At 40.0% G+C, this 144,179-nt stretch overlaps 3 protein-coding genes and 1 non-coding gene across 9 annotated transcripts; 2 read left to right on the forward strand and 2 right to left on the reverse strand.

The window, feature by feature from the left end:
* The first annotated feature begins 20,919 nt into the window (after positions 1-20,919).
* BNIP2 (BCL2 interacting protein 2) lies at positions 20,920-71,489 on the forward strand. 4 transcript variants are annotated; one of them, XM_061431131.1, is made up of 12 exons: positions 20,920-21,165; positions 28,632-28,738; positions 29,625-29,692; positions 30,164-30,340; positions 32,098-32,274; positions 35,327-35,429; positions 36,011-36,142; positions 37,533-37,619; positions 37,743-37,841; positions 38,578-38,613; positions 41,148-41,195; positions 71,413-71,489. In XM_061431131.1, exons 2-12 carry the CDS (start codon positions 28,689-28,691, stop codon positions 71,429-71,431), a joined length of 996 nt encoding a protein of 331 aa, XP_061287115.1. In that variant the 5' UTR covers positions 20,920-21,165; positions 28,632-28,688; the 3' UTR covers positions 71,432-71,489. The 4 variants fall into 4 exon arrangements, with proteins under 4 accessions (XP_061287115.1, XP_061287116.1, XP_061287117.1 ...); XM_061431132.1 differs by lacking the exon at positions 38,578-38,613; XM_061431134.1 differs by lacking the exon at positions 29,625-29,692 and having other exon boundaries at positions 20,927-21,165.
* Positions 48,572-48,698, reverse strand: LOC133256302 (small nucleolar RNA SNORA19). The gene has a single exon (XR_009739175.1). It is a non-coding gene; the product is annotated as a small nucleolar RNA SNORA19 (small nucleolar RNA).
* On the forward strand, positions 71,443-78,719 carry GTF2A2 (general transcription factor IIA subunit 2). Its single transcript, XM_061431135.1, has 4 exons — positions 71,443-71,533; positions 72,130-72,234; positions 75,878-76,004; positions 78,418-78,719. The coding sequence occupies exons 1-4, from the start codon at positions 71,462-71,464 to the stop codon at positions 78,441-78,443; spliced, it is 330 nt and encodes a 109-aa protein (XP_061287119.1). The 5' UTR covers positions 71,443-71,461; the 3' UTR covers positions 78,444-78,719.
* GCNT3 (glucosaminyl (N-acetyl) transferase 3, mucin type) lies at positions 75,336-103,220 on the reverse strand. Of its 3 annotated transcripts, none has more exons than XR_009739139.1 (5): positions 103,043-103,220; positions 101,438-101,623; positions 77,769-78,177; positions 76,609-76,652; positions 75,336-75,379 (listed from the first exon to the last, which is right to left on the reverse strand). XR_009739139.1 is itself a non-coding variant. In XM_061431130.1 (3 exons), exon 3 carries the CDS (start codon positions 99,784-99,786, stop codon positions 98,464-98,466), a length of 1,323 nt encoding a protein of 440 aa, XP_061287114.1. In that variant the 5' UTR covers positions 99,787-99,837; positions 101,438-101,623; positions 103,043-103,211; the 3' UTR covers positions 98,036-98,463. The 3 variants fall into 3 exon arrangements, 1 of the variants encoding a protein (XP_061287114.1); XR_009739138.1 differs by having other exon boundaries at positions 77,769-77,884; positions 103,043-103,210; XM_061431130.1 differs by lacking the exons at positions 75,336-75,379; positions 76,609-76,652; positions 77,769-78,177 and adding an exon at positions 98,036-99,837 and having other exon boundaries at positions 103,043-103,211.
* Positions 103,221-144,179: the final 40,959 nt, after the last annotated feature.

The raw sequence follows: 144,179 nt of genomic DNA on the forward strand, positions 1-144,179 counted from the left end.
AGCTAGTTAATGACAAGCCTAGAAATTTTTCATGAAATATCCATATAAGGGAGGAAGAAATGTCTTTGCCTGAATAATTCTCATAATTGCCTGAACATTTGATTTCACTTTCTATGCACAGAGACATGCCCTAAATGATACTTCAGTTATGAATCTAAATTATCTTTTGATTTCTCATGAGTAGTATTGTTACCAGTGCTAACTTCCAAGATAACAGAATTAAACCAGAGGTATCACACAGAAAGGAGAAATAGCCTCACCCCCCAAAATCATACTGGACACAGGCTGATTCACACAATTAGGTGGCAGTGAATATATAGAAACAGAAGCTAAACTAAGTTTAGAGTAAATCAGCCACTGACTATCACTACCAAGAGGCTCCTTTAACCTACCCCAAGTTTAGAGGGACCCATCCTTTTAGGATCTCTGATCCCTTGGTCCAATACATCTCTGACCTTAATGCTGGAGACCAAATTTCCTCTAACTTTTTGTTTCACATCTGGAATCGAGGGGCCTGCAACAAACCCTAATCATCTGGGTTTGGAAAAACACCTCACTTATTTGGGAAAAGATCTAGTCTTTCCCTATTTCAGTGAAGAGTGCCGCATCCACCCAGCTGCCCAGAGCAAAACTCGCAGTCATCCTTGATTCTCTGCTTCCCTTTGTGCCAGTCTGAGCTACCATCATCTCTAATGTTAGTCTCCTTGCCTTGACTTTTGCTCCATCAACCACGCCATTGATCCCCAAAGCCCATTCTCACTTCAGCAGCTGATATACTTCTTTAAAATGTTTCCCAGGTTATGTCAGTCCTCTGCTCACAGTTTTGAGCAGATCGATGGGGCTGAAGCTGTGGATCATGCTTTGGGTCTGGAAGCATGTAGAGGAGGTAGCAGAACAGCTTCTGAGGGATAACAGGGAGTAACATTCTCATGACATATTTGGGAATTAATCTCCTCTACTGCTTGAAGCCATGACTAGGGCTGGAGCTCTTCTGTCAACTTTAAGGATGCTTTGGCCCAGGAATATAATTTACGAGACAGTCAGCATCTGGAGAGGTGAAAGGACGTAGACACATCCTCTTTACCTGGATCTGACCCAATACTGCCTTGTATATTAATAATATCACCTAGGATGGGACCTGGGAACAGCTGCCAGTACACTGAGCTCTTGCCTGAGGCCGCTAGGGGTGATTCTCTGAGGCAACTATGAAACCACTAGATAGCAGGAGATGAGCACACACAAAAAAAGAAACAAAAATAAAAACCTCCTACCCCAGAATCTGAAAACTGAAATTCTAAAATATAACCAGGAAACCAATTCTAGGACAGAGGAGCCAAATAAAAGTGTGGTTAAAAAAAAAAAAAAGCAAGTTTACTTGAGACAAAAGAAAATAGTTTTTTAAAAATCTAACAAATATAGTTCGTTTCTGCAAAGAAATACAAATTTTCCTCTGAAACTTAAAAAAATTATAGTATAGGTAAAAAATTACACAAAATGCATAGCTAATAAAGCAAACTAAAGTGTTCAGATGGAATATTACACTGATAAGACATTTTTTAAAAATCAGTAGAAGGGATAAACTCTGGATAAGAGTTGAAGAAAGAATTACTGAACTAGAAGACAAAATGGGGGATTCTTTCAGTATGCAGTACTTAGATACAAAAAAATAAAAATATGAAAGAGCAGTTAACATACATGGAGAATAAATTATTTTGGATATTATTCTATTAAGAGTTCCTGGGGAAAAAAATAATGAAAAGAATACAACAGAATGTTCAAACTACAGCACAATTGCACTCATCTCACACACTAGCAAAGTAATGCTCAAAGTTCTCCAAGCCAGGCTTCAAGTACATGAACCGTGAACTTCCAGGTGTTCAAGCTGGTTTTAGTAAAGGAAGGAACCAGAGATCAAATTGCCAACATCCCCTGGATCATCAAAAAAGCAAGAGAGTTCCAGAAAAGCATCTACTTTTGCTTTATTGACTACACCAAAACCTTTGTGTGGATCACAACAAACTGTGGAAAATTCTTAAAGAGATGGGAATACAGACCATCTGACCTGCCTCCTGAGAAATCTGTATGCAGGTCAAGAAGCAACAGTTAGAACTGGACATGGAACAACAGACTGGTTGTTCTATGAAAAGAAGGAGTATATCAAGGCTGTATATTGTCACCCTGCTTATTTAACTTATATGCAGAGTATCATGCAAAATGCCAGGCTGGATGAAGCACAAGCTGGAATCAAGACTGCCAGGAGAAATATCAATAACCACAGATACGCAGATGACATCACCCTTATGGCAGAAAGCAAAGAAGAACTAAAGAGCCTCTTGATGAAAGTGAAAGAGGAGAGTGAAAAAATTGGCTTAAAACTCAACATTCAGAAAACTAAGATCATGGTGTTCTGTCCCATCACTTCATGGCAAATAGACGGGGAAACAATGGAAACCGTGGCAGACTTTATTTTTGAGGCTCCAAAATCACTGCAGATGGTGACTGCAGCCATGAAATTAAAAGACACTTGCTCCTTGGAAGAAAAGCAATAACCAACCTAGACAGCATATTAAAAAGCAGAGACATTACTTTACCAACAAAGATGCTTCTAGTCAAAGCTATGGTTTTTCCAGTAGTCATGTATGGATGTGAGAGTTGGACTGTAAAGAAAGCTGAGCGCCGAAGAATTGATGCTTTTGAAGTGTGGTGTTGGAGAAGACTCTTGAGGGCCCCTTGGACTGCAAGGAGATCCAACAGTCAGTCTTAAAGAAATCAGTCCTGAATCTTCATTGGAAGGACTAATGCTGAAGCTGAAACTGCAGTACTTTGGCCCCCTGATGCGAAGAACTGACTCATTAGAAAAGACACTGATGCTGGGAAAGATTGAAGGTTGGATGAGAAGGGGATGACAGAGGATGAGATGGTTGGATGGCATCACCAACACGATGGACATGAGTTTGAGTAGGCTCCAGGAGTTGGTGATGGACAGGGAAGCCTAGCATGCTACAGTCCATGGGGTCTCAAAGAGTCAGACACAACTGAGGGACTGAACCGAACTGACTGAAGCAACATTTGAAAACATACAGAATTTTACAAAATTTAAGAAAGATGGGAATCTTTAAATTGAAAAGATATTCTAGAAACCAAAAGGAAAATAAATAAGTACACAATTAGATTTGTGGAACTAGAAAATATCACTGTTAAATCCCATCAAAGGAGGGAAAACAGTTACAAAGGAAGTACAATTGAACTAATATCCAGCTTCAGTCTTCAGATGCCAGAAGGCAATAGAGAAGTAGCTGTAAATGTCAATTAGAGTCCCACACAAGTCTGAACTATAATTTAAAAGTGAGACTAAAATAAAGACATTTTCTGGCAACTAAAAGTGCTTACCTGTTACTGACCCTCAATAAAATAATCACTAAAGGATCTTGTCAAATAATAATATAACCAATGTCAAATCACAAATAATGTTGTCAAAGATAAAAGTGAACCTAGAGGAAAGAAGTAAGATGCAATAAACAGCATTGAAATTAGGTTTGTTTTTAATGTCGCTAAATTTAAATAGCTACTTACTGTTTAGGTAGATGGAATTGTAAGATGGCCCCAAGATCCCCCAGTTCTAGTAATCTCTAGTATATACTTTGTCTAATTCCTATCCTTGAGTCTGAGTGGGACATCACAACCATGATTAGGTTATGTTACATTAAATTGTTATCATTGTTGTTTAGTTGCTAAGTCATGTCTGACTCTCTTCAGCCCCATGGACTGCAGCATGCCAGGCTTCCCTGTCCTTCATCATCTCCTGGAGCTTGCTCAAACTCATGTCCATTGAGTCAGTGATGCCATCCAATCTTCTCATCCTCTGTTGCCCCCTTTTCCTCTTGCCCTCAGTCTTTCTCAGCATCAGGGTCTTTTCCAATGAGTCAGCTCTTCACATCAGGTGGCCAAAGAATTGGAGCTTCAGCTCCAGCATCAGTCTTTCCAATGAATATTCAGGGTTGGTTTCCTTTAGGATTGACTGGTTTGATTTCCTTGCAGTCCAAGGGACTCTCAAGAGTCTTCTCCAGAACCACCAGTCAAAAGCATCAATTCTTTGGCACTCAGCCTTCTTTATGGTCCAAATCATATCCACATGTGACTACTGGAAAAACCGTAGCTTTGACTACACAGACCTTTGTCAGCAAAGTGAAGTTTCTGCTTTTTAGTATGCTGTCTAGATTTGTCATAGTTTTTCTTCCAAAGAGCAAGCAGCTTTTGATTTCATGACTGTTGACTCTAAGGGAAGTAGATTATCTTGGATGGACTTGGTCTAATCCAGTGAGCCCTTAAGTGGGATCAATCACTCCTTAGAAATATTTGAAGTATAATGGAAGATTGCTCTTTGAAGACAAAGAGGGTTACCTATCAGAGAATGAGAATAGCCTTAAGGAACTAAAAGCATCTTCCAGCTGTTAGTCAGTAAGAAATGGGAATCTGAGTCTTATGATCACAAGGAATTGAACTCTCCACATAAGCTGGAAGAGGGCCCCATTTCCAAATGGGAATGCAATCCAGCCAACATATTAATTTTACTAATAGCTTTGTGAAACCCTAAGCAGAGAACCCAGTCACACTGTGTCCAGATTTCTGACCCACAGAACTGTGAACATTAAAAAGAGTGTTTTCAGCTACTAAATTTGTGGTACTTTGTTAGGCAGCAATAGAACTGTTTTAGGTTGATTAGTTCAATGGCTATAGTTAGCACTGATTATAGTAGAAAGCATCTAGAGGACAAAAAATGAGTTAGAAATTGCTGTAGTAATCTAAGGATGAGATGATACCAGTAAGAAAAATCTAGTAACAGATTGTGAAGGAAGAGTCCTTTAGACTTGGTGTTCACAAAAGCATTCAGGGGTAGTTAACTTCAATAGCAATGATTAACTGCACAATTCATTGGAATCAATCATGAACTTTTGATAGCTTTCCTGCTGTAAGAAGATAGAGTAGAAGGTCCTCAGGGAAAGAGAACCAGGCATGGATTTCTTGACAGAAGAGAAGTCAATTTTGGCTTAAGCCATTTTTTATCTAGCCTTGACCCCTACTTTTCACATCTTAGAGAGGTCTCTCCCTGTAGGCTTTTACAGGTATCCATGACAGGTTACGTCTTAGGAAGGTCTGTGCAGCATTTCAGGATTCATACTTCTACTGACGTAAAAGGCAGACACAACTGGTAATTTTCTATTTTAATTTGACCTGACTTGAATGTAATTTCTATATAAACAGGGGGTGTGGACTATTATATGACCCACCTCTAATCTTAGGGAAGAGGAAGAGAATTTACTCTATTCTCTTCTTGCAATTTCACACACAATCACACAAAACAGGGGCCCAAATGACACAGTTTAGGAAAGTGTGTCAAATGAGGAATTGGTGTCATGAAGGGGCAGGAAGGAGCAGTAAAAGTAGTACGAGGATTAGTGAAAGCATTAATACTGAGAGGACGTTAGAAAAGAAAGGCAAGTGTTCTGTGTTACATGATAGCATCGTATATGTTCAGAGAGATGTAGGCATTTCTGTTTTACAACATTGGTTATCTTTCTTGAGTTTTATGTTTAAATTTAAGATGGGGTATAAATTTTTTACAGCAGTTAAACACCACACTTTTTGAGAATAGAGGAATTTGAATTTTAAATTAACGATATTTCCAATATGTTAGAAGTTAACTACATCCCATGTTCAATATTTTCTTAAATAACGATTGTATATAACAGGCCATTCTGAAGTATAATAAATGATGTCTTCTAAATTCTAATAATGGCTGACATTACTTATGACCCTTTCTGTAGCAATAGCCAATAAAAAAGATCATATTTTCAGTATATACCTATCATTTTGAAGACCCTAATGTTCAGAAGTGAGTCAGTTTATTTAATTTATAGGAATATGAAAACCATTCTAGGAATAACATTTTATGATTCTACTCTCATCAATATCTGATACTCTAAATTTTCTTTTTAAGCATCTCCATTTTCCATTGTCATGTCTGAATTACTTTTATTATTGTATTTTACCTATTTCAATGTCTGCTTCTTTTCTTTTATAAATGAATTCACCAACTGGAGCCAAAATAGCCTGGAAGCCCTTAAGATTTAAAGCACATTTTAATTATCATATATCATGCCATTAAGAAAAATCAGATATAGCTCTCTAATAAGAATTATGTTTACATTTATCTAATCATTACATCTCAGATTAAAAAGAATCTTTTAACAGGAATAAAAATAGAAATAAAATACTAAAAATTTGTATTTTATTTTTAAATTTTAAAACTATTTGAATGCTGTTGCAACTGTATTCATCATTATCTCTGCTTATTTTACTTAAGAAAGAAATGTTACCCATTGAAAATGTACATGTAATAGAGGCTATACCTAAATAAATATACATAAAATGACTATATACACACATACATATCAGCAGACAAAACAGTAAAATGACTCTTTAAAACTTCTACCATTAAAAATGCTTCAAATACAGTGATCAGAAAATTATCAGAGATTTCCTTAGCTTAGAAAATAGCATAATTAATTTCAGATAAGTCCTAAGTGGTCAATTGAACCTATGAAAATTTTCTTGTTTTTCATTCATCATTTATGTTCCCCACTAGTCATTTGATAAATTAGAAGAATAACTCCAGTTTGAGATCCAAGTATGTGTTACAGTCTTATTTAACCCCCAGACTGTAGAAGACCCACCAATTTGCCTTCTATTTCAATGGATATTGAGAAAAATGAAAGAGAAATAAGGCTTTATTTCATAAATACTAAATACCATCTAAAAAATTAGTTTATTGGCCCTGGGTAAATATTTGACACTCATGAAAAAATTGCAGACTATGCGTTTAAATCACTGTATATTATTAGTTGCATTAAACCTTTAAGTTTTCACTTCGATATTTATTTCTAATTCTCGCTCATTCCTTCAATTACTTTTTCCCTTTGAGTAGTTCACTTTTCTCAAACTGAAGTTTGTACTTTTCTATTTTGTATTTTCCTAGACTAAATAAAATTATTCTTGCCCTAATAACCTACGTAATGTAACAAAATTAGATATTAATAAATATGTTGCAGGATTTTTAGGATTAGATATCAGAGACAAAAATTGATACCAAAGCTCAGGATTTTTAATAGAAAGGTTTTGGCACTATATTCTGGTCGCAGTTCATGGCTTGGAAACTTAGAGCAAAACAACCTGATACATATACAAATCAATCAATCAATAAACAACTGTGACATAAAAGCCTTATTCTTATGAACATGTCTCATTTCCCTTATTAGATGGTTAACTTTTTAAGGACAGAGCCAAAATAATGCCCCAGTATCTAGCATAAGGCTGGAAAGTGTTAGGAAATACATATTTGAGTTGGTTTTGTAAGACCAATGAATCTTTGCCATGTATATTTATTTATCCCAAAATGAAATGTTAGGTCATTTAAGCTGCACAGCTACTAAGTTATTTTCAACACTTCCTGTGAGTTCTGAAGTCTAACAAATCAATTAACTTCACTTTCTATCCTGAGTTTATATTTCTTCTATTTATCAGTCATGAAGGATGGCATGCTTTTGTTGCCCTTTTCTTAAATTGTTGTGTCAATCTTCATAATATTGGACAAAGCAAAACATTTCCTTTAGGCAGTGTTTGTTTCCAACCGACTCTTTTTTGCTTTTGAGACTGTTTAACATTTCATGCTGGTGGAAAGAAAGCAAAATTATCTTAAATGTGCAAATGAAATAATAGCCAACCAAAAAACTGTTCTCTGCATTAGATAATAGAGTTTTAATGTATTTCTGCTGTCGGGTTGGTGTATTTGTGTGATAATTTTATGTGACAGTGTAATTAAATTGTAAAACAATTCCCATTTCCTATGTATTTTATCTATTTATCATCATTTATTTCTTTACCTTCTTTTTCTGCAGTAAATATTATTGTAAGGAGAGTTAAATAAGTTAAACCAATGCAATTACTTTTGCAGATTGAAATTAACTTCATATATCAATTCGTGCACATTTATACAAAGTACCTACAACTTGCTCAGTATAAATAAATGTGTTTATTGCAGTATATTTATGATGTCACTGTGGTTTCCATGTTTGCCTTCCTTTTGAGTAATGATGTATATGTTTAAACTTGACATTTTAACAGTATTTTCAAACAATTTCATTCATTATCAAATAACCATTTATTACACTATGGCAATTTCATACCATTTACTGAACCCTTTAGACACTCCTAAACAATGATTTATCAACCAATATACCAATTTTAATGCTTATCACAGCAAATATAGAAAGTAACATTAAATAGTGACTTGACAAGAGATAACTAAATTATCTTTTAAAAGAAACCTTGATGAGTCATGTTTAGCAATTGCCACTCTGCATTTATAGCTGTATAAGTAATTAAAGGAAGAGTATTAGATTGTTATGTTCTTCATCTATTAAGATGGTTAATTATAAAACCTATATTGACAACAACCATATAATCCCAAATGCTAATTTTAAAGGAAAGAAAGAAGAAAGAGTTGTAAATGTTTTCGACGCCGACCTACTTGGTAGCTTTTTGTGTCTGGGCTTCTCGATAAATAGGAGGGACAAGAGTCCTGCTCAGGAAATCATCCTTGGATGACAAGGCTGGGATGCACCTGATGGATCATGTTGTGTGAAACAATGGCTCCTTACCATAATCCTAGCTGCTTGCTGCACACAAGACACAGCTGGATCGTCCTCACGATGTCTGACCATACCATCCTTGCTGAAGCATCCCACAGAAGTTATGTAGCTGTGAATTTTATTAGGGGAAAAAATTTCATTTCTCTACCCAAAGGAACCAAATCAGTGGCAGAATGTTATTCTTATAGGATCACACAGTTGATCCATCAAAGACTACAGTCCTCCAAGAAACTTTAGTTTAAAAACAAACAATTAACGAGGACAGAAAGGGAGGAGGGAGAGACAAGACAAGCTTCCTTTCTAGTAGGATCATTTACATAAAACATTAAACCTGATAAAGGTTTCTGTCAGTGTGTGGGAGGGTCTGTATTTCTTTAGTTATCCACATCCAGAATGAATTAATTTGACACTAATTGCAGAAGGATTAAATTTATTCAATCTCTGTAGACTACTCCTTGACTATTAAAATTAAATGAAGATAAAAATGAATTATTCTTTCCTAGATCAAAAATTAAACACCAAACCAATTTATGAGGATGTGGGGGAAGAAGGGCAATAAAGACTTCAACCTATGAGTTGTTTTTTTTCTTCCTAAAATAGATTGAAGTGAAAAGCTTATTTTTTGATAGATTTATTAATTTAACAAAAAGATCCTTTATTTAGGAGGCCCTGGGACACCTTTAGAAAATGTATTCTAGCTATAAGAACCTGAAAATACATACATTTTCATTAACACTTTTAAAATAGATAGCTATGCCAAGAAATTGTTTATATAGAGACTGACTTTTTTAATAGTCAAAACACCAAGAATTATTAAGATCCAAAAGAGGAATGAATTTCAAGTGATTTCATTCCAGCATGTGTTTTCTGTACCTCTAGGTCAAATAAAGAACTGAAGCCAAAACTATTATCAGAAGAAGCATGCTTATAAACTAAACTTTGAAGAAACTCCTCATTTTCAGAATGGTCCTTAAACAAAAATGATCAAGACAGTTCCTAAGACTCCCTGAGATTGCCATCTGTTTCTTCATTTACTGGTACCTATGTCCTAGTCTTAGAGAATGCATGTTGCATTTATTTACGTGACTGGGCCCAGTGTTAGTTGCAGCACACAGGGTCTTTTAGTTACAGCATACGAACTGCTAGTTGTGGCCTCTGGGATCTAGTTCCCTGACCAGGGATCAAATCAGGAACCCTTGCATTAGGAGTGTGGAGTCTTAGCCACTGGACCACCAGGCATTAATATCTTCATATAGGGCTTGAGTATGGACTTTAAGCTTTGTTCACAGTATTAGTTTTGATAATAGTCTAAGGTGTGCTGTGCTTTAGTCACTCAGTCATATCCAACTCTTTGAGACCCCATGGACGGTAGCCTGCCAGGCTCCTCTGTCCATGGGATTCTCCAGGCAAGAATACTGGAGTGGGTTGTCATGCCCTCCTGCAGGGGATCTTCCCAACCCAGGGATCGAACCCAGGTCTCCCACATTGCAGGCGGATTCTTTACTATGTGAGCCACCAGGGAAGCCTAAGAAAACTGGAGTGGATTGCTTATCCCTTCTCCAGGGGATCTTCCTGACCCAGGAATTGATCCGGGGTCTCCTGCATTGCATGAGGATTCTTTACCAGCTGAGCTACCAGGGAAGTCTAGTACTAGTCTTTCCTAAGTTCTATTGAATGAAATGCATATCCCTACTGTCCCCAGTAGTCATGTATGGATGTGAGAGTTGGACTATAAAGAGAGCTGAGCGCTGAAGAATTGATGCTTTTGAATGTGGTGTTGAAGAAGACTCTTGAGAGTTCCTTGGACTGCAAGGAGATCCAACCAGTCCATCCTAAAGGAAATCAGTCCTGAATGTCCATTGGAAGGACTGATATTGAAGCTGAAACTCCAATACTTTGGCCACCTGATGCAAAAAGCTGACTCATTTGAAAAGACCCTGATGCTGGGAAAGATTGAAGACAGGAGGAGAAGGGGATTACAGAGGATGAGATGTTGGATGGCATCACCAACTCAATGGACATGAGTTTGGGTAAACTCTGGGACTTGGTGATGGACAGGGAGGCCTGGCATGCTGCAGTCCATGGGGTTGCAAAGAGTCAGACACCACTGAGCACCTGAACTGAACTGTCCCCAACAAACATAACCATGTCCAGATCTGAACTCTTATTCTCATATGACTTTAACCCATAACCCAGCTATTTCCCTGAATGAGTTGAATCCTTAAAATCCTGCAGACTGAAATACTCCAGTAAATCAGCCTAGTTTTCCTCTTAAATGGCCATATTCCAACTCTATGCATAGAAATATTTCATAGGAATGTATGCTGATGCTTCCCTGTGTCTATCCTGTAGAATGTGGCAGCATCACCCAACAGTGAGGTGTAATGTATGTAGGCAGTCCAATTTGAATTTTCTGAAATTGGGAAGCAGAAATTCTCTCTCGAACAATATCTTTTACTGGTTCACTGTAGAACAGAAACTTGTCACCATACCAAAGACAAAGCTGCTGGGTTTAGTTTTGAATTTTATAAAGTGAGTAAGAGAAAAATATATACACATTCATTTCAGACTCAAGTTATGAATAATTAAATGAATATATAATTGTATCCAGTTTTACCCTCAAGCTCAACTAGCAAAGACATCTTCAGCCCATGTAAAAAGGATACTTTATTTTTTTCCAAAATTATTAGTGAGCTGCCAAACATCACTGAATTTATATGCTCATCAGCAACAATAACAATCTGTCTATAAAATTATACAGTGGAGAGTGCAGCAGCCTTGAAGAGTTTTGTTTAATGTACATATGTCTTCTGAAATTTACACACACATTTTCTTAGCATTGTCTCAAATGTCTTCTTCATCACCCCTCATCTCACCTCAGATGCAAGATTGAGGTGGGGTTGGGGAGTAGGTTCATCACTTAAGTCCATTTTGACTGAGCGCTTTTGTTTTGATGTATGAAGTTTGACAAAGAACATGGATAATCAAAGCATACATTCCAATGAGTACTATCCCTCTCAAAGTTGTTCTCTTAGGGCTTATCCTAATGAAGCTGCCATTGTGCAGGTCATTTTCAAGCTCTTCTTTTGGAGTGTAAAATAAAGTGGTAATTGATTGCATTTCCAGTTTGCTCATCATATTTATTGGGCTTGAATAAATCCTTAGTATTAAAGAAACGTTCTTTTTTACTCTAAAAAAATTTATTTGAAATATAGTTGATTTATGTTGTGTGTGAATATAGTTGATTTATAATGTGTTTCAGGTGTATAGCAAAGTGATTAAGTTATATATATATAACTGAACATATATATATAATACATATACTTTTTATGTTCTGTTCCATTATAGGTTATTACAAGACATTGAGTATAATTTCCAGTGCCATACAGTAGGTCCTTGTTGGTTATCTATTTCATGTATAGTAGTGTGTATATTTTAATACCAAACTCCTAATTTATCCTTCCCCTGCCCCTTTGGGAGCCATAAATTTGTTTCCTATATCTGTGAATCTGTTTCTGTTTCATAAATAAGCTCATTTGTATCATTTTTTTAGATTCCATATATAAGTGATAATCATATGATGTTTATTTGTTTTTGTCTCACTTACTTTATTTAGTATGACAATCTCTAGGTCCATCCATATTGCTGCAAATGGGGTTATTTCATTCTTTTTAATGACTGAGTAATATTCCATTGGATATAGGTACTGCATATTCTTTACCCAGTTCTCTGTCAATGGACATTCTGGTTGCTTCCATGTCTTTACTGTTGTAAATAGTGCTGCTATGAACATTGAGGTGGATGTATCTTTTCCAATTATGTTTTTCTCCAGAGATATGCCCAGGAGTAAGATTGCAAGATCATATGATAGCTCAATTTTCAGGGTGAAAAAAATCCTTTTTTTATCTGGCCTGTTGTTGTTACTACAGCCATTCATACCTGCTCATACTCCCACTGCTTGTGCTTTAGTCACAATGAACAACAGGCATTTTATATGCTAGTCTCTCTGCTTAGAAGATCCTCCTCTTAATCTTTTTTTTTTTTAATGTTTATTTATTTCACTGCACCAGATCTTAGTTGCAACATACGGATTTTTGATCTTCATTATGACATGCAGGGTCCTTAGTTGTGGCACATGGGATCTCTAGTTGTGGCATGAGAACTCTTAAGTTGCAGCATGTGAGGTCTAGTTCCCTGACCAGGGATAGAACCAGTGCACCCTCCATTTGGAGCACGGAGTCCTGGCCACTGGGCCACCAGGGAAGGAAGTCCCTACTCCTCTTATTCTTAAGCTTGATATACCTCTTGCAGAAAGTCTTCCTTTCTTGACCCCATCTGCCACCCCCCAATCTAGTTAGCTCCCTTCTGTTTAGCTGCACCCTAGAAGTACTAAGATCACTCAATCTACTGAACTGTTTATTGTCTTCACTTGCCCTTTTCTCTGACTAGTCTACGAGCTCCTTGAAGGCAGACATTATGTCTTTTTCATCTTGGCCTCAGGGCCCAACCCTCAGGACTCACAATATTGTCCAGTAAAGATTTGTCTAATGATCTGTGAATGAATACAAAGGTTTGTCAAAATGTATGTGAATGGGTATTTGAACAAAGTGGGTGACCTTAGATGATAACTTTGAAGGTAAACATTCACTTGATTGAGTCGCAGTCAGTTTCAAAAATTTACTGGATTATTCAATAAATGATGTTGGGTAGAATTATTGTGTCAGAGAAGGCGATGGCACCCCTCTCCAGTACTCTTGCCTGGCAAATCCCATGGACAGAGGAGCCTGGTGGGCTGCAGTCCATGGGGTCGTGAAGAGTTGGACACAACTGAGCGACTTCCCTTTCACTTTTCACTTTCATGCGTTGGAGAAGGAAATGGCATCCCACTCCAGTGTTCTTGCCTGGAGAATCCCAGGGATGGGGGAGCCTGGTGGGCTGCTGTCTGTGGGGTCACACAGAATTGGACACAACTGAAGTGACTTAGCAGCAGAATATTGTGTCAGTTTAGTAAAAATCAGATTCCTTAGTTCAGTTCAGTTCAGTCACTCAGTCATGTCCGACTCTTTGCAACCCCATGAATCGCAGCACGCCAGGCCTCCCTGTCCATCACCAACTCCTGGAGTTCACCCAGACTCATGTCCATCGAGTCAGTGATGCCATCCAGCCATCTCATCCTCTGTCATCCCCTTCTCCTCCTGCCCCCAATCCCTCCCAGCATCAGAGTCTTTTCCAATGAGTCAACTCTTCGCATCAGGTGGCCAAAGTATTGGAGTTTCAGTTTCAGCATCATTCCTTGCAAAGAAATCCCAGGGCTGATCTCCTTCAGAATGGACTGGTTGGATCTCCTTACAGTCCAAGGGACTCTCAAGAGTCTTCTCCAACACCACACTTCAAAAGCATCAATTCTTTGGCGCTCAGCTTTCTTCACAGTCCAACTCTCACATCCATACATGACCACAGGAAAAACCATAGCCTTGACTAGATGAACCTTTGTTGGCAAAGTAATGTCTCTGCTTTTGAATATGCTATCTAGGTTGGTCATAACTTTCCTTCTTACCTCATATCATAAGCACATATATAAAATTCCAATTGGATTTAACGTTCGTATTTTTTAAAAAAGATGAACTCTAAACAACTATGACTACTTGTTTAATTTTAGAGTGAGGAGGGTCTATTTAAACATAACACCAAAACCAAAATCCACAGAGAAAAAGACCGATGGTGGCTCTGAGCTAATGTATTGCTTTGTGCTTAAGGTCTGGAAGCCACACATTTTTCCTTTGTGGACTTAAAAAAACTCACAAGGTAAAAATTGCAAGTAGATTTTATTCAGTGTCTTTCTAAGAACTATAGCGGGAAGACAGCATTTCAGATAGCTCTGATATACTGTTCCAAAGAGGTAAAGAGGGAGGGGCGATCAGTATATCTGTGACTTCGGCAAAGGGGGAATGTGCACCCAAGCATACATCTCCGAAGTTTGCTGCTAGTCACAAGGAACACATCTTAGTTAATGGTTTTAGTGCTCTTCTAAATATGGAAAGATGCAAGAATCCAGGTTCATAAAAAATTTCTCCTGAAAACATCTAACTATCTAAAGGCTAATTCTGCCAGTTTTCCCAGATCGTAAAGGGCCTCAATTCTGATCTCCACCCTAAACTCCTTTCGGCATCTATTAAAAGTCAGCAGCTGCAATTCTAATGATTCAATCCCTGTAGCACCACACGGCTAGCGCATTCTTTAGTGGGCACCTCTGAATTATTTTCCAATTTTTAGGAGTCTAAACATCTACCTATTCACGGAACCACATAGAAAAAAGCAAGTGATTTTCACAGTACACTAAAGATTATGTGAAAAGTTTGCAAACACAGGGAAAATAGTATATTCTTTTTTCAGATTAATAACTGGACCCATTGCTTCAAGTTATTTAACCTAAAAGTTGAGGGAAAACATATTGAATGTATAATTTGAAAATGTAGCCAATATATTGTTTGGAAAATAAGTCAGTCCTATGTTTCTGACCTATGGATACTCTGTGCAGTGTTGTCTTTAACACTAGATGGAGTATCCAAAACTGAGCAGCCTAAATGTTCAATAAGAAATTGTCAGTAAATTATCCATAATAAAAATGATGGTATTAAATATACTTATTGACCAGAAAAGAAATTCAGGATATATTTTTAAATGAGAAGAAAAAATTAGATTATAAACTATTAGATAAATTATTTTATTTTTATACATTATGAGCTATTTTTGTAGTTTTATATATATATACACACACACAAATCTGAAAGGCTATACATAAATGTGTTAATAGTGCAACTATCCTTCTTGTCTTATCCATAATTTGTAACATTTCAACAATAAGAATGGATAATTCATGAGATGGGGATAAAAAGTCAAATAGTAGAATGGCTTACTCAAAATCCAAAGCAAATACTGACCAAGCATATTTAAACAATAAAGTTAGTGAAATGAAAAAGAAACTAAAGATTGTAAAACCACGTAACTGTTTATGATTTCAAATGATTTTCTGCCACCCTGTGGAGAATATTACACATTGCAGAACATGGAACTGAAAAATCTGTTAATTGAAGATGAAATTGTTTTTTAAGGAGCATCGTCCAAGAAGTTGTTTAAAGCTCTATCAGTTGATCGGTTTTATTTTTATTGTTCACTCTGCCAGATACTTAACAAAATTGATAGGAAAATAATACCTAACACATATACAATTACAACATACCATAGGCTAGGCTAAGTCACTTCAGTCATATCTGACTCTGTGTGACCCCATAGACGGCAGCCTATCAGGCTCCCCCGTCCCTGGGATTCTCCAGGCAAGAACACTGGAGTGGGTTGCCATTTCCTTCTCCAATGCATGAAAGTGAAAAGTGAAAGTGAAGTCGCTCAGTCGTGTCCGACCCTCAGCGACCCCATGGACTGCAGCCTTCCAGGCTCCTCCATCCATGGGATTTTCCAGGCAAAAGTACTGGGGTGGGGTGCCATTGTCTTCTCCGACAACATACCATACACTATTCTAACATACATATGGCTTTATTTCACAAAAGTCCTATGAAGTATTCCTTATTCCCCATTTTATAGATGAGACACACAGTTTAACCCCCTGCCAGCTGTGAGTAAATGTTTCCAAAGCAATGTAAACCCAGGAAACTGCATTTTGGGTCAATGACTTAAAATTTTGAGCTTTGCAGTTCCCCTCAAGCCCCACCATTCCATAGTCAACCCAAATTGTTGACTACTGGGCCTTTGCAGGGGTTTAGGGTTTGGGATTTGAGAAGGGTCATTACATTCTCCAAACTAATCTTAGTTCTTTGAAGCTATAGAGCAGCTGCTGATGCTGCTAAGTCTCGTCAGTCGTGTCCGACTCTGTGTGACCCCATAGACGGCAGCCCACCAGGCTCCCCCGTCCCTGGGATTCTCCAGGCAAGAACACTGGAGTGGGTTGCCATTTCCTTCTCCAACGCATGAAAGTGAAAATGAAAGTGAAGTCGCTCAGTCATGTCCGACTCTTAGCCACCCCATGGACTGGAGCCTTCCAGGCTCCTCCACCCATGAGATTTTCCAGGCAAGAGTACTGGAGTAGGGTGCCATTGCCTTCTCCACATACAGCAGCGTTGCTACTCAAAACATGGCTCATAGACCTGGGCCCTTCAGAGAACTGTTTGTTACTGGGCCACAGTGAGACAAATAGTACAGAGACTGAGAATAAATGTTGAGAAAACTTTACAGCAACTTGGCAGGTAATTTTATGGCTGTTGACTCTAATGATGAAATTTTCCTGATACTTTTATCTTACTAAAGCATGGTCTACAACTAAATAAGTTGATCATTCTCTGCATATAGTTTTTTAAGCAGATAGGGTAGTGGGTCCTCGGAGGAAAGGAACTAGTACAGTGTTTTAACATAAGAGAAGCCATTATATGCCAATGCCATTTTGTGATCCAACCCTGGCCACAGTGCTTGCCTTTTAACGGTTGTCAGTATAAGGATCTTTTTTCTTTTTATTGTTTTTAAATTGTTTTTTGTTTGTTTTTTTAAATCACTTTTTAAAATTTATTTTTTAATTGGAGTCTAATTGCTTTACAATGTTTTCATTTCTGCTATATAGGAACATGCATTACCTATAAGTGAACATACATTCCTTCCCTCTTGAGACTCCCCTCTACCCATCTCACCCCTAACGCACCCAACGAGGTCTTCACAAAGCACAGAGCTGAGCTCCCTGTGCTACATGGCAGCTTCCCACCAGCTACCTGTTTCACACATGGTGGTGTATATATGTCAATGAGAAAGTAGCACTGACATATATACACTACTATGAGTAATAAGGATCTTAAAGAAACAGAAGAACAAATGACTATTATCTGGCAAAAGAAGAAACAATAGCAAAGATGATTATAAAGACTCCCAGTTCTGTTGCAATGGTAAAAATTAACCTGAACACTCAACCAACAGATCAATGGGAACCTAAGAAATGATGATATTGACCTTTTCTCACCATCAAACGACTTCAGTCAACTAAAGCTTCAGTTCAGTTTAGTCGCTCAGTCGTGTCCGACTCTTTGCGACCCCATGAATCGCAGCACGCCAGGCCTCCCTGTCCATCACCAACTCCCGGAGTTCACCCATACTCATGTCCATCGAGTCGGTGATGCCATCCAGCCATCTCATCCTCTGTCATCCCCTTCTCCTGCCCCCAATCCCTCCCAGCATCAGAGTCTTTTCCAATGAGTCAACTCTTCACATGAGGTGGCCAAAGTATTGGAGTTTCAGCTTCAGCATCAGTCCTTCCAAGGAACACCCAGGACTGATCTCCTTTAGAATGGACTGGTTGGATCTCCTTGCAGTCCAAGGGACTCTCAAGAGTCTTCTCCAACACCACACTTCAAAAGCATCAATTCTTCAGCGCTCAGCTTTCTTCACAGTCCAACTCTCACATCCATACATGACCACTGGAAAAACCATAGCCTTGACTAGAGGGACCTTTATTGGCAAAGTAGTGTCTCTGCTTTTGAATATGCTATCTAGGTTGGTCATAACTTCCTTCCAAGGAGTAAGCGTCTTTTAATTTCATGGCTGCAGTCACCATCTGCAGTGATTTTGGAGCCCCCCAAAAATAAAGTCTGACACTAAAGCTTGGACTCTGTCAAACTTTGCCCCAATTCTATGTTGCAATATATTCTGATCAAGCCCCTTCATGCACATGCATGAATCCTTGGCTTAAAACTTCCAAAATTTCTCTGTTTGGAAGACACTACTTTGGGAAAGATTCCCTAGCATACTGCTTGCTTGGTGCAAGAAATCCTCCCTGTGATCTTTAGCTTGGTTATCTTTTGGCTCAATCCTGACTAAGAGGTGAACCCAGTTTTCTGGGAACAATTTGAGAAGTACTGTTATAAAGCTGTTCGCCCAGGACAATTTTACCAAACTCTAAGGATTTTTCTGAGGTTTGTTGTTGTTTAGTTGCTAAGTCATGTCTGACTTTTGCGACCCCATCGACTACAGCACACCAGGCTTCCCTGCCCATCACCAACTCCCAGAGCTTGCTCAAATTCATGTCCATTGAGTCGATGATGCCATCCAACCATCTCATTCTCTGTTGTTCCATTCTCCTCTTGCCCTCAATCTTTCCCTGAATCAGGATCTTTCCCAATGAGTCAGCTCTTTGCATCAGGTAGCCATAGTATTGGAGCTTCAGCTTCACCATCAGTCCCTGTAATGAATATTCAGAGTTGATTTCCTTTAGGATTGACTGGTCTGATCTTCTTGCTGTTCAAGGGACTCTCAAAAGTCTTCTTCAGCACTACAGTTCTTCAGCACTCAGTCTTCTTTATGGTCCAACTCTCACATCCATACATGACTACTGGAAAAACAATAGCTTTGAATATGGACCTTTGTCAGAAAAGTGATGTCTCTGCTTTTTAATATGCTGTCTAGGTTGGTCATAGCTTTTCTTCCAAGGAGTAAGCATCTTTTAATTTCATGGCTGCACTCACCATCTGCAGTGATTTTGGAGCCCAGGAAAATACTCTATCACTGTCTCCATTTTTACCCCATCTATGGATCAGATACCATGATCTTAGCTTTTTGAATGCTGAGTTTTAAGCCAGATTTTTCACCTCTTCTTTCACCCTCATCAAGAGGCTCTTTAGTTCCTCTTCATTTTCTGCCATTAGGGTGGTATCATCTGAGTATCTGAGGTTGTTGATATTTCTCCCCGCAATCTTGATTCCAGCTTATGAGTCATCCAGCCCAATATTTTGCATGATGTACTCTGCATATAAGTTAAATAAGCAGGGTGACAATATACAGCCTTGACATACTCCTTTCCCAATTTTGAACCAGTCTGTTGTTCCATGTCCAGTTCTAATCGTTGCTTCCTGACCTGCATATAGATTTCTCAAGAGGTAGGTCACGATGGTTTGGTATTCCCATCTCTTTAAGAATTTTCCAGTTGATTATGATCTATACAATCAAATGCAGAGTACATCATGAGAAATGCTGGGCTGGAAGAAGCAAAAGCTGGAATCAAGATTGCCAGGAGAAATATCAATAACCTCAGATATGCAGATGACACCACCCTTATGGCAGAAAGTGAAGAGGAACTCAAAAGCCTCTTGATGAAAGTGAAAGAGGAGAGTGAAGAAGTTGGCTTAAAGCTCAACATTCAGAAAACGAAGATCATGGCATCTGGTCCCATCACTTCATGGGAAATAGATGGGGAAACAGTGGAAACAGTGTCAGATTTTATTTTGGGGGGCTCCAAAATCACTGCAGATGGTGATTGCAGCCATGAAATTAAAAGATGCTTACTCCTTGGAAGGAAAGTTATGACCAACCTAGGTAGCATATTCAAAAGCAGAGACACTACTTTGCCAACAAAGGTCCATCTAGTCAAGGCTATGGTTTTTCCAGTGGTCATGTATGAATGTGAGAGTTGGACTGTGAAGAAAGCTGAGAGCCGAAGAATTGATGCTTTTGAAGTGTGTTGTTGGAGAAGACTCTTGAGAGTCCCTTGGACTGCAAGGAGATCCAACCAGTCCATTCTAAAGGAGATCAGTCCTGGGTGTTCTTTGGAAGGAATGATGCTAAAGCTGAAACTCCAATACTTTGGCCACCTCATGTGAAGGGTTGACTCATTGGAAAAGACTCTGATGCTGGGAGGGATTGGGGGCAGGAGGAGAAGGGGACGACTGAGGATGAGATGGCTGGATGGCATCACTGACTTGATGCACATGAGTTTGGGTTAACTCTGGGAGTTGGTGATGGACAGGGAGGCCTGGCGTGCTGCAAGTCATGGGGTCGCAAAGAGTCGGACACGACTGAGCGACTGAATTGAACTGAACTGAAGGGTTTTTCTGAGTTTTACTTCCCCAATGAGACATCAACTATTTTTCCTCCCCTTTTTGCATCCATTTTATTATATAGTGTAAATCATAATGATCAGTAAAGCCAACATAAAGAATATAAAAATGGCTCTTTGAGGCTCAAGGGCAGTGGCCCAGCGCAGGAAGAGGAAGCTCCTGCAGATGTGTAAATGATTGCCAACCTAACATAAACGCTTGACAGCTCCACTGTCCAAGTTGCTGGAGAAAGCAGAAAGCTGGCGGGAGCGTTAGTTCCTCCTTCCCGGCCCCGCCCGCCGCCACTGAGGGTGTGGGCGTGGGGAGGGACTCACAAGACGCCACGCCTCTGCCTGGGCTTCCTCCAGCTGCGGGGTCTGGAGAAGGTCGGGGTGTTGTCACTTCCTTCGGAGCGGCTCTCTGTATCCGGGTCGGCCGCTGTACTTGCCGCTGTGGCTCAGGGGCTGGGCCCGGGTCTCGCTGCCGTCAGAGAGGAGCAGGCTGCGCTCGGCGCTACCTTCTGCGACCTGGCCGTCAGCCCCACGTCGCCGGCCTGGAGGGGCGAAGAAGACGAGGAGGCCAAGGCTTCCTCCGGGGTAAGTGCCCCTCGGGAAGGCTGGGGGCCGGCGGGTCTGAGCTGAGAACAGGCCTCGGGGGCAGACATCCGAAGGGCGCACACCCGGGGCGGTCCGAGAAAGGAAGCCCCGAGCTTTATCCGTTATGGGAGGCGCCCTAGAAACTGCCCGGAGGCGCTTCCCGGATCCCCGCCCCGCTTTGGCCCCCGCCCTTGGCCAGGCTTCTGTTTGCTTTTTGCCACCCTTGCTTCCCCACTTCTCCCAACCCTTTTCCATTCGTGGTGGTTGTGCTCGGCTGAGAACCTGCCCTCTTCTCGCCCCCTGCACACTTCCCCGTCTGGGTGCAGTCACTGGGCCCTGTTAGTCCCTTATTTCTCACCAGCGTCGGTCCTGGTACAGAACAAAGGAACTTGGATGTCTAACATGCCCCACACCCTTGGGGAATAGACAAGGAAGCGGCATTTGTAATGGACCTTGATTCGTGAAAAGCTGAGTTCCTGCATGGACACTATCTTTTACTTAAATAGCTAGCACAGGTAGCTTGGGTTTCCTTGGTGCCCCTGATGCCATGGATAATCTGCTAGACCAACGCATATTAAATCAGAAATTTATTTGCGTCTATTACGTCGATTTGAAACTTCCCCTTGGTCTGCTGTGCTCTGGCAAGCTCTTTGAGAGCACGGCTTTAGTCATCCAGGTAGTCTTAGCGCCTTCCATATAGTTTAATGAAATGTGTGATTGATTTTTGATGTTGCTTTTTTACCCCGTCTTCACCTTTAAAAAAAAAGAGAATCAGGCTGCTTCTCCTAATGCTTAACTACTTAACTTTAAAATTTTAACGTATTCTTTATCTAAAATTGTATAGGAATTTCTACAATTTGTAAATGGAAGTTTCCTCAGAATTTTAACTAAAGTTACTGTATCTAGTTATCCTATAGACCATTTTCTTGATGATCTTGCATATCTTCTCCTTAGTTCTTATCATTTTACATTTTCTCCACACACTTTTTAATTTTCATAATCTCTGTTGCAGCATAATATTTTTAGTTTTAGACAGGAAGTATGACAGGTCTCCTTCTGCAAACATAGGACTTGAACTCAATCATCGTAAGTTAGTGTTACTGGTGTCTTTAGGCATTACAGAACCTTTGAAGCTGCTGCTGCTGCTGATCACTTCAGTCGTGTCCGACTCTGTACGACCCCAGAGACGGCAGCCCATCAGGCTCCCCCGTCCCTGGGATTCTCCAGGCAAGAACACTGGAGTGGGTTGCCATTTCCTTCTCCAATGCATAAAAGTGAAAAGGGCAAGTGAAGTCGCTCAGTCGTGTCCGACTCTTAGCGACCCCATGGACTGCAGCCTACCAGGCTCCTCCGTCCATGGATTTTCCAGGCAAGAGTGCTGGAGTGGGGTGCCATTGCCTTCTCCAAACCTTTGAAGCTAAGTTTAGCCAAATCTGGCTTGACAGGCTTATTCTGTAGAAAGTTGCCAGTAAACTGGAGACAGTGCTGTATTAGAAACAATCTAGGTCTAACCTGGAAACCAGGATGTGGTTATTTGCCTCAAATATAGGCTAAAATGGGGATAATAACCCCATATTTTATATGTGATACAGAATTTTTGGTTGGAACGTATGAGATGAATATACGAACAGTTAGTAAATGGGAACGGAGAAGGCAATGGCACCCCACTCCAGTACTCTTGCCTGGAAAATCCCATGGACGGAGGAGCCTGGTAGGCTGCAGTCCTTGAGGTCGCTGAGGGTCGGACACGACTGAGCGACTTCACTTTCACTTTTCACTTTCATGCATTGGAGAAGGAAATGGCAACCCACTCCAGTGTTCTTGCCTGGAGAATCCCAGGGACGGTGGAGCCTGGTGGGCTGCCGTCTCTGGGGTCACACAGAGTCGGACACGACTGAAGCGACTTAGCAGCAGCAGCAACAGCATTAAATGGGAAAAGCACTGTTTGGAAAATGGTTCTGTTCACTCTTCTGGTGTAATGCTCACAGAAGGAGCAGCAATGGAAAAAGACACCTAAGAAAGGAAGTATATGTATAGCCAGATGAGATAATTCAACCTTGGCTGACTGTGTATCGAAAGATGTCATTTTAAGCTTACACTCTATAAAGCAGAGTGCTAGTATAATGTGATGATAATAATATTCCAAAGTTATACTTTTATATTACATCTAATATTTGTAACTCTAGAAAGTATTATAAGTCAGTTATTAGACTTTAATATTCTTAAAGGTCTCAGAGCTCTCCAGTATGTTCTGCATACTGATAATACAATCAATGTACCTTTTACGGTTGGCATAATTGTACTGTGCTTTCTCTTCACAATTGTGAGAAACAGCGCTATTGTAATTTTTCTTGAATTTTGTATTAACATTTCTGATAGGGTATCACATTTAATTGAGGTATGTAATTGACAGATAACTTTTTTTTAGTTTTATGTATACAACATCATGATTTTGATATTTGTATACATTGCCAAATACCTATGATAAGTCTACTTAACATTCATCACCATATTTAGTTATAAAAATTTTTTTCTTATCATGAGAACTTTAAAGATTTACTGTCTTAGCAACTTTCATATATCTAATACAGTGATACTAACCATGCTGTACCTTTCCAGAACTGCTGCTGCTGCTGCTGCTGCTAAGTCGCTTCAGTCGTGTCCGACTCTGTGCGACCCCATAGACGGCAGCCCACCAGGCTCCCCCGTCCCTGGGATTCTCCAGGCAAGAACACTGGAGTGGGTTGCCATTTCCTTCTCCATTCCAGAACTAATTTACAGCTAAAAGTTTATACCTTTCTACGCCTTTCATCCATTTCACCCACTTTCCACCCTCCACCTCTGGCAACTGCCAGTATGTTCGCTGTGTCTATAAGCTTTTTCTGTTTTGTTTTCTTAAGATTACACACACATAAGTGAGATCATAACGTGTTTGTCTTTCTCTTTCTGACTTACTTTACTTATGTTACATAATGCCTTCAAGGTCCACCCATGTTGTGGCAGATAGCAGATTTTTTAAATGATTGAATAATATTCCTGTGTGTGTGTTTATCCATTCATTCACCAGTGAATACTTAGGTTACTTGAATATCTTGGCTATTGTAAACAATGCTGCTGTGAACATGGGGGTACACACATCTTTTCTAATTAGTGTTCTAATTGCCTTCTGATGAATACTCAAAGTGGAATTGCTGGATTGTACCGGAATTCTGGTTTCAATTTTTTGAGGAACTTCCTTCCTGTGTTCCATAGTGGCTGCACCAGTTTGCATTCCCACCAAGGATTTCCTTTTCTCCACACCCTCACTGCTGCTTGTTATTTCTGGTCTTTTTGAGAATAGCCCTTCTAAGCTGTTAGTATCTTTGTGTCATTTCATTCTTAAAAACCTACATGCCTCTGCTCTCAAGGAAACAATGAGAAGCAGGCATGTAGGATCTTTACAGAGGTGGATCGGTGACCTTCCTGAACATACAGGCTGGCCGAAAGTATTTTCTGTGTGCTACCAGTACTACCAGCTTCATAGGAAAATGTGAACATGAACATTTGGAACAAGGTCCTTTCGTTTAAATGGGGATGTGAAAGGCTTGCCTAAGCATGTCCTTTTGCCGAACAAAATTGATTTGAGTGTACATGTTGACTACTAGCACTTATTCCACCATCTGTGTTAAACTACATAATAGTGAAGTTGTCATGTAAAATTTTAAGTTATAATTTGGGCATTTCTAAATATGATCTTAATATTTAATTTTTACTTATATTGTTAGGATGCATGAGGAAATCCCCAGTTTCATCTGGGTTGAATTTACCACCACACCTCACTGAAGTCAGCTATACCGTTTTGAATTTATCTCTATCACCACCACTGATAACTGGCATAAGTAATAATGTGCTGCTGCTACCACAAGTTTGTTGAGAAATCAAGTGATTCCTGTTGCATTTGGTTGTTTTGACAGTTAGCATCTTAAACTATTACTTCCCCATTCTGATTTATTTATATTGTGAGTCAGCGATATCCTGATTTCCTTCAGAGTTGTAGTGCTTGTATTGCTCCTTTCTTGCTTCCTCTTCTTCCAACTGCTGATAATGTGGTTCTAAGAACAGTCATCTTTCAAGGACTTTGTAACTTTGCCTAGTTTAAACTTTACCTGGTGTATCAATGTTTTTCCCTCTAAAATTTGTGATGAAATGATTAAGAGGGAACCTATTTTTCTCTACCTCTAGGTCCTGTTTAACAAACTTCAGTAATTATTCCCAAACTAAATATCCATGTCCACATGCTGGGGTGTATTAACATCATGTGACTCAATGATATTAAAGTAAAAATTGAATGAATCAGCTTAGTTAGCTGACAGATTCTGGTTCTCTGTGTTTAAAGTAGTATTTTCACGTGATAGACTTACTGAGGTGGTAAAATAGCTAAAAGACATGGTTTATCTTTTAGAATTGCACAAGGTGTGTGTTTTCTCTTACAAACATGGGATATTTTTACCAGCAGAAATGGACAGTATGTTAGTTGCCCCAAATATTTTCACTAGTCTTTATTGAGCTGTAAGACTTAGCAGGAAGCCTATTTATGTAGTTTAATTCGAAAAATAAGCTTGAGGTTGAGCAAAGCAAATGCTTATTATTCAGTGTTACACCTTACAATTAAATATTTATTTTTCAATTTAACTAGTATTTACAGGCTTGTTATGTGCCAGACACTGTGCTAGATGTTGTAAACATAGAGGTAGCAATCTCCAGTCACTGCTTATATTTTTGAAATATTAAATATTTTTGAGTATGTGAAGTATTTGAAAAAATACTGAGAGCGTCCTGTTATTTTTCCAACACCCAGTACAAATGTGAGACTAAATAATGAAACTTCTCTGGTTATTAAATCTAGGATAAAACATTAGTTCACTTTATAGTGAATATCAAAGGTTTAAATAAGTCAAGATTATTGTATTTTAAGTGTGTTTTCCATTCATTTCTCAAAATTGCTTAAGTTTTTCCCAGAGAATTAAAAATGCCTTATTCCTACATATAAATTAACTGACTTTTCCTAGCAAATATGTTGATGAAGAAAAGACAGCATTTGCTTTTTTTTCTGTTTGCAAGTGGCTCCTAAAAAATGTAAACCTTTTAAAGATTTTTGAAACTCTTAAGCCTAAGTAAGAATTCAAACTGGGAAAAAAGCCTCCCAGTCTTGGCAGAAATAAGAATTTAGTTTATTGTGTGAAATCTAACACTTTAGAAAACTTCTATGTAATTTTGTTATTGTTGTTCTGGAACACAATGGTTTTTTGCTACAGCTTTGTGTATCTTTTGAATGTTATAATGACACAGCAGATAGGCAACCATTAAACATGACCACTGGTTACTCATACATGGTTTTAAAACTTAAATAATTTAGAAGGATTTACTGTGAAAAGCCTCATTCTCCCCATCTCACCTTCTTCTTCCACTGGTGTCAATCACTTTTACCTCTGTTTTAAAACTTCTAGTGATAACTAGTAATACTTTCTGTCTCTTGAGATGTATGTGTTCAGTTCAGTTCAGTCACTCAGTTGTGTCCAACTCTTTGCGACCCCATGGACTGCAGCACACCAGGCTTCCCTGTCCCTCACCAACTCCTGGAGCTTGCTCAAACTCATGTCCATCAAGTCGGTGATGCCATCCAACCGTCTTATCCTCTGTCATCCCCTTCTTCTCCTGCCTTCAGTCTTTCCCAGCATCAGGGTCTTTTCCGATGAGTCAGTTATTCACATCAGGTGGCCAAAGTATTGGAGTTTCAGCTCAAGAATCAATCCTTCCAATGAATAATCAGGACTGATTTCCTTTACAATTGACTGGTTTGATCTCCTTGCAGTCCAAGGGACTTCGCAGGTCTTCTCCAACACCACAGTTCAAAAGCATCAGTTCTTCGGCACTCAGCTTTGTGTATGGTCCATCTCTCACATCCATGCACGACTACCAGAAAAACCATTGCTTTGACTGTATGGACCTTTGTTGGCAAAGTAATGTCTCTGCTTTTTAATATGCTATCTAGGTTGGTCATAGCTTTTCTTCTAGGGAGCAAGAGTCTTTTAATTTCATGGCTGCAGTCACCATCTGCAGTGATTTTGGAGCCCAAGAAAATCAAGTCTGTCACTGTTTCCACTGTTTCCCCGTCTATTTGCCATGAAGTGATGGGACTGGATGCCATGATCTTAGTTTCTTGAATGTTGAGTTTTAAGCTATCATTTTCACTCTCTTCTTTCACTTTCATCAAAAGGCTCTTAGTTCCTCTTCACTTTCTGCCATAAGGGTGGTGTCATCTGCGTATCTGAGGTTATTGATATTTCTCCCTGCAATCTTGATTCTGGCTTGTGCTTCAGCCAGCCAGGGATTTCATATGATGTCCTCTGCATATACGTTAAATAAGCAAGGTGACAATATACAATCTTGACTTACTCCTCTCCCAATTTGGAACCAGTCTGTTGTTCCATATCCGGTTCTAACTGTTGCTTCTTGACCTGCATACAGATTTCTCAGGAGTTACTTCATTTTTTAAAGTTAAGTTTACTCATCTATTGACTTACTCTACTGTAAGTAAATCAGATATTCCGTTTATACCTCCTGCCCCTTCAGGTTGCCACAGTTTTTGTTGTACTGCTAACCAGTTGACCTTAATGATTTCTTAAATATATTTAAACCTCTCTTTCATATTCCATCAACCTTGGCAAACTCTAGATCCGTCATTTCATAAACTGAGGATAGTAACACCCATATCCTTCCTTAGAAAAACTGAAACTAAGTTAAAGCATGTAGTTGCGTGAATAGAAATATTCACTAAGATCAGTGTCTGAAAACTCACGCTAAACTACATGAGAAAAGCTTGGTATAGATATGAAACAAAAATATGGCATAATTCATTTACTGAACAGGTACTGAATAGCCCTCTTTAAGTGGCTCAGAAATCGTGGCATTGGAACTATGGAGAAGTAAATATAAGAGACAGCTCACCACTTGGGCTCTGCTGAATTAAGAGTATAAATGCTAGTTACTAGTGTTCAATTTCCAGAATTAACCTCTCTCCAAAGAACAGAGAATTTGATGATGGGTCTAGAATAGAGAATATATTTAGTTTTATTATTTGTGTCCCTCAGCCCCAAAATTGCTTTTCCATAATTCACAGTACCTAATAAATGGTAAATCATTTCCTGGACACACACATGTATGTATGTATACATGTGGAATAAGTACTTCACTCCACAGCACCCTTATCACAAACGGTAATTTCTAAAATATATATACTCTGACTCTTTTCTAATTCTTGGGGTGGGGGAGGGGAATGGAAAGTAGTAGTTGCAACCCACTAAAGTTATTTCATAACCAGGGTGAAAGTATGAACTCAAATATAAGATTATTGCATCTTTTCAACAGATAATGTGGAAAATAAGCCTATGAATTTTTTTCTTTCTCTCTCTTTTCTTTTTTAACAGGATTTTGGCACTGTCGATTATCAGGAGTTTGTAGTTGACATTGAATCCAGACTGAGGATGGAGGGGGTAGAACTTAAGGAAGAATGGCAAGATGAAGATTTTCCAATGTGAGCAATGTTTTTAAATGAAAACAAATTCAAAACAGAACTTCACTACTTCTTTACTGAGGTGTCACTTACTAAATGAATATTGATCGGACTCCTTAAAGAAACCCAGTGTTGCAAAATGTTCATTAAGGACTAGTAATAGAGTCTTCAGGATTTCTAGAGGAAGATGGTCTTTAGAAGCCTGCAGGAAGCATTAAATTTTATGCTTTTATTTTAAGACAAAAACTTGTTAAGTTAGACAAGGAAAGCTTTCTATATTATCTGGTGAGCGACCGTGACACATTTGTGTGTTTACAGTTCTGTCGGCACTGGTTAGGGTAAGAGAAGGAGAGCAAAGGCAGACCATATGTTTAAGGGATCCATGCCATTTTGGTTAGAAGACCATCTCAGTGCATAAGAAGATTACTTAGCAGTTGGAATAGGAACAGCTGGTGGAGAGTACTGAGTCATTGCATAGCACAGCATGATAATCATAATATAGAAATGCTGAGCTCAAAAACATACAATCGTCATTTTCATATTCCCTCTGTAAGTGACAGTTTAGCTTCATCGTACATTGTATTGTACATCCCATTAAATTCATGCATTTGAAGTATATTGTAAAGTAATGATTTTTTAAATTTGTTTTGTAGGTGTATTTAAGAGCTGTTACATAGGGATTATATACCTACTTTTATGTGTTACTTATATAGATATGTAAATCAATTGAGACAGTTTGAAATTTTTCTTTAACAGTAGTTTGTAAATTACTCAAGCTTAAAGAAACATTGCTTTATTCAGTTTTCCACATAATTGTTTCTATAAGCTATTTTAATAGATCTTTGAATGTCAAAAGATTTTTTATTTTTTTAATTTCTGGGTTAAAAATTATGTCTGTGTGTTTTAGACCTTTACCAGAAGATGATAGTATTGAAGCAGATATATTAGCTGTAACTGGACCAGAGAGTCAGCCTGGTAAGAACTTGACACTTAGAAAATAGACTTTTATCTGTGGTATTTCTTTCTAACACACTTTGTCAAGATATAAATTATACTCAGTTCTTGTTCCATCATAGGGTGCCAAAGGGTAAGTTGACTGTTTAGGAAAGCATTTTTGGAATGCTTTGGAATACTTTGCAAAAACATACCCTTGGGTTTAGAAATTTTGATCATGAAGGAGAGAGGGAAGATGATTTTTAGTAGTAAATAGTGACTGTAAGTTCTGCTTCTGTTTTTTAAAAAGGCATATCCTTACTGGGATGTGTCAGCTTGCTGTGATACAGAAGCAGTAGTGATCAAAGTCCAAAGTTTGTAAGTAAGGGCTTTGGAATTGTTTAATGAATGTTATTTTCTCAAGAATAAAGTGATTAAAGTTCCCTTATTCGATTTATGGATGTAAGCATTTTTTCTAAATATATCTTTGATTTTTCTTTTTAACCATTCCAGGCTCACTAGAAGTTAATGGCAATAAAGTGAGAAAGAAACTAATGGCTCCCGACATTAGCCTAACTCTGGACCCTAGTGATGGCTCTGTGTTGTCAGATGATTTGGATGAAAGTGGGGAGATTGACTTAGATGACTTAGATACACCATCGGAGGACAGTAATGAATTTGAGTGGGAAGGTAGGTGTTTCATTGATTTTACCTGACCTTTATTAATGATTGTGTTCATGTATATACATAGTGGCATTTTCACTTGACCATGAAACCAACTAAAATCAATGATTAAGGGATTTTATTGAAATAAGATACTATCAGTTCTAAAGTTCATGTATAGGTTGTAAAGATACAAAATTTGGCTAACGTTGAATATTATGGCTTTCCAAACTGTTTATAGTAGATTACATGTGGCTTTATTTTAATTGCCTAGTGCTATAAAGTTATGTCTTTCCATTTTGCTTCCATATATTGCTTGATAATTACAGCGTGTTCTTTTATTCAGTCAATCAACTGAGAGGGAAAGCACTGAAAAACATATTTTAGGGAATTCTTAAAAGTAATTAAGAATTTGCAGAGAGGGAGTTCTATAGGGAAGGTTTAGAGGTGTGTTTTTTGAGTTTTTTTTTTAAGTGGGTTCATCTGATAGTGCTGCACTTTGTAAATGACCAGCTTGAACTAATGTGGTCTCCTTGACTCCACTCTTAGATTTGTTATCATTAGCTATTTGGAATTGAAAGGAATTGGCATGTGTTTTGCTTTGCATGCTTCCTTTAGTTAGATAATTGCTGTCTAGTATCTTTGTAGTTGGGAATAATTTATATATATATATATTTCATCTTTTAAGTGACCTTTGCTTCCAAGCAAAAGTTTAGCACTAGGTATGTTATCCGCAATAAAGAGTAAGATTCTTAATGTACTTTATCTTTTGTTCTTTTTTCTTCCCCATTTTACTGGTTCAATAAGCAATCCAGTAGTAAACAATATTTTATAAAGATACTGAAATAGTTTTCTGCCTATGTGTTTTGTCTCTTCTTTCTTTAATGCTGCTGTAGTCATTTCCTGGAAGGATATTTTCCGTTAACAACTTTGTCTTGGAAACAGACAACTAACATACAGTAGGTTTCCCCTTCCCCCATTTCTTGGTAAGGACTGTGATACTAAAATTTTGAAATTCATTACATCATGAAAAATCAGCTAAAATGCAACCTTAAGGTGTAAATCATACCTGATCACTGGTGCTTGTGCTTTGGCTAATGTCAATTTAAAATAGACTTTTGCATGTACACTTTGGAATATTATCAAATAATTTTCTGCTTTATGAAACTGATCAAATGAGAAGTAACTATTGACTTGTTAACCACTTTCTATCTGGTATTATAATGTTTGGGGAATAATTTATGTGTTCAACAACAAAAAACACTCGCCCCCAGTGAGTTGCTTTAGTTAATATAGTGGTAACTATCTGTCAAGAACAGTGTTGTCAACAGAATCTGCAAATTGTAGATATACATTGTACTGCAGTTAGGTCCTCTGTGAATTAAGCAATACAAAAAAAGTTAAAGAACTATGATTTCCAAAAATAAAATGGCCTTATATCAAGAGTAAGCCTTTTCCTCTATTATGGAAGAAATATTTAAAATTCCACAAACAGGGAACTCTACTCAATATTATGTAACAACCTAAATGGGAAGAGAATTTGGAAAAAAAATAGATACATGTGTATGTATAACTGAATCACTTTGCTGTACATATGAAATTTTCACAACATTGTTACTCAGTTATATCCCAATATAAAATAAAAAGTTAAAAAATATTCCACAGAAGTTATAATAAAAAATATTCTCTGAACAGTCTAATTAGATAGTAAAGTGGTTAACATGTAATTTGATTTTTATTGTGTAAGTAACAATCTGTGAATCAAAAATCTTTTATTTTGACAGATGATCTTCCAAAACCCAAGACTACTGAAGTTATTAGGAAAGGCTCAATTACTGAATATACAGCAGCAGAGGAAAAGGAAGATGGACGACGCTGGCGCATGTTCAGAATTGGAGAACAGGACCACAGGGTTGATATGAAAGCAATTGAACCCTATAAGAAAGTTATCAGCCATGGAGGTAAGAGTTACCAAAGATTTTTCAGATTTTTTAATACGCTATCAGAATCTGAATGCTTAGAGAATCTTTCCTTTGAGATATTAACATAATTTTGAAAGTATAATAAACATTGTGTCCTTTTAGAAATGTAACAGGCTTGAAGTAAAAGAATAAAACATTTAAAAATTGTTAATATACAATTACAATAAGTTCCAAAAGTATAAGAATATACAATGAAAACTATCTCCGTCCACCCTTATCCCTAAACACCCTTAAACTGGGACTTAACACTCTCCTCTTTTTATCCATTTATACCCCAATACTTTGGCCACCTGATGCGAAGAGCTGACTCATTTGAAAAGACCCTGATGCTGGGAAAGATTGAGGGCAGGAGGAGAAGGGGACGACAGAGGATGAGATGGTTGGATGGCATCACTGACTTGATGGACATGGGTTTGGGTGGACTCCGGGAGTTGTTGATGGACAGGGAGGCCTGGCATGCTGCGATTCATGGGGTCGCAAAGAGTCAGACACGACTGAGCGACTGAACTGAATTGAATTTATATGGAGTAAAATACTCTAATCCTTTGTTTTCTTTTTGCAGTCTTTGCAAATTCCTTTTTTAATTTTCCATATTCACTGAGAGAAAACTGACATGTAACATTGTATATAAGTTTTAGGTATAAAATATGTTGATTTGATGCATTCTGTATTGGGAATGATTGCCACCATAGCACTTGTTAACACTTGCATCACATCACATAATTACCAATTCTTATTTGTGGTTGGAACATTTAGGTCTAGACTACCCTTTTAGCAACTTTTAAGTACATAATAGATATTGTTAACTGTGTTAACTGTTGTCACCATGTGGTACATTACTCCCCAGAAATTACTCATCTTCTGACTGGAAGTTTGTACTTTGACTGTTATTTCCCCTTTTATCCCATCTCTGGTAATCACCGTTCTAATCTCTGTTCTTGAGAGTTTAGATATTTTAGATACAAATGATACAGAGTATTTATCTTTCTTGTTTCATTAGAAATGCTCTAATCTTAAGTGCATAATTCACTGAGTTTTGACAAATGCCTATATAACCATATATACTCATATAATCTACACCCTCTAGACAGACAGAACATTTTCATTGCCCCAGAAAATTCTGTAGTACTCCCTCTCAATGAATACCCTCTCTGCAGTAACCACTATTGTAATGCCTACCCCATGGTTAGTTTTGCCTGTTACGAAATTTCCTGTATCTGGAATCACAGTTTACACTCGTCTGCTTTCACTCAGCGTAATGATTTTGACATTTATCCTTGCTGTTGCATGTATCTGCAGTTCATTCCTTGTTACTGCTGATTTGTTTATCCATCTCTATTTTGATGGGCCATGTGAGATTTTTCCAGTCTGAGCTATTATGATTAAAACTGCCGTGAGCGTTGTTGTACAAGTCTTTGTGTTTATAAATACAACCTGGCCCTTTAAAATATGATTCTTAATTTACCTTAAAACTGTGAACAAATCACTTAGCCTTACCACAAAGTAGAGAATTCATTCTGCATTTTTATGGAACACCTACTTTGTGTATTTCTGGAATATACAAATATAAGGCTTGGTTCCTTAAGAAATTTACAAGTCAAATAGGAAAAGCTGTGAAGTACAGCTATAATTTCTATCATTCTGACTGTCCTGTATGTAGAAGTTTGCATAGTCACTCTTTAAATAGCACCAGAATGTTACTCTGTAGATCCTGTCATATAACCTGAATTCCTCCTAATGCAGGACAAGGTGCCACACAGGTCAAGCAGATTGGTTTTTTCACATAGTCATTTCTGCTTAATTTACTCTCTGCCAAATGCTTTCTCCTGCTTATTTCTATGGTCTTCATTCATTTGAAAACAAATCACTTGAATGTTTGCAGTTGCATTATTCTGCCTAATTTAGTCTTACGCAGTGAAGAAAACAGGATAATATGGATCAGGAAGTCCACAGATAATGTATTAATTCAGCTCCATTCATTGGAAGCAAGTTGTGAGACCTGCCTCATGGTTTAAACCTAATATTTTTGAGACATAGCACTTTATTTAAGAGAAAATAGTAATTAGGGCCATTTTGTCCTACTGAGTTACTGCAATGTGTTTCGTGACTAAGGGGTTAAGAAAGGTTGTGAAGATTCTAATGAAGTGTTCAACCTGTTCAGTGCATGTTTGTAAACAACAGGAATGAAAGTTAAAGCAGAAATACTTGTTGCTGGTTACAGCTTAATATCTATTATAATTAAAACATTTACATTTTAGAGATTATAATTAAAACATGTTTTAGTGCTGTTTTTCTTCATTTAGTCTTATATCAGAGATATAATCTTTTCTTACTTTGTAAGACCCTAAAAGCTACAAAATGCTAGCCATCACTGAATGTGAAACTATTTTTACATGTACTATTTACATGTAAAAAAAAGTTGCATAAGAATGTTTTATTGCAGATGTTGTATATTCTTGGATTATATCATTCTGTCTACTTGATAAAATAGGGCTAGCTTTTTGAGTATGCTAATTTAAGTGGGTTTCTGGTTTATATGGCCACCATTTCCTCATCAAATTTTATTGTTTTTGAGAAGAGAGGATTTATTTATTTATTTTTTTAATTTTATTTTATTTTTAAACTTTACAATATTGTATTGGTTTTGCCAAATATCGAAATGAATCCGCCACAGGTATACATGTGTTCCCCATCCTGAACCCTCCTCCCTCCTCCCTCCCCATACCCTCCCTCTGGGTCGTCCCAGTGCACTAGCCCCAAGCATCCAGTATTGTGCATCAAACCTGGACTGGTGACTCGTTTCATACATGATATTATATATGTTTCAATGCCATTCTCCCAAATCTTCCCACCCTCTCCCAAGAGAGGATTTAAAGATCTTTGTAAGACTATACAAGGTCAGACCAATGACAGCAAAAAATATACTTTTTGATTCAGAAGTGTGTGAAACATAAACCACTATAATTTATCAACTATAAATGATATCCCCTGAAAAGTCTTCATAGTGTAATCATACTGGTTTCTTTTTCAGGGTATTATGGAGATGGATTAAATGCCATTGTTGTGTTTGCTGTCTGTTTTATGCCTGAAAGTGGTCAACCTAACTATAGATACCTGATGGACAATCTCTTTAAGTAAGTAGATCATCACAATATTTGGAAAGAACTGAGTAAGTCAGATCTCTAAGAAAGTGCACTTTATTTAGCTAGGTAAAAATTGTAAATATCCTGGTTCTGGTTCCTTAAGTCTGTTATTTGGCATTCTGAAACTATTCCAACTCAACAGAAGAACTGTCATTCTAAAACTGGAAGGGATATTACAGATTATTTGTTCCAACTTCTTTATTTTACATTTGAGGACACATTAAGTGCTTTATTGTGGGAAATTTCAAACATATACAAAGGTAGAGAGAAGTATATATTAAATCTTTGTCTAACTCTCACCCACTTCCACAATTATCAGTTTATACATTATTCCCATAAATACTTCCCTCATGATATAATTTTGAAGCAAATCCCTGCAGAGTATTTATCATCTATAAACATTTCAATGTGTATTTCTAAAAGAAAGAAGTTTTTTTTTTTTTTCTTTAAAAGGCAATAATACTAATAGTTTTGAATTTTTGCTTTCAGTGAAGGAGAGGGAAGGGAATTGTGTTATTTGGATAAACCTGGTTTGGTTCTGCATAGCAGTGTTTAAGACTTTATTTTTATAGGTATGTTATTGGCACTTTGGAGCTGTTAGTAGCAGAAAACTACATGATAGTTTATTTAAATGGTGCAACAACTCGAAGAAAAATGCCCAGTCTGGGATGGCTCAGGAAATGCTATCAACAAATTGATAGAAGGTATTGTAAATACAAGTTAAAAGCTAGTCTGAATAAATTTTATAATGTCCTTATTAGTTTAAAATTTATTTTCTGTTACCACTTACAGGTACCATGTATCTACTTCATAAATTACATTTACTAATTTCATAGCAAGTTTCTGTTTTCAGACTTATAAAATTGCTCTTTATTTCTCTTTTGTACCACATCAGACATTTTCCTATAGTTTATATTTTGAGAAAGGATGGGGAATTCAGTACATTTCCTATTTTATTACATTCTGGGTTTTGCTTCATTTATAGTGCTTAGTTGAAGAAGGAAATGGCAAACCACTCCAGTTTCTTGCCTGGAAAAGTCCATGGACAGAGGAGCCTGGTGGGCTACAGTCCATGGGGTCGCAAAGAATCGACCACGACTGAGCACATAGTGCTTACTGTATTTCGTTATTTATGATGCTTATTTATCTGTAATCTTTCTTTGGAGTGAGCTCTAGAATTGTATTCTTCTGAGAGTCGTGCATGCTGATAGAAGGAATTTTGATTCTCTCTTTGGTTTGATTTGACCACAGCTAATTCAGAGTAGTTTAATCAACTCAGGTCTATGAATAGGTTTCTCTTCATACATGAACATGACATTGGCTGGTTCATGTAATTTTTTAGTGTTTAATGATTATGATAAGTGTAAACTATAACAATAAAACAGCAGTTTTTATTTCATCATTTTAAGTTTTCTGGGATAATGCATTTAACTTTCAATCAGAATTTTAGACTTGGTGTTGGCAGTGGTGGTTTAGTCACTAAGTCGTGTCAGACTCTTGCGACCCCATGGGCTGTAGCCCACCAGGCTCCTCTGTCCATGAGATTCTCCAGGCAAGAATACTGGAGTGGGTTGCCATTTCCTTCTCCATTTAGACTCCATAAGAATACATTAGATCTGATTCATGTTGCCTGTTCCCTAGGTGATTTCCCCTCTCATCTTTCTGCCTGCCCAGTGCCTTTCATGTTGTTGAAGAAATCAGTAACAGTTTCCCCTCCATTCCTGAGAAATGAAAAGAGCTTACTTTTATATTCATCATTGACCTCTACCCCTGACTGACAGAGTCCTGAAGACAAGTTGTATACTAGGAGACATTTAATAACAGGCTACACTGTGAAAATAAATATGAATGAAGTAGAATTAATTTCATGGCAGTGGGAAGGGCCATTTCAATTTAGGAGTGCTTTTTGTTTTATCTTTTGTTGTCTTTAGTAATATATCTAAATGACAGCTCTTGAATGAGGGTTTTTTTGGTGTTTTTTTTTTTTTCAGTTTTTTGTATAGACTTGCACAAACTTATTGATGACTTAGCTTTTCTTCTAGCATTAGAATTTGTAGAGTTTTTTCCAAACTTTTTTTTTTTTTTTAACTCCAGGTTACGGAAAAACCTAAAATCTCTAATCATTGTACATCCCTCTTGGTTTATAAGAACACTTCTGGCTGTTACAAGACCATTTATTAGGTAATTTTCTGAGAGCCATTAACTCAAAAAAAAAAAAAAAATCTACAAACTCTTTGTATGAATGTTTTGTCAGTTCTGTTGGTCAAAAATATTAAGGTATTTATCTTTATTTTTTTTCTATAGCTCAAAATTCAGCCAAAAAATTAGATACGTCTTTAATTTGGCAGAACTAGCAGAGCTTGTCCCCATGGAATATGTTGGAATACCAGAATGCATAAAACAGTATGTTGTGTTTTATTTATTTCATTGTATTTGGATCTTTATATTTTGATATACAAGAGGTAAATATTTCGGCACCTATTCTTTCTCCCTTCATATATTATAAATATTTTGTAACTGCTCTTTTTTTTATAATGAAGAAAAGGGGGAAGAAGACATTTTTTAACACCTTCCTTTTAAGTCACCATTTTCTTTGGGGTATCAGTTGAAGTAGGAGAAATTGTTTCTGGTTTGGTTCATTTATAATTTTAAAGACTAGTGACAGTCTAAGAGATGATTCTTGATTGGTCAGTACTAAAGCACATTCTCCACACCTGAACATGCTGCTCTTTAAATTTAAGTAAGCTCATTATGGCATCAAATAATCATATTACTAGGGAAATAAAATATATTTATATCAGCCTAACCTTGATACTTTTCAGTGGCTGTAATTTGTTCTGTTTACCAAATTTACTTATGTAACTTATAGAAGGACTTAGCAGAAGGCTGTTAACATAAATACTTGAGTATCACAGTGCTATAATGTAGAAAAATGTTTCTTTGTTCTAATAATCTGAGGTTTTAGTTTGTTGAATATATCAACACCACGTTTCTTACGTCAGTTCTGACTTTCTATATAGTGTATTAAGTATTTTTGCATTTGCCTACAAACTTGAGTTTGTTGTTAGAGTCTTTTTTTCTTAATTTTTGTTCATCTTCATAACATGTATATTTACTAAAATAACTCTTCCCCACCAAGGTATGAAGAAGAAAAGTTAAAAAAGAAAAAGAAAAGGTATATGCACACCTTGACTGGGTTGCATCTAGACTAGTCCATTTGCATTGCACAGACTAACTCTTCCTTATCGGTTGGTTAGCTTGTAGACAAAGATAACAGCATGTGTAAATATAAATATACCCCAGGACCCATATATGCAGTGAATCCAAAGTTCGTGCTGCTGAGTGTGGCTTGGATTCTCTCTACATAGAAAATAAAGGCCAGTTAGAAAATAAAGGCCACTTAATAATGCCAGTTAGTAAATAAAGACCACGTCTCCTTCCTCCTTTTGGTATAAATAACAGATGGTAAATTCCTAAGAATGCTTTTTGAAATATCAATTACTTATAATACCTTACCAATTTGTGCTTTTGAAATATTTATGTTCTTTTTTAATATATCAGATTTCCCCCCTGGGGTTGATAATTATATTTACAATGCAGATATTCTTTGGCTAACCAACATTGATTTCCTTGTATGCTTAAACAATGGCCTGCTAACTAGTCAAATTCTCCATGTGATAAAATACCTAAAAGTTCAATGTACCATTTGATAGTTAAACACTCTGCTTTCCATCTTTAATTTAATTTTGAATACTTCCGCTTTGAGCATAACAGACTGTCATCTGTTAATATGTTAGCATAGAAGATGAAAGGCAAGGGTATAAATTAGTACTATTTTATATAGTAATTTAGAAAAGTACAGGATTTAGATCTGACTTGTTAATGGATTTTTAAAATATTGACAATTAAATCAGCAAAACAGATTCATACAATCTTTCAAAAGAGTTAAGGCGTGAGATTTATTTATTATTTGGACCACTGTGAGGAATTAAAGCTGAAATATTCTTAACTTCACATTTAACTTCAAACACATTTTGGTTCTGTTGATGAGCAAGAATTCAGTTGACCACATGATCAAATCATAGCTTTACATTTCTATATGACAGTTTACAGCTAAACATTTTTAGATAGAGATAAGAACAATGATTTTAGATCTTGCTCATTTCTCACTCCTCTCAGGGCATTGGTGTGTACTTGCCAGACAACTGGCTGAAATATAGTCTGTAATTATAGAATATTTTGAAGGCAGCTGCTTCATAGATTTCAAGATGATTGCCTTTGTGGATGAAATCTGCTGTGTTGTATCTTTTTACAAAATTCTTAGTTAAGTAACTTAGGCACCAGAAAAAAAATGGAATTGTACTTTTTATTTAAATGTATTGTTTGAAACTTACAAATACTCTTTTTATCTTGACTTTTTTTTTAACTTTTGTTTTATTTAACCTTAAATAGAATCATTACATATATCTTTCAGGCACTTCTTAGTTTTTGTACAAAGTTTCTTTAGCCTTGAAAAATAATCCTTGTCAGCTTGAAAATGGCAACATTCAAGTTTAAAAATAGAAGGGCATGTTTTTAATATCAAATTAACAGAAGCTACCTGTGGGGAACTTACTCAAGGTAAAATCTCTATAATGAGTACTGGTGATAGGAAGATTCAGAGCTAAGTGTGCTTAAATATAGCAGTTTTAGATGTTGGTTTCAAACAACTCAGTGTAAGTGTAGCCAGATAGATGTTGACTGTTAAAATGTTTGAACAGAGTTTTAAAATAAAGCAATTATGAAATTAGTTCATAGTGATATTTCAGATGTTGAAAAGATTGATGTATATATTGCATGCCTTATCAAGAATATGTACCTTTCAAATTTTTGATACCAGTATAACTAATATTTTTAAATGTTGTTAATCTGGCTTTACCACAGGACAAGGCTTTGGTCATAGTAATAGAAACAAGTGTGAAAAGTATCTTCATATATCATACCAAGATGTTTTAAACTCCATCAGTGATTCAAAGTACTACAAATAAAAATATACAAATATAATAGTTATAAATTGTTGTACATTATCTGTGAAGGGTTGTCTGTAAGTTTCTTGTGGTTAATTACATAATTCTCCTAATTTTTAATCTACATCTAGATATTTCTGATTATTAAATTCTGTGACTTCTTACTATCAAGATAAATGAAAAGCATTCAAATTCTTAGTGTACCAGTAAAATTCTGGAGAATAATTATGGCATCCATAAATATGTACTTTCATCACTGAACTTAAAAATACAAATTGATCAGTTGGTGGCAGTTGTGGCATTTAAATATATCAGTTAACAAAATAGTTTTTGACAAGTTATTTTTCCTGCCACTCAGATCACTTAGCTCCCTGCCCCAGCCATGTTACAGTTCAACATCTTAATATGCCTGTTGTAATTTGAACTTCTAATAAAATTTATGTGCATTTGTATATGAAGTATCTTATACTTCTTAGGAAAAAAACAGCAGCAGCAGTCACATTCTTGCCAGTGTCCTCTTGGCTTTAAAAGTTATCTTTTCCTGGTTGGGAGAATGTTTGGTAACCTTTTTACTATGTCTGCTTCTTTGCAAAGCTTTGTTTTTAACAGAATAATAATCTATGGTAAAATTTGTCATTATTTTTAAAAAGAAAATTGATCATTTGCTGATAACTTATTATCTGTATTATTTTTCATTAAACAGAGTTGATCAAGAGCTTAATGGAAAACAAGATGAACCGAAAAATGAACAGTAAGTTTGGCATCTAGTCCAAACACAACTGAAGAATGTGCTGATGAAGCAGTGCTTTTTTGCATTTATAATGCATTTATTGGTCCTGATTTTTATGTAACCTGTTACAGAATTGACTTGACTTTTTCTTAATGGACTTTTGTATAAGGGACTGTTCACTGCTGTATTGGTTTGCAGATCTCTTGAATTTAGTTCTTTACTAGCTAATTATATTGTAATCATTTTATACTTTATATTGCTAAATAGCAGAGAACCACACTTTATATAAAGCAATTTTTGCATTTGTTTGTTAAATGATGCATTTTCTTCAGTAAAATATTTATATGCCTAAATGGAAAAAGGAAAGAGATAATATATATTTTTATGTTTTTGAGCAATATTTTTTAATGTATACCTTTCTTGTGGACAAATATGCAGGTAAATAAGACCATGATTTTTTTTAAAGTGCATGTTAGAAGTTTTGTTTTTGTAAATGGTTAAATATACTTCCTGGGTCACTTCGAAAATATGCTTATAAGGTGAGGGACAGTTAAACTGGTTTTCATGAATATTCAAAGGTCGTGTACATAATCTAAGTAGTACCATTCTGAACATTTTTCTCACTTAACATTTATTGTTTCTTAATTCAGACACAAATACAAGTATATTGCACACTTTTTTTTTTAAAGACAAATCAAAAAGCCATTTCTAGAATTAGAGAATTTAAAGAGGTTAAGAATTGGAGTTTGTGTGTATATATGTATATTTTGGACATTTTATCTTGTGGCCAAAAGTCAAAACTTCATAAAAATGTTAGGTTTGTTCACTAATGTGAAATAAGCTGTGTGTCCAGGATATCACTCTTATGAATTTGTGTGAGTGCAGTGTAATAGTTAGAGAATGTGATGAGTTACTCGCTGTCACGTCTTCTCTTTAGAAAACAGGGCTGCTTTTTTAACTGCGTTCAATGTGGGCACTTTACCAAAACACTTTCCTATCAGGTGTTCGACCTAGTTAGGTGTGGTGTGTTTTCACATTTTCTGTTAAATTGTGTTGACAGTACTGTAAACTAAGTTATTTTGTAAGTCTTAGAGCATCATCATACTGTGGTGTTGCGGATGACTCATTTGGTATAAGCATATAAAGTCCTTGTTTAATTTGGTAAGTACCTTGACTCTACATTGAAATTGTACTTATGCCCCCAGGTAGAACTTAATTACACACAAAATCATCCAGAAGCAACAGATTGGTCTAATATATTTGTGGGACTCATATATTTGGTGAACTCAGTACTTGTCTAATTTAAGGGTCATACCATACTCCAGACCTTCACATAAGGTAATTTATATGAAAAGAGTAGTGAAATTGAGAAGAATGAGAGGTAAACTTTCAAACTTTATTCTATCCTAGATTGGCTTTTATCATTACTGTTCTCAGTATAAACTTTTCTATTACAGAAGAGAATTTCCTTTACTCTTTGTCCTCTCCACTCATAAACTTGACACGCTAACCCAAGTCCTATTTTGAGAGAGGCTGGAGGATTCCCAGGATGAGACTCTTCCCTCAGCAGCCCTCTGACTTGACTTGGATCCAGCAGTTGTAGGCAGATCCTGAACTATCGTCATTACAGTGACTAAAACCAAAACCATATTGCTTGCTCAGATCTTAGAAATAACTTTGTGTTGCAAATGCAAACTAACAATTTAGGCACAATAAATTCCTTCTGAATTTATTACGTGAGAATTATGAATAAAGGATCATACTGAATTTATTTGTGATTAAAGTGTATATTTGTAGAGTGCTTTAAGTGATTTTTTTTCATCTGAAAAGTAGTTTCAAACTGGGCTGAGCTTTTTAATAAGTGACTTTTCTCCCCACTTGGTACCCAGTTCTTCAGTTTCAACCTGTTACTGTTTATTGACTTTTGCTTTCACAAGCATTGTTCCTGACTATAGATACAACTTGTTGCAAAAGTGGTGCATATTCCTACTCTTTTTTTTTGAAGGAGAGGTAGCCTATATTCTATTAGAACATTAAAATTCTGAGGGAATGTGATATAAGCAAAGGGGTGTGCTATCAATCACTACATTTAAAAGAATACCTGTTCTAACCTATACCTTAATGGAATCTGGTCCAGGGACATGCCCCATAATGTTTCATAACTATGAGACTGAAGATCATAAAACGTAGGCTAGAGGAAAAGTATTTATTAAATTGTTATTTATAAATAGTAATGTGACTATGTGACATTTTCCCTGTATCATTTAATTTTAATTTTCCATTACTGATTAAGATAAATAGAATTGTGTTTTATCTTTCTGCTGGGATCATGGATTTAACTTAATTTGATGCTTCTGTCACTATTTTTTGTTGTGTTTGAGTTTGGAGTGTCTCTTTTTTTAGTCAGAAGTTTCTCATAAAGTAATTTGTGTTTCTTCTTGGACATATTCCTTATTAGCACCAAGGGTAATCAATATATTGATCCCACAATTTAAGCTTAATAGTCTTTTTAACTGGGGGTGGGGGGATATGTAAAGAAATATAATTCTAAGTAGGGCCTAGGGATAAAGTTAGTTGTTATCTAAGATGCCACTGAATGTGTCCTTGTTAAGGGAAGTACTATATATGGCAGCTGTTGGTAGCATTTTTTGTATCAAGCAGGAATTTACAGAATATTGCAGGCTACATACAGAATACATGAATAAGGAGACTGGAGTGAAGTGTGCAAAGGCTGGTAATACCTCCAATGAGAATGTATATTTCCTTCTGCTTTCTTTCTTTGTCTCTTCATACAGAAGCAAGTTTAAATAGGGAATGTTGGCAATTACAATGCTCAGGTTAAAATGTAGGGTTATGGGATAGGTTACTTTTGACATTTCATGGCTGGTAAACATTTAATGTATTGTTCCAAAATGGACATCGTTATTTAGTAACTATACTGAATATTGAAATTTGCTGATTGACAGGTTTATATAGGTAGCTAGACTGTCTTTCAGCTGCAATTCCAGAACTTAAAAAGGTAAGGAATCTGCTTTTTTGATAGAGCCTTCTTGTAAATGACTCTGTTACTCTGGCTGTTGTCATGGGAGTGCTCAGGGAATTTGAAAGTGTTTGAATTAATACAGAAGTGGCTTTTTAGATTTCTTCAGTTGACAGGTAAATTAGCATTAGGATTATCAAGTAGAACAGTCCAGTTTCCTAATGAGATTGGAAAGGTTGTATATAAGGTGACAGTAGTTTCATCCTTTGCCCCATGTTATATGTGGAGAATTGCTAACATTGCTTAATCAGGAGGAGGAGGAGATGGACTGAAAATAGATAGATATGGCTACCCCATTCTGTTTTTACATGCCTTATGTTTTTTCTTATCCTGTATAGACATTTGAGAAATGGATCACAGATCGCAGAAGGGTGGGATATCTAGAAGAACTAACGCACTTAAAAGTTAGACCAAGTACTCTGTTGGGAATAGGGATTGTGGAATTTGAGTTGCTGGCAGAAAGTTAAGGACTTAGACTTGCATGCTTGCATGAGAAGGTCAGCTGGGTAAGAGAAGTGGGAGATTATTAGTGTTGTAATAGTAAAGAAGAATTACATGGGGAAGCCTTTCACCCTTCTCTTCCTACCCCAAGATTCTGAATAAATTAGACCCAGATCAGTGATGAGTCCTAGTAATGTAACTTTCCTTTGAAGTTGTAAATGGTAATTGAAACTAATGTGTTGACCGGCAAGGAGTGACACTAAAATTTGAAGAGAACTGTTACTTTGCTGCAGCTATATATGGTAAATCTACCTAATTTCTTATGTTTTGAGAACTACTTTAAAAATGCTATGGAAAGTCTACATAAAGCACTTAATACATCATACAACAGAAGAAAATCAAAGGTTTAGTGCTTTCATGTTACTAAAGAATTATTATCTCTTTCAGATAGCTAGTTCTGTTTTATAAGACATTCTGCAAGAGGTTAAAACATTTGCATTTTGAAATTTTGATACATTTTCACATTCAATTTAGCTAGGGAGGAACTTGGAAAGTAATGTTAATTAGCTACTCCACTGCACTTTTTGTATTTGAATTTTCTAAAGTTATGCCCCTTAAACAGTTTTATTTACGTAAACTAGCTAGTAAATATTTGTGATGTTCAGGGCACTGACTTGCACAGACTTTGGGGCACATGGAACACAATTCAGAATTTGTTAGACACTAACGCACTTTGATAAGTGTATTCCAAGAATTCAAACATTTTTCTTACTCTAAGTTCACATGCTGTCATTTAGACACAGTTAACGTACTGTGATCATGTTACCACTATTCACGTAACATTGTGTAGCCCAGTGCTCTCCTTTTACAGTGAGAGAGATTCACTTCCAAAAACTGTGTGTGCAAGCTGTTGATGTGGTTGGTCCCTGTTAAAAATACTAGGGTTGGTCTTGATTTATTGATACTAAGATGTAATATTTTCTTTGACTTGTTAGGAATACAATAACTTGTGTCCTGATTTGTTGCACACCATATTTTTGCAACATTAATGAATTTAAATAAATTAATTGTAAAGTTTGTTTTTGACTCATCACATTTTTCTGTGTCCCATTTCACTACAGAATTTTTACAAAGTTTATCTTGCAAGCTTTTCAAATAGTTTTAGACCTTTACTCTCGTTTCTGTACTTTGGGTGCTGCTTCCTATTCAGAGGGGTAAAGAATTCATCCTGCTTTAATTTTAAACATTATCTTAAGGATAATCACACTTTGTATTTCATAGTTTGGAATTAGTTCAGTCATGGGGAATCCACAGTGACATCAGTTCACTAAGTGGCTGAAAACAGCACAAATAATAACCTGTTGACTCTGTGGACCTGCTCAGAGGTTCCAAATGGTAGCACTTGTTTTGCATTTACTCCTCTAATCACTGTTCAGCTGCTTAACGGCAAACAGCTGTGCATGTTCCAGCTTCCTTTGTTCCACAGTTAGGATACCACTTGAGATTACACAATGCGAATCTATATTTAAGTATTTGTCTTGTATTAGGCACTGGCACCCCACCCCAGTACTCTTGCCTGGAAAATCCCATGGATGGAGGAGCCTGTTAGGCTGCAGTCCATGGGGTCGCTAAGAGTCGAGCACGACTGAGCGACTTCACTTTCACGCATTGGAGAAAGAAATGGCAACCCACTCCAGTGTTCTTGCCTGGAAAATCCCAGAGACGGGGGAGCCTGATGGGCTGCCATCTATGGGGTCGCACAGAGTCGGACACGTCTGAAGCGACTTAGCAGCAGCAGCAGGCACAAGTTTTAAATACAGATTCTCCCAAATCAAAATACTATATGGTTCACAAACCAAGCGCTTGCTGTGTTAATTGCGCACTGTTTTGAATTATTGCTGTAAACTTAAGAGTTTGTCTTCAGTTTACAGGGTCTTTAACAGTATTACGCTAAACACGCTGCAGGCATAAAATGGGACTGCCTTAGATTTTCTAATAGTGTGTCTAATAGTGAAGGACAACCTGTAAAGTTATAATTCTTATTCATTATGTAGTGGACCTGGTGAGTTACTCGGGATCTAAGTGGGGTGAGCGATGTAGGCTTGAAAACTGCGGCTCCACGCTCCTCTCTCCGCACCCCCGCCTTCTCAGGCGTGAGTGGATGGCGGGAGCGGGAAGGGGCGGGGCTTCTCGGCCCACCCCTGTGTTGTCACTTCCAGGTTCTGCGAGCGCTTCCGGGTCGTCGGCCCACCTCTGCGATCTCTGCTGCGGCGGGAGAGGTGGTCGGGGAAGTAGGTACCTTGGGCTGACCTTCTGACTGCGCCACTTCTGTCCGCTCCGAGGCGGGAAGCGCCTATTCCCCAGGTACTGGGTGAACCGGCCCGCACTCCCTGCCACTCTCCAGAGCAGGCGTTACGTCGACTGGGTCTTGTGGGAGGGCATTTTCGGCCTCGCCCGTTACCAGTTTCGATGCCTGAATGGTCCCGCGGCGCTCCCGGGATGGGAAGGAAAGGGAGGCGGCCAGGAGGCTTCTTGTCCACCGGGTGCCAAGTAAACAGTCCAGGGAACACAGGGGTTTGGGAGGAAGGTCCTCAGCCTAGCACCGTATTTTTAGCCAGGTGAATGTCTTAAAGCCTACAGGGGTGATTTCCCCACCCCAATATCGAGGGGTCGCCTTCTTGAAATGTCTCATTCTTGTGTCTTCGGTCACTTGAAGCCTGCTTTCAAACCCCTTGTGAATTCGTACTAGAATGAATTTAAACTGGATTGCTCAAGAAAGACTAGGACTGTCGGTTTACTTCCGAACGTGGAGCCTTCTACTTTTCTAAACTGCAAAATGGAGTAGTACTAAAATTATGTGGCTCAAACTACATCTAGAGGAATTGAACATATCACAAGCAATTTTTCGGAATCTAAGACTATTAAAGCAAGTAATTTTAACAAATATTTAAATAACTATTTGTAAAAGTATTTTTTGAGGTATAGTAGGCATATAACTACATGAGTTTCAGGTGTGCAACATGATTCGATGCTTGTACATACTGCAAAAGGATCACCCCAGTAAGTCTAGTTAGCATCCGTCACCAGGGTTGCAAAAAAGTTTTTTTATGAAGAATTAAGATCTGTCTTGGGAACTTTTAAATATGCAATACAATATTAACAACTCTAGTCATCATGCTGTACCTTATATCCCTGTGATGTATTTTATAATTTATAATTAAATTTTATTAATTTATAATTTTATGATTTATATTTTATAATTGGGAGTTTGTAGTTTCATCATGCTTTTCCCTTACCCCTAATCTTCTGTGAGCTTAATTTTCTTTTGTTTCTTGGTTTCCACATGTAAGTGAGACCATGTGGTATTTGTCTTGCTCTAATTTATTTGACTCGATGTAATTTATTTGACTTGGTGTAATGCTGTCAAAGCCCATTCACATTGTCTCAGATGGCAAGATTTCACTTTTCTAAGTGTCTGAATAATCATCCCATTATATATACCAAACCTTTTTTTATTGATTTATCCATGAATGGACATTTTGGTTGTTTCTGTGTCTTGACTGTTGTAAATAATGCTGCAGTGGAAGACTGTATATATTTTTTTGTGTTTGGTTTTTTTTAATTGGAATATAGTTGATATAGTTGTGTTAGTTTCAGGTGTACAGTAAATAGGTTATACATATATCTACTTTTTTTTAAGATTTCTTTTCTCATGTAGGTCATTACTGAATAGAGTTCCCTGTACTTTACAGCAGGTCGTTATTGTCAGTTTTTTTTACTTTTTTATTTTTTAGATTAAAAAGTTATATTTTCTATACAACAAATACTAAAACACCTGCAATGCTTTTTCATTTTTATTAACATGCAAAACCATCACAATGCAAAGAAATACAAAATGTAAGATGAGGCTATTGACTGTTGTCTGAAGATGACAGACAGTAATGGGTAAATTAGTTATGCTGCTCATTCATCTCCAGAGGTTTATTTAGCTCATCAGAAATATCTTTTCTCTTAATATAAAAAAAAGACAGTGAAATGTGCGCTGTTGTCAGTTTTACATAAATGGTGTGTACATGTCAGTCCTCGTCTCCCAGTATATCACTCCCTCATCCCCCTGGTAACCGCAGTTTGTTTTCTGCATCTGTGACTCTATTTCTGTTTCGAAGATAAGTTCATTTGTACCATTTTTGTAGATTCCACATAGAAGTGATATCACATGTTATGTGTCCGTGTCTCATTTACTTCACATAGTATGACAGTCTCTAGGTCCATCCATGTTGCTGCAGATGGCATTATTCTGCTCTTTTATGGCTGTGTAATATTCCATTGTATATACGTACCACATCTATATTTATGTTGCTTCCATATCTTGGCTCTGGTCCCTTGGTCCAAAAGGAACCAAAGAAAGGAGTGGCTACCCAGTCTGGTATTCTTGCCTGGAGAATTCCGTGGACAGAGAAGCCTGGCAGGCTACAGTCTATGGGGTGACAAAGAGTCAGACATGACTAAGAGTCTTGGCTATTGTAAGTAAATAATGCTGCAATGAACATTGTGTGCGTGCCTGCTCAGTTGTGTGACCCCATGGACTGTAGCCAGCCACACTCCTTTGGCCATGAGGTTGTCCAGGCAAGAATATTGGAGTGCATTGCCATTTCCTACTCCAGGGGATCTTCCCAACCCAGGGATCAAATGCACTTCTCTTGCGTCTCCTGCGTAAGGCAGGCAGATTCTTACCATTGCACCACCTGGGAAGCTCCAGTGAACACTAGGGTGCATAGGAGTGGGAGTGCTGGATCATATGGTCGTTCTGTATTTAGTTGTTTTTTTTTTAAGAAGCTCCACACTACTGTCCATAATGGGTACACTAATTACCTTCCCATCATCAGTGCAGGAGCATCTCCTTTTCTCCACACCTTGTCTAGCATTTATTGTTTCCAGATTCTTTTGCTGATAGCCATTCTGACTGGTGTGAAGTGATACCCCATTTCAGCTTTGATCTGCATTTTTCCAGTTTTAAGCATCTTTTCATGTGCTTCTTGGCCATCTGTCTGTCTGATTTGGCGCTGATGGTTTAGTTACTAAATCATGTCAGGCTCTTGCAACCCCGTGGATTGCAGCCTGCTTGGCTCCTTTGTCTATGGAATTTCCCGGGCAAGAATACTAGAGTGGGTTGCCGTTTTCTTCTCCAGGGGATCTTCCCAACCCAGGGATTGAACCCACGTCTCTTACTTATTGCAGGCAGTCTCCTGCATTGCACGTGGACTCTACCAGCTGAGCCACCAGGGAAGTCCTATTTGGAGAAACATCCATTTAGATCTGCCCATTTTTTTATTGGGTTGGTTGGGTTTTTTGATGTTGAGCTACATGAGCTGTTTGTGTATTTTGGAGATTAATCTCTCGTTGGTTGTTTCGTTTGCAAATATTTTCTTCCATTCTATGGGTTGTCTTTTAGTTTTGTTTATGGTTTTCTTGTATAAAAGCTTTTGAGTTTAATTAGGTCTCATTTGTTTGTTTTTGTTTTCATTGCTGTAGGGGGTGAACCCCAAAAGATATTGCTTCGATTTATGTCAAAGAGTGTTGTGCCTATGTTTTCCTTTAAGAGTTTTATAGTATGCAGTCTTAAGTTTAGGTCTTTAGGCTGAGGGTTTTTTTGTGTGTGTGTATGGTGTTTGAGAATATTCTGATGCCATTCTTTTACATGTAGCTGTCCAGTTTTCCCTGCACCACTTCCCCCCACCCCCCTTTTTTAGATTACTGTCATTTACATACTTACTGATTTTTGGTTGCATCGTCTCGATTGCGCTGGGCCTTCGTCGCTGCACAGACTCTATCTAGTTGTGGAGATTGGGGGCTGCGCTCTAGCTGCGGTGCACGGCCTCCTCGTTGCAGTGGCTTCTCTGGTTGGGAGCACAGGCTGTGGTGCACAGGCTTCAGCAGTTGCAGCACTTGGGCTCAGTACTTGTGCCCGAGCTTAGTTGCTCCCAATTATGTGGAATCTCCCCTGACCAGGGATCAAATGCATGTCTCCTGCATTGGAAGGTGGATTCCTATCCATTGCACTGCCAAGGAAGTCCCCCTCCCCCGCCCCGTTTTTTTTTTTAAGGATATTTGAGTGTTTGAAATCTTTTTTCTTTGTGGCCGCACTGGGCCTTTGTTGTGGCACACAGGCTACAGAGCATGCATGCTCAGTATTGGTGCAGGGGCTCTCTAGCTGCGGCTGCGTGGGCTTAGTTACTCCACAGCACGTGGGATCTTAGTTCCCCCATTAGGAGTCAAACCTCAGTCCGCTGCATTGGAAGGTAGATTCTTAACCACTGGACCACCAGGGAGGTACCCCCAGCACCACTTGCTGAAGAGACCATCTTTCCTCCATGGTCTGTTTTTGCCTCCTTTGTCATAGACTACTTGAATATGGGTGCATGGTTTTATCTCTGGACTTTATCCTGTTCCATTGATCTATATTTCTGTTTTTGTGCCAGTACAGTCCAAATTCAAGGAGCCTGATTGCCCCAGCTCTTTCTGTCTTTCTCAAGATTGCTTTGGTTATTCAGGGTCTTTTGTGTTTCTATAGAACTTGTAAACTTTTTTGTTGTGATTCTGTGAAAGATGCCATTGGCGATTTGGTAGGGAGTGCATTGAATCTGTTGATTGCCCTGTTGATTGGCATTCTGTTGATTGCCCGGGGTAGTATAACAATTTTGATAATATTGAATCTTCCATTCCAAGAACATGGTATATCTCTCCATCTGTATCATCTTTGCTTACTTTCATCAGCATCTTATAAAGTTTTCAGAGTACAAGTCTTTTGCCTTCTTAGGTAGCTTTACTCCTGGGAATTTTATTCCTTTTGATGTGATGGTAAATGGGATTTTTATTATTATTATTATTATTTATTTTTGGCTGCGCTGGATCTTCATTGCTGCTCATGGGCTTTCTCTGGCTGTGGAGAGCAGGGACTACTCTTTGTTGTGGGGCGGGGGCTTCTCATTGCGATGGCTTTTCTTGTTGCGCAGCACAGGCTCTAGGGCACACCTCCTTCCGTAGTTGTGGCACATAGGCTTAGTTGCCCTGTGGCATCTGGGGTCTTAGTTCCCATACCAGGGATTGAACCCATGTCCCCTGCATTGGCAGGAGGATTCTTAACCACCGGACCGCCAGCGAAGTCCTGGGGTTTTTTCCCCTTAATTTCTCTTTATTGTCTTTTGTTGTTAGTGTATAGGAATGTAAGAGATGTCTTTCTGTATCGTCTAACTTTACCAAATTCACCGATGAGCCCTAGTAGTTTTCTGATAGCATTTTAGGATTTTCTGTGTGTAGTATCGTGTCATCTGAAGCGGTGGCTACACTTCTTTTCCAGTTTGAATTCGTCTTCTTTCTTCTCTGATTGCCATCCCTAGAGCTTCCAAAACTATCGCATAAAAGTAGCAAGAGTGGACATTCTTGTTTTGTTCCTGATCTTAGAGGAAATACTTTCAGTGTTTCACTGTTGAGAATGATGTTAGCTGTGGTTTCGTCATGTATTGCCTTTATTATGTTGAGGTAGGTTTCTCCTCTGCCCACTTTCTGGGGCATTTTTATCATAAATGTGTGTTGAGTTTTGTCAAAAGTTTTCTGCATCCAGTGAGATGATCATATGGTTTTTATTCTTCAGTTTGCTAATGTGGTGTATCACCTTGATTTGCAAATACTAAAAAAACCCTTGCATCCCTGGGAAAAATCCCATTTGATCATGGTGTATGACCCTTTTAACGTGTTGTTGGATTCAGTTTGCTAGTGTTGTCTTGAGGACTCTTGTGTCTATGTTCATCGGTGATATTGGCCTGTAATTTCCTTTTGTTGTGGTATCTTTGGTTTGGTATCAGGGTGATGGTGGCCTTGTAAAATGAGCTTGGGAGTGTTCCTTTGCGATTTTTTTTTCTTTTAAGATTCGTGTGTTTGTTTTTGGCTGCTCTGGGTCTTCGTTGCTATGTGCAGGCTGTCTCTAGTTGTAGCGAATGGGCTACTCTCTAGTCGCGGTGCATGGCCTCCTCGCGTGGCTTCTCTTGTCACGGAGCGCGGGCTGAAGGCACAGTTGTGGCACACTGGCTTAGTTGCCCTGTGGTGTGTAGGATCTTCCGGGTGCACTGGCAGGTGGATTCTGAACCACCAAGGAAGCCCCCTCTGCAGTTTTTTGAAAGAGTTTTAAAAGGGTGGTAGAAGGATTGGAGGACGAAATGGCACCCAACTCCAGCATTCTTGCCGGGAAAATTCATGGACAGAGGAGCCTGGCAGGCGACAGTCCATGGGTCGCAAAGAGTCTGGCATGACTGAGTGACTGACTTTCTTCTTTCTCTCAGTAGAAGGATACGTGTTTACTCTTCTCTAAATGTTTGATAGAGATAAATTCGCCTGTGAAGCCATCTGGTCCTGCACTTTTGTTTCTTGGGAGTCTTTTTTTATCAGTTTCAATTTCAGTACTTGTAATTGGTCTGCTCATGTTTTCTGTTTCTTTCTGATTCAGTCTTGGAAGGTTGTACCTTCCTAAGAATTTATCTGTTTCTCCTAGGTTGTCTATTTTATTTGTGTATAGTTGCTTATAGTAGTCTCTTATGATCTGTTGTATTTCCATGATATTGGTTGTAACTTTTGCTTTCTCATTTCTAATTTATTTGAACCTTCTCCTTTTCTTTCCTGATGACTCTAGCTAATGATTTGTCAATTTTGTTTTTTCAAAGAACCAGTTTTTTGTTTCATTGTTCTTCTCTGTTGTTGTGTCTTGATTTCATTTATTTCTGGTTTGATCTTTAGGATTTCTTTCCTGCTAGTAACTTTGGGTTTTGTTTGTTCTTCTTTCTTTAGTAGCTTTAGGTGTAAGATTAGGTTGTTGTTTGAGATTTTTCTTGTTTTCTCTGGTAAAATTATATTGGTATAAAGTTCTTTCTTAGAACTATTCTTGCTGCATCCCATGGAGGTTGGATCATCATGTTTTCTTTGTCATTTGTTTCTTGGTTTTTAAAAATTTGCTCTTTGATTTCTTTAGTGATCCATTGGTTGTTTAGTAACATCCACTAGCTTCCACATATTTGTGGGTTTTTTACAGGTTTTTTTCCCCCCTGTAATTATTTCTAATTGCTTACCATTATGAGCAGAAAAGATGCTTGACATGATTTCATTTTTCTTAAATTTACCAAGGCTCAATTTGTGGCTCAAAATGTGATCTGTCCTGGAGAGTGTTCCATGTGCACTTGAAGAAAGTGTATTCTCCTTTCGGATGGAATGTCCTGTATAGGTTAAGTCCATTTGGTTTAATGTATCACTTAAGGCCTGTGTTTCTTTACTGATTTTCTGTCTGGATGATCTGTCCATTGGTGAAAGTGTGGTGTTAAAGTTCCACACTATTATTGTGTAGCTGTCAATTTCCCCTTTTATGGCTGTTAGCATTTGCCTTATGTATTTAGGCACTCCTGTGTTGGGTGCATATATATTTACAGTTCTCATACCTTCTTGGATTGATCCTTTGATCATTATGTAGTGTCCTTCCTCTGTTGTGTCTGATAGGAGTGTTGCTGCTCCAGCTTTCTTTTGATTTCCATTTGCATGGAGTATCTTTTACCATCCCCTCACTTTCTATATGTGTCCCTAGTCTGAAGTAGATCGCTTGTAGACAGAATATATACTGGTCTTATTTTTGTATCCATTCAGCCAGTCTGTGTCTTTCGGTGGGAGCATTAATCCATTTACATTTAAGGTATTTCGATGTGTATGTTCTTCTTGCCATTTTCTTAATTGTTTTGGATTTGTTTCTGACCATCTTCTTTTTTTCCTTCCTTTTTGGTTTGATGACTGTCTTTAGTGTTGTGTTTGTGTTATTTGTGTGTGTGTGTGCATCTGTTGTGGTTTGCATATATCATTTTGAATTAGTGTTTCCTTTTCCTTCAGATAACTACCCAAAAGTGGAATTGTTGAGTTATATGATAATTGTCTTTAATATTTTGAGGAACCTGTATACTGTTTTCCATATTTGTTGTACCAGTTTACATTCCCACCAGCATTACACAGTGATTATTCCTATTTCTCTGCATCCTCACCAAATACTTGTTATTTCTTGTCTTTCTGATTATGGCCATGCTGATAAGTGTGAGGCAATATGTTATTGTGGGTTTGATTTGCAGTTCCCTGGTAATTAATCATGAGCAGTTTTTGGTCATCTATATGTGATCTTTGGGAAAATGTCTGTTCTGATCCTCTGTCCATTTTTTAATCAGGTTACTCTGCTTTTTTGCTGTTGAGGTGTGTGAACGCCTAATATATTGGGGATAGTAACTCCTTATCAGATACATGATGTGCAGATATTTTTTCCCAGTCTGTGTGTTGGGCGTTCCCTGGTGGTCCAGTGATTAAGACTCCACACTTCACTGCCTGGGTTTGATCCCTGGTCAGGAAAACAAGATCCCTCATGTATCGCTCAGTGTAGCCAAAAAAAAGAAAACATCTATACATTGCCTTTCTATTTAGTTTTTTGGCGTGACTATATATGTTACATCACTTTGAAAACTCTTAACTGTATTTTGATAAATTCATTGTTTTCAGAATACTAATTCACATGTCCTCTGATCAGCTCAATTTGATTTAACGTTTAACTCATTAGGTATTTTTCAGTTCCGTTCAGTCACTCAGTCGTGTCTGACTCTTTGCAACCCCATGGACTGCAGCATACCAGGCCTCCCTGTCCATCACCAACTCCTGGAGCCTCCTCAAACTCATGTCTATTGAGTCGGTGATGCCCTCCAACATCTCATCCTCTGTCTTCCCCTTCTCCTCCTACTTTCAAACTTTCCCAGCATCAGGGTCTTTTCCAGTGAGTCATTTCTTCCCATCAGGTGGCCAAAGTATTGGAGTTTCAGCTTCAGCATCAGTCCTTCTAATGAATATTCAGGACTGATTTCCTTTAGGATGGACGGGTTGGATCTCCTTGCAGTCCAAGGGACTCTCAAGAGTCTTCTCCAACACCACAGTTCAAAAGCATCAATTCTTTGGTGCACAACTTTCTTTTTATAGTCCAACTCTCAGCATCCGTACATGACTACTGGAAAAGCCATAGCTTTGGCCAGACGGACATTTGTTGGCAGAGTAATGTCTCTGCTTTTTAATATGCTGTCTAGGTTGGTCATAACTTTTCTTCCAAGGAGTAATTTCATGGCTGCAGTTACCATCTGCAGTATTTTAGAGCTCCCCAAAATAAAATCTGTCACGTGGTTTCCACTGTTTCCCCATCTATTTGCCATGAACTGATGGGACCAGATGCCATGATCTCAGTTTTCTGAATGTTGAATTTTAAGCCAGCTTTTTCACTCTACTCTTTCACTTTCATCAAGAGGCTCTTTAGTTCTTCTTTGCTTTCTGCCATAAGGGTGTTGTCATTTGCATATCTGAGGTGATTGATAACCCAGCAATCTTGATTCCAGCTTATGCTTCATCCAGCCCAGCGTTCCTCATGATGTACTCTGCATATAAGTTAAATAAGCACGGTGACAATATACAGCCTTGACATACTCCTTTCCCTATTTGGAACCAGTCTGTTATTCCATGTCAGGTTCTAACTGTTGTTTCCTGACCTGCATACAGATGTCTCAAGAGGCAGGTCAGGTGGTCTGGTATTCCCATCTCTTTAAGAATTTTCCACAGTTCGTGGTGATCCACACAGTCAAAGGTGTTGGCATAGTCAATAAAGCAGAAGTAGATGTTTTTCTGAAACTCTCTTGCTTTTTCCATGATCCAGTGGATGTTGGCAGTTTGATCTCCGGTTCCTCTGGCTTTTATAAATCCAGCTTGAACGTCTGGAAGTTCATGGTTTATGTACTTTTGAAGCCTGGCTTGAAGAATTTTGAGCATTACTTTACTAGCATGTGAGATGAGTGCAATTGCACAGTACTTTCAGGGTTCTTTGGCATTGCCTTTCTTTGGGATTAGAATGAAAACTGACCTCTTCCAGTCCTGTGGCCATTGCTGAGTTTTCCAAAGTTGCTGGCATACTGAGTGCAACACTTTCACGGCATCATCTTTTAGGATTTGAAATAGCTCAACTGGAATTCCATCATCTCCACTAGCTTTGTTCATAGTGATGCTTTCTAAGGCCCACTTGACTTCACATTCCAGGATGTCTGGCTCTAGGTGAGTGATCACACCATCTTGATTATCTGGGTCATGAAGATCTTTTTTGTATAGTTCTTCTGTGTATTCTTGCCACCTCTTCTTAATATCTTCTGCTTCTGTTAGGTCCATACCATTTCTGTCCTTTATGGAGCCCATCTTTGCATGAAATGTTCCCTTGGTATCTCTAATTTTCTTGAAGGGAACTCTAGTGTTTCCCATTCTATTGTTTACCTCTATGTCTTTGCATTGGTGACTGAGGAAGGCTTTCTTATCTCTCCTTGCTATTCTTTTGACTGCATTCAAATGGATATATCCTTCCATTTCTCCTTTGCTTTTCACTTCTCTTCTTTTCTCAGCTATTTGTAAGGCCTCCTCTGACAGCCATTTTGCTTTTTTTGCATTTCTCTTTCTTGGGGATGGTCTTGATCCCTGTCCCCTGTACAATGTCACGAACCTCCATCCATAGTTCTTCAGGCACTCTATCACATCTAATCGCTTGAATCTATTTTTCACTTCCACTGTATAATCGTAAGGGATTTGATTTAGGTCATACCTGAATGGTGTAGTGGTTTTCCCTACTTTCTTCAATTTATAAGTCTGAATTTGGCAGTAAGAAATTCATGATCTGAGCCACAGTCTGCTCCCAGTCTTGTTTTTGCTGACTGTATAGAGCTTCTCCATCTTTGGCTGCAAAGAAAATAATCAATCTGATTTCAGTGTTGACCATCTGGTGATGTCCATGTGTAGAGTCATCTCTTGTGTTGTTGGAAGAGGGTGTTTGCTATGACCAGTGTGTTCTCTTGGCAAAACTCTGTTAGCCTTTGCCCTGCTTCATTCTATACTCCAAAGCCAAATTTGCCTGTTACTCCAGGCAACTGTTACGTGACTTCCAACTTTTGCATTCCAGTCCCCTATAAGGAAAAGAGCGTCTGTTTGGGGTGTTAGTTTTAGAAGGTCTCGTAGGTCTTCATATGTATTTTTAGCGTATATATAAACATGTATGGGCTTCCCAGGTGGCACTAATGATAAAGAAGCTGCCTGCCAGAGCTAGAGACGTAGAAGATGCTGGTTTGATCTCTGAGTCAGCAAGATCCCCTGGAGGAAGGCATGGCAGCCCACTCCAGTATTCTGGCCTGGCACATCCCATGGACAGAGGAGCCTGGTGGGTTACAGTCCATAGTCCAAAGAGTCAGACGCAACTGAGGCAACTTGGTGTGCACACATGCTTAACATATACATGTGTGTATTATAAGGTTTGCCTTTTGAATATGATTCAGAATTTCTATATTTTTTTTGCAATTGCATTTTTTTGACTCCCTTCACCTCTGGCAACTGGCAATCTGTCTGTATCTGTGCACTTGGAGTTTTTTGTTTGTTTTATAGATTGTACATACAAGACAGAGCATTTGGTGTTTTTTTTTCCTCTCTGACTTTTCATTCACTTAATATCATGCCAAGTTCCATCCCTGCCATAATAAGTGACAAGATTTCATTCTCTTTTTTCTGACGGAATGATCATTGTGTATAGATACCATAATTTCTTTATTTCTTTAAATGTATATTTTATATTATAGTTGAGCTACAATGTGTTAGTTTCAGGTATATAGGAAAGTGATTCAGTTATAAACTCTTAATTTATCCCTTCCTTCCACCATTCTTTTGATAATCATAAGTGTGTCTTTTAAGTCTGTGAGCTTTTTTCTGTTTTGTAAACAAGTTCATTTGTATTATGTCACATGTAAGTGATATCATATGATATTTGTCTTTCTCTGAGTTAGCTTAGTATGATAATCTCAGGGTTCATTTATGTTGCTGCAAATGGATTATTTCACTTTTTTAATGGCTAAGTGATATTCCATTTATATATATATCTATATATCTATATCTATATATATCTATCTCCCATATCTTATTTCATCCATTTATATATATATGTATATCTCATATCTTCATTCATCTGTCCATGGACATTTAGGTTGGTGCCATGTCTTGACTCTTACAGACAGCACTGTGATGAACATTGGGTTGCATGCATCCTTTTGAACGATGGCTTTCTCTGAATATATGCCCAGGAGTGGGCTTGGTGGATCATATGATAGTTCTGTTTTCAGTTTTTGTGTTAACACCCACTTTTATTTATTTTTTTAAACTTATTGGCTATGCAGCATGTGAGATCTTAGTTCGCCACCAGAGATCGGACCTGTGCCCCCTGTATTGAAAGTGTGGAGTCCCAACCATTGAACTGCCAGGGAAGTCCCTATTTTTAGTTTTTTAAGGAGCCTCCATGCTATTCTCCATAGTGCCTACCAGTTTACATTCCCACCAAGAGTGTAGGCGCATTCCCTTTTCTCCACGTACTCTCCAGCGTTTGTTGTTTGTAGACAACTTGATGATAGTCATTCTGACCAGCCTGAGGTGATATCTCATTATAGTTTTGATTTGCATTTCTCTAACAGTCAGTGGTGGTGAGCATCTTTGTATGTGTCTCTTGGCCATTTGTGTGTCTTCTTTGGAGAAATGTCTATTTAGGTGTTCTAGCCATTTTTTGATTGGGTTATTTAGTTGTTTGATATTGCCTCCTTGAGCTGTTTATAAATTTTGCAGACTAATCCCCTGTTGGTTGCATCCTTAGCAAATATTTTCTCCCATTCTGTGGATTGTCTTTTTGCTTTGTTTATGGTTTCTTTTACTGTGCAAAAACTTTTGAGTTTAATTAGTTCCCATTTGAGGGCTTCCTGTGGCTCAAACAGTAGAGAATCCACCTGCAGCGCAGGAGACCCAGGTTCAGTCCCTCAGTTGGGAAGATCCTCTGGAGAAGGAAATGGCAACCCACGCGGGTACTCTTGCCTGGAGAATTCCATGGATAGAGGAGCCTGGTGGGCTACAGTCCATGGGATCACAAAGAGTCAGACACGACTGAGCCACTAACTTTCACTATTTTTGTTTTTATTTTCATTACTCTAAGAGATTTATCCCAAAAGATATTGCTGTGATTTATGTCAAAGAGTACGCTGCCTATGTTTTCTTCACTTTTAGTCTATATGTGTGCTTACATATGAAGTGGGTCTCTTGTAGACGGCACACATACAGGTCTTGTTTTTGTATCCATTTAGCCAGTCTGTGTCTTTTGGTTGGAGCATTTATCCATTTAATTTAAAGTGTATCAATATGCCTGTTCTTATTGCCATCTTAACTGTTTTGGATTTGTTTTTGACACTCTTATTTTTTCTTCTTCTGTTCTCTTGATTTGATAATTATAGTTGTATTTGGATTCCTTTTTCTTTTGTGTGTATGTATCTATTGTAGATTTTCAGTTTGCAGTTACCATGAGTTGCTGGTCTTTTAATTTCAAATGTGTTTCCATTTTCCTGCATTTGTACTCTACTCATGGTTGCTGGTCTTTTAATTTCAAATGTGTTTCCATTTTCCTGCATTTGTACTCTACTCATGGTTGCTGGATTTGGTATCATATTTGTGTGTCAATGATTTCCTACTTTTACTGTATGTTTACCTTTACCTGTGAACTTGCCAGTCATAATTTTCTTGTTTCTAGTTGCAGTCTTTTCTTTTCCACGAAGAGAAGTTCCTTTATCAACTGGTCTGGTGGCCCTGAATTCTCTTAGCTGTTGCTTATCTGTGAGGCTTTTGATTTTGCTGTCAAATCTGAACGAGAGCTTTGCTGGGTAAAGTATTCCTGGTTGTCGGCTCTTCCCTTTCATCGCTTTAAATGTACTGTGCCACTCCCTGCTGCAGAGTTTCTGCTGAAAAATTAGCTGATAGCCCTACAGGATTTCTCTTGCATTTCATTTGTTGTTTTCCCCTTGTTTTTAATATTTATTCTTCATCTTAAATTTTGTCAGTTTGATTACTGTGGGTCTTGGTGTATTCCTCTTTGGGTTTATACTAAATGGGACTCTGCTTCCTGGACTTAGGGATGTCTTTTTTTTTCTTTCCCATATTAGGGATATTTTCAGCTACTACCTCTTCAAATGCTTACTCAGGTCCTGTCTCTCTTTTCTCCTAGAACCCCTATAATGTGAATGCTAGTGCATCTGTTTTTGTCCCAGAGGTCTCTTAAACTGTCCTCATTTTTTGTTTTCATTCTTCTGTTTATTCTGCTCCATGGCATAAATTTCCACCATTCTGTCTTCCAGCTCACTTCTCTGTTCTTCTGCATCATTTATTCTGCTGTCGATTCCTTCTGGAGTATTTTTCATTTCATTTTATTGTATTGTTCATTTTAGTTCATTTCTTCTTTAGATCTTCTAGGTCTTTGTTAAACATTTCTTACATCTTCTTGGCCTGTGCCTCCATTCTTTTTTCAGGATCTTGAATCATCTTTACTATCATTACTCTGAATTATTTTTTGAGTAGATTGCCTATCTCCCCCTCTGGGGCTTTACCTTGTTCCTGCATCTGGGACATATTTCTCTCCTGTCTCATTTTATCTGACTTTTTGTGATTGCAGTTTCTCTTCCACAGGCTGCAGAGCTGTAGTTCTTATTTCTGCTGTCTGCTCCCTTTTGGATGAGGCTGATCTAAGAGACTTTTACAAGCCTTCTGATGGGAAGGACTGGTTCCTGACCATTGGTGGGTAGAGCTGCATCTTGTCCCTCTGCTGGACAGGGCCATATCAAGGGGTGTGTTTAGTAGGCAACTGTAGGCTCAGAAAGACTTAGACAACCTGTCTGTCAGTGGGTGGGGCTGTGTTCCTGTCCTGTTGATAATTTGACCTGAGGTGTCCCCATACTGGGGCCTACAGGCTGTTTAATAAGAGTGTCAGCCTCCAGAAGGGCTCACACCAGTGAGTACTCTCCAGAACTCCTGCCACCCTTGTCTTTGTCCTCAAAATGAGCTACCGACACTACTCACCTCTCTGAGCTGAGTACCAGCATGCAGGTCTGACCTAGTATCCTATGAGTATCCCAGTATCCTGGCTTCTTTGTGTGTGGATATAGAAAACTTGTTTTGGTATGTTGCAGTCGTTTAGCTGTGATTTTGGTGTTTTTGAGCGAGGAAGTGAGCTCATGTCCTTCTGCTCTGCCATCTGGTCTCCCACCCCACAGTTTCTTTGTCCGTTGCGTTTTTGCTGGACACTTAGGTTGCTTTCATATCTTGGCTGTTGGGAATATGTGAAGATGGGGGTGCGTGTGTCTTTCCCAGTTAGGGTTTTCTTTTTCTTTTGATGAGTACCCTAAAGTGGAATTGGTGGGTCATATGGGAGTTCTGTTTTACTTTTTTGAGAAACATCCGTACTGTTTTCCATAGTGGTTGTACCAGTTTACATTCCTGTCAGCAAGTCACAAGGGTTCCCTCTAACCACATCCTCGCCAATACTTGCTATTGTCTTTTTTATAATAACTAATAGTATACATTGGAATATATTAAATAGACTACTACGTATTACATATGTAATTTATAATTTTTTTTACTGGGATTGTTTGGGGTTTTGCTATTGAGTTTTGTGTTTTTATGTAGTTTGGATATCAGCCTCATATGAGATGTATGATTTGAAAATGTTCTCCCTCATTCAGTACATAGCCTATTCATTTTTTTATGGTTTCCTTTGTCGTGGATAAACTTTTTAGTATGATCCAATCCCACTTATTTATTTTTGCTTTTATTGCTTTTGCTTCTGATGTCAGATTCAAAAAACCATCACCAAGCTCTGTATCAAGGAGCTTACCATCTCTGTTTTTTTCTAGGAGTTTTAGGGTTTTATGGTATTAGGTCTTATATTTCAAGCTTTTAATCCATTTTGAGTTTAGTTTTGTGTATGGTGTAATATAGTGGTCCGGTGTCATTCTTTTGTCATGAGGATGCGCAGTTTTCCAGCACCCTTTATTGAACAGACTGTCATTTCCCCATGTACAACAACATTCTTATCTCCTTTATCATAAGTTAATCAACCATACACACACAGGTTTACTTCTGGGCCCTTTACTCGCTTGCATTCATCTGTACATCTGTTTTTATTGGCAGTGGCATCCTGTTTCCATTACGGTAGCTTCATTATAGAGTTAGATGTCAGCAGACATGATGCCTCCAACTTTGTCCTTCTTTCTCAAGATGGCTTTGGCATTTTGGGGTCTTTGTGGTTTCATATAAATTTTAGGATTGTTTGTTCTCTGTCTTTGAAAAATGCCATTGGAATTTTGATAGGAATTGTGTTGAATCTGTAAATTGCTTTAGGTAGTATGGACATTTTAATAATATTGATTCTTCCAGTGCACATGCATGGAATTTCTGTTTATTTGTATCATATTCAGTTTCTTTCATCATTGTCTTGCAGTTTTCAATATCCATATCTTTTACCTCTTTGGCTAAATTTATTTCTATATAGTTTGTTCTTTTTGAGGCAGTTGCAAACAGGATTGTTTATTTCTCCTTCTGATAATTCATTAGTTCAGTTCAGTTCACTCACTCAGTCATGTCTGACTCTTTGCGACCCCATGAATCACAGCACGCCAGGCCTCCCTGTCCATCACCAACTCCCGGAGTTCACTCAAACTCACGTCCATCGAGTCAGTGATGCCATCCAGCCATCCCATCCTTTGTCGTCCCCTTCTCCTCCTGCCCCTAGTCCCTCCCAGTATCAGAGTCTTTTCCAATGAGTCAGCTCTACACATGAGGTGGCCAGAGTATTGGAGTTTCAGCTTTAGCATCAGTCCTTCCAGTGAACACCCAGGACTGATTTCCTTTAGAATGGACTGGTTGGATCTCCTTGCAGTCCAAGGGACTCTCAAGAGTCTTCTCCAACACCACAGTTCAAAAGTATCAATTCTTCGGTGCTCAGCTTTCTTCATTTCTAGGTAACTCTTGGACTTATCTTAAATCTTAAATGGGAAATGGGGAGGACACAAGATTCTATACTCTACTTTTGTCAAGTTCATATCTTCCTAGTGGTACTCCTTGCCCTCTCTGTCCCCCTAACTTACCCCACACATTATGCTTACTGGTTTTTTGCCTTCATTTATTTTTTGAACAGATGTTTAATTTCCTTCCATCATGTACCAGGTAGTGTTTGTTCTCAATGCCTAGTTTACTTCAGTAAACAAAAGCAGATAAAAGCCCTTGCTCTGGTAGGTTTTACGTTCTGCTGGAGGATGCAGAAAAGTAAACATAAAATAAGAAAACTGTATAATGTTTTAGAAGGTCATGGTGCCATCAAAGAAATAGAGCAGAGTGAGGGACATTGAGAGCTGCAGAGTGGAGTGGGGGTGGGATTTTAAATATGTGGTCTGTTTAGGCCCCATTAAGTTCTTAAGGGGATTAAGAAAACCAAGTGGATATCCAGGGGAAGCTAATTCCAGGTAGAAAAGACAGCTGTCACAAAGGCTTACATAGGCAGGAACGTGTATGTCATGTTCTAAGAAAAATAAGGAAGCCATTGTGTCTGGAGAAGGGCAAGAACAAGGGGGAGATGGTGGATGAGGTCATTGAGATAATAGGTGGTGGTGTTCAGTCACCAAGTCGTGTCTCACTTTTTCGTGACCCCATGGACCGCAGCACACCAGGCTTCCCTGTCCCTCACCATCTCCTGGAGTTTGCCCAAGTTCATGTCCATTGAATCTGTGGTACCATCCAGCCATCTCATCTTCTATCACTTTGTTCTTCTATTTTCAATCTTTCCCAGTGACGAAGTCTTTTCCAGTGAGTCAGCTGTTCATATCAGGTGGACAAAGTATTGGAGTTTCAGCTTCAGCATCAATCCTTCCAATAAATATTCAGGGTTGATTTCCTTTAGGATTGATTGGTTTGATCTCCTTGCAGTCAAGGGACCTTCAGGGGTCTTCTCCAGCACCACAGTTCAAAAGCATCAATTCTTTAGCACTCTGCCTTCATTATTGTCCAGCTCTCATATCCATACATGACTACTGGAAAGACCATAGCATAGCCTTGACAATATGGACCTCAGTCGGCAAAGTAGTGTCTTCGCTTTTTAACACACTCTCTAGGTTTGTCATAGCTTTCCTGCCAAGAAGCAGTCATCTTCTGATTTCATGGAGGCAGTCACCATCCACAGTGATTTTAGAGCTCAAGAAGAGGAAATCTGTCAGTGCTTCCACCTTTTTTTCCCCTTCTAATTGCCATGAAGTGATGGGACCTGATGCTATGATCTTAATTTTTCCATGATCTTAATTTTTTTAACATTGAGTTTTAAGCCGGCATTTTCTCTCTCCTCCACCCTCATCAAGAGGGTCTTAAGTTCCTTTTCACTTTCTGCCAAGCGTGTGTGTAGAGTGGTGTCATCTGCATATCTAAAGTTGTTGATATTTCTCCTGGCTGTCTTGATTCCAGCTTGTAACTCATCCAGCCCGGCATTTTGCGTGATGTGCTTTGCATATAAGTTAAATAAACAGGGTGACAGTAAACAGCCTTGTCGTACTCCTTTCTTAATTCTGAACCAGTCCGTTGTTCCATACAAGGTTCTAACTTGTTTCTTGACCCACATACAGGTTTCTCAGGAAATAGGTAAAATGGTCTGGTGTTCCCATCTCTTTAAGAATTTTGCAGTTTGTTATGATCCACACAAAGGCTTTAGTATAGTCATTGAAACAGAGGTAGATGTTTTTCTGAAATTCCCTTGCTTTTCTCTAAGATCCAGCAAATGTTGGCAATTTGGTCTTTGGTTCCTCTGCCTTTTCTGAACCCAGCTTGCAAGATCTGCACATTCTCAGTTCACAGACTGCTGAACCCTGGCTTGGAGGATTTTGAGCATAACCTTACTAGCATGGGAGATGAGTGCAATTGCCTTGTGGATTGAACATTCGTTAGTGCTGCCCTTCTTGGGAATGGGATGAGGATTGACCTTTTCCAGTCCTGTGGCCACTGTGGGGTTTTCCAAATTTGCTGACACAATGAGTGCAGCACTATAATAGCATCATCTTTTAAGATTTTAAATAGCTCAGCTGCAATTCCATCAGCTCCACTAGCTTTATTGGCAGCAGTGCTTCCTAAGGCCCACTTGACTTCACATCCAGGATGTCTGGCTCTGAGTGAAAGACTACACCATCAGGGTTATCCAGATCATTAACATCTTTTTTGTACAGTTCTTCTGTGTATTTTCATCTCCCCTTGATTACTTCTGCTTCTATTAGAGCTTTACTATTTCCGTCCTTTATTGTGCCCATCTTTGGATGAAATGTGCCTTCAGTATTTCCAATTTTCTTGAAGAGATCTCGTCTAACCCTTTCTGTTGTTACCTTCTGTTTTTATGAAGGTAGTTTTTATGAACAGTTTTTTACGCACAGTTCATTGAAGGCCTTGTTGTCTCTCCATGCTATTCTCTGGAACTCGGCGTTTAGTTGGGGGTACCTTTCCCTTTCTCCCTTGATTTTCACTTCTCTTCTTTCTTCAGCTGTTTGTAAAGCCTCCTCAGACAACCACTTTGCCTTCTTGCATTTCTTTTTCTTTGGGATGGTTTTGATCAGTATTACAGCTATGTTCAGTATTATGGTTTATCCTATTTATTATGTTTTCTTCAGTATTATGGTTTATTATCCTGTAGAGTGTTACGGACCTCTGTCCAAAGTTCTTCAGGCACTCTGTTTACTAGATCTAATCCCTTGAATCCATTCGTTACCTCCACTGTATATTCATAGGAGATTTAAGTCATACCTTACTGGACTAGTGGTTTTCCCCGCTTTCTTTAGCTTAAGCCTGAATTTTGCTGTGAGGAGCTAGCTGATGGTCTGATCCACAGTCAGCTCCAAGTCTTGTTTTTTCTGACTATATACAACTTTTCCATCTTCAGCTATGAGGAATGTTATCAGTCTGATTTCGGTATTGACCATTTGGTGATATCCATGTGGAGAGTCATCTCTTGTGTTGCTGAAAAAGGGTGTTTGCTATGACAATTGAATTCTCTTGGCTGAATTCGGTTATCCTTTGTCTTGCTTCATTTTGTATTCAAGGCCAAACTCGTCTGTTATTCCCAAGTATCTCTTGACTTCCTACTTTTGCATTCCAGTCCCCTATGATGAACAGGACATCTTTTTTTGGTGTTAATTCTAGGAGGTCTTCATAGAACTAATCAGCTTCAGCTTCTTCAACATCAGTGGTTGGGGCAGAGATTTGGATTACTGTGATATTGAATGGTTTGGCTTGAAACAAACCAAGATGATTCTGTCATTTTTACGGTTACACGAAAGTACTGCATTTCAGACTCTTTTGTTGACTATGAGGGCTACTCCATTTCTTCTATGGGATTCTTGCCCACAGTAGTATATATAATGGTTGTCTGAATTAAATTCACACATTCCCATCCATTTTAGTTCACTGATTCCTAAAATGTCGATGTTTCCTCTTGCCATCTCCTGCTTGACCATGTCCAGTTTACCTTGATTCGTGGACCTAACATTCCAGGTTCCTCTGCAGTACTTGTTCTTTACAGCATTGGATGGTACTTTCATCACCAGACACATCCACAACTGAGTGCCATTTCCACTCGGGCCTAGCCGCGTCGTTCTCTCTGGAGCTGTTAGTAGGTGTCCTCTGCTCTTCCCCAGTAGTATATTGGACATCTTCTGACCTCGGGGGCTCATCTTCCATGTCATATCTTTTTGCCTTTTTATACAGTCCGTGAGGGTCTCACAGCAAGTATACTGGAGTGGTTTGCCATTCCCTCCAGTGGATAACATTTTGTTGGAACTCTCCACTATCACCTGTCCAACTTGGGTGGCGCTACATGAGAGTTCTGCACAAAGAAGAGAAATACTGTGTTCCAAAAGAGCACCTGACCGCTGAATTGGGATTAGAATGTAGAAGGCAAGCATGGAAACCAGGAAACCAGTTAGGAAGCTATTTCAGTAATCCCGTGACAGTTACAGTGGCAGACATCAGGGTGATGAGAGTACAAATGGTGAAAAACGGCTGGATTCCGAATGCATATTGAAAGTAGAGTTACCAGGTTATGCTAGAGATTGGATGTGGAGGTAAGATGGCCAGACCAAGGGTAGGAAAAGGTGGTCAGGAATATCTTCACAGGTTTTTGCCTAAGCCCATAGAGGTATGGAGTTTGATCAACTCAGACAGGAAAGACAACAAATAGAGATGCTGAGTAGGCAGTTGGATCCAGGAATGAGTCCAGGGCAAGGTCTTTGCTAGTATACGAATTTGGGGATCATCACCAATGGTGTGTAAAGCCATGAGACAGAGTGATAGCAGCAAGGAATGAGTGTACACAGAAAGTCAGAGAACCAAGGGGGTGTCTTGTGAAATTATGAGTTGGGGGAGAAGAGCATCAACTAGCAAACGATATTGAGGAGGGACCAGTAAATTTAAGAGAACGACCCTGAAAGTGTACTGTCCCACTAGCTAAGACAAGATCCTTTATCAAAGAGGAGCGAACATTCAGCTTTGCCAAATGCTTAAGTCTGATGAGAACTAAGAGTTGAGGATTATTAGTTGTAGCATTGCCAGTGATAACCTTCACAATCTGTTTCATTTAATGCTTGAGGCAAAACCTTAAGGAGTAAATTTAAGAGAAAATGTGAGAAAAGGAATGAGAGACCATGAATACAAACAACTATTTGGCATTTTTGCTACATAGAGGAATAGAGAAAAAAAGTGAGGCTGGTGGGAAAAGCAAGTTGAGACTTTTTAAGATGAGAGAAATAGCTCCTGTTTGTTCCTGGGAAAGATCCATAGACAGGAATTTGATAGAGAAGGAATAATTGAATTCTTGAAACAATATCCTGTCCTAGAGAGGTTAGGACCTGGTACACAGGTTGTATCTAGGGAACAACATTGATAGTTTGACTTAATGACAAGCAGAGTATGCAGATACTGATAGGTGCTTAGATGTAGTTTTGAGAATTAAAGTTCTTACTGCTTCACTTCCTTCAGTAAAGTAGAAAACCTATTATAAATGCACCTAATCGCAATACAATTTGCTATTGGCATTTTGACATATCACCAAGTTATTTATTCATGAACAGATACAGTATGAACAGAATTCATACTGTGTACTAGGCATTGCTCCAGATGATAAATATATAAGTGAATGAAAGTCCTATCTTTAGGGAACATCTGTTTTAGTGGGGATGGAAACCGGATAAGCATATTTATGTCAGCTTCAGCTACTGGTATGAATGAAAATGAAGCAGTGCAAAGGGAAAGGGGGGAAGTTCTTTTTTCTAGGTTGGTCACAAAAGTTATTTCTGATGAAGTAATACCTGAGCAGAGATCTGAATCAAATGAGAGTAAACCATGCAGGTATCTGCGCAGAACATTTGAACCAAAAAGAACAGCCAACGCCGAGGCCCTAAGCAAGAACATCTTGCCATGTTGAAGCAGAGCACTGGTACAGCTGAAGCAATCAGTGAGAGAGAGGGTAGAAGAAGTCAAGTTCCAGAGACATAGTGGAGGGCCCAGATCACTCAGGCCTTGAAAACCATTAGGAGGACTTTGGTTTTTACTTTGAAATAGGATGCTGCCATGAGAGGTTTTGATAGATGAGTGATATGATTTTATTTCTGTTTTAAAAGGTTCACTGTAACAACTCAAGGGGCAGGCAGGGGTGGGATAGGCAAGGGCAGAAAGAGGATGACCCCTTACTTGTCTATCACTGTAAATCTTAGTGACAGATGATGGTGATCTAGTACTAGCAGTGGAGATGGTCACGGTTGTCCGATTCTAGTTATATTCAGAAGGAATAGCTGAAAGGATTTGCTGATAGCTTGCATGCAGGATGTGAGAGGACTTGGCTGTAAGGTTTTGGAGCCATCTTTCTGGAAGACTAGATTTACTGTTAATTGAGGTAGGCAAACCAGGGGCAGAGGAGTTTTGAAGAAAGAATATCAAGGAATTTGGTTTTTGACAAATTTAATTTGATCTACTATTTGATATTTCCATCCAGTGTCAAGGACATCATTTTGTGTGCAGCAGCATGGACATATGAAAGGTCAGGACTGGCAAAAAGTTTGTGTGTCATCAGCAGATAAATACAATGTATTTAAAGTTGTAGCCTAGATAGGGTAATTAAGGGAGTAAACAAATACAGAGAAGACATAAGAAGCCTCGGGGTACTCAAGGCTTAGAAGTCAGGTTGCTGAGGAGCAGCCCACCAAAGGAAACAAGAAACTGTAGTGCCCAGTGTGGCGGGAGGAGAAGGCTGACTGTGGGGTCACAAAAGCCAGAGAAAAGACTCAGAGAAGGCAGGAGTGATCAGGTGTATCAGATGCTCACCAAGTATGTAATGAGAAGGCAGCTGTTATTTTTTGCTAAGTTTTACTTGAGGCTACTCTGTGTACAACTGTCTCCTTCTGTCCAAACTGAAAGTGTGACAAGGTCAGGGATCTTGCACGCAACATATGGTAGAAGCTCAGTATTTGCTGAATCTGTACTCCTCATCCCTCATCTCTTTCTAAACTTGTATTCAAGTACGTCCTTTAGATTGCTGCCCATTTGTCTGACCTTTCCTACCTAGAAAGCTTCAGGGGCTCCCCTTACCTTCACTGGTAAAATTCTGGCACCTTTCCTGACAAATCCATCCATGTCATCTTGTTCAGCCTCGTGTCCTTTCCACTTCCTATTCATATACCTATACCCTAATATGGATCAACTTGTAGTTCTGTCTGTAGACTGGATGATTTCATCCTTCCGTGGCTTTACTCCTTCTGTTTTTTCAGCCTAAGGTGACTTTCCTCCTTTGCTTGGCTAAAGTCTAGCTTGAAGAATCAGGAAGTTTTTGTGAGCCAACTCATTCAATCAGCTTCTGTATAGTCTCTGTCACAGTTCTTAATCTCTATTAAATTTCTTTCGTATGTCTTTTTTATGTTTACCTTCCCAAAAGTATAAATTATTTAAAATCAGAGTGTATCTTCATCTTCCTCTCCCATGATACCTATCACCGTGTTAACTTCTTGGTAGGCACTCTATAAATATTGCATTTTAAGAGAATAGGAAAATGAAGGGGAAGGCACACAAATGTGCGCTGGAGATGGAATCACTGCCTTGGCAGTAAGTGGGAAAAAATGGTACATGGTAAAGTCCAGAGTAGATCAAAAGGTAGATGTTTGAAAGAAATGATAAAGGTGTGCATTTATATATACATATACACACACACACTCTGTGTAAAGGAGTGTAAATGCCTATGTTGAAATAGTAGAAAAATAGAAAAAGCGTTTTTAACCATTCCTTGTAATTCCTAAGTTAATATATAGTATATATAGTATGTGCTGAGTCACTCTGCTGCTAAGTCACTTCAGTCGTATCCAACTCTGTGCGACCCCATGGACTGCAGCCTACCAGGCTCCTCCGTCCATGGGATTTTCCAGGCAAGAGTACTGGAGTGGGGTGCCCTTGCCTTCTCCAGCTGAGTCACTCAGTCACTTCCAATTCTTTGTAATCCTTTGGACTGTAATCCACCAGGTTCCTCTTATCAGTGGGATTTTTCAGGCAAGAATGCTAGAATAGGTTGCGATTTTCCTCCTCCAGGGGATCTTCCCGACCCAGGGATCGGACCCATGTCGCCTGTGTCTCCTCCATTGCAGGTGGATTCTTTACTCACTGAGCCATCAGGGAAGCCCAGTAATAGTGTATATTTGAATATATGAAGTAGACTGTATTACATATGTGATTTATAATGTTTTTTTTAATACTTTCATATTAAATTTTTAGGACATCAATGCAAGCCTGAATAAGAAAAGGAATTTCTCCCTCCTAAGCCATGGCATATCAGTTGTACAGAAATACCACATTGGGAAACAGTCTTCAGGAGAGCCTCGATGAGCTTATACAGGTGAGAGACTAAAAATCAACATTTTTATTTAGATGGATGTATAGTAATTCTTGTTCTCATAATTATGAAAATAGCATTATTGTGTGTAGCTTTAACTTTAGACAAGTTAATGCAAGTCTTGAGATGTAAATTAGAATTTTGAATTCATAATTTTAGGAAAATTAACATTTATACATAAACTTCTCATCCAAGAACATATTGTGTATTTTCGTATATCTTGAACTTTGATGTATTTTATTAGATTTTTTTTTTTTAACATATTACTGATCCCAAGTTTTTTCTCAGGACTTGATTCCTTCAGTTTATCAGTGAAAACTTCTTTCCAGGTACTGTGAAGGAATGACAGACAAAGTTTTGTCCTGATGTTATAACATCACTGTATGTTTTCTTTTCAAAATTATGTTTGTTTCAAGATAGTATAAGAAAATACTGTCAGGTTTTGCTTATTAATTGCCTGTCATTGCAAAAAAAGAACAAGGGATTCGAGTTTAGAGGCTCTGATTAACCTTAGTTAAATTTTAGATGATAACTCATGTATTTTTATTTTTGTCTTTAATGTTCTTCCCAAAGAGGATTCATGACCTTTATTTTTTCAGTCTCAACAGATTACCCCCCAACTTGCCCTTCAAGTTCTACTTCAGTTTGATAAGGCGATAAATGCAGCACTGGCACAGAGGGTCAGGAACCGCGTCAACTTCAGGGTAAGGATATATTCTGAAATCTAGAGGCTGCACCATGGTTGTCACAAAAGTGATTTTTACAATACCTCCGTAGTTATTAATCATAAAAAGACATGACTTAATGAAACTTTAAAACTTGTTTTAGACCAACTGAATCCTGTTTCATATTTAAATGATACATCTACCAGTTCATCCACTTAATGTGAGACACAGTTTTTAGATTTTTATTCCATTATTTCACAAATCAGCCTATATATGTTTGGCTACCTTCCTTGAAGAGTTACTGAGATGTCAGACGTCTGAAACAATATCTTCAGGATTGAAGGTAAGGGAGAGTAATCTCTAAGGATCAGTTATGATTTTTAAACTCTGGCCAGGGAAGTATAATGTAATTTCTAGAAACTTCATGTTGCATCCCACCTACTCTTAGATAGCATGGCTTACTGGCAGACCTGTTGGCAAATAATGGGCTCTTCTGATAGCTAGGTCTCATAGGAATCATTTGTACTTTGAACAGTAAGACCAAACCAAACAATCTTAATTTGATAGTAAATTCGGATTAAAAGATATGAAAATCATCATATAAAAAGAACATAGATGTTAATTTGCATTTAAGAGAACATCAGTGGGGATTTTGGTTTTAGCTGGTGATGAAAAACACAAAAGACAAAATGCCATTTATTCAGCAAACATTTCAATGCCCATTAGTACAAGGCATTGTTCTGGATATTGGGTATAAAAGGCAAAAGACGACAAACAGGGCCACATTTGACTTATTTACATGAAGGGATAAAATCTGCATGTATTTTATATTTGTAAACAAGTCACACCAGTTTCACATGCCTAATAATTATCTAGAGTAAAATATGTCTTTATAAAATTTTATCAGTAGATTCTTGAACAGTAGTAATTCTGGCAAAGTTAGTTTTTTTGTACAGTCATATATATACATCTGTCTAGTTTGTTATTCAAAACTTGATCCTTTAAATTGAGCCATGATGGTACATAAACTTTAGCCCATGTAGAGAATTTGTTTATAGAGTCATAGGGTTCACAAGGTCTGAGTGATCATCTAGTTATTGTAGATTTCTAGTCTGGATCTGTTTAAAGGATTTAAAAAGTGTTCCTCAGTTATGCTGCTAAGTCGCTTCAGTCGTGTCTGACTCTTTGCGACCCCATAGACGGCAGCCCATCAGGCTCCACTGTCCCTGGGATTCTCCAGGCAAGAACACTGGAGCGGGTTGCCATTTCCTTCTCCAGTGCATGAAAGTGAAAAGTCAAAGTGAAGTCGCTTAGTCGTTGCCAACTCTTAGCAACCCCATGGACTGGAGCCTACCAGGCTCCTCCGTCCATGGGATTTTTTCCAGGCAAGAGTACTGGAGTGGGGTGCCATTGCCTCCTCCGTACTCAGTTATAGATATATGTAAAACAAAAAGTGGGAAAAATGTATAGTAAAGATACAGTGTAACCACATATCATCTATAAGGAATATTTTGAATATAAAGTATTGAATTTCAGCATATTTGAATGTTCACATGCTAATCGTAAATCACAGTGACCTACCTAGTTCACATTATTGACACAGCTACCACCGACTGGAAATGACAGTAACCTACACATTCATAGGATCGTGGATTATACACACACTCAGGGATGCCAGAAATGAACACTGAAGTTGGCATTTGGTTTTTCAGCCTTCCAAAAGCCTCAAACTATAGTCGAAAGAACAGATCTAATTAAAAAAACTTTTTTTTACACTTACAACTTTGTGTCTTTTTACTTGACAGTATGTTCTGAGTGATTTTCAATGCATTAATCTCACTCCTACTGAAACTTCTCTTGCCAGGTTACTTATTGATGAATCCAGTGTACAATCAGTAATACTGTTGATTAATCTCTTAAAATTCATACTTCCCTTGAAACCATACTGTTCTAGCTTTCCTTCTATTCTCTGACCCCTCTCTCAGGCTCCTTTGTAGTTTTCCTACTGTCTCTGTCACTTAATTGTTGGTTTTCCTAAGGGGTTATCTAGGGCTTCACATAGGCTCCTTTCATGATCTCATCCAGTCTTTGACTTTAAAGCTGGTATTCTCCCATATTTGCTTTTACAGTCCGGCTGTGCACTGGATACAGTAAGTTGTAACTCAAACTCAAATTTAACTTTCCTCTCAAACCAGCTTTTTCTATGAACCAGCTTTTTCTGGCTTGTTACAGGAGCCAGAAACTTGGGACTAACAGAGACTTCCGTCTTCACTATCCAACCATATCCAGTTGGTTGTCAAGTTTTGACAGATCCATCTTTTAAAACCTCTCCACTTCTCAGGACCCTTTGCTCCTGCTATTTCCCAGCCTCTCTCACCTGTTTGACACAGCCAGCTATAGCTTCTTAGGGGCTCCTTCCTCCAGTCACACTCCCCTGTTGTCTGGTCTTCATGCCATCACCAAAAATGCAATTTTAGTACATTACTCCTCTGCTTGAGATCCTTCACTGACCTCCTGATACCCTCAGGATATGAAAGCTTTCCCAAGGTTCATGATCTCTTTTACCTTAGGACCTCCTGTCATATTCTGGTTTCTGGAACTTCTTATCCCATACCAGGTATTTGTCTTCATTGCTGCTGTCCCACCTTTGTTTCCTTGACTCCTTAGTCTTTGGAACGCAAGCGTCCTCTGTCCTGTCTTCTGCTATACTCCAAGTAACTCATGCTTACATAGCTTACATAGCACTTCACGCTACGTATTTACTTGTTTTAACGATCCTCCCTGCTCAGCTAAACCTCCTGAGTGGCAGGGATCATATGTCTATTGTTTACCATTGTATCCTTAGCACCTAGGATGGTAATTATTCCTATTATTTAATGAATTTAGTAAACTGAGTCATAACCATTATAGTTACCCTAGTCATCCTAACTTTGTAAGACATTAGTGAGAACTCACATTTTTGGTATTACAGGTAACGCTGCAGGGAACAGTTTTGTGCTGAATTTTTTTTCTGGTTTGAAGGTTTTAGGCATGTAAGTGTCTTATCACATACTAAATTTCAGTGTTTTGTGAATCCATGTGCATGTGTATGTCTCTCAGGTTTTGATTATACTCTGCTAGCATTCATCCTTGCACCATCACACTCTTCAAAAAGACCTTTTTAATGTTCAGACACATATTTTTCCTAAAAGAAATAAATTAGAAGAATGTCAGTTGCACAGGACAATAATGTTATCTTAGTGGCTAATATAGTAATGTTTCTAGGAATTCCATGCATTTGTACAAATTTGGAGAATTAACATACACAATAAAATAGGTTGCTTTCTTAAAATAGTTTCATAAAAATTCAAATACATTTTCATAATTTCACCACATGAGGGCAGTAGAAATACAAATTCAAATTTCCCTTCAGATTTCAGGTGAGTAATTTGCAGGCTCTTCCAGTGCTGGAAGTAGTCTGCTAACTAAAATAAACTCTTACCTTGGCATATTTCTCTAGGATTTTTTTTAAGTAATAGTATGGTATTTTAACACTTAGCTTGCTTGCTGTATGTTCCTTAATTTTCATCCTATTTTGAGAATTATGTACTTGTAGCTAGGACTTCATAAGTTGTCTGGAGAAGAGAAAAATGTGAGGGGGCAAAAATGACTTCATGGTTTGCCTCAATGTTTTGTTTTAAAGGGCTCTCTAAATACGTACAGATTCTGCGATAACGTGTGGACTTTTGTATTGAATGATGTTGAATTCAGAGAGGTGACAGAACTTATTAAAGTGGATAAAGTGAAAATTGTAGCCTGTGATGGTAAAAGTAAGTGTCTACCCTAATTACTGTGAAAGCAAAACTACTTGAAATCTTGTTTTCATGCGTCTTTAGACAATCATCTGAAAGAAAGGGGGAAAGTTGGCTAATGATCTACTCCCAGCTAGAGACCTGGCTCCTTTCTCAGATTCTAAATTCTAGATCTCAAATAGTCCTCTTACTAACTTTAGGTATAAACATTTCATATGACACATAGACTACTTGCACAGGTTGAATTTGTGTTGGGGGAAAGGGGAACAAATTAGTAAGCTTTTCTTCCCTATTTCTGTTACAGGTTTGAAGTATTTCTCAAGCTTTTTCTTTTTCCTTAAGTGTTTAATTTCAACAATTTATCCTATGGTTTCTGTGTTACTGAATAGCTATACATTTTTAAGTGATTATTTAAAATCTTTTAAATAATTATAAGAGCCCCATCACTCATAAGGGTAAACATCTAGTCTTTTCATCTGCTACTCACAGATATTTTCACAGCAGACCTAGGAACTTGTTCACGCCTTTAATGTTTCAGAAACTGTATGTCCCTGCTTTCTGTCCCATGATTAAATTCAATTAGCAAAAATAAATATATAAATTGTATTTTAAATATACTTACTTTTACTTTGTATTCTGAACAGTTTGCATTTAAAGCAATTATTCCTGAAATTCAATAGAAAAGACTGTTACATTCCAAGAAGGGGACTTGTGAAAAGCAAGAGAAAGACCAATGTGGAGAGCAAAACCCTACATTTCTTGGGTTATAGGTTAGGTTTTTATTGTTATAATTTGGGTTTCAAAGAAACGCTCTAATCACTGAAAAGATATAAAGACAGAAAACCACACAGAAGAAAAGACATCATTTGTAACATCATCTGGAGATAACGTATCACTTGAGTATATAATCGTCTAGCCTTCATTTATATATATCTTTATAGTAATACTCATTTGTGAATACATCATTTTTCACACAATTCATTAACTGTTGTTCTCTTAAGCCTGATTTTTGATAGCTGCCTGAAATTATACCTTTCTCCCTTTTTTAAAGAAATTGTGTTTTCCAGATGTCAGAGTCTAAAATGAGCAATGTTACAGTGGCTTGTATGTTTCAGAAGGTTAACTAGAAATAATCATTCTAAGAACTTTAGGATAACTTTACATAGTTATCATATACATTGGTCCTTGTTATAACAACAACAAAAGTCTGTTTAAAAATAGCTCCTGGATCACAAGTGATAACATTTCTCTATATGTCAGATAATGTATTTTTTTCCCCAAGTCTTTCTTATAATTTAGGCTAATAGCATCCTTATAACCCTTAAGTTTTCAAACTTTTACTATAGGATTTTAGCATTACTGTGTAATTTCTAGACCTCTACCAAAATGAGTTAATTATATGGATCAGCATCCTGATGGAAATTTTCTATCTGTACTCTCCTGTAGCCACATCTGATATTAAGCACTTGGAATGGGTTAGGGTAGCTGAGATAGTTAATGGTCTCATATATATTAGTTAACTTGAAGCACATGTGCCTGGCTACCATATTGGACAGCACAGTTATAGACTAGCAGAGTGTCGGTTTCAATTATTTGAAACATATTTAATAACCAAAAAGTCAGTGAAGGCCCCTGAGCAAACTTAATATCAAAGACTCCATGTAAACATATGTATTTTACTTATAAATGGTCCTTAAAGTATATTTCTCTTGCTTCTTAAAAATAAAAGATGTATCTTATTTTCTCAAACTTCAGTGGATGTAAAGTACAAAGCAGCCTTACCTCCTTCGGTGGCTTCTGAGGAGCCTGCTGCACTTACAGCACAGTATAAGTGATTGCTCTTCAAAGAAGAAATTGTTGAGTATTCAAGAAAAGTTTAGATTGTGTTCCGTGTTCCTCTATGTCAGCAGAAAAAAACAGTCATTAAAATATAAATGGCTGTGGCAGTTAGAGGTAGGAGATTAAGTAGTACCATTCCTAACCAGATAAATGCAGTGCTACTGTGAAATAAAACCATTTTTTCTACAGGTCAGCTATCTGAAATACAGTTCAATTCCTAATAGAGAAGCAGAGAAAAAGTGATAGTGACTATAATTTGGGGTTTTTTTTCCTCACCAGGAATTAAATACAAATTTCTTCTGATTATACATTATTGTCCTTTGTGGTTTTAAATTTTGGGAAAGTAGAGGACCTGAAAAAAAGTATATAAACCAAATGTAGTATGCCTTGATTTTTCTTAACATAAATATGGAGGCTAAAGGTTGACTCTCCCATTAAGGTAAAATGACATTTAAGTACAGAAGATACTACTGTGGTCAGCTTTTTGTCTCCGCTTCTTCACCACCGTTAGTTCCTGTTTTACTTTTGAAAGATTTTCTTGAAATATTTAAGTTGCTTCTTGAATTTACTCTTTCTCTCCTCTGTTTCCTAGATACTGGCTCGAATACTACAGAATGAATAGAAAAAAGAAATGGCTTTTTAATGCCATCCTGTTACTGTTCATCGCTTTTTGAAGAGAAGCATAGAAGAGACTTTTTTTTTTTTTATTTATTCTAGCATTGCAGAAATGACTACTCTGTGCTATACTATCAGAGAATTCCAATAGAAAGAAGCTCATAACTCTGTACCCTCTTTATTATACAGCATGAAGAAACAGAACTTTTTTTTTAATGACAAATCAAACATTGTTGCCTTCCTAGGACCATTCTTTAATAAATTCATTTTAAAACTCAATGTGAGTAATAACTGCTAGAGCCACTAAGCTCACAATATGTGGATACTAGATAAGCATTTTGAAAGAGTACCATGTTCCTTGCAAAGGAAATTAGAACATGCGTTCATTTCAACAGAGTCAAGTTAGTTATCAGTTGCGAGTTCAGCTGATGAAAGCATTAGCAGGGGCAAAACCAGAATTCCAGACTGGAACTTTCCTTATAAAAATCTTTTTCAGAGTGCAAAAACAAGGGTAATCATTGGTGTGAAAAACTCAACTAAGAAAAAATTAGACCATCTTTAGACAGCTTATATAGCTAAAATAAGGGCTTCCCTTGTAGCTCAGCTGGTAAAGAATCCACCTGCAATGCAGGAGACCTGGATTCGACCCCTGGGTTGGAAAGATCCCCTGGAGAAGGGAAAGGCTACCCACTCCAGTATTCTGGCCTGGACAATTCCTGGTTGCAAAGAGTTGGACGTGACTGAGTGACTTTCATAGCTAGAATAAAACCAAAAAACCTATTTGCAACATCATAAAATAGTCTTCACATGACATGTAATTAAATTGGCCATAACAGTCAAGTTGCATTTCTAGAGTGCTCTACATCTTACCAGTTACTAGACTTTAAGTAAAAAGTCCTGTTAACCATCTGCCATATCTTTGTGTACTTGAAGGAAAAGTTTTGTCAGTCTAGGAATACATGATGAAGAATGTGGCATTTCTAAAAATGCCTCGCAGAATGTTTATATTTAGTAGGAGCAGGCTTTTAGAGCCCCAGCCTGTGGTCCCCCCCAATTCAACCCTTTTCAGTATGACGCTGTCTTTTCACTCTCACTCCATCATAAACCTATTAAAATATTAAAAAGATCTTTATGTTGCACACAATCCCTCAGCTTTTCTTTTGTTGTTGAGAAAGCATGTTACGCTGTAGGTGTCACGTTTTTAAGTCAGTCTGATCTGTGTAAGAGAAGGACCGACATCATTAACTTGATTATGGTAAACACCAGGTGCTGTGTGTTTTTCTTCTAGATAATCCTCACAAAGACCCTGGAAGAACTTTGTTCCGCTTTTATAGATTTAGAAACTTAATTACCAAAGGCTTTATGTAATTAGGATTTGTCTTAACTGCAGTTAGTCAAGATCAATACCTTTTTATTTTGAAGGTTCAGGATAATGGTTACAAGACGAGTAATGTTGATAGTAAACTCAGAATGGTTGAAAAACTTCTGTTTCCTAAGGAATAATGGTTTAGACTTTCATGTTATGAACAGTCATACAGACCTTGAAGTCTATGACTGGAGGTGTATACTTTTGGGAATTTTAAATCCTATAAATGATGTCACTAGATTGTGTTTGCAAAAGATACAGAAGCACTTTGGCCTAGGTCTTGAGTTTCTTATAGGAAATGGTTGACTACTGTAACCTAGTAATGGTAGGAAGGACTGGGTGCCCCTAGTGTTACATCAGTATGTCAGTGCAGTCCTTGATTCTTAACATTAAAACTTAACTTTCATTCTTGCAGCCCATTCTGCATAATCTATTCCAGTGTTCTCTTCCTACTCTTTCGTACCAACGATCGCATAGTCTGCTCAGTTAATTTGAGAAAGATACAAAAAAAGATTTCTGTCTTTGGTTATGTAGTTTCCTTCATTTCTCATGACTTACCTTTCAGAATCAAAATCCTACCCATCCTTCAGAACTTAAACCCACTTGTATTGAGTGTAACCCATATTGATCTCTTTCCTTATGAGTTCTTGACAAAGAAGTCATGAGAAAACCCAGCAAAGGACAGGAAGGACTTGCATGGGTCTCAGTACTCACTCACATTCACCCAGGTAACAGGTACGGAGTGCCAAGTGTTTAAGGTGTACCTCTAATGCCCCACGTGTAGTCCCTAGGGATTATACCACATTCCACAGGTTGAAACCAGTTCTTGCATTCAGCTCAGCCATCATTGGCACACCTGTTTTTCCCTGGGCATGAGTGCAGCAGTCACAGCCTGACATTCCCTCTCCGTTGTAATTATTTGCATACACATCACATGGCTAACATTTGCATAGTGATATAGATGTTTCAATCTTCCCACCATGGTAGTACTCAGACTTTAGTAGAGATTACAGGAGACACGGCCAGAGTGTATACCAGTTTGTGCTCTCCCACAGACTCTAGTGATAATAAGCTTACTTGCCTCTTAATATGCAAGAAAAAAAAGTCTATTCCTCTATTAGCAGAACTAAAATAAGAATTTGCAACTTTAGTTTTGTTGATCTGTTCTAAAAATGCCCTGTAAATTGGTGAAAATTCAACCATTTTATATGCTGTAGTAATGATAGAATCTTATTTTTCTAGTACATAGGTAGATAAAATGTACACAAGGTTTGAGGCAAGGCATTTACCTTGACCTTGTCTTAAGGTAAATGCTACGAACAAAGCTAGTGGAGGTGATGGAATTCCAGTGGAGCTAGTTCAAATCCTGAAAGATGATGCTGTGAAAGTGCGGCACTCAATATGCCAGCAAATTTGGAAAACTCAGCAGTGGCCACAGGACTGGAAAAGGTCAGTTTTCATTCCAATCCCAAAGAAAGGCAATGCCAAAGAATGCTCAAACTACCACACAATTGCACTCATCTCACACGCTACTAAAGTAATGCTTAAAATTCTCCAAGTCAGGCTTCAGCAATACGTGAACCACGAACTTCCAGATGTTCAAGCTGGTTTTAGAAAAGGCAGAGGAACCAGAGATCAAATTGCCAACATCCGCTGGATCATGAAAAAGCAAGAGAGTTCCAGAAAAACATCTATTTCTGCTTTATGGACTATGCCAAAGCCTTTGAATGTGAATCACAATAAACTCTGGAATTCTGAGAGATGGGAATACCAAACCACCTGACCTGCCTCTTGAGAAACCTATATGCAGGTCAGGAAGCAACAGTTAGACCTGGACATGGAAGAACAGACTGGTTCCAAATAGGAAAAGGAGTACGTCAAGGCTGTATATTGTCACCCTGCTTATTTAACTTATATGAAGAGTACATCATGAGAAACGCTGGGCTGGAAGAAGCACAGCTGGAATTAAGATTGCCGGGAGAAATATCAATAACCTCAGATATGCAGATGACACCACCCGTATGGCAGAAGTGAAGAGGAACTAAAGAGCCTCTTGATGAAAGTGGAGAGTGAAAAAGTTGGCCTAAAGCTCACCATTCAGAAAATGAAAATCATGGCATCTGGTCCCACCACTTCATGGGAAATAGATGGGGAAACAGTGTCAGACTTTATTTTGGGGGCTCCAAAATCACTGCAGATGGTGACTGCAGCCATGAAATTAAAAGACGCTTACTTCTTGGAAGGAAAGTTATGACCAACCTAGATAGTATATTCAAAAGCAGAGACATTACTTTACCAACAAAGATCTGTCTAGTCAAGGCTATGGTTTTTCCAGTGGTCATGTATGGATGTGAGAGTTGGACTGTGAAGAAAGCTGGGCACCGAAGAATTGATACTTTGGAACTGTGGTGTTGGAGAAGGCTCTTGAGAGTCCCTTGGACTGCAAGGAGATCCAACCAGTCCATTCTGAAGGAGATCAGCCCTGGGATTTCTTTGGAAGGAATGATGCTAAAGCTGAAACTCCAGTACTTTGGCCACCTCATGCGAAGAGTTGACTCATTGGAAAAGACTCTGATGCTGGGAGGGATTGGGGGCCGGAGGAGAAGGGGACGACAGAGGATGAGATGGCTGGATGGCATCACTGACTCGATGGACGTGAGTCTGGGTGAACTCCGGGAGTTGGTGATGGACAGGGAGGCCTGGCGTGCTGCGATTCATGGGGTCGCAAAGAGTCGCACACGACTGAGCAACTGAACTGAACTGAAGGTAAATGCCTCAAGGTGTTACGAAGCATGCAGCAAAGGATTTAGCAGGATTAGTTCAAGAGAGCATTGTGCAAGAAAACTGTCAACAGTATTCTCTCTTGAATATTCCAACTGTCTTATTCTCTAATCCTTTCTTCCTCTGCTTTTACTCATTCTGTTCCCCAAAGTGAACCACAAAACACCTTCAATAGCTAAAGCAAGAACAACCCTGAAATCATCACACTTTCTGCTTTCTGACTATATAATGAATCTATAGTAATCAAAACACTGTCCCGCCACCCCCCCCCCCCCCGCCAAAAAAGCAGCACTGTAGTACATTGGCATTAAAAACACACACACACACACATAGATCAATGGAACAGAATAGAGAGCCCAGAAATAAACCCACACATAAATGATCAATTTATGACAAAGGAGGCAAGAATATGCAGTGGGACAAGGACAGTCTTGTTCATAAATGGCATTGGGAAAACTGGGCATCCACATACAAAAGAACAAAACTGGACCACTATATTACACTACACCAAAAAATTAATTCAGAATGCACTAAAGAACCTAAGACCAAAAGTCATTAGACTAAAAGAAAATGTGTAAATCTCTCTGACATCAGTCTCGGCAGTTTTTTTTGTTTGTTTGTTTTTTTGATACCAAAAGCGAAGGCAGCAAAAGCAAAACTAAGTGGGACTACATCAAACTAAAAAGCTGCTCTGCACAGCAAGGGAAATCATCAATAAAATGAAGAGGCAACCTAAAGAATGGAAGACAACATTTGCAAATTACATATCTGATGGATTTATATCCGAAAAATAAACAATTCAGACAACTCAATAGCTAAAAGTAGAAGATCTGAATAGACATTTTCTCGAGGAAGACATAAGTAACACCAACAGGTACACAAAAAGATGCCCATCATTAACCAGGGAATTGCAACAGAACCACAGTAAGATAATCACCGCACACCTGTTAGAATACTACTATCAAAAAGACAAACAAGCATTAGCAAAGATGAGAGAAAAGGGCAACCATCATGCCTTGTTGGCAGGAACGTAAATTGGTGCAACCACTTACAGAAGACTTTGGAGATTCCTCAGAAATTTAAAACCTTAGAATATGATGCAGCAATTCCACTTCTGAGTATTTATGTGAAGTAAATGAAATCTTTTATCTTAAAAAGATAACCCTCACCCATGTTTAAAGCAGCACTATTTACAGTAGTCAAGATGTGAAAATAAGTGACCATGGATGGATGGGTGAATGCATACAGTGTTATGTGTGGCCCACAAGGACCAGAATATTATTCAGCCATTTTTAAAAAAAGGAAATTTGTTATTTGCCACAACATAGATCCTGAGGGCATTATCCTAAGTGAAAGAAGTTAGAGAAAGATAGACTATCTAAACTCGCTTACATGTAGAATCTAAAATAAACTGAACTCATAGGTACAGAGAACAGATACTGCCAGAGGTAGGTGGTGACCTGGGTGAGCAAAATGAGTGAAGGTGTCATAAGATACAAACCTGCAGCTATATAAATAAGTCCAGGGAATATAATGTGCAGCACAATGACTAGGTAACAAGTGAAGGAGAGAGTGGGACTGAAGTGTATACACATCGTGTGCTAAGATAGCTAATGGGAGGTTACTATATAACAGAGAGCCTCAGCCTAGTGCATTGTGATGAGCTAGAGCGGGGAGATGCAGAGACGGCAATGGCACCCCACTCCAGTACTCTTCCCTGGAAAATCCCATGGACGGAGGAGCCTGGTGGGCTGCAGTCCTTGGGGTCACTAAGAGTCGGACGTGACTGAGCGACTTCACTTTCACTTTTCACTTTCATGCATTGGAAAAGGAAATGGCAACCCACTCCAGTGTTCTTGCCTGGAGAATCCCAGGGATGGGGGAGCCTGGTGGGCTGCCGTCTGTGGGGTCGCACAGAGTTGGCCATGACTGAAGCGACTTAGCAGCAGCAGCAGAGGGGTGAGATGAGGAGAGTGACGGGGAGCTCAAGAGGGAAGAGAGATGTGTAGACTTACAGCTGACTCACACTTGTACAGCATAAACCAATGCAACATTGTAAAGCAATTCTCCAATTAAAAAAATGTTAAGTACTATCATTCACACTAGTTTGAACTGTGCAAGTCCACTTATACAGGGATTTTTTTTTTTTTTTTAATAGTAAGTACCACAAGCTGGAGAAGGAAATGTCAGCCCACTCCATTATTCTTGCCTGGCAAATTCCATGAACAGAAGAGCGTGGTGGGCTATAGGCCATGAGTTTGCAAAGAGTCAGACACGACTGAGCACACATACACACACATGACAGTGCTACATGACCCACAGGAGGTTGAATCCGCAGATGCGGAACCACAGATTCAGGAAAACCACATATAGAAGGCCAACTGCAAGTCATAGTTGGCCGGTGCAGAAGGCCAGCTGTAAGTTATACAGGCCAACTGCAAAGGGTCAGCAACCCTAGGCCTCATTGTTCAAGGGTCAACTGGGTGTTTAAAAGTTGCTGAAAGTAGATCTCCAAGCCAGGCTTCAACAGTACGTGAACTGTGAACTTCAGATGTTCAAGCTGGATTTAGAAAAGCCAGAGGAACCAGAGATCAAATTGCCAACATCTGCTGGATCATCAAAAAATCAAGGGTTCCAGAAAAACATCTATTTCTGCTTTATTGACTATGCCAAAGCCTTTGAGTGTGTGGTTCACACTGAAAGAGATGGGAATACCAGACCACCTGACCTACCTCTTGAGAAATCTGTATGCAGGTCAGGAAGCAACAGTTAGAACTGGACATGGAACAACAGACTGGTTCCAAATAGGAAAAGGAGTACGTCAAGGCTGTATATTGTCACCCTGCTTATTTAACTTCTATGCAGAGTAAACCATGAGAAACGCTGGGCTGGAAGAAGCACAAGCTGGAATCAAGATTGCTGGGAGAAATATCAATGACCTCAGATACTCAGATGACACCACTCTTATGGCAGAAAGCAAAGAACTAAAGAGCCTCTTGATGAAAGTGAAAGAGGAGAGTGGAAAAAGTTGACTTAAAACTCACCATTCAGAAAACGATGATCATGGCATCTGGTCCCATCACTTCATGGCAAATAGATGCGGAAACAGTGGCAGACTATTTTTGGGGGCTCCAAAATCACTGCAGATAGTGATTGCAGCCGTGAAATTAAAAGACGCTTATTCCTTGGAAGGAAAGTTATGATGAACCTAGGTAGCATATTGAAAAGCAGGGACATTACTTTGCCAACAAAGGTCCGTCTAGTCAAGGCTATGGTTTTTCCAGTGGTCATGTATGGATGTAAGAGTTGGACTCTGAAGAAAGCTGAGCACCAAAGAATTGATGCTTTTGAACTGTGGTGTTGGAGAAGACTCTTGAGAGTCCCTTGGACTGCAAGGAGATCCAACCAGTCCATTCTGAAGGAGATCAGCCCTGGGATTTCTTTGGAAGGACTGATGCTAAAGCTGAAACTCCAGTACTTTGGCCACCTCATGTGAAGAGTTGACTCATTGGAAAAGACTCTGATGCTGGGAGGGATTGGGGGCCGGAGGAGAAGGGGACGACAGAGGATGAGATGGCTGGATGTCATTACCGACTCAAAGGATGTGAGTTTGAGTGAACTCTGGGAGTTGGTGATGGACAGGGAGGCCTGGCGTGCTGCGATTCATGGAGTCGCAGAGAGTCAGACACAACTGAGCCACTGAACTGAACTGAACTGCACTGCACTCCAGTGAGTTACAGTGTTTCAGTTCAGTTCAGTTGCTCAGTCAGGTCTGACTCTTTGCAACCTCATGGACTGCAGCACGCCAGGCTTCCCTGTCCATCACCAACCCCCAGAGCCTACTCAAACTCCTGTCCATTGTGTAGGTGATGCCATCCAACCATCTCATCCTGTGTCGTCCCCTTCTCCGCCTGCCTTCAGTCTTTCCCAGCATCAGGGTCTTTTCCAATGAATTGGTTCTTCGCATCACGTGGCTAAAGTATTGGAGTTTCAGCTTCAGCACCAGTCCCTCCAGTATTCAGGACTGATTTCCTTTAGGATGGACTGGTTGGATCTCCTTGCAGTCCAAGGGACTCAAGAGTCTTCTCCAACACCACAGAGTTCAGCAGCAGCTATATGTCCCTTGATAATTGGGATCAACCACCCCAGACAATGGGCTTCCCTGGTGGCTCAGACAGTAAAGAGTCCACCTGCAGTGCAGGAGATCCAGATTTGATCCTTGGAGATGGGAAGATAGCCTGGAGAAGGAATGGCTACCCACTCCAGTATTCTTGCCTGGAGAATTCCATGGACAGAGGAGCCTGGCAGGCTACCATCCACAGAGTTGCAAAGAATCAGACACAGGCGAGTACTCACTTTCCACCCCAGTCAATATTATAACCCCCTTGTTTTCCCATTGGTCCAGGAGCACAAAACCCCTAAATACTCAAAGGGGAATCTCAATTTCCAGTTCAGTGGGAACATTGTTGTTTTCCTGGTGGAAGAATTCCTCCCTTGGGGCCCAAAAAGCAGAGCCCAAAGTTGCAGGTACAGGAAGCAAAAATTATTTTCAATGGGTTATTGAATGTAACTTTACTGAGAGCCACACTCACCCTCTTGATTCCTGGATCCTTTGTTTCAGTGACAACCCATTTACAAAGAGCATCTCTAATGCCAAAATTGTGGTTTAAAAATACCATTCACATTTAAAAACCAGAAAAATTTTATGAGAATAGCTAACTAAAGGTAAAGGATAGAAATACAATCTTAGAAAGGCTTTTTATAACAGAAAATCCGGAAGTTATCCAAAATTACTGGAATCATATCCAAAGGAAACAGCCAACTTTAAAAAGTTCTCACTCTGCTGAAAAATGACTCCCAGATATACCAAGTTCTGATCCCTGGAATGTGTAAATGTTTCCTTATGTGGCAAAAGTTTTGCAAATGTTATTAAGGATCTCGGAATGGGGGAAAGTGTAAGATAATCAGCATGGCTCCTAAGTGCAATCACATGTATCTATAAGAGGGATGCAGGAGGAGCCTTGGCATACAGGAGAAAAGAAAGCAATATGACCGTGGAGGGAGAGACGAGCAATGCAGCTACAAGCCAAGGAATGCCGGCAGCCACAGAGGCTGGAAGACACCAGGAGCAGGTTCTCCCCAAAAGCCTCCAGAGGGAGCGTGGCCACGCCAAAACCCGTCCTGACCCAGTGAAACTGGTTCTAGACTTCTCCATCCAGACCTGTGAAACAGTGAGTTTCTGTTGTTTTAAGCCACTAGGCTTGTGATACTTTGGTCCTTTAGCCATAGGAAAATACACTAGCCAAAGATGGAACATCATTAAAATAAGTGCAGTGAGTCACAGCATGTAAGTTGTTTTTTTAACATTTCTGGAGTTCTAAAATACACGTAGATTCATTTTCATTAGGTAACCAATTCATTATTCTGCATTAAACTGGTAAAGGGAAATATTGTTCTTCAGACTAGCAATACAGTTGATAAGGAAGTTTTGCTTCACACTAAATTTTAAATGAAGGATTTATAGAATTAGGATACCATTTTGTAATTTGTTATAAAATAATAGGACTAAACAATGATCTTCAATGGCTGCTTAAATGATTAGGTGAAAAGGTTATAGGAAATGTATAATCCACCTGACAACTTCCAAACCCCATAGTTCAATCCCAACATTTAAAAAAAAGGCCAAACAGACATATCTACCCCCTGCTGTGATGGAATAGGAAATACAAGATACCAAAATGAAATTTTCTTGACAAAACTTCAAACCTGAATCATTTTAAGCTTCTAAATCTAAGTACCAGTTTATAAGAAATATTGGGGACAGGAACATATTAAATATGTTAAATAGTATTGCTGGCATCCTATCAGCAGAATCCAAAGCATGGTGACTATTCACGGAAAAAACAAAAAACTTGTTTAACAAACAGCCAAAACAAAAAAGATGGAGAAAGGAATCTAAAATTAACAGAGATTTATGAGATTTATCAACTCAATGTGTCTTAATTCAAGTAAGCCACTGTACAACATAATTAAGACACTGGGCAAAATTTTAAAACATTTGGTATCAAAGAATTACTTTTACTATGTTCAGTCCAGTTCAGTCACTCAGCCGTGTCCGACTCTTTGTGACCCCATGAATCGCAGCACGCCAGGCCTCCCTGTCCATCACCAACTCCCAGAGTTCATTCAGACTCACGTCCATCAAGTCGGTGATGCCATCCAGCCATCTTATCCTCTGTCGTCTCCTACTCCTCCTGCCCCCAATCCCTCCCAGCATCAGAGTCTTTTCCAATGAGTCAACTCTTCACATGAGGTGGCCAAAGTACTGGAGTTTCAGCTTCAGCATCAGTCCTTCCAATGAATATTCAGGACTGATTCCTTTAGGATGGACTGATTGGATCTTCTTTCAGTCCAAGGGACTCTGAAGAGTCTTCTCCAACACCACAGTTCAAAAGCATCAACTCTTTGGCGCTCAGCTTTCTTCACAGTCCAACTCTTACACCCATACATGACTACTGGAAAAACCATAGCTTTATCTAGATGGATCTTTGTTGGCAAAGTAATGTCTCTGCTTTTGAATATGCTACCTAGGTTGGTCATAACTTTCCTTCCAAGGAGTAAGCGTCTTTTAATTTCATGGCTGCAATCACCATCTGCAGTGATTTTGGAGCCCCCAAAAATAAAGTCTGCCACTGTTTCCACTGTTTCCGCATCTATTTGCCATGAAGTGATGGGACCAGATGGCATGATCTTCGTTTTCTGAATGTTGAGCTTTAAGCCAACTTTTTCACTCTCCTCTTTCACTTTCATGAAGAGGCTTTTGAGTTCCTCTTCACTTTCTGCCATAAGGGTGGTGTCATCTGCATATCTGAGGTGATTCATGTTTCTCCCAGCAGTCTTGATTCCAGCTTGTGCTTCTTCCAGCCCAGCATTTCTCATGATGTACTCTACATATAAGTTAAATAAGCAAGGTTACAATATACAGCCTTGACGTACTCCTTTGCCTACTTGGAACTAGTCTGTTGTTTCATGTCCAGTTCTGACTGTTGTTTCCTGACCTGCATATAGGTTTCTCAAGAGGCAGGTCAGGTATTCCCATCTGTTTCAGAATTTTCCACAGTTTATTGTGATCCACACAGTCAAAGGCTTTGGCATAGTCAATAAAGCAGAAATAGATGTTTTTCTGGAATTCTCTCGCTTTTTTGATGATCCAGCAGATGTTGGCAATTTGATCTCTGGTTCCTCTGCCTTTTCTAAAACAGCTTGAACATCTGGAAGTTTGTGGTTCACGTATTGCTGAAGCCTGGCTTGGAGAGTTTTAAGCATTACTTTACTAGCGTGTGAGATGAGTGCAATTGTGTGGTAGTTTGAGCATCCTTTGGCATTGCCTTTCTTTGGGATTAGAATGAAAACTGACCTTTTCCAGTCCTGTGGCCACTGCTGAGTTTTCCAAATTTGCTGGCATATTGAGTGCAGCACTTTCACAACATCATCTTTCAGGATTTGAAATAACTGGAATTCCATCACCTCCACTAGCTTTGTTCGTAGTGATGCTTTCTAAGGCCCACTTGACTTCACATTCCAGGATGTCTGGCTCTAGGTGAGTGATCACACCATCGTGATTATCTTGGTCATGAAGATCTTTTTTGTATAGTTCTTCTGTGTATCCCTGCCATCTCTTCTTAATATCTTCTGCTTCTGTTAGGTCCATACCATCTCTGTCCTTTACGGAGCCCATCTTTGCATGAAATGTTCCCTTGGTATCTCTTATTTTCTTGAAGAGCTCTCTAGTCTTTCCCATTCTGTTGTTTTCCTCTATTTCTTTGCATTGATTGCTGAGGAAGGCTTTCTTATCTCTCCTGTTTATTCTTTGGAACTCTGCATTCAGATGCTTATATCTTTCCTTTTCTCCTTTGCTTTTCACGTCTCTTTTCACAGCTATTTGTAAGGCCTCCCCAGACAGCCATTTTGCTTTTTCGCATTTCTTTTCCATGGGGATGGTCTTGATCCCTGTCTCCTGTACATCCATCCATAGTTCATCATGCACTCTATCTGTCAGATATAGTCCCTTAAATCTATTTCTCACTTCCACTGTATAATCATAAGCAATTTGATTTAGGTCATACCTGAATGGTCATAGTGGTTACTATGTTAGGTATGATATAAAATGTTGAGTTTTTTAAATGTTTATTACTTATCTCAGTTGAGATTTACATACTGCAGAATAAGTTAATTTAAAAATATATTTAGGGGCTTCCCTAGTGGCTCAGTGGTAAAGAATCTACCTGCCAGTGCAGGAGATATGAGTTCAGTCCCTGGTCCGGGAAGATCCCATGTGCCTTAGAGCTACTAAGCCCATTTGCCACAACCACTAATGCCTGCAAGCCCTAGAGCATGTGCTGTACTACAAGAAGCCACTGCAGTGAGCAGCCCACACACCGCACGTAGAGAGTAGCCCCTGCTTGTCCCAACTAGAGAAAAGCCCTCACAGCAGTGAAGACACAGCATGAAGTGAAGTCACTCAGTCATGTCCGACTCTTTGCGACCCCGTGGACTGTAGCCCACCAGGCTCTTCCATCCATGGGATTCTCCAGGCAAGAATACTGGAGTGGGTTGCCATTTCCTTCTCCAGGGGAATCTTCCCATCCCAGGTCTCCCGCATTGCAGGCAGACGCTTTAACCTCTGAGCCACCAGGGAAGACACAGCATGGTCATAAGTAAATACATAAAATTATTTTAAAAATAAATTAAAAATAAAAACATATTTGGGCTTTACTTCAAAATAGCCCAGTTGGGGTTAGAAATTTAGTCTGCATGTAGATAAAGCAAGGTTGGTCAGGAGTTGATAATTTTTCTCATATTTGCTAGGATAAATCACAAACCTGAGTAAAGCCTACTCTTCCTACTATAGGCCTGTACTCTTGCAGCTGAATGTGAATGAGTGGCTGATTTCTTTTTATATTCACTTTCCCTAACGTCAATGGGTTCTTAATGCTGCCAGGCATCATTTTTTTTCCTGGTTTCTTTTCCAGTTCCCAATCTGAAACATTTAATACATTTTCCTCTTTTTAAACCTCCACTGTCTCTTCCCATTTCCTCATAAAATCATCTTGCTGTTTCAGCCCACCAGGCTCCTCTGTCCATGGGATTCTCCAGGCAAGAATATTGGAGTGGGTTGTTATTTCCTTCTCCAGGAGATCTTCCCAACCCAGGAATTGAACCCGGGTCTTCTGCATTCCCTGGTGGTTCAGATGGTAAAGCGTCTGCCCACAATGTGGGAGATCTGGGTTCAATCCCTGGGTTGGGGTGATCTCCTGGAGAAGGAAATGGCAACCTACTCCAGTATTCTTGCCTGGAAAATTCCATGGACGGAGGAACCTGGTAGGCTACAGTCTGTGGGTCTCAAAGAGTCAGACAGGACTGAGCAACTTTACTCACTCACTCCCACATAGAAAGCAGACTCTTTACCAACTGAGCTACAAGGGAAGCCTGAACAAAATAAAAGTAATTGAAAGAGAACTTCAGAATATCCAAGTGGCAAGCATTTGAAAAGCTACTGAACAGTAGGGAAATGCAAATTAAAACCACCATCTGATATCACCAGCACCCACCAGAATGATTAAAATGAAAAAGATTAGTAATATTAGCAAAGAAATGAAGCAAATGCAACTTTCACACCTTGCTGGTGGGAGTTATTTTGGTAGATCATGTTGTAAAAACGATGACGGTACTTATTAAAGGTAAACATGTGTATAACTTATGGCCCAGCAATTTCACTCCTACATACCTACTAAACTGAAATGTAGACATATATTCCCTATATAACATTTCAAGAAGTTCATAGAGCACAATTCATAAAAGTTAACCCAAATATTCAGCAGCAGTTGAATGGATAAAACTATGGTATATTCACATAGGAAATATCACACAGCAGTGAAAATCATTGAGCTTCGACTACATGCAACATAGATGAAACTCAAAATGTTGAGTTTAAAGAGTCATAAACAAAAGAGAACATAATACTTAGAAAAATTCAAAAACAGGTCACAGAACAGTGGTGTTAGAGAACTTGGATCCACTTACCTGAATGTTGCAGAGCCAATCCACTAACACAGGATGGTGATAAAGGAAAGTACTATTATTTGTGGGCTTCCCTGGTGGCTCAGATGGTAAAGAATCTGCCTGCAATGCATGAGACCCAGGTTTAATCCCTGGACCAGAAAGATCCCTTGGAGAAGGAAATGGCAACCCACTCCAGTATTCTTGCCTGGGAAATCCCATGGACACATGAACCATGAACATGTAGGCCAAAGGGTCACAAAAGAGTCAGTCATGACTGAGCAACCAAACAACAAAAGCAAGCAGACTGGGCAGCTAAATACTCAGAAGACCTGAAATTCCCAATGGTTTTTGGTTTTTAAAGGCAACTTGAGAGGTGTGGGTTGCAGTATGTGTGATCAGGTTGGATGAGGTTTCAGGAATGTTAATCGTCAATCTTCTGGTTCTACCAGTCTGGGGTCTATGATCTTGTGATCCTCCACCAGATGTGAGTCTTAGTTTCTGCAGGACAATTCAAAGATATGTATCAGACTGTTACCTACCTCCCTTCAAGAGGAACTAGAAGTCCTCTGACTCCAATGTTCAAGCTCTTTCTTTCCACATTTATTTTCTCTAGTCATTAATTCGAGTCTGCTCTTTGAAATTTTAGGAATACCTAGGGAGGGAAAGCTTTTCCTACAAACAAGAACTGGAGACACAGAAGGGCTTGTGCCCAGAAGGGCCTTGCAGGGTCCTGCTGGGTTTCAATGTCTGGTTATCTTTGCTGCAGCCTAGGTAGTAACTGGAAAGGGACACAGGAGCCCTCTGGGTTGCTGATAATGTTCTGATTTTTGATCAGGGTTCTAGTTACACAGATTTGTTCACTTTGTAAAAATTATAATCTATGTATTTGGGATTTTTGTACTTTTCCGTGTGTGTGTGTGTGTGTGCACATACTCAGTCTCCCAGTCGTGTCTGACTCAGTCCCAGGGACTATAGCCCACCAGGCTCCTCTCTCCATGGGATTTTCTAGGCAAAAATCCTGGAGTGGGTCGCCATTTCCTACTCCAGGGAATCTTCCCAACCCAGATAGAACCCACATCTCCCGCCTGGGCAGACAGATTCTTGTGCCACGGGAATCCCCCTTGCTGTATGTATATTATACCTAAAATAAAATGTTAATTAAAGAGAAGGATAGAACTCCACAAACTCTACAGACCACCACATTGACCCATCTGTGTACCTCTGAGTCCATCTATCCTGCCTTCAGTCCTGCTGCTGTGGGTGAACTGTCATCTGTGCTTCCATCAGAGACAGGCCCTCTCCTGTGCGCTACATAACAACTCCATCTTCTTCACTAGGATGTCACTCTGGCAGGTAACCCATCTCATCCCTGCATCTTTTCCTCTAGACTAGATCTTTCTCATCAACCGACAAACATGCTATCACTTTACTAATTTTTAGGACAAACACTCTTAACCTTCCATTGTTTTACTTTTATTCTCCTTCTCTTGCCTTAAAGCAAAACTCAAAACATTTATCTATACTGGCCAAAGCCAGATTTGCTCTAACATTCTCTCTGAACCACCTCTAATCATATGCTCACCTCCAAACACCACAAAAAAATTGATCTTATCAATGCCAGCTCTACGTTGTTAAATCCAATAGTCATGTTTTTGTTCTCATTTTAAGCGACTCTCAGTGGTTTGGGGCACAGTCGTCCACTTCCTCATTCCCGAGTCGCTGTTCCAGAACACTGCGCAGCCAGTTGCTTTCCTTCTACTACACCAGCTGCTCCCCTCCAACTCTTCTTTTGTTGGCTCCTCCTTACCTCCATAACCTCTGCATTTCGGAAGGCCCTCAGAACTCATCTGGGAGGCTCTTTTCTATTTCTGTTTACTCCTTGGGGGCTTTCATCCCATTTCATGGCTTTGTATGATATATAAACTGAGGAGCACCAGGTTAAGTGTCTCCAGTCCAGACCTCTCTCCTGAACCCAGACTCCTGTCACAGTCATCCCCTCAGCATCTGTTCTCAGATGTCTAATAGGCATCTTCAATTTTATATCTTCAAAGTCAAACCCATGGTCTTCCCCTAAACAACCACTCTTTCACAGTGTGCCTGTCTTGGTCAATGGTAGCCCTGTCCTCCTAAACTTAACACCCGAACAAAACCACTGGAGTCATCCCTGACTCCTCCACTGCTCTCATAAGCAAACTCCATCTGTCAGCAAACTCTCATATTGATCCTTCAAAACATTCTCAGGATCTGACCACTTTGACCATTTCTCCTGCTGCTACCCGGGTCTTCGCCACTGCTGCAGTGCTGGGATCAGCACGCTGGCCTCTACACTAGCCTCCCTGCCCCCACCCCTGCCTCCCAGCCAGCCAATCTGTCCTCAGTGCAGGATTCAAGCGTTAGATCATGTCAGCCCTCTGCTCGAAACCTTCCAATGGCCTATAATCTCTCAGAGAAGACAAAGTCCACCTTATGGGTCACAAAAGCCATCAGGATACATCCTCTTCCCCTGTATTCTTAACTCTTTCACCCCTCCCTTTCCTCTGCTCCATTTACACCAGTTTCCTTGTTCCTTAAACATGACAGGTGTGTTCCTGCTTCAGGGCTATGCAAGTCTTTCCTCTTGGCCTAGAATGTTCTTCCCCCATTTATCCTCACGGGTCATTCCTTCATCTCCTTCGGATGATTACTCAAATGTTACATTTTTCATTAAAATGTAACCTCCCTGACCTGACCACACTATTTAAAATTTTCCTCCCCACTGGAAGGTCTCATTCACTTCCTTCAATTTCTCTCTAGCATTTGCCTGCTAATATACATATATGTTAACTGTTTATAGTTGTTTTCCCACTGGTATGTGAACAACATTAGCATGGGAATCTCTGTCTGTTTTATTGACTACACTACCCCTGGTGTCAAGAACAATGCCTAGCAAATAGTAAGAGCTTAATTAACATTTGTGGAATGAATGAATGAGCTATTCCATTGCTTGTCATACACTCAAAGCTTCATAGAGATGGGAACTCTATCTCTCTAATGACTGGCTAACTAAGGGAAAGAAGTCACAGTAGATAAATTCAGTTCAGCTGAAGTACTTAAGGCAGGCCATGGATTTAATTATTCTGTTCATTTTTAATTCAAATACTTGTTCTCCCCAAATAAATTATATCATCTGTTTCCAAACAAGATTAACTGCCTTTTCTTCTTTTCTTAAATTTTCACAAAATCAAGAGGGCATATTACAATGGGCAGAGTGTGCAGCAAAAATATAGTGATTAAAACAACACTTATCAACAGTCCACAAATCAAAAGAGGAAATTCAAGCTTTCTAAAGGAATACAAACACAATTGCTCAATTCATCAATAGGATGTTTCCTTTCCAGAGATAAGGTATAGAAACAGATATGAGAGAAGGAAAAATCAACAGATGGGTTGGTTTAATTGTACAATTTCTAAAATACACTAATCTAAGGAGGGCGAAATTTGACCCTTATGATATGAAGACCTTGTGTTTGTTATTAAATAAAGAGCATTTCCTGTTCACCTGAATGTATAAGCTTGTTCCCCCAAAATGATAAGTTCACATTTTAATCTTTTTAATGTATTTATATAAAGACATACTTTTTTTCCCACATGAAAATTTAAAGAGGAAGTTGACTATGAAGCCAAAGACCCAAGTTCTTTTTTCAGGACATGTGTACTTGGAAACTTTTCTGCCCCCTTGCAGCCCACTCAGACGGGGACCAAGGACATTCAAAAGGCTAATAGGTGGAGAGGTCTACAGTCATTGCCGCTAAGGACAGACCTTAAGGGCTCACTGCAGAGCAACTGACTACTCATTAGTCATCTCCATGATGAGAGCAAGGTGACGAGGACCCTGCAACAGTGCAGGTAAGGTGGTGCATTGCCCATTATCAAAGGAATACAACCTTACAGAAGCAATCACTAACTTAGAAAAGTCACTGTGCCAGACAGTCATAGCTATGTCAGGGTACATGGAATGCTGGGGAAGTTGATTGTGAGAGAACACTCGATGAACTGAATCAAAATCAGAAATGAAGAAATACAGGCTCATTGCAGGATCAAATTATACAAGTGAGTGAGTGAGTGAAAGTTGCTCAGTTGTGTTCCAACTCTTTGTGACCCCATGGACTATACAGTCCATGGAATTCTCTAGGCCAGAATACTGGAGTGGATGGCCTTTCCCTTCTCCAGGAGATCGTCCCAACCCAGGGATCAAACCCAGATCTCCCACATTGCAGGCAGATTCTTTACCAGTTGAGCCACAAGGGAAGCCCAAGAATACTGGAATGGGTAGCCTTTCTGTTCTCTAGCAGATTTTCCCAACCTAGGGATCTAACCGGGGTCTCCCTCATTGCAGGTGAGATTCTTTACCAACTGAGCCATCAGGGAAGCCCCAGATTATACAAACTGGTGTATAAATCACTTTTCCAGAATGTACTGTATGCAGAAAACCAGTTCTACCATATACAAGATACACTTATCTGTTTACAAAAGATCACTTCCTCATCACAGAAGAATATAACTTGCAGCTAATTGCCTTCTGATAAAGTGAGATCTCCTTGTAGCTCAAATGGTAAAGAATCTGCCTGTGATGCAGGAGACCAGGGTTCGATCCCTGGGTTGGGAAGATCCTGTGGAGAAGGGAATGGCAATCCACTCCAGTATTCTTGCCTGGAGAATCCCATGGACAGAGGAGCCTGGCGTGACTAAGCAACTAACACAACCTGATAATTATCCCTGGAGTTTTAGAAAAGAAACTGTTTCACTGGGTAACATTTGTTGGGCAGGTGGCCAGAAGGCTGGGGCAGAGAATGCACATACAACATACACACACAACTGTCTCCCCCAAGGAAATGTATAAACCACAAAATCAGTGACCATTCCGTTCACATACCTAAATAAGAGTTTTGACTCAAGAGGCATAAAGATGAGTAACTAGACCTAGTTTATTCTTGTTATCTAAATAATCATTAATACTACAGGCCACCCAGCCCCCGCCAACTAAAATGAGTCCCAGTTTTGACAGTAAATTATACGATGACCTTACCTAATGGCTGCTACAATCTTTGTTATGAAACATTAAGCTTTGGCTGTGAAGCTTGCAAAATTAGTGCTGTAATTTTCCTGTAAGGATATGGATGGTCACATTGGTTAAATCACCCTGGCTTTTTTACTGGCAATGTTAACAAAACAAGGGGGGCTTTACATTCTTGTGCATCAACCATTTATACAGCCTGCCATGATCACTAGGGAATAATGGTGATTCTCTTGCTGGCCACCAGGGATTTCAAATGTCACCAAGAGTTATCAGAAACAGTTTCACGGTTTTATTTCTGGCTTACTAGACCAAAAAAAAAAGAGGTAGAGATTTTAATCAAAAGCTATTTATTAAGTTAATAGTACAAAACAGAAGGCCTTCTGTCCATCAAAGTCCCCTCCCCACTACCAAGCCTAGAATTATTAGGAATGGGCACCTCTAGAGAGTGGAAAACTCAATACCAATTCAACTGAAATCCAGGGTCTCCTCCCACACTTGCCCAGACAGCTGGTTTGTATTATGAACTCAGCGAGAAAGTGTGTGAAGGAGCTATTGGAAGTGGGCTGAGTCAGTGTTCACCCAGGGAAGCAGTCTGCAAGTCAGCATATCTACTCTCCACACTCCAAAAGCAACCCTCTGACCCTGGGGGATGCCATGAATTCCACAGCCCTCGTCCCCCACCCCACACAGTACAGTACGCCCTGGGCATGTTGGCACATGTCCCTGGCCCTTGGGTAGCGATCCGCCCACAGTACAGCTCAAAGTTCAGTCCCATAGATGGCCTTATGACGTAAATACTCTTCTAAGCACTGCAGGACGTTATCATCCACCCTTGGGTCAAACTTGTTTGCCAAGAGGTGATGGTTCTGGAGAATCCAGTGCAGGTCCCCGGCCCCGTAAATGCAGATGGCCCGCTGATGGATTCCAGAGCAGGGTGCATAAGGCGCCCCCATGCTGACATCTCCCTCGTGGCCCTGCCACTTGACCAGCCTGGCGATGGCAGTCATGTCTGAGATGTGATACTTGGGGTGGTAAGGAACAGAGCCAGGCATCCATGGAGCACGCTGAAGGGTGGCCCAGAGGTGTTCGTCGGGGCTATAGGTGTCTTTGACCCATTCAATCAGTCTTTGGGATTTGGGGTTCTCTAAGACATGTTGGACAAAGGCTCGAGAAGCCACAAAATAGGCATTCCCCGTGAACATAGGTAAATTATCAGGGGGAGGGTCCTTCATCTTGCTGGTTAGGTACAGTCTGTCTGTCACCTCATAGCGGTATTTCCAGCGATTTTTTTTGTACTCAGAAGGTATCTCAGACTCCATACTGTTCTTCCCATTCAACATCTTGAGGGCCAGAACCATCTCGGCGTTGGTCTTTATGGGGAAGTCTGTCCCACATGTATTCAGTAAGTATTTCCATGGCACCGAGCTCTGGAGCAAGTCTTCCATACAGTTCAGGTCAGCCTGCACTCTGGACCAGGAGGCATAAACCACTGGAACCAACTTACTGGCCATGAAGACATTGGGGAAGCAGGAAATAATGGCCTTGACTGCCTCTTTGAAAGTTTCTGGGGACTTCACATCCACATGGACACAGTATATGTTCTGAGGGGCATACACAGCTCGCAGCAGCCGTTCAAAGTTTTCAATCTTCTCATGGACCACCATCGAGTATGCAATGGGGAAGTCTAACTCTTCTTTGCTCAGTGGGAACTGTATGAACTTCCTTTGGGCCTTAAACTGCTCACAGTCTCTGGTTATGTTGAGGTAATAGGTGTCAGTGAAAGGCAACCGCTTCTTCTTGACTTCCAGGTTGTCCAGGAGAGCCTGGACCACCGCTTCCTGGTCCCCTCGTGTGATCCCAGAACAGTTGATGGATCTCTTTGCTGGCAGCTTCAGGTTCTTGTACAAGACGTCCCTACAACGCTGACTTTGGAAGTCCCTGGACTCCAGATCCAAGGAATCTACATCACATTTCAACCTGAGAGAAAGCCTCAGAGCAACAACGGCCAGCAGCATATAGCAGCCCAGAGCCCACAGATGATGCCCCCGGCAAAGCTTCTTCTTCCACCCAGTCATCTTCATGGGATGGGAGATCAGTAGAGTTTGGGCACAGGGAAGGTGGAGGAGGAGATCCTTGGACAGAACAAAATGCCTTTAGTTACAAACTAATCCGGAACATCCTCAAGGAACATCAAGTTCAACTCCAGAGTGATGGCAAAGATAGATTTCTTCTCTAGACAAATATCCTCAGTCAAGTCCTGCCTAGGACCCTTGTGGATGGAGATCTGTAACCTGATGCTGCAAACCAGCTGATCATGCTGGGACTGGAGTTAGGACTGGCTCCACCTCCACCCGGGAAAGAGAAAAGGAAGCAGCCCTGGGTACCTGCTGTTGTGGAGGAGTACTGAGTAAGAGGAAGTCCCCACCCTTTATTCCAAGGAAGAGAGGACTTCTGCCCACACCTTACCACCCTGTGTCTAAAATAGCTTTTATCTGGAGGACAGAATTTGTGATTGGTCTAGACAGAAAAGACAGGAAGTTCATACTCTCACCTTCAGTTCTAGAAATCCAAAGTGCTTTTAAAAGATAAAGTTCACTTCTTGGTCTTATTTGACAGTTCATATTTTAGATGCTTTCACCACACATAATTCACTGGTTAGATATAGCATTTAGCCATGCTTTAAAGAAAATGTTCTTAAACAAGTACAAAAAATTGAACATAATTCCAAAAATACATTGTAGTTATTCATATAGATAACTCTCAGTCGACTCAGATTTACAGTCTATCCAGGGACTTTCCTGGTGGTCCAGTAGTTAAGACTTCACGCTTCAAAGGCAGTGGGTGCAGGTTCAATCCCTGGTTGTAGAACTAATATCCCACATGCTGCACAGTGAGGCCAAACATAGATAAATAAAATATATCTACACACATGGAGAAGGAAATGGCAACCCACTCCAGTATTCTTGCCTGGAGAATTCCATGGACAGAGGAGCCCGGCAGGCTACAGTCCCTGGGGTCGCAAGAGTCAGACACGACTTTGCGACTCAACCATCCACACACAGAGACACACGGAGCTATGCATATCAGTATTTAATGAGTGCTTTCTATGAGTCAGAAGTATTTCTTTACGTTGTCCTGTTGGATCTTCACAACGTGCTTAAGACACAGTATTATTAAGCCTCTTTTATAGAGAGGAAAACAGAAGCTAAATAACTTGCCAAATACCACATACTTATAAGAAGCAAATCTGGGACTCATCCATATTCCCTGGTCCCCCCCAGTTTGTGTGCGTGCGTGTGCGTGCGTGTGTGTGTGTGTGTGTGTGTGTGTGTCTGTAAGCTTGATTCTTGTTCCTCCACCACAGTTACATTTTAAATATAATACAGGGTACTTAGAAACTACTAGGTAAAAAAATAAACAAGGTCCTATATACAGTACAGGGAACTATATTCAATATCCTGTGACAAAACATAACGAAAAAGAATATGAAAAAGTATGTATTTAAATGTCTATTTGAATCACTAGGATACTTAGTACCAAAGAAAACCAGATACTATAGGGGGGGGGGAAATTCCTAAAAGGTGAGAAAGAGAAACAAAATGTGACATATCCTTCCAGCAATAACTCTTTTCCCTTATCACAATCTCCTTTGATGCATAAGATTGTATCCACTTGAGGGATAACTTATGGAAATCTAAGAGGAAGGAAAAATGAACAATAAAGAAAACTCACCTTTAATCGCTTCTGTCCTATCTAGGGAAGATCTATTGCCACGGTGTGTTTCTTTTTCCAAGGGTCGGGTTCTGTGGAAGCGAACATGAACACCATATCTCCTGGTCTCCTTTCAGCCTCTCCAGAATATGTTTTCTAACTTCCACAGGACATCCAAGAGACTGTGGCAGGCTCCTCCCTTAATCTCTGTAAAGTAAAGACCAGCAGGTGCCTCCGTCACTCACCCGGCTTCCTGCTCTCAGATAAGAGAGCAAGCTCAGATATATCATTCAGGATCATATTTGCAAGAACGAGTCGCTGAGGGAGGTGAGCAAGCAGAAAAAAATGCTGGCAATGTCTGAGAAGGCAAGCAGCTTTTTGATCCAGAACAGTCCAGTTTGTAGCCATGCTCTCCTGCTGCAAAATCATTCATAACCTGTCAATACTCATGCAAGAACCCGAAAGCTTTTTTCCCTCCTAACAAGGAACCATGAACACATACAGGTGTGCCCTCGCCTTCTTTTGACCTGGAGATCAGATATTACTCCCCTTACGTTCCCTGAAGACTGAAGCAAAAAAAAAAAAAAAAGACTGAAGCAATAAAAATGACCTTCAAAGTTGTTTCTTTTGTTGTTTTATTTGAAAGGGAAAAGTAAGTAAAAAACAGTTTGTTCTTTCATGGAAACTTCTCAAAAAAATAAACAAAAAATCCATTTGCTTTTCCATGACTGTTAATAATCTTTAGGCTGTAGAAAGATCCTTGAGGTTCCAAATTGTAGATCTCCCTCACTAATGTTTGAGACTTTAGGGTTCTTGGCAGTCTGAACAAAGGATAACGCCAAGAGAGTCATAGATGGTTTTGGCAATACAGTGTGAAAAATGCCTCCTTCAAAACTGCTGGCAGGGACTTTGCTGACAGGTTTTTCCCTGATGGTCCAGTGGTTAACACTATGACCTCCCAAAGTAGGGGGCACAGGTTCAATTTCTAGGTAGGGAACTAAGATCCTCATATGCCACACCCAAGAAAACACAAAAAACTGCTCACATTGCTTGCCACTCTTTCTCTCTCTCACCCTCAAGCCACTTCTCCAAAAACGCAGCATTCCTCATCAAATGTTTGAAATAGCAAATTTAATATTAATAATTTCATGGAAAGAATTTAACTAGGTATCAAGTAAGTAAGTGAAAGTCAGGGGAGGGATAGTCGATGCTAAATTATTAGGGAAGTAGCAATTGCCAGAGAAGGCGATGGCACCCCACTCCAGTACTCTTGCCTGGAAAATCCCATGGACAGAGGAGCCTGGTAGGCTGCAGTCCATGGGGTCGCTAAGAGTCGGACATGACTGAGCAACTTCACTTTCACTTTTCACTTCCATGCATTGGAGAAGAAAATGGCAACCCACTCCCATGTTCTTGCCTGGAGGATCCCAGGGACAGGGGAGCCTGGTGGGCTGCCGTCTGTGGGGTTGCACAGAGTCAGACACGACTGAAGCGACTTGGCAGCAGCAGCAGCAATTGCTGGAAGGAGGGAGATACTTAGGAACTGTTTACTTGAGAATTGGGGAAGAGGGGTGCCAATAAGGAGCAACTCAGACCTCTGAGATGGGAACTCTAAGCAGATGGTACTTGGGTCACTGAGCTCAGTGGAGATCCTCTTTGCCTGAGATCCAGACCTCTCCTGAAGAGCCTAGTGTCTCTGTCCTCCGTTACTGTTAACCGGATTCAGTGCAGGCACGTAAAGGAATGGCCACAGCAAGGAAAAAGGGAGTTGCCATGGTGATGCTAACAGAAGCAATGTACAGAGAAAGACAACAGGAAGTTCCGCCTCCAGCCTCCCTCCAGCGCCCCCTATTGGCAGAGTGTAACAGGGGGCACTGATAAAGCACTAACATGATTTGCAGACTCCCCTATTCCATATAACAAAGGTGAGTCCAGAAGGGCAGGCTTCATGTAAAGACAACAGTGTAATATCCGGGATGAGTTAGTGCTGCCTTCCTTCTACGAGAACTGTTTACGCAGCCCCCAGTAAAGCATCGGGAATTTAGGTCTTTTCCTTTTGGGGAACCTCCTCTGCCTGTTTATGGAGGCTTCCCTGGTAGGCTAGTGGTAAAGATGTAAGAGACGTGGGTTCGATCCTTGGGTCGGGAAGATCTCCTGAAGAAAGGAATGGCAACCCACTCTAGTATTCTTGCCTGGAGAATCCCATGGACAGAGGAGCCTGGCGGGCTATAGTCCATAGAGTTGCAAAGAGTCAGAGGTGACAAGCAACTTAGCATGCACTGCCGGTTTCTGACTATAGATGAAGACAAACCAAGGGCAGGCAGCCATATGGAGTCATATGCGCCCCCTCTGATGCCCCCTCCCTCCATCAGCTCTTGTCTTCTGCCAGCTTTGGTCACTCTGAGGCAAAAACAATTAAAGGATAACACTGGATGTAGCAAAATCTTTCTAATTTGTTTTATATCTTTCTTTGCTTTGATGACCTCCTCAAAGTCCCACCATCTTTCCCATTAAAAAAAAAAAAATTCACAATCTTTCAATAGAGATATATCTTAAATATTTTATTTTTAAGGTAACCTAAACAGATATCCACTTTGTTAAATATATGCTAATAGAACATTAACAAATGGTGGATATATTTTGTTAAGATAGTCTACATATTAGCAACACCAAGTGGCTGGTAGTTATGGGCACACCTGGGTTTTGGCAGGAGAGATCTAGCTCTGAATCCTGGCTCTGTTACTTTCTAGCTGTGTGTTCATTGGCAGATTCTTTAATCCCTCTGTGCTTCAACGACTTCCTGTATATAGGTGGGGCTATATATATAATACCCATTTTATTGAATTGTTGTAAAGATTAAGCAAGATAACATATGAGAGACAGAGGAGCCTGGTGTTCTGCAATCCATAGGGTTGCAAAGAGTTGGATACCACTTATCGACTGAACAACAACAGTGAGCAGCTTGACTTTAAAGCTGGCATATGCAGGTTACTGTTAGGTAGTCTCCAATGGGGCCTAGTTTTCTCACAGAATAGCTCAAGGAGGGTACAAATAGTGTTCTTTAACTCTGGATCAAGAGAAAATGTTGATGCTGGTGATGTGGCTAGATGGGTAGATCAGGGGAGAGACCTGGAATTGGCCCCTTCTCTGTGCTCTTCGTCTAAGTGGTCAGTATTAGCACTGCAGGGAGGAGGGGTAAGTGTAAGCTGACCCCAGGGAAATTCAGGAGAGAAAACAATGGCTGGAGAGAGACACAGGAAGATCAGGAGCCAGGCAACCCGCAGAGATCACAGTACAGCAGATTCCACACCTAACTCCGTGCTGGCCTTGAAGAGAAAGTTCAGCACTGGCAAGAGGGAGGAACAGGGGACTGCCCCATGGTTAAGAATCTGCCTTGCAATGCAGGGGACACAGGTTCCATCTGTGACTGGGTAACTAAGATCCCACATGCCGTCAGGCAACTAAGGCTGTGTACCACAATTACTGAGCCCCTGTGCCACAACTAGAAAGTCTGAGCAACACGAGGAAGACCCCTAGTGCCACAACTGAGACCCAATACAGATAGTAAAATGAATAAATAAATACTTTAAAAAAAAAAAAAAGAAGAAGAAGAAGAAGAAAGGAGGAACAGCCCATTCTCAGAGTACCTGGCGACCAAGCAAGTTTCAAGGCAGGAACCCAGACCTAGGAAATTAATCCCTTCATGTGGGTTTCTTTTAGCCTTGTTGAGATACAATAAAGCCAAGTGAGCCTGGGGACAAAGATATTTTCAAGTCCGGAGCAATGAAACTGATGAGGGCCCTGGTGGCTCAGTGGTTAAGAATTCACCTGTCACTGCAGGAGACACAGGTTCGATCCCTCTATCAGGAAGACCCCTTGGAGGAGGGAATGGCAACCCACCCCAGTATTCTTGCTGGGAAAATCCCACTGGGGTCACAAAGAGTCGCACATGACTGAGCATACACGTACACACACACACACTCACCTCCCTCAAGTATTGAAAATAAAAGCAACATTAAGCCCAATAATAAATATAAATCTGACACAGTCCTGAGTTATCACAAGGACTATTGCTTTGGTTTCATTTCTGAAATAGCAGACTTTTCGCACTCAGACCACTCAACACTTTTCTCCTAATCATGAGTTTCATCTGATTACTGGCAAACAGTTTTACCTGCTTCTGTGGTCTTTAATCACAAACCTCTGTCTGTGAAATGGTCTAGGAGTTTCAACAATGGGGAAACTGAGGCAGGCTCACCATGATGGATCTGGAAGAATGCAGTAGAGTTTGGTGTTAACCTTGAGGGAGGTAGAGGGAACCCTGGGCTTCCCAGAGGGCACAGCAGTAAAGAATCTACCTCCCAATGCAGGAGACTCAAGAGACACAGTTTCCATCCCTGGGTCAGGAAGATCCCCTGGAGTAGGAAATGACAACCCACTCCAGTATTCTTGCCTGGAGAATCCCACGGACAGAGGAGACTGGCAGCCTACTCTGAGAAAGACTGCAAAGAGTCGGACACAGCCCAGTGTGCACAAACGCACACACACCCAGCAAGAGGGTCAGAGGAAGGTCCAGGCAGCAGAGATCCAACCATTTGATGCTGAGTTTACAAATTAGCAAATGCATCCTTTTACTTATTTCATTAGGGTGGTATTCACCTCTAGTATCTGTCAGTTTTGTCCTCTCATTAACTGCAAGCTCCTGAAAACATATTCGTTCTCTCTCACTTCATAGTGCAGTAGGTATTAGCAGAATTCTAAGGCTCCCCAGAAGAGAAAGTTTGCATGTGGTCAGAGAGAGCAAGGGGAGCCCCACTGACTGGCTAAGGAGAAGGGGCCATGACTCAGAGACAGAGGAAATAGATAACCAAGCCAAGTTAATACGTTATCAGATAGGTCGAACTGGAGTCTGAAAGAGAGAGAAGGTGCTGAGAAAGGTGGGGTGTAGGCACTTTAAGCCCTAACCTCATTCAATGTTCTGTATCAGTACGCTCTTGGAGAAGATGGACTATGGCCTCTAGCCACAGAGAAGTGGTTCAGAGGCCCAGCGTGATCATCTTTGTCTCCAATCAGGGGTGTAGAACACAACTCAGGCTCAGCTAAGGCTGGCTGGCTGGGGGCACTCTCTGGTCCCACACAAAACTCTCCCTCCCCCTGGACACACTCCACACTTCTAAAGAAAAAAGATTCAAGAAAGAAAAGAAAAAAAGGAAGAAGAAGAAAAAAAAAAACCCACAGAACTCAGTAAGAACTTACTCGCTAAATGCAGAGGAAACTTCTGAGAGAAAAGAAGAAAACAATCTCCTCAGGTAAACTAATCCAGCTCTCCCTGCTCCTCCCATTCCCAAGGTGGATCACTCGCTAAGTTATAAAGGAAGCCCCTTTTCCTCACTCTCTCTGCCCTCACTTTTGGGTGATGCTCTGCTTTCTACCAAGCCCAGGGTTCCTGCTTCTCAGCACCACAGATGGAAGGGCAGCCATGGCCAGGCTTTGTCTGTGCCACCCCAACTCCCACTCCATGAACACATCAAGACACACTTGTTCGTCCTCATTGTGGTGTCATGAGCCCAAGGGCAAGGACCGTTTCTGACTCAGATCTGCCTCCTTACAGCAGCTCGTGCGAGAATTTGCAAATGACGATGCACCAGAAAGGTTTCCTGAATCCAACAGCATCCTTGGTGTCCCTTGAAGGTCCTCTAAGTACTGGAGTCATGAAACCAAGGCTTACTAATAATTACTGGACTTGATGGATAGAGGCACCCTCCAACTGTACACAAAAATACAATACCACAGAGTTGAAGCCAATTGAAATCCAAGCAGCATTAATGGAATCAATTTTGCTTAAGAAACTTCCTCAGAAGAAACCCTCCAAAATTGAAATTTAAAGGCATATTAATTTGAGATGATGTTATCTCCTACTGAGTCATTATAAAGTAACCTTTTAAAGGGAACCTGTAACAAATGACATATACAATGACACTGTTTTATTCACTCACTGCATTTAACATTGAGGAAGCTGCTAACATTTCAGTATTAGAGATACCAAGTGGATTAAGACAGTCCCTACTCTCAAGCTGAATATTCATTGGAAGGACTGATACTGAAGCTGAAGCTCCAATACATTGGCCACCTGATGTCAAGAGCTGCCTCACTGGAAAAGAACCTGATGCTGGGAAAGAGTGAGGGCAGGAGGAGAAGGGGATGACAGAGGATGTGATGGTTGGATGGCATCACTGACTCAATGGACATAAGTTTGAGCAAACTCCAGGAGACTGTTAAGGACAGGGAAGCCGGGAGTGCTACAGTGGGGTCACAAAGAGTCAGACATGACTTAGCAACTGAACAACAACTATAAACAAAGTTGTTTATAGTCCTGTGTGGGAGAAATGTTTAAAGTAGATTATAATGCCATGTATAAGTGCAAAAAAAGATATGTGTTGGATATAATGGAGGACCAGAGTTTAAAACTAAAAAAAGAGATGGTTAGAAGTACAAGTGCAAACAATTTAGTGTAGATTTTAGTGAAATCTAGAAAGAGAAAATTAAGAATTTGTCTGAATGCCTCCTGCATTGTTTCAGGAAGGATCTTGGCTGATCGTTACAAGAGGAACAGATATTATGGATTAAAGAAAACATCCCCTTATGGAAGTCATTTGGAAAAAGAATGTTAGATCCCTACCCCACACTATAAACATAAATAAACTACAGATTAAACCCAAAAGGAAAAGACAGTTCTAAAATTTCAGGAAATATACAGAATGATGATACTTAGGTTAGGAAAGTACTTTAACTATTATACCAAAACCTGAAAATTATAAACAAAAAAGAAACAGATTTGACTGTGAAAAAATCATAAACAAAAATACAATTTAAAGTGTAAAATGGGCTTCTAGGAAAGCTCCTTAAAAGGGAGAGGCTAAGCCCTTCTTTCCTCTCTTTTTATTATCATGAAAGCAGATGTAATGGTTGGAGCTCTGGCAGCTACTTAGGACCTGGAGGCAACATTGAGGAAGGGAGCCATCAAGCCCCTTTACCAGTTCTAGACTGCCTACTTCTAGGCTTCATTTATATGAGAAAGAAATTTTCTGCCTTATGTGGCCACTATTTTTTCAGGTCTCTGACATGAATCACAGATGCAAAAGCTGTTTCCTAACTCAGGGACATTTAGAAACATAGGTATGAAACAGGCATAGGTTTCAGGGGAGTAAAAAGAAGTTCTGAAACCTGCAAAGTTCAGAACAGGAGCTCTAATTTCTGTACTCTCTACCACCACCTCTCCCATCTCTATAACACCACCACCATTATTGTTTCTTATTTGAAAACACATTTCAGGGAAACGTCTGGAAAGGAATGTACTAAAATATTAACCATGGTATTCTGGGTTATGTGATTGTTGCTGGTTTTCAGTTTCCCCTTTTTGTCTCATCAGTTTTCTGATTTATCTAGAATGCACAGGCATTCTATTTTTTTAATTTTTAAAAAAAGCTATTTTAGAATCATCTTCAGATCAGTCGCTCAGTCTTGTCCGACTCTTTGTTACCCCATGAATCACAGAACGCCAGGCCTCCCTGTCCATCACCAACTCACGGAGTTCACTCAGACTCACGTCCATCGAGTCAGTGATGCCATCCAGCCATCTCATCCTCTGTCGTCCCCTTCTCCTCCTGCCCCCAATCCCTCCCAGCATCAGAGTCTTTTCCAATGAGTCAACTCTTCGCATGAGGTGGCCAAAGTACTGCAGTTTCAGCTTTAGCATCATTCCTTCCAAAGAACACCCAGGGCTGATCTCCTTTAGAATGGACTGGTTGGATCTCCTTGCAGTCCAAGGGACTCTCAAGAGTCTTCTCCAACACCACACTTCAAAAGCATCAATTCCTTGGTGCTCAGCCTTCTTCACAGTCCAACTCTCACATCCATACATGACCACAGGAAAAACCATAGCCTTGACTAGACAAACCTTTGTTGGCAAAGTAATGTCTCTGCTTTTCAATATGCTATCTAGATTGGTCATAACTTTCCTTCCAAGGAGTAAGCGTCTTTTAATTTCATGTCTGCAGTCACCATCTGCAGTGATTTTGGATCTTAGGAAGCAAAACAAAATAGTGCTCTCCACTCTTTAATAATAGCCACGATGTGGAAGCAATCTAATGTCCATTGATAGAGGAATGGATAAAGATGTGGTATCTTTATACAATGGAATATTACTTAGCCACAAAAAATGAAATAATGCCATTTGCAGCAACACGGATAGAGCTAGACATTATCTCACTAAGTGAAAAAAGTCAGAGAAAAACAAATGCCATATGATATCACATATATGTAGAATCTGAAATATGATACAAATGAACTTGTTTACAAAACAGAAACAGTCTAACAAACAGGAAACAAATTTATGGTTACAAAGGAGGAAAGGGGCTAGGGGAGAGATAAATTGGGAATTGGGGATCAGCAGACTCAAATGACTATATATAAAATAAACAACAAGGTCCTACTGTATAGCACAGGGAACCATATTCCATATCCTGTAATAAACAATAAAAAAGAATATGAAAAGAAATATATATATATATGAATCACTTTGCTATATACCAGAAACTAACACAGTATTTTAAATCAACTATAGTTCAATTAAAAAAAAAAAATCATGCTGTCTTTGATTGCAGAAGTCAAGCCTGATGCTTTTTCTTTATTTTACCTCTTTGCAGGTCTGTGTGAACAGATCTAGTCTTTATTTGGGGGAGGGGGATGCGTAATGTAGGATTGTGTGTATGTGCATGTATTTAAGTCTAGCTGGATACTAATAGAAAATATCTTTTTAATGTAAAATTGGACGTTCTAACAAGAACCTAAATAAAATAATTGAAACGCTTGCACCACCGAACACCAAGTGCCCCTTCACTCATATTATCTCTTAAAGGAAAATGACCACCATGCCAACTCATAGGGAAAGATTAAAATGCATTAGATGACAAAACAACACATATCTTGGTTCTAGTTTCTTGAGCTTAAAAAACAAAATAGAAATAAAAAAACTACTGGCCCTTCATGCCGTCCTTTTGGAGAGCACAAAAAGAAAGTACTTCTAGGATGGGACCCTCTCTAGCTATCTGAGCCCATAAGATCATATCTACCGTACACCCTAGGATGGGACCCTCTCTAGCTATCTGAGCCCATAAGGTCATATCTACTGTACACCCTGTGGACCCCTAGCAGGTTTCGCGTGTGTGGTTATGGTCATCGCCATCTTTCAGTCATAGACTGTTGCAACAACATGCTGCACCCTGGGTGGAGAGAGTCTACCTTCTTGGGTGGGGAGCAGAGGGCAAGGTGAGGAGGAGGAGTGCAGGCTTGTAGGAACCAGTGGTGTCTGTGACTTCTCCCCCACCTACACCTGCTGGTCGGAAAGGCAGAGTGGATTCCTGAGCAACTGGGAGGCCAGACAGACCAAACTCGGTCCATGGTACCTCTCAAGGCTTCAAATACTGTAGTTCCAGCTCATGGGAGGCTAGTTTTGTCTTTTTTTTTTTTCCTTTGTTACTTTTTTCAAACTGAAGGATGATTGATTTATAGGGTCATGTTTGTTTCAGGTGTACAGCACAGTGACTCAGTTACATATGTATATACAGTGACTCAGATGGTAAAGAATTTGCCTGCAGTTCAGGAGACCTGGGTGTGATCCCTGGGTCGGGAAGATCCCCTGGAGAAAGGAATAGCCACCCACTCCAGTATTCTTGCCTGGAGAATCCCATGGAAAAAGGAAATGGGTGGGCTATAGTCCATGGGGTTGCAAAGAGTTGGACATAGCTGAGTGACTTTCACTCATATATATATATATTCCTTTTCAGATTCTTTTCCCTTGTAGGTTATTACAGAGTATTAAGTACAAGCATTGTCTTTGCCCTGGATAGTAAAGCTGGGCAGCTGCAGCCCACGTCCGGCCTGGGTACACTTCCCATGGTTGACAGTGAACAGGAGCCCATGGTGGAATGGGTGTGGAATTCAGGGATTCAAAACAGAAATTGGACCTCTTTCTCCTTGGGAAGCTCTCAGACCCTCTCCCTGCCTCCATTATCTCCTCCATACCAACAGGCATGCACTGGTAAACAAGAGCCATGCAAATATCATACAGTCATGGAGGAGCTCACAGTTTAGTAGGGAAGAGCAATCAACAGTCAAGGACAATTAAGTGTGGAAAGTACCAAGGATACTCGTACCAAGTAGAAAGCTCTGTGGGAAACTGGGATCCCTGGAAGACATCCTGAAGGAGGTAGCCTTTAGGCTCATACTGGATGAGTGTACAGATCTGTCAGGCAAAGAGTAGAGTTAGAGGAAACAGTCAGGCTGAAGGTTCAACTTAGTTGCCTTATCCTCAAGAGAACAATAGCGTTCCTCACCCTAGCATGAGATCAAGAATTTCTCCCACTTTACATTCAGCTCCTGGAAATGACCACTTCTCCGCTCAGCTCTGGACTTTGACCCAGTTTACTGCCTCCACCCAGAGGGAAAGGCCACCCCTGCCACCTCTGGGCCTCAGCTTGGTTGTGACCCCCTGCTTCCTTGTCCTCTTAAGATCCTGAAACATTACTTCATCATAGTATTTCCCAACACTGTCTCCACGATGTCATAAATTCCTTCAGTTGCAAGGACCATGCTTTCTGGCCCACCTCTTAATCCCTGAAGGCTTGCAAATAATAAGCAACATGGACTGAAACATATTGTGTTCCAAGCACAGTCTCAAGCCCTTCACATTTAATTCTCACAACAAATCCTGCAAGGCAGAGAGACACGGAGGAACTTACTCAAGACTACACAACTAGCAGGTGGCAGGGTCAGAATTTCTACCACGGGGTCTGACCTGACAACCACTCCCTTGTCCGCAATTCACTGACCACACTAGGAATACAGTTCCTAGCCAGGCTGCCTCTCCTGGAGCAATTCCAGCTCGGCCTCTGCCTCTCCCTGAGATCCATCGAGAACGCAGGCTTTACCTTCATTGGGCCTCAGTTTCTCCACTCACAGTGGAAGGTAGAGTGGATCATGTCTAAGGGGAGAAATTAACCTGCCCAAGAAGAGCACCATGTAATGGGTTCACACACAGGCAATCAGTTTCAGAGTCAGTTTACTTAAGCTCACTCTCACTGCCTCAGGGGCACAACAAACATTTATGGAATTAGTGAGTAACCAGGTGGTTGAATGGCTGAAACCTGCCCTTCTCTGAAGGGAGGGAAGATCACTGAATCCATCCAGAAACCTAATGACTGAATCATGGTAGGAAACTTCTAGAAAAATGCATACCAACAGCAGTGAACATATATTATTATTATTATTATTATTGTGTGTGTGTGTGTGTGCATGCTCAGTTGTATCCAACTCTTTGTGACGCTATGAACTGCAACCTTCCAGGCTCCTATGTCCATGGGGTTTCCCAGGCAAGAGTACTGAAGTGGGTTGCCTTTTCCCCCTCCAGGATATCTTCCCAACCCTGGGATCGAACCCATGTCTCTTGCTTCTCCTATGTTGGCAGGTGAATTCTTTACCACTGAGTCACCTGGGAAGCCAATATTATCATGATGATGATGAAAAAAGAGGATTCTGTTTTATCTGCCCTTTTGAATCTTGCTTTTTTCTCTCTACAATACACACTGAAAATCATTCACTGTCCATACATTTTTGTCAATGTAAATGAAGTTATTCCCAATGCATTTCCAATTATAAAAATTGCTACATTAAAAATTATAGTTTTGTGTATTTGTTCAGTTATTTTTATTGACTAAATTACTAAAAGAATAATTTCTAGGTCAAAGATTATACAGCTTTAAAATTGTCTAAATTGGCACTACCCAAAAGGCACCCCACTCCAGTACTCTTGCCTGGAAAATCCCATGGAGGAAGGAGCCTGGAAGGCTGCAATCCATGGGGTCCCTAAGAGTCGTACCCGACTGAGCAACTTCACTTTCACTTTCATGCATTGGAGCAGGAAATGGCAACCCACTCCAGTGTTCTTGCCTGGAGAATCCCAGGGACGGGGGAGCCTGGCGGGCTGCCGTCTATGGGGTCACACAGAGTCGGACGCGACTAAAGCGACTTAGCAGCAGCAGCAGCAAAAGGTTTTACCCACTTTAACCACAAAAGTAATTGTTTCCCCTCAGCATTCCCGGATATTATCTTTCTTTTTTGTCTTTCCCACAATCAGAAGATGACAAATGCTATCCCACTATGATTTCTGTCTACTTTTCTTTGATTATTAGTGAGCTTGAGCTTCTTTTCCTGTTTTTGGCCATTTGCTTTTTTTCTTGGCCACACTGTGAGGCTTGCAGAATCTTAGTTCCCCAACTAGGAATTGAACTCAAGCCCTAGCAGTGACAGTGCTAAGTACTAACCACTAGACGACCAGGGAAGTCCCTGTATTTCTTCTTACATTTCTTTCCTGTTGATTTTTTTCTGTCCATTTTTCTATAGGGCTGTTAGTTTTTCTAACTGATTTGTAAGAGCTCTTTGAATTTATCAGTTATTTATCCTTTGTTCTGGTTTTAGAGGCATTTCCTCCCAATGTGTTGTTTGACTATGTTTTATGGGGTTCTTTCCAACGGTCAACATTGATGTATTGAAGTTTGCAGTTATCTTAAATGTAGTTGAATTTATCTATACTTTCGCTTTGGCTTCTGAAATTCATATAGTGCATAGAATGCTCATTTCCACTCCAGGGCCATACAACTATTCACTTACATTTTCTTTAAAAAGATTTTGTGATTTTTAACATTTAAATTTTGGATTCATCTGGAATATATTTTGATGTATGGAATGAAATAGGCAAGGTAATGATTATAATAGGATCAAACAACTATGCTTTGAAATAAAGCTGTGAGCCTTTTGACTTGGCACTTCAGGAAAATGCCAAGCACCAGTGAATGGAGGGGAGGTGGGGGCATGAGGACCTAAGAACACAGTGCTGCCTGAAGGGGGAGTGTCACTAAGCTCTAAAAATACATTCAATTTTGATTACATAAACACCAGTTCATGATTTTGAAAAACCACACAGTGCTGGTGATTTTGTGAGGAATATCAGAACCTGAATAAAGAAAGAGAAAGCAAACAAACTAAATCTTAATTCGTATTATATAATGGGATTTTTGGTGCCTCAGATGGTAAAGAATCTGCCTACAATGAGGGAAAGGGTTTGATCCCTGGGTCAGGAAGATCCCTTGGAGAAGGGAATGGCTACCCACTCCAGTATTCTTGCCTAGAGAATTCCATGGACAGGGGAGCCTGGCAGGCTACAGCCCATGGGCTCACAAAGAATGAGACACAACTGAGCCACATACACACCACATGAAATGTTACTACCTCTATTAAGAAGCATTTAATCTTGGCTACATTCTGAGTGACAGAGCTCAGGTATTAAATACGATACTCTAAGTGGGGCTCTAATCACAATCCCGATTGAGGAAAGAAAAGTGATATGGTACACATTGTGATCCAGACACTTGTGCAAAGACAAACAGCATCTGACACAAAGCTGACTCAATTATACTTGTAGGGGGGAAAGTTTTTTAAGCAGCTAACACACTTATCGGTTCTTGGTGGGAGAAGCACAAAAAGGAGAGTTTAGAAGGTGGTGTTCGTGCAGGAAAATGAAGTAGCACTGGGAGGCCAGGGGGCTGGAAGAAAGCAGAAACAGCCAGTGGAAAGCAAACAGATTAACTACAGGAGTATCAGGAAAAACCAGCCACACAATCCAATGAGTGGCAGAAGAAGGAAGCCAGACAGCCCTTACCAGGGTAAAGGCAGGCAAGATACTAAAGCTCAAGGAATGTTGGTCAAGATTGCCCTGAGAAGTTCTGATTGAAGCCCGAAACGCTTGGGTTAACTGGCACTCCCTTCCTCATGCCCATGAATGCAACCATTTTCGGCCCTGCAATGGAAATGGAATGGAAATGATGGGGAAAGAGGTAACACCTGGGATTTATCGAGTGCAGTGGAATGACATAATGGAAAGGAAACAACAAGGGAAGAGGTAATAGTATCTGGGATTTATGCAAAAGCCAGTGTGCAGAGACCACCTCAGGACATTCAACTTGATGACTAACCTCTTCAAATTGATTTCTCTCCCTCTCTGTGTGATTTTATAATCAGCTACTGCCTGCCAATGCAGGAGATGTGGGTTCGATCCCTGGGTTGGGAAGATCCCCTGGAGGAGGAAATGGCAATCCACCCCAGTATTCTTGCCTGGGAAATCCCATGGCCAGAGGAGCCTGGTGAGTTACTGTCCACGGGGTTGAAAATAGTCAGACATGACTGAAGCAACTTAACACAGCATTTGACTTCCTTGGGTCTCCGTTTCCTCACTGTGTGGGAACCCTAACTCTAAACCTTAATCCGAACCTCTGACCTTGAATCTGAAAGACCAATTTTTTCACCGCAGCAGTACTCACAATAGCCAAGACATGGAAATGTCCATTGACAGTGAATGGATAAAGAAAATGTGGTGTGTGGTGTACACACACACACACACACACACACACAATGCATTGATCAGCCATAAAAAAAAGAATGAAATAATACCATTTGCAGCAACATGGATGGACCAAGAGATCATCATACGAAGCGAAATAAGTCAGAAAGAGAAAGACAGATACCATATGTCACTTATACGTGGAATCTAAAATACAAATCAGCATATCTATGAGACAAAAACAGACTCACAGATTCAGAGAACAGATTTGTGGTTGCCAAGGAGGCAGAGATGTAGGGGAGAGAAGGAATGGGAGTCTGAGATTAGCAGAGGCAAACTATCAATATTATACAAGATAAACAACAAGGTCTGACTGTATAGCCCAGGGAACTGTATTCAAAAAGACGCTTACTCCTTGGAAGGAAAGTTATGACCAACCTAGGTAGCATATTCAAAAGCAGAGACATTACTTTGCCAACAAAGGTCCGTCTAGTCAAGGCTATGGTTTTTCCAGAGGTCATGTATGGATGTGAGAATTGGACTGTGAAGAAGGCTGAGTGACGAAGAAGTGATGCTTTTGAACTGTGGTGTTGGAGAAGACTCTTGAGAGTCCCTTGGACTGCAAGGAGATCCAACCAGTCCATTCTGAAGGAGATCAGCCCTGGGATTTCTTTGGAAGGACTGATGCTAAAGCTGAAACTGCAGTACTTTGGCCACCTCATGCGAAGAGTTGACTCATTGGAAAAGACTCTGATGCTGGGAGGGATTGGGGGCAGGAGGAGAAGGGGACGACAGAGGATGAGATGGCTGGATGGCATCACTGACTCGATGGACGTGAGTCTGAGTGAACTCCGGGAGTTGGTGATGGACAGGGAGGCCTGGCATGCTGTGATTCATGGGGTCTCAAAGAGTCGGACATGACTGAGCGACTGAACTGAATGGATGACAAAATATAATGGAAAAGAATATATATATACACACATATATGTAATTGAGTCACTTTGCTGTCCAATAGAAATTAACACAATATTGTACATCAACTATACTTCAACAAAATTTTTAAAAAGAAAATAAAATTCTGTGTTTCTGCTGCCTGGAGTCTTTGTCCTGCAAGCATCACGTCAGAGCCACGGTTCAGAAATCCTTATTTAGTGGTGGACTTTACCAGGGTTGGGAGGAAAGAGCAAAAGACTGGCAGTGACGAGGACTGCAGGGCAGATATTACAAGTGGTCAAGTGGATATGATGAGGGCCCAACCAGGTAAGTGGCTGGTCTATGGGAACAGCCAGAGGAAAGGGTTGTGAGAGACAGGAAGAATGTAGAAGTACCACAGGGAGAGATCTGAGAAGGCTTGGAAACCAAATCCAAAAGCTAGGAGCCTTCTGACCCAAAGTTCGCACTGGCAGACCCAAGTCATGAGATTGCCAGGAAAAGTTAACCATGCTGATGCATAATTTTCCCAAAAGTTTTTTTAAAAAATCTCTTTCTAAACATACACTGCTGCTGCTGCTGCTGCTGCTAAGTCGCTTCGGTCGTGTCCGACTCTGTGCGACCCCTGAAATGCATCAAATGCTCAGCTGACTGCTTAATGGAAACAGTAAGATAGTAAAGCTTGTTCGAAGAGCATTTTGAGAAACTTGCTATTTGTACACACCATGAACTTCCAGATGTTCAAGCTGGTTTTAGAAAAGGCAGAGGAACTAGAGATCAAATTGCCAACATCCACTGGATCATCGAAAAACAAGAGAGTTCCAGAAAAACATCTATTTCTGCTTTACTGACTATGCCAAAGCCTTTGACTGTGTGGATCACAATAAACTGTGGAAAATTCTGAAGGAGATGGGAATACCAGACCACCTGACCTGCCTCTTGAGAAATTTGTATGCAGGTCAGGAAGCAACAGTTAGAACTGGATGTGGAACAACAGACTGGTTCCAAATAGGAAAAGGAGTACGTCAAGGCTGTATTTTGTCACCCTGCTCATTTAACTTATATGCAGTGTACATCATGAGAAACGCTGGGCTGGAAGAAGCACAAGCTGGAACCAAGATTGGCGGGAGAAATATCAATCACCTCAAATATGCAGATGACACCACCTTTATGGCAGAAAGTGAAGAGGAACTCAAAAGCCTCTTGATGACAGTGAAAGTGGAGAGTGAAAAAGTTGGCTTAAAGCTCAACATTCAGAAAACGAAGATCATGGCATCTGGTCCCATCAATTCATGGGAAATAGATGGGGAAACAGTGGAAACAGTGTCAGACTTTATTTTGGGGGGCTCCAAAATCACTGCAGATGGTGACTGCAGCCATGAAATTAAAAGACGCTTACTCCTTGGAAGGAAAGTTATGACCAACCTAGACAGTTTATTAAAAAGCAGAGACATTACTTTGTCAACAAAGGTCCGTCTAGTCAAGGCTATGGTTTTTCCAGTGGTCATGCATGGTTGTGAGAGTTGGACTGTGAAGAAAGCTGAGCACCGAAGAATTGATGCCTTTGAACTGCGGTATTGGAGAAGACTCTTGAGAGTCCTTTAGACTACAAGGAGATCCAACCAATTCATCCAAAAGGAGATCAGTTCTGGGTGTTCATTGGAAGGACTGATGTTAAAGCTGAAACTCCAATACTTTGACCACCTCATGCGAAGAGCTGACTCATTTGAAAAGTCCCTGATGCTGGGAAAGATTGAAGGCAGGAAGAGAAGGGGACAACAGAGGATGAAATGGTTGGATGGCATCACTGACTCAATTGGTATGAGTTTGAGTAAACTCCAGGAATTGGTGATGGACAGGGAGACCTGGCGTGCTGCAGTCCATGGGGTCATAAAGGGTCAGACACGACCGAGCGACTGAACTGAACTGATAAAAGAAGGCTAGAGTCAAGTTCCTCTTGCAGATACACCACTGGCTAATGCCCTGCAAGATAATAGGAAACCATAACATTTGGAATCTTCCTTCTACTGAGGAGAAATTGTTTGCATCTCAACAGAGTAAGATCTGCAAATGGAGCAGTTACTTGACTGAGTCTGTGCCCTTAACAGCAAATAGCCAAGTCAAATGTTCATTCTCTAAATCAGTGGTTCTCAAATAGGAGTGATGTTGCCTCTCAAGGGATATTTGGCATCATCTGGAGATGATGGCTTCTGGCCACAACTCAGCCGGGGGTGAGGGTGGAGGGCAGGGGGAGGGATGACATCTAGTGAGTAGAGGCTAGTGATGCTGCTAACATCCTACCATGCAGAGGACAAATCCCATACCAAGACGTATCCTGCACAAAAGGTGAATAGCGTGAAGGTGAGAAGTCCTGCCTCGGGTAAGTAACTAACCCTTGGGTGAGCCTGTTGAAGAATGCCCCTGTGTTCATGTCATCACTGCAAGGGTATGCTGCCTACCTCTTCCTCTTATTCCTAAGTTCTAAATAATTTTTCTTAATGATAATTGTCAGCCATCTGCCTTTGAAGTAAAGTAGACTTCTCCTTTTTACAAGTATGCCATCCAAGTATTTTTAAAAGGTTCCTACTTTACCTGAAGGACATCAGAAAAATTCAGTTAAACAGAACATCCTTTGCCAGTTATTGAGCCTTTTGTCTTATTAAGATCTTACTACAGTTGCAACAAAAAATGATGAGATTTTCCCGGGGAGCATGCAAATGCCCAGAAGTTTCTTAAAAAACAAGAATATCCAACCTGCTTTCTCCCCCCAAAAATGATGATGGCTGATAGCATGGGAGAAGCTGGCAGCGGGGCAGAACCATAGTCACAGGAAGCACAACTGGGAAAAGGAAATAGAGGCTGATGACCCCTCTGCTGACCCAGCCTGAGCACATCTCTCCCACTCCTGCTCCAGACCCATCATTACAAATCTTGGCCAACTCTACTGTCTACCCAGGCACTGGGGCTGGACTTGGCAGTAACCTTAGCTTCCTCCTTGTTTCTTCCTATCTACAGGAAATCGCTCGTTCAGTAAGACATTTATGGAGCAATAATTCCCAGGCAATAAGGACAATAAGTGCAATAGTCTTCTGGCAGATTGCTAAGCCCTCAGATTCCTCCTTGATTAGCTCTCCATCCTCACCACCCTCCTTTCTTGCCTTTAAACTCTATAGCTGCAGCCTCTTATATTATTCCCCTGTCCCAATCTGGCCTCCCTTGTTTTCAGATTATCTCCCTGAAACAGCTCTGCCCATGCAACTCCCCTGCCAAAAACAAATACCTTACAATTTCCCTTTGCTTAGGGAATGGGCTCAAAAATAAAATCCAGACTCGTCCGTTCAGCATGGTTCCTTTATACTGAACGAACCTTGCTCAAAGACATGACCACTGAAGCACCATCCAGGGCACCCGGAACAGATGCAGGATTCCCCACACCCATGCCTTTCTTTGACATCCTCCTTTTTGTCAACTTCCTCATCTGCAGATATCAAGATATATCAATTAACATATCTGTCATGCCAGATAAATATTTTCTGGCCCCAAAATAAATATGCCAATGTGAGATGACAATTTGTGATCATCTACATCATGTCTGTAGATTTAATAACACATTTTATTAGATTTTTCATTAAAGAATTAATTTTTCTACTTTTAAACATTCAAAGGTAGAGTTTTTAAAAACCTAAATATGAAGAGCAAGTTTTCTAGAAAAAAGATATTCATCAGGGGAAGCAAATGATACATTCTTTTTAGAATATTTTCACAAAGAATATTTATCATTTCAATACTGCATACAAGGGAGTTCTTGGTGGGCCAAACGTAGGCCCTTATCTTGAGGAAGTTAACAGACTTCTAGAGAAAACAGGCTTGTGTTAGACCATGTTTTAGGTGATATGATAAGGTGCTTTGGAAACAAACATGTGGGTTAGGGAGGACTTGTGAGAAAGGTCACTCCTAGGCTGAGACCTAATGTTTGTTCCTATTAATTTTTTTTTCCATTTTGTTTTATAAGCAGAAGCCTTAGATACCAGGATTGTCCAGTCAAAACCTGAACCTCTTTTGGCACTTGTCACAATGTGGTAAAACAGTCAATTACTCTCTGGCCTGACACTCCACTATTTCACTCCTTTGGCCAGCCACCTTCTTACAGATAAAGCCTATTCCAGTTGAGCTATTTCAAATCCTGAAAGATGATGCTGTGGAAGTGCTGCACTCAATATGCCAGCAAATCTGGAAAATTCGGCAGTGGCCACAGGACTGGAAAAGGTCAGTTTTCATTCCAATCCCAAAGAAAGTCAATGCTAAAGAATGCTTAAACTATCGCACAATTGCACTCATCTCACACACTAGTAAAGTAATGCTCAAAATTCTCCAAGCCAGGCTTCAGCAATACGTGAACCACGAACTTCCAGATGTTCAAGCTGGTTTTAGAAAAGGCAGAGGAACTAGAGATCAAATTGCCAACATCCACTGGATCATCGAAAAAGCAAGAGTTCCAGAAAAACATCTATTTCTGCCTTACTGACTATGCCAAAGCCTTTGACTGTGTGGATCACAAGAAACTGTGGAAAATTCTGAAGGAGATGGGAATACCAGACCACCTGACCTTCCTCTTGAGAAATTTGTATGCAGGTCAGGAAGCAACAGTTAGAACTGGATGTGGAACAACAGACTGGTTCCAAATAGGAAAAGGAGTACGTCAAGGCTGTATTTTGTCACCCTGCTCATTTAACTTATATGCAGTGTACATCATGAGAAATGCTGGGCTGGGAAAAGCACAAGCTGGAACCAAGATTGGCGGGAGAAATATCAGTAACCTCAAATATGCAGATGACACCACCTTTATGGCAGAAAGTGAAGAGGAACTCAAAAGCCTCTTGATGAAAGTGAAAGTGGACAGTGAAAAAGTTGGCTTAAAGCTCATCATTCAGAAAACGAAGATCATGGCATCTGGTCCCATCAATTCATGGGAAATAGATGGGGAAACAGTGGAAACAGTGTCAGACTTTATTTTGGGGGGCTCCAAAATCACTGCAGATGGTGACTGCAGCCATGAAATTAAAAGACGCTTACTCCTTGGAAGGAAAGTTATGACCAACCTAGACAGCAGTTTATTAAAAAGCAGAGACATTACTTTGTCAACTAAGGTCCGTCTAGTCAAGGCTATGGTTTTTCCAGTGGTCATGTATGGTTGTGAGAGTTGGACTGTGAAGAAAGCTGAGCACCGAAGAATTGATGCTTTTGAACTGCGGTATTGGAGAAGACTCTTGAGAGTCCTTTGGACTACAAGGAGATCCAACCAATTCATTCAGAAGGAGATCAGTTCTGGGATTTCATTGGAAGGACTGATGCTAAAGCTGAAACTCCAGTACTTTGGCCACCTCATGCGAAGAGTTGACTCATTTGAAAAGACCCTGATGCTGGGAAGGATTGGGGGCAGGAAGAGAAGGGGACGACAGAGGATGAGATGGCTGGATGGCATCACTGACTCAATGGGTATGAGTCTGAGTGAACTCCGGGAATTGGTGATGGACAGGGAGACCTGGCGTGCTGCGATTCATGGGGTCACAAAGGGTCGGACATGACCGAGCGACTGAACTGAACTGATAAAAGAAGGCTAGAGTCAAGTTCCTCTTGCAGATACACCACTGGCTAATGCCCTGCAAGATAATAGGAAACCATAACATTTGGAATCTTCCTTCTACTGAGGAGAAATTGTTTGCATCTCAACAGAGTAAGATCTGCAAATGGAGCAGTTACTTGACTGAGTCTGTGCCCTTAACAGCAAATAGCCAAGTCAAATGTTCATTCTCTAAATCAGTGGTTCTCAAATAGGAGTGATGTTGCCTCTCAAGGGATATTTGGCATCATCTGGAGATGATGGCTTCTGGCCACAACTCAGCCGGGGGTGAGGGTGGAGGGCAGGGGGAGGGATGACATCTAGTGAGTAGAGGCTAGTGATGCTGCTAACATCCTACCATGCAGAGGACAAATCCCATACCAAGACGTATCCTGCACAAAAGGTGAATAGCGTGAAGGTGAGAAGTCCTGCCTCGGGTAAGTAACTAACCCTTGGGTGAGCCTGTTGAAGAATGCCCCTGTGTTCATGTCATCACTGCAAGGGTATGCTGCCTACCTCTTCCTCTTATTCCTAAGTTCTAAATAATTTTTCTTAATGATAATTGTCAGCCATCTGCCTTTGAAGTAAAGTAGACTTCTCCTTTTTACAAGTATGCCATCCAAGTATTTTTAAAAGGTTCCTACTTTACCTGAAGGACATCAGAAAAATTCAGTTAAACAGAACATCCTTTGCCAGTTATTGAGCCTTTTGTCTTATTAAGATCTTACTACAGTTGCAACAAAAATGATGAGATTTTCCCGGGGAGCATGCAAATGCCCAGAAGTTTCTTAAAAAACAAGAATATCCAACCTGCTTTCTCCCCCAAAAATGATGATGGCTGATAGCATGGGAGAAGCTGGCAGCGGGGCAGAACCATAGTCACAGGAAGCACAACTGGGAAAAGGAAATAGAGGCTGATGACCCCTCTGCTGACCCAGCCTGAGCACATCTCTCCCACTCCTGCTCCAGACCCATCATTACAAATCTTGGCCAACTCTACTGTCTACCCAGGCACTGGGGCTGGACTTGGCAGTAACCTTAGCTTCCTCCTTGTTTCTTCCTATCTACAGGAAATCGCTCGTTCAGTAAGACATTTATGGAGCAATAATTCCCAGGCAATAAGGACAATAAGTGCAATAGTCTTCTGGCAGATTGCTAAGCCCTCAGATTCCTCCTTGATTAGCTCTCCATCCTCACCACCCTCCTTTCTTGCCTTTAAACTCTATAGCTGCAGCCTCTTATATTATTCCCCTGTCCCAATCTGGCCTCCCTTGTTTTCAGATTATCTCCCTGAAACAGCTCTGCCCATGCAACTCCCCTGCCAAAAACAAATACCTTACAATTTCCCTTTGCTTAGGGAATGGGCTCAAAAAATAAAATCCAGACTCGTCCGTTCAGCATGGTTCCTTTATACTGAACGAACCTTGCTCAAAGACATGACCACTGAAGCACCATCCAGGGCACCCGGAACAGATGCAGGATTCCCCACACCCATGCCTTTCTTTGACATCCTCCTTTTTGTCAACTTCCTCATCTGCAGATATCAAGATATATCAATTAACATATCTGTCATGCCAGATAAATATTTTCTGGCCCCAAAATAAATATGCCAATGTGAGATGACAATTTGTGATCATCTACATCATGTCTGTAGATTTAATAACACATTTTATTAGATTTTTCATTAAAGAATTAATTTTTCTACTTTTAAACATTCAAAGGTAGAGTTTTTAAAAACCTAAATATGAAGAGCAAGTTTTCTAGAAAAAAAGATATTCATCAGGGGAAGCAAATGATACATTCTTTTTAGAATATTTTCACAAAGAATATTTATCATTTCAATACTGCATACAAGGGAGTTCTTGGTGGGCCAAACGTAGGCCCTTATCTTGAGGAAGTTAACAGACTTCTAGAGAAAACAGGCTTGTGTTAGACCATGTTTTAGGTGATATGATAAGGTGCTTTGGAAACAAACATGTGGGTTAGGGAGGACTTGTGAGAAAGGTCACTCCTAGGCTGAGACCTAATGTTTGTTCCTATTAATTTTTTTTTCCATTTTGTTTTATAAGCAGAAGCCTTAGATACCAGGATTGTCCAGTCAAAACCTGAACCTCTTTTGGCACTTGTCACAATGTGGTAAAACAGTCAATTACTCTCTGGCCTGACACTCCACTATTTCACTCCTTTGGCCAGCCACCTTCTTACAGATAAAGCCTATTCCAGTTGAGCTATTTCAAATCCTGAAAGATGATGCTGTGGAAGTGCTGCACTCAATATGCCAGCAAATCTGGAAAATTCGGCAGTGGCCACAGGACTGGAAAAGGTCAGTTTTCATTCCAATCCCAAAGAAAGTCAATGCTAAAGAATGCTTAAACTATCGCACAATTGCACTCATCTCACACACTAGTAAAGTAATGCTCAAAATTCTCCAAGCCAGGCTTCAGCAATACGTGAACCACGAACTTCCAGATGTTCAAGCTGGTTTTAGAAAAGGCAGAGGAACCAGAGATCCAATTGCCAACATCCGCTGGATCATGGAAAAAGCAAGAGTTCCAGAAAAACATCTATTTCTGCCTTATTGACTATGCCAAAGCCTTTGACTGTGTGGATCACAAGAAACTGTGGAAAATTCTGAAAGAGATGGGAATACCAGACCACCTGATCTTCCTCTTGAGAAATCTGTATGCAGGTCAGGAAGCAACAGTTAGAACTGGACATGGAACAACAGACTGGTTCCAAATAGGAAAAGGAGTACATCAAGGCTGTATGTTGTCACCCTGCTTATTTAACTTATATGCAGAGTACATCATGAGAAATGCTGGGCTGGGAAAAGCACAAGCTGGAATCAAGATTGCTGGGAGAAATATCAGTAACCTCAGATATGCAGATGACACCACCTTTATGGCAGAAAGTGAAGAACTCAAAAGCCTCTTGATGAAAGTGAAAGTGGACAGTGAAAAAGTTGGCTTAAAGCTCATCATTCAGAAAACGAAGATCATGGCATCTGGTCCCATCACTTCATGGGAAATAGATGGAGAAACAGTGGAAACAGTGTCAGACTTTATTTTGGGGGCCTCCGAAATCACTGCAGATGGTGACTGCAGCCATGAAATTATAAGACGCTTACTCCTTGGAAGGAAAGTTATGACCAACCTAGATAGCATATTCAAAAGCAGAGACATTACTTTGCCAACTAAGGTCTGTTTAGTCAAGGCTGTGGTTTTTCCAGTGTTCATGTATGGATGTGAGAGTTGGACTGTGAAGAAGGCTGAGCACCAAAGAATTGATGCTTTTGAACTGTGGTGTTGGAGAAGACTCTTGAGAGTCCCTTGGACTGCAAGGAGATCCAACCAGTCCATTCTGAAGGAGATCAGCCCTGGGATTTCTTTGGAAGGACTGATGCTAAAGCTGAAACTCCAGTACTTTGGCCACCTCATGCAAAGAGTTGACTCATTGGAAAAGACTCTGATGCTGGGAGGGATTGGGGGCAGGAGGAGAAGGGGATGACAGAGGATGAGATGGCTGGATGGCATCACTGACTCGATGGATGTGAGTCTGAGTGAACTCCGGGAGTTGGTGATGGACAGGGAGGCCTGGCGTGCTGCGATTCATGGGGTCGCGAAGTGTCGGACATGACTGAGCGACTGAACTGAACTGATATCTTATTTATTATGTATCCCCAGGACCTAGGATTGTGGCTAATATTTATGTCCAACCAACAGACTGGAATGAAATGGATGGAATAGAAAATAAAATCCTGTGGTTATATTGGTGAACAAATTCAGTCAGTGATCAATTCACCTATAATGGAAAAGAATCTGAAACAGAATGTGTATGTGTGCATAACTGAATCGCGTTGCTGTGCACCTGAAACATTGTAAATAAGCTATGTTAATTGCTCAGTTGTGGCCAACTGTTTGCTATCCCATGGACTGTAGCCCTCCAGGCTTCTCTGTCCATGGAGTTCTCCAGGCAAGGATACTGGAGTGGATAGCCATACCCTTCTCCAGGGGATCTTCCCAACCCGGGGATCAAACTAGGGTGTCCCACATTGCAGGCAGATTCTTTACTGTCTGAGCCACCAGGGAAGCCCCCAAATCAGCTATACTTCAAAATTTTTTTAAAAATGTGATCAGTTCAGTCCAATCATTGCCTTGACTTCCCTTTTCTCCACTGAAGTAAACTTACCAAGCCAACCCTTCCACAGGCAATTGCCACTTATAATACTCTATAGCACAGTTGGCCCAGACTGGAGAGTGGTTAAATAAACCTACATATCTACCTGTGTATATGTTAGTCACTCAGTCGTGTATGACTCTTTACCACCCCATGGACTGTAGCCCAGCAGGCTCCTCTGATCATGGAATTCTCCAGGCAAGAATGCTGGAGTGGGTTGCCATACCCTTCTCCAGCGGAGTTTCCTGACCCAGGGATCGAACTCGGGTCTCCTGCATTGCAGGCAGATTCTTTACCATCTGAGCCACCAGCGAAGAAATGAGCAAGGAGACATAAATATTATTTAAATACATAAATAAATATTTATTGCTGGGTGAGATAGACTGAACTCTCTTACACAACCGTTGAAAGGTATAAAAGTCTGGACATTTAACTTTGCTTTATCATTTCAGGGAAAACTCACTGTGTTTGAAGTAATACAGCTGGCCTTTGAACAACAGGGGTTTGAGTTCCACAGATCTAGCTATACACCAGAGAAGGCAATGGCAACCCACTCCAGTACTCTTGCCTGGAGAATCCCATGGACAGGGGAGCCTGGTAGGCTACAGTCCATGAGGTTGCTAAGAGTTGGACATGACTGAGCGACTTCACTTTCACACATTGGAGAAGGAAATGGCAACTCCAGTATTCTTGCCTGGAGAATCCCAGGGACAGAGGAGCCTGTTGAGCTGCTGTTTATGGGGTCGCACAGAGTCGGACACAACTGATGCGACTTAGCAGCAGCAGCAGCTATACACAGACTTTTTTCTTCAATAAATACATACTGTAGCATTCCACGGATTGTGGTTGGTTGAATTCATGGATGTGGAACTGCAGATGTGGAGGGGTGACTATAAAGTTATACTTGGATTTTTGACTGCACAGAGGGTCAACTCCCTTAACTTCTGTGTGAAATGTATCAGCTTGGGCTAGTAATAATACTTAAATAGGACTGCTGAGGTCACTTGGCCAGGTAGGATCCCATTCTGTGCAGCCTGAGCCCAAGCTTCTCACAAATTCTAGGCTGCAGGACACAAAGGTGTCTAAAGAAGGGGTGAAAGTCAGAAACACCGCGCTTGGAAGCTATTGAAACTGCCTTTCATATCCTTTCCTAATCACCACCTTTCTTCAGATGTAAGATACCATTGATTAAAAGATGCATTGCTTTTCATGAGCCACTGAGGAAAAACCAGTGCTACAACAAATAAGCTAGACATAAAGCTTTCTGGTCATTTAGAATGTTTACTTTATGCTTATAGAAAGAGTTCCTTTCAACATATTTCAACACAGATGACCTGTAACCTGTGCTCTAACTTTTAGCATTGACAGCGTAATCTTGAGGATGAAGAAGCCTGGGGTTTGGTCAGCATTTTATATTCGGCCACATTTGGAGCTTGGGTCTTGGCCCCATGGAATCACCTGTCTCTGGATATTGACCAGCTTCCGTTCAAATTCAGCAGGAAGTTCCTAACAAGTTAACAGTCAACTTCATCATAGTTCAGAGTCATGCATGTCACACTGGCATGTCATGGCTTTGAAATTTGTTTCAAGGAATGTTTTCATTTTTCCTACATTCAGGTACACTGCCTGACCCAGTATCAATAATAAAACACAAGTTTTTATGGCTTTATAGTTAACCTTCTTTGTTATCACTTACAAAACACTGGTATTTGTGAGAAAATTTAGGATTGTGATTATTCCACCAACAATGAACACTTATGTAAACTATGCCCCTTTTGTATGTTTTGTTTTAATGCTGCATCATAAAGGGATCTTTTTTTATTGAGATGATGATTTTATGGAAATATATATGTATATTTTATAGGATTATATATATGTATATATACTTTATGGATGATGATTTTATGGAAAAATATATATTATAGAAATGGAAATATATATGTATTGAGATGATTTTATGGGACTATATATACATACATATCCAAAAAGGCGTACCTTGGAGATACTGTGGGTTCAGTTCCAGACATCATAATAAAGCAAATATTGTGATAAACAAGTCATGAAAAATTTTTGGTTTCCCAGTGCATGTAAAAGTTATGTTTATACTATACCACAGTATAATATTGCCAACATCCGCTGGATCATGGAAAAAGCAAGAGAGTTCCAGAAAAACATCTATTTCTGCTTTATGGACTATGCCAAAGCCTTTGAGTGTGTGGATCACAATAAACTGTGGAAAATTCTGAAAGACATGGGAATACCAGACCACCTGATCTGCCTCTTGAGAAATCTGTATGCAGGTCAGGAAGCAACAGTCAGAACTGGACATGGAACAACAGACTGGTTCCAAATAGGAAAAGGAGTACGTCAAGGCTGTATATTGTCACCCTGCTTATTTAACTTATATGCAGAGTACATCATGAGAAACGCTGGGCTGGATGAAGCACAAGCTGGAATCAAGATTGCCAGGAGAAATATCAGTCACCTCAGATATGCAGATGACACCACCCTTATGGCAGAAAGTGAAGAGGAACTCAAAAGCCTCTTGATGAAAGTGAAAGTGGAGAGTGAAAAAGTTGGCTTCAAGCTCACCATTCAGAAAACGAAGATCATGGCATCTGGTCCCATCACTTCATGGGAAATAGATGGGGAAACAGTGTCAGACTTTATTTTGGGGGGCTCCAAAATCACTGCAGATGGTGGCTGCAGCCATGAAATTAAAAGACGCTTACTCCTTGGAAGGAAAGTTATGACCAACCTAGATAGCATATTCAAAAGCAGAGACATTACTTTGCCAACAAAGTTTCGTCTAGTCAAGGCTATGGTTTTTCCAGTGGTCATGTATGCATGTAAGAGTTGGACTATGAAGAAGGCTGAGCGCCAAAGAATTGATGCTTTTGAACTGTGGTGTTGGAGAAGACTCTTGAGAGTCCCTTGGACTGCAAGGAGATCCAACCAGTCCATTCTGAATGAGATCAGCCCTGGGATTTCTTTGGAAAGAATGATGCTAAAGCTGAAACTCCAGTACTTTGGCCACCTCATGTGAAGAGTTGACTCATTGGAAAAGACTCTGATGCTGGGAGGGATTGGGGGCAGGAGGAGAAGGGGACGACAGAGGATGAGATGGCTGGATGGCATCACTGACTCGATGGACATGAGTCTGGGTGAACTCCGGGAGTTGGTGATGGACAGGGAGGCCTGGCGTGCTGCGATTCACGGGGTCGCAGAGTCGGACACGACTGAGCGACTGAACTGAACAGTATAATAAGTGTGCAATAGCATTGTGTCTAAAAAATTTACATACCATAATTATTACCTTATCACTAAAAAATTCTATCATCTGAGCCTTCAGTGAGTTATCTTTTTGCTGGTGGAAGCTTTGAAATATCACGAGAATTAACAAAACGTACCACAGAGACTCAAAGTGAGCAAATGCTGTTGGAAAAATGACATCAACAGACCCTTGACACAGGGTTGCCACAAACCTTCAATTTGTTTTTAAAAAATGCAGTATGTCCTGAGCACCAAAAAGCAAAGCACAATACAGTGAGGTCTGCCATATGAGAGAGAGAAAGTAGACTTGAATATGTGCAGTTTACTGTATGTCAATTATACCTCAAACATTTTAAAAAGCATTGTAAATCATCAATGGATGAATGGATAAAACAAAATGTGGTGTAAATAAATATATAATTCAGCCTAAAAAATTAAGGAAATCTTGATACATCTATAGCACACAGCCAGCTCTTACATACGTCTGGCGCCTGGGTTTTCTGTCTGCTACCCAGGGGACGATTCTGGATCGCCTGGCTCTGGTGGCCAGAAAGGTTTGCATTCCTAGGTTCCTAGAAACTAACAATTCTAGAGACAGTCCTTGACAAAGTAAACACCCCAAGTGAACACTGGGCGTGATTAAAAATAAAATAAGTTGCTGGAAAAATCCCAAAGGTTTGGAGACTACTGAGAGCTAAGGCAGGGTTTAATCTGCCACATGAGGCCCCTTCTTCAAGACTGGGACAGATGGCTGTTTTATCTACTGCATAGAAACCAACAGAGTCAAGCAACGTGAAGAAACAGAGAACTATGTTCTGAATGAAAGAAAAAGATAGAACCTCAGGGGGGAAACTCTTGATGGAGCAAAGAAAAGTAATTTACCTGATAAAGGATTCAAACTAACCGTCATAAATATACTCTGCAAAATTGGGACAAAAATGGATGAACACAGTGAGAACGTCAACAGGGAGACAGGAAATATAAGGCAAGAAGAAGGAAATGGGCATCTAGACCCAGAAAGTCTAGAAAATTTCAAAGAAGAGGAACCCAAAGAAACCCACCAAGGCACATTATAATCAAAATGTCTAAAGCTAAGGACGAGGGAAAATCTTAAATGTGGCAAGAAAAAACAACTCTTACATACAAAGGATTCCCCATGAGACTACCATCAGGAATCTTGCAACTAGAAAGGAATGGTACTATATATTTAAAGTGCTGGTACTATATATTTAAAGTGCTGAAAGGACAAAAGGCAAGAATACCCTACCTGGCAAAGATACCTTTCTGAATTGAAGGAAACATAAAGAGCTTTCCAGACAAGCAAATGCTAAAGACGTTCATCACCACTAAATTTGCTTTACAAGAAATATTAAAGGGAGTTCTTAGGCAGAAAAGCAAAGGTGCTAATTAAGAACAAGAAAACATCCTAGAGTATAAAGATAAAGGTAATTAGGCTTCCCTGGTGGCTCAGAAGGTAAAGAATCTGCCTGCAGTGCAGGAAACCCTGGTTCAGTTCCTGGGTCAGGAAGATCCCCTGGAGGAGGAAATGGCAATGCCTTCCAGTATTCTTGCCTGGAGAATTCCATGGACAGAGGAGCCTGGCCGGCTACAGTCCCTGGGGTCACAAAGAGTCAGACAGGACTGAGGTAGTGTTTTAATCACTTTTAAGGCTAGCATGAAGATTAAAAACAAAAATAGTAAAATTAACTAGCTACAATGATTAGTTAAGGAATATATAAGATAAAAATATGTAAAATTGTGACATCAAAAATATAAAACACTGTGGGGGGAGTAAAGATGTGGAGTTTTAGAATGCGTTCAAACTTAAGTTGTTATCAACCTAAAACAGATTGTGATAAATATGTTGTTTATGTAAGTCTCACGGTAACCATAAAGCAAAAGCCTATACTACTGGGTGGGCCAACACGGTTCATATGTCTTGTGTGAAAGAACTGTTGACCTGCAACTATTTCACATAGTCCTGCAAGACCCGGTTCAGCCTCTTTCATCCCGTGTGCATTTAATTCACATTAATCAAATGAAAAAAATGAGAATTTGTTAACATTGCAAGGATAAAATGTTATACTACCAGCTTCATTTTACCTAAAATTTTGATCAGTTTTCAAATTCAGTACCACAAAGAGTTATTAACAGCTTCAGGGTATGTGTTTCTGCCTTTAATTTCTGATGCTTAATGCTAGATAAATACAGTGTACATTCTGTTATTATTATTTTTTTTCATAAAGATCCCCAAATCAGTACAGACTACTCTTCACAGTGCCCCTGCTACTCACGCTTATGTTTTCCTGGAAACTAGAGAAGAAAGTTACACTTGAAAGTAATAAATCATTCCTTCTACCACAACACAGAGTGGTAAATGGCTACAGAAAGCAAGATAAACTTCTAGAAACACAATCAATTCTTAACAATTTTTTTTGGCCAACACTGGAATCTTTTTTAAATACATGTTAACTGCTTTTTCAAAGAGCCATTTAAAGTTTGCCAAGGTAGAATTATAAGATCCATTTTTCCCTTCCTTAAGGTAAATCACAAAGTCCCTTTGTCTTGCCTTGATGTCACGTGTTCCTCTCTGTGGACACAGGGCAACACTCAAAAGGGATCTTAGGTCATAATCATCAATAAAATACTTTCTGTCATTTTGATGTGGTAAAATACCAGTCTGTGGATGATTGCCCAACAGTCTGATCATGCGTCTCCATCCTTCCCGCAATGCCGATCTTAGAAGTAATCTTAGAATACTGTAACATTCTGTGTCTGGTGTCTTTTTGTCCCACAGCAAACCATGGAGGAAGCTGACCTACTGTTTGTCACACAAAATGGGCAGAGTACTTCAGTCAGCAGTGCCTCTCTTTTGCTCACACAGGCTCATGTGACTTACATGGTGTTTCTGACCCTGTGGAGACCATTAGTGATGGTCTCCAGATTGGTTCCTTTCGTCTCCTGGTATATATCAGGGAGTCAGAATTTCCATCTGGTATCACACATAAGTAGAATGCTTCTTCAGCCCTGCTCCTGGCTCTGTTCAGGACAGTTCCCATTGCCATTGCCTAGAGCTTCACTTCTGGTGAGAAGATGGCATGCCTTGCCCTCAGGCACCAGGAGAAAGGTTCATTTCATTGTCCTCTAGGAAACCAGCAAATTTGGAAAACTCAGCAGTGGCCACACAACTGGAAAAGGTCAGTTTTCATTCCAATCCCAAAGAAAGGCAATGCCAAAGAATGCTTAAACTACCACACAGTTGCACTCATCTCACACGCTAGTAAAGTAATGCTCAAAATTCTCCAAGCCAGGCTTCAGCAATACGTGAACCACAAACTTCCAGATGTTCAAGCTGGTTTTAGAAAAGGCAGAGGAACCAGAGACCCAATTGCCAACATCCGCTGGATCATCGAAAAAGCAAGAGAGTTCCAGAAAAACATCTATTTCTGCTTTATTGACTATGCCAAAGCCTTTGACTGTGTGGATCACAATCGACTGTGGAAAATTCTGAAAGAGATGGGAATACCAGACCACCTGATCTGCGTCTTGAGAAACCTATATGCAGGTCAGGAAGCAACAGTTAGAACTGGACATGGAACAACAGACTGGTTCCAAATAGGAAAAGGAGTACATCAAGGCTGTATATTGTCACCCTGTTTATATAACTTATATGCAGAGTACATGATGAGAAACACTGGGCTGGAAGAAGCACAAGCTGGAATCAAGATTGCTGGGAGAAGTATCAATAACCTCAGATATGCAGATGACACCACCTTTACAGCAGAAAGTGAAGAGGAACTCAAAAGCCTCTTGATGAAAGTGAAAGTAGAGAGTGAAAAAGTTGGCTTAAAGCTCACCATTCAGAAAATGAAGATCATGGCATCCGGTCCCACCACTTCGTGGGAAATAGATGGGGAAACAGTGCAAACAGTGTCAGACTTTATTTTTCTGGGCTCCAAAATCACTGTAGATGGTGACTGCAGCCATGAATTTAAAAGACGCTTACTCCTTGGAAGAAAAGTTATGACCAACCTAGATAGCATATTAAAAAGCAGAGATATTACTTTGCCAACAAAAGTCCATCTAGTCAAGGCTATGGTTTTTCCAGTGGTCATGCATGGATGTGAGAGTTGGACTGTGAAGAAAGCTGAGCGCCAAAGAATTGATGCTTTTGAACTGTGGTGTTGGAGAAGACTCTTGAGAGTCCCTTGGACTGCAAGGAGATCCAACCAGTCCATCCTAAAGGAGATCAGTCCTGGGTGTTCATTGGAAGGACTGATGCTAAAACTGAAATTCCAATACTTTGGCCACCTCATGCGAAGAGTTGACTCATTGGAAAAGACCCTGATGCTGGGAGGGATTGGGGGCAGGAGGAGAAGGGGACAATAGAGGATGAGATGGCTGGATGGCATCACCAACTCGATGGACATGAGTTTTAGTGAACTCCGAGTGTTGGTGATAGACAGGGAGGCCTGGCATGCTGTGATTCATGGGGTTGCAAAGAGTTAGACACGACTGAACTGAACTGAGGAAACCACCACACAATATTGTCCAGACATGTCAAGTCTTTATTGAAGGATTTGGCAGAAACTCACTGGATTGGTTCAAAATTGGGAAAGGAGTACATCAAGGCTGTATATTGTCCCCCTGCTTATTCAACTTATATGCAGAGTCAAGATTGCCGGGAGAAATATCAACAACTTCAGATATACAGATAATACCACTCTAATGGTAGAAAGTGAAGAGGAATTAAAGAGCCTCTTGATGAGGGTAAAAGAGGATAGTGAAAAAGCTGGCTTAAAACTCAACATTCAAAAAATAATATCATGGCATCTAGGCCCATCACTTCATGGCAAATAGATAGGGAAACAGTGGAAACACTGACACATTTTACTTTCTTGGGCTCTCAAATCACTGCAGACAGTGACTGCAGCCACAAAATTAAAAGACACTGGTTCCTTGGAAGAAAAGCTATGACACACTTAGCATATTAAAAAGCAGAGATAGCACTTTACTGACAAATGTCCAAATGGTCAAAGCTATGGTTTTTCCAGTAATTATGTACAGATGTGAGAGTTGAACCATAAAGAAGATTGAGTGCTGAAGAATTGATGCTTTCAAACTGAGGTGCTGAAGACTCTAGAGAGTCCCTCGAACAGTAAGGAGACCAAACCAGTCAATCCTAAAGGAAATCAACCTGAATATTCATTGAAAGGACTGATGCTGAAGCTCCAACACTTTGGCCACCTGATGTGAAGAACTGACTCATTGGAAAAGACCCTGATGCTGGGAGATTGAGGGCAAGAAGAGAAGGGGGCAACAGAGGATGAGATGGTTGGATGCCATCACTGACTCAATGCACATGAGTTTGAGCAAACTCCAGGAGACAGTAAAGGACAGAGAAGCCTGGCGTGCTGCAGTCCATGGGGTCGCAATGAGCCAGACATGACTGAGTGACTGAACAACAAGAGAATTCAATCAGTACAGAATGGCTATAATTTGATATGAAATTCCTCTCAAAGCACTCCCAAAATCCTACTATGGATCTCTTGCCTACCTCATATTGCCTCTGCCTTTTATGCAAAATAACCAGACCAGGGACTTCTCTGGCAGTCCAGTGGGTAAGACTCTGAGTTCCCAATCCAGGGAGCCCCAGGTTCCATCCTTGGTCAGGAAACTAAAATCCCACATCCCACACGGTGCAAACAAAACAAACAAAGAAAAAACCAGGACCTCTATCTGTAGGGATTAGTTTTACCCCAGTATTTCCTGCCCTCCACTTGCTGTAGATTTTCCACAGTCTGAATCTGAATCACAAGTCAGAGTGTGTGCGTGATTCACTGGGTTCATGGCTGAGCAGGACGTTCAGTGATGGCAATTATCACTCCCAACCCTTCATAACAGACCCCACAGTTTTAATTTTTAGAACTCCCACTCTCCACTCCCTACTCTCAACAGTCCAGCACAGAACATGGAGAAATAAATATAGTTTAAATCCCAAGAAGGAAGAGAACTCATCTCCCAACTGATTCATTCTTTGCAAGGTAACTCCCTTTCAAGGTTAACCTATTTGCAAGACAGGGAAAGAGACACAGATATAGAGAACGGATGTGTGGACCTGATGTGGGGATGACACAGCCAGGATGTGGGGGATGAATTAGGAGATTGGAATTGACATATATACACTACTGTGTAAAGCAGATAGCTGGGGGAAGCTGCTGCGTAGCACAGGGAGCTCAGCTTGCTGCTCTGTGATGACCGAGAGGGGCGGGCGGCGGAGCGGAGTGTGTGAGGGAGGTCTGAGGGAGCTCTATGTATTGTACAGCAGAAACTAACACAATATTGTAAAGCAACTATGCCCCAACTAAAAAAACAAACATGATATAGCCACCAGCTCACATTATCACACAAATCAGCTTTAGTTCTTTTCCTTCGTTCCTCGCTTTCCAAAATGGGAATAGTTCAATTAGGATAATGTCCTCTGCTTGAAAATCGCAAAGTCCAGGTTTTCAGATTTTGACCATAAAAATGGGATCACATTTTTAGTCTAATATCATCTTAATGTTTTCTGACGATGTGTTTGAGGTGAAAGATAAAGGAAGATTATCTTATCATTCTAGTTATACATGATTTGAACAGACCATATTACTGCACTTTGAAGGTTTTGATACTGTCCTATTAGAATAAGAAGAGAAAAAAAGAGAAAAGAGATGTTCATGAAACTTCTATAAAGATGCAAGAGTCAGACATGACTGAGCGACTTCACTTTCACTTTCCACTTTCATGCATTGGAGAAGGAAATGGCAACCCACTCCAGTGTTCTTGCCTGGAGAATCCCAGGGACGGGGGAGCCTGGTGGGCTGCCGTCTACGGGGTCGCACAGAGTCGGACACGACTAAAGTGACTTAGCATAGCGTAGCATACTGTATACTGGAGTGGATAGCCTTTCCCTTCTCTAGGGTATCTTCACAACCCAGGGATCAAACCCAGGTCTCCTGCATTGCAGGTGGATTCTCTACTAGCTGAGCCACAAGGGAAACCAATATACTGTATTCAGGGTGTGCATTTTCTATGCAATTACATAAATTATACATAAATTACATATATAACCATTATACATGTTTGTGTGTATATTTGTGTATATATGTATAATATTGAAGAACTCTTCAATAATGTAAACCCTTTGTAAATCAAAGTATACCAGTCTGGGGTAGACCCCAAAGTCTGTATAATTCACTGGCTCCTGAAAGAAGAATGTAGGGACCCTAATTTCTAGGAAACATCAGCTCTCTTGAGATTGTATTTCAAATGCAGTATGAGTATGAGCCTTCTGCTTGGTAGCCGAACCCTCAGAGTTGGTTTCTGTGACTGGTGCAATGTGATTGCTTCGTCTAGGGTCTTCACGTGAGCTCCCACTGTGTTCACTCAGGGTTGCTGACCTGTCTGGGCTTGTCTAGAGGTCAGGTGATAAGGATGGGCCAGGTTTCTGTCAGTCTCATAAAAGAGATCACTAAAGGAGGATAATTACCCTCATGGAAATTGGAGAGAGAATTATGCTTAGAAAAGAAAGTACGTGAAAAATGACATGGCCTCCAGGCCCTAGGGAGGCGCAATTTTAAATACAGAAGAGAATCAACCACTCCATTTCAGCAACCTCGAAGTGTTGGTTCAGGTCCTTTGAGCTGCTGACACTAAAATGGGATTGAACATGCAAGACGATTACTGGGGGGCTGCCTATGAAGAATAAAGGGGGTGGGGGTGCTTTCAAACAGCAACCTAGGTCCAACAACCTAGGTCATGTGTCAGAGGGAGAGAGAAGGAAGGACTATGTAGGAAGAACATCAACCCACAGTGCAGTTCTGAGCAAGTTTCAGCAAGGGTAACAAGGAGTCAAAGTTGCCTGATATAGAAGCCCCGTACTTGGCAGGAATTTGTGGGCACACATGCCCCCATAGTGTGCAGCCCACAGGCTGGGCTCATCCTAGGGAAAGTGCAGCTTCAATACTCACAGGGCAGCATCTGGAGCTGCCAGTCCACCACGCACCCCAGCAGCTTTTCTTAACAAGGGATGAGTGGAGTGCTCCTTGGCCAAAACATAGCCACTTCTTAAACTTGTTCAGGAAGCAGGCTTCCAAGGTTCCCATGGGCCTCCCTCCCTGAGAGGAAACTCAGAAGATTGGTGGGATGAATTAGAGCCCCGTTTGGTCTCAGCAATGGACCTAGTGCCACTCAGGTCCACAGTCTACTCTAAATTCCCTTCACCTTCATCTGTCAACTCATTGGCCTTGGTGTCTTATTAGTGATGTGACATAAACCTTCACGTTCTAGGGTCTGCACCTTTGGTCATCAGACCCTTCTTTTGTTGCTTCACAGTACATGAGACAGAGAATTACCCCAAGTTTCTAGACACATTCCTACATGCCCCCCATTGTGTGAAAGCAGCCGTGACTCTTTCTGATGATTATGGTCAATACTCCTGCTAACATGACAACTCCTCACCCAAGGCCGTTGGATGCGAGTAGTTCAAAGGACCTTAGTGACAGGTATAGATAAATAGGCTCTTTCTCCAGATAAGAGTACATCCAATGGGAACTGGAAACTCCAGCCCTGCAGGACTCAAGAGTTGTGAGGATGGAGCACAAAGTCCCTGCTTTGGGTCACAGGTCATTTCTGCTACTGCTTAACAAGTAGTACCAGTCCTCCAAGAGACAGATACAAGACAAGATTAAACATCTAAGAGCTTTATGGTGTGTAGGGGGGAAGATATCTGTGATGGATTAAGGGGCAGGAGGCAGACTAGGAAAATGAGAACCTTCAGAACACAAAGCAGACCTGACAGCTTTGAAAAGAGAGAGAGCAACAGACGTGTTCTGTGCTTGGATATCCATTCATCAAAGCTGAGAGAATGACGCATGTAAGAATAAATATTTTCAGTTCAGTTCAGTCACTCAGTTGTGTCCAACTCTTTGCAACCCCATGAATCACAGCACACCAGGCCTCCCTGTCCATCACCAACTCCCGGAGTTCACCCAAACTCATGTGCATTGAGTCGGTGATGCCATCCTCTGTCATCCCCTTCTCCTCCTGCCCCCAGTCCCTTCCAGCATCAGGGTCTTTTCCAATGAGTCAACTCTTCGCGTGAGGTGGCCAAAGTATTGGAGTTTCAGCTTCAGCATCAGTCCTTCCAATGAATATCCAGGATTGGTCTCCTTTAGGATGAACTGGTTGGATCTCCTTGCAGTCCAAGGGACTCTCAAGAATCTTCTCCAACACCACAGTTCAAAAGTATCAATTCTTCAATGCTCAGCTTTCTTCACAGTCCAACTCTCTCATCCATACATGACCACTGGAAAAACCATAGCCTTGACTAGACGGACTTTCATTGGCAAAGTAATATCTCTGCTTTTCAATATGCTGTCTAGGTTGGTCATAACTTTCCTTCCAAGGAGTAAGCGTCTTTTAATTTCATGGCTGCAATCACCATCTGCAGTGATTTTGGAGCCCCCAAAAATAAAGTCTGACACTGTTTCCACTGTTTCCCCATCTATTTCCCATGAAGTGATGGGACCATATGCCATGATCTTCGTTTTCTGAATATTGAGTTTTAAGCCAACTTTTTCACTGTCCACTTTCACTTTCATCAAGAGGCTTTTGAGTTCCTCTTCACTTTCTGCATTAAGGGTGGTGTCATCTGCATATCTGAGGTGATTGATATTTCTCCTGGCAATCTTGATTCCAGCTTGTGCTTCTTCCAGCCCAGTGTTTCTCATGATGTACTCTGCATATAAGTTAAATAAACAGGGTGACAATATACAGCCTTGACGTACTCCTTTTCCTATTTGGAACCAGTCTGTTGTTCCATGTCCAGTTCTAACTGTTGCTTCCTGACCTGCATACAGGTTTCTCAAGAGGCAGATCAGGTGGTCTGGCATTCCCATTTCTTTCAGAATTTTTCACAGTATTATGGTCCACACAGTCAAAGGCTTTGGCATAGTCAATAAAGCAGAAGTGATGTTTTTCTGGAACTCTCTTGCTTTTTCGATGATCCAGCAGATGTTGGCAATTTGATAAATATTTTACTATACATAAATTAGACTTCAATAAAAATATTTGAAAATATGAGATGTTAATTGTAAATAAACTTTTCAAATGGTAGAAGATAAATAGATGAATTCCTATGTAATCTGACTATAGGGAAAGACTTTCTATTAATGACTCAAAATCCATATGCCATAAGAGAAAAGACTGATACATTTAACTACATAAATATAAAATCTGTACATAGACCAAAAGCAAGATGAAAAGATAAATAAATTTAGAAGAAAGTATTTATAACATATATCACAATTAAAGGACTAATATCCTTAATATATTAGTTTTTAAAGAGAAGAAAAAGAGACCAAACATTTTACAGAAAAATAAAAGTCACATACAGAAAATCAACTGATATAAAAATGACCCTTAAATACATGAAAAGACATTTGACTTGACTAATAAGAAAAATACTAGTTAACAATTCCAGACCTTGACAACACATGTTAATGAGTCTAAGGAAATAACCCTCTCAAACATTTCTGGTGAGAACACAAAATAGTGTAATCTTTTGAGAAAGGAATTTGACAGTATCTACCAAAATTACAGAGTCAGACACAACTTGGCAAATGACAAGAACTGAACAACAAAATTACATACACATTTATCTTTTGATATAACAATTTTCACTACTAGGAATTTGCCCTGAAGTTACATACTGAATAATTTGGGAAAAAAAAAAATGTACATAGTTACTTAGTGCAGTATTTTTTACAATTGCAAAATACTTGAAACTACTGTGTAAGTGACCAAACATAGGCGATGTTTGGACTATGGTACATCAACACAACGGAATATTCTGACGCGGTACAAAGGAATGAGGAAGACCTTCCTAAACTAACATGGAATAATTTCCATGATATACAGTCAAGTAAAAAAAGCAAAATAAAAGAAACGGTGGGGGGGGGCAGAAAATATATATGTATCTACCTTTTTTTATGTACAGAAAAAGAAGTAATGAAAAGAAGTAATGAAACCTAAAAGGGAAAGGGAAAGAGAGGAAAGATGGAAAGGATATGGGTTAAAGGAATACTTCTCTTGAGTATATCTTTTTGAACAGTTTTACCCATTGGAAGCATGATAACGTTGTATGTGTTCAAAAAATAAAATTAAGCAGCTGAGGGTAGAGGGAATAAAACTAAAGACAAATAGAAATAAATAAACCCCACTGTATTTCAAATGAGTGACATAACCCCCCTGAAGATGGCGAGGGGGAGAACTGATCCAAGTAACTCTGAATGCAGCCGTTTGATTATGCACCTTTAGGCTAAAGACAAAACAACTGCAAACCAACCCTGAATTGTTTCTAGTAAGTTTGTTTTTCACAGTGGTTGAGCCTGAAAATCCAAAACTATTGCAGGTCTCAGCAAATAAGTAACATGATAAACATGCTGACATTGTTGAGAACCAGTGTCCCAACCATGGAAGAAGGAAAATAAAATGTGGGAAAGGGAAAAAAGGAAAAGAAGAATTCTTGTGGGGAAACAATCAGAGTACCAAGATGAACTCATGGTTTCTAGAATATGTATGTGTATAATTTTAGAAATTATCAATCAATTTTTGTTTATATGCAAACCTCCCTTAGGTCAATCCACTGACAGAGCCTAGGAGCAATGATACCCCCAAAACCGTGAACACACTTAGTGCCCAGATTTTTGGCTTCTCACCTAAATGGAACTGGGGCTCCTTGGAGAAGTGGATGATTCTAGGGCTGGGTTAAGGAAGGAACACCGTGAGACTGGAGTATCTTACTGTGCCACAGAGTAAGGGAGCACACAAAACATAGTGGAAACATGTCAAAAGAATACAGGAACCAACCTGAAGTCGTCCCAAACAACTGAGCATTAAAATATATTAAATAGTACTAGAGTTTAATAAATTGAATAGAAATCCATGAGTTTATACTGATAAAATAGATCAACCAATATATGATGGATAGATGGATGGGTGGATGGATGGACAGAATGGCAAGCAGGCAAATAGGAGGAGGGAATGCCCTTCCCTACAGAAGAATACCAACCAATATTGGCATTCTACTGTAGGGAGTGGTAGAATGGTAAAACCATTATTTTGCAACTATCACAGTGAATGTTGGTCTATGTAGGGACCATCATGGATTCTAAATATAGGACAGATTCTAAATACAAGGTAGAGAGTTTGAAGAGGATCAGGATATCTGCACGATCTTAACGTGCCCCCACAGATTATTGATTCCAAAGGGTAAAATAATTAACACAGTGGAGAAACTGGACAACACCTTGACACCCAGACCTGGAGACAAATTATCATCTCCGATGAAGGGCAAATAGATATAACTTGCCTCCAGATACAACATCCTGAGAAGGACACACACTCTCTTACATAATGTTCCAGCCAGATTTGACTATAATAAGGAGGAAAATAGGGCATTCCTAAATTGAGAAACATTCTGTAACATAAATAGCACACATTAAAAAAAAAAAAAAAAGTCAATGTCTGAAAAGCTAAAGAAAGACTGAGCAAGAGTTCCAGACTAAAGCAGCCTAAAGAGACTGGAAAGCAAATGTAACACACAATCCTGCACTGGGATAGGAAAAATACTAGATAGAAAAATGTACTATAAACGAAAATGTGCTGTAAAGAACGCTAAGGGAAAAACTGACAAAATTAGAATGCAGACGAGGTCAGGTTTCCTGAACGTGCTAACTGTGGTCATGGAAGAGTACATTCTAATTACAAAATATACATCGAAGTAAGTCTTAAGGGTTATGGATCAGTTCAGTTCAGTCGCTCAGTCGTATCCAATCTTTGTGACCCCATAGACTGCAGCACACCAGGCCTCCCTCCCTGTCCATCACCAACTCCTGGAGTTGACCCAAATTCATGTCCATTGAGTCAGTGATGCCATCCAACCATCTCAACCTCTGTTGTCCCCTTCTCCCCCTGCTTTCAATCTTTCCCAGCATCAGGGTCTTTTCAAATGAGTCAGCTCTTTGCATCAGGTGGCCAAAGTATTGGAGTTTCAGCTTCAACATCAATCCTTCCAATGAACTCTCAGGATTGAATTCCTTCAGGATGGACTGGTTGGATCTCCTTGCTGTCCAAGGGACTCTCAAGAGTCTTCTCCAACACCACAGTTCAAAAGCATCAATTCTTCAGCGCTCAGCTTTCTTTGTAGTCCAACTCTCACATCCATACATGACTACTGGAAAAACCATAGCCTTGACTAGACAGACCTTTGTTGGCAAAGTAACGTCTCTGCTTTTTAATATGCTGTCTAGGTTCAGAGAAGGCAATGGCAACTCACTCCAGTACTCTTGCCTGGAAAATCCCATGGACGGAGGAGCCTGGTAGGCTGCAGTCCATGGGGTTGCTAAGAGTCGGACACAACTGAGCAACTTCACTTTCACTTTTCACTTTCATACATTGGAGAAGGATATGGCAACCCACTCTAGTGTTCTTGCCTGGAGAATCCCAGGGACGAGCGAGCCTGGTGGGCTGCCGTCTATGGGGTCGCACAGAGTTGGAAACGACTGAGGCGACTTAGCAGCAGCAGCAGCTAGGTTGGTCATAACTTTCCTTCCAAGGAGTAAGCGTCTTTTTATTTCATGGCTGCAATCACCATCTGCAGTGATTTTGGAGCCCCCAAAAATAAAGTCTGTCACTGTTTCCATTGTGACAGATTTCCATCCCATCTATTTGCCATGAAGGGATGCGACCGGATGCCATGATCTTAGTTTTCTGAATGTTGAGTTTTAAGATAACTTTCTTCACTCTCCTCTTTCACTTTCATCAAGAGGCTCTTTAGTTCTTCTTCACTTTCTGCCATAAGGGTGGTGTTGTCTGTATATCTGAGCTTATTGATATTTCTCCCAGCAATCTTGATTCCAGCTGGTGCTTCCTCCAGCCCAGCGTTTCTCATGATGTACTCTGCATATAAGTTAAATCAGCAGTGTAACAATATACAGCCTTGATGATCAGGGGGTATAAATTATTGTTGTTGTATGGTCGTATCCAGCTCTTTGCAACCCCATGGTCTGTAGCCCACCAGGCTCCTCTATCCATGGAATTCTCCAGGTAGGAATACTGGAGTGGGTTGCCATTACCTTCTCCAGGGGATCTTCCCAACTCAGGGATCAAACCCGTGTCTCCTGCATTTGCAGGCAGATTCTTTACTACTGAGCCACCAGGGAAGCCTCATGAGTAAGTAACCTATTCTCAAATGATGCCCAGAAAAAAAG

The sequence above is a fragment of the Bos javanicus genome, chromosome 10 (assembly GCF_032452875.1).
Source record: "Bos javanicus breed banteng chromosome 10, ARS-OSU_banteng_1.0, whole genome shotgun sequence".
Taxonomy (NCBI): domain Eukaryota; kingdom Metazoa; phylum Chordata; class Mammalia; order Artiodactyla; family Bovidae; genus Bos; species Bos javanicus.

Bases quoted from the DNA above. Each gene is read 5' to 3' on its own strand.
- BNIP2 (XM_061431131.1), top strand. From the start codon at position 28,689: ATGGAGGGGGTAGAACTTAAGGAAGAATGGCAAGATGAAGATTTTCCA. The intron at 29,693-30,163 runs GTAAGAACTTGA...TAACCATTCCAG, and splicing joins TGGACCAGAGAGTCAGCCTG to GCTCACTAGAAGTTAATGGC. The intron at 32,275-35,326 runs GTAAGAGTTACC...TTTCTTTTTCAG, and splicing joins GAAAGTTATCAGCCATGGAG to GGTATTATGGAGATGGATTA.
- GTF2A2 (XM_061431135.1), top strand. From the start codon at position 71,462: ATGGCATATCAGTTGTACAGAAATACCACATTGGGAAACAGTCTTCAG. The intron at 72,235-75,877 runs GTAAGGATATAT...TTTGTTTTAAAG, and splicing joins GGAACCGCGTCAACTTCAGG to GGCTCTCTAAATACGTACAG. The intron at 76,005-78,417 runs GTAAGTGTCTAC...TCTGTTTCCTAG, and splicing joins TGTAGCCTGTGATGGTAAAA to ATACTGGCTCGAATACTACA.
- GCNT3 (XM_061431130.1), bottom strand. From the start codon at position 99,786: ATGAAGATGACTGGGTGGAAGAAGAAGCTTTGCCGGGGGCATCATCTG.